Source organism: Hylobates moloch, unplaced genomic scaffold (assembly GCF_009828535.3).
Source record: "Hylobates moloch isolate HMO894 unplaced genomic scaffold, HMol_V3 SCAFFOLD_6, whole genome shotgun sequence".
NCBI classification, from domain to species: domain Eukaryota; kingdom Metazoa; phylum Chordata; class Mammalia; order Primates; family Hylobatidae; genus Hylobates; species Hylobates moloch.
This window is the reverse complement of record NW_026652281.1, coordinates 112,461,481-112,605,659: the sequence shown is the minus strand read 5'-3', so window position 1 is coordinate 112,605,659 and position 144,179 is coordinate 112,461,481. Positions and strand designations below refer to the sequence as shown.

The window sequence follows — 144,179 nt, the reverse complement described above, 5'->3', positions numbered from 1 at the left end:
AATATTAAATCATTTCAATCTCGGATTGGATTATGGAGATCTTCCCCTGGAAAGGCAAGACTAAGATAAAGTCCAGTGAGGGACTCCCTCTGGATGCAAAATGCAAGGGGGCTCAAAAAAACTTAATATTTGTCATAAATAATCTATAATTGCAATATTTTAAAACTCAGAATTAATGCAAAGTATTTATGACAAAGAAATATCAAAATGTTTGGAAAATGGTGTTTTGATTGGAAACTGCAAGACTAATGACAAAAGGAACTGCGCAGAAATAAGAAACTTTATTCAGTGAAGCTGTTCCTCACAGGGATATAGGTTAACAATTCTGAACCTGCTGCACATATATGATGGGACTGAACAAATGAGTAAATGAAACAGAGAGAGGTGGTTGGAGCCAGGTTTCTCACTGTTAGAGCTAGAGGTTGCAGAGACGCAAGTGGGGAAGGCTGGGATGAAGCATGTGGTTTTAGATTAGTGCAGACAGCAGTATGAACTCATGAATAGCTTAAAATAGATACAGATGGAGAGAGACAGAAATAATTGCAGACATGTATGTATATAAATATACATGTGGGTTATTACATATGTACATATACTTCCTAGCTCTGTCTACTGAGAGGGCCTAGGAGCGATGATGTTCTAGCAACAGTGAGTATACCCAGTGCCCTAATCTTGGTTTCTGGTAAAAGCACCCAGGGATCTTTGGAGAAATGGCTGATTCTAAGGCTGGGCCTGAAGCTCATCTTGTAGTACCAGAAAATAAGGAAGTGCTCAAAAAAAGCAAAACCATAGGGACATGATAGAGCTAAATCTGGAACAATTTCAGCAACATGAAATTACAGTATTGGATTATAACCCCAAGTGTAAAATGCATATCCGTGAAGCCATACTGATACAAATTATTGAATAAATGAATCAAGGAATTCCAAATAATTTATGTAGCTACTCCTTGCTCCAGGAGGTGGACTTCACTCTCCTCTCCACTTTCAAATGTAAGCCATGCTCATTGAGTTGCTTCCTAAAAGTAGAGTACAAAGAGGGGGAAAACACTCGCTTTATGGAAGAGAAACCTTGCCAGCACTATCTCAGCCCAGGGATAATCAGTGATGAGTCATGTTGATGGGTGTACCCTTGTTATGATGTGATAAGACTGGCACTTCACCTCTGGTCTTCTTCCCCCAACAATGAGAAAAACATCAGATAAACCCAAACTGAGGGACATTCTACAAAACACCACCACTCCTCAAAGCTCTCAAGCTCTGAGAATTTGGAGAAACAAAGTCTGAGATTGTCATAGACCAAAGAAGGCTAAGGAGACAAAAAGGCTGAATATGATACGGCAGAAAAAGAGCATTAGGGAAAACTAACGAAATCCAAAGAAAGTATGGAGGTTAGTTAAGAGTTATGCACCAATGCTGTTTTCTTAGTTGTTACAAATGTACCGTAATAATGTAAATTTTTAACAATGGGGGAAGTTGGGTCCAATATACATGGAACTCTGTACTATCTTTTCAACTTTTCTGTAAGTTTAAAACTACTTAAAATAAAATTTTGATTTAAAAATAAGATAAACAAGTAAATCCAAATAAATTTTCACTGTTGAAAACATCAATAATAATGTCTTGGGGGGATTATAAATATATATTTGATATTATTTCTAATTAAATCATATCCAAATAACATATTTATTATGATTTATATGTTAAATCATAATAAATATATTGTTATAATATGATTTAATTATAAATTATTAATTACATTATTTACATATTAAATCTTAATAAATATAAGCATATACAATTATGCATATAATTAAAATATGCAACAATAATAGCACAAAAACAGAATAAATGGAGCTAGGATGTTCTAAAATCCTTTCACTGTCTGGAAAACTGTAAAAATATTCATTTATATTAGATTTTAATAAATCAAAATTGCATGCTGTAATCTCTAGTTTCATCACCAGTAGAATGTAACTAACGACTAATAAAGAAGAAAGCTATAATAGTAAAAATAATACAAAAAGGAGTAAGAAAAGAAATCGAGCTTAAAAGAGGTGAAACAAGTAGAAAATAAACAGTAAGTTATAATGCTGAAACCCAAATACGTTATAAAATTAAACATAAATGAAGAAAGTGCTCAAAATAAAAGTGTAATTAAATTAGATACAATAGCACTAACAATTAAAACCTGCTTTAAATATATACTGAAATATAAGGAGACAGAATTGCTTAAAAATAATAGGGTGAAAAAAACATTTAATTCAAACATTAATTTTTAAAAGGTTGATGTAGCTAAGGGGACTTTAAAACAAAGCATTACTAGAGATAAAAAGGAGTAATGTATATTTAAAGGATCGATCTACCACAAATATACAACAATTCCCAATTTGTATGCACTTCATAGGCTCAAAATATAAAAAGCAAAATTCACAAAACTAAAAGGAAAACACAAATCTACAGCTAAATGGGCGAAGATTTAAATACATTCTCTCAGTAATTGATAAAACAAGCAGAAAATAATAAGCAAGGATTTAGAAGATTTGAATAATATGATTAAAAATTTGATCTAATCAACACATATAGAGTATGACCTCCCAGCAGCAAAAGAATAAATATACATTCTTTTCAACTGCACATGAAAATTTGCCAATATTGAACATACATTAAGCCACAAAGCAAATTTCAGCAGATTTCAAAAAACTGACATCACACAGAAGATATTCTCTACCCACAGTGACATTAAGCTACAAATAAATAACAATAAAGTTACTAGAAAATCCTCAAATATTTGGAAATTAAGCAATACACTTCTACGTAAATCACGGGTCAAAGAAGAAATCACAGTGGAAAGAAGAAACTAACTGAATAACAATAAAAATATAACATACTAAAACCTGTGGGATACAGTAAACCCAGACTTAGAGAGAAATGTATACCCTAGGATTCATATAAGGGAAAAGAGGAATGAGCATCTATCCCGAGGAAGTTAAAATTATAACAGCAAATTAAACTCAAAGAGTTCTGCTTTTTAAATTTCGAAGTAGATAGTGGAAAGGCAATGCTCCTGCTAAAATGACCTAGAAAAATCGGACAACTTATAAAAATTACGTATTCAAAAGTATCAGAATTATAGAGGTGTTGGATTAAAGGAAGTAAAATTCCACTGAAAGGAGAACCTTTCAGGGTCAAGCTGAAGATATCTATCTTTGGGGTATTCGTAGATCCTGGGCACAGGCCACAGATTGAGAATCTGGGGTGGCACCTGTCACAGGGGTCTCCTAGGTGCAGAGTTTTAGAAAGTCACAAGAGACTAGAATCATACAATTGGAGACTTGAGGGGCTTCAGACACATGGTGGATTTCCTTTCCAAGACCTTAGCTGAAATCTCAAACTTTACAGGTCAGGAGGCTAAATAATTAATCCAAAATCTTGGAAAGCTGAGAATTTTCTGCAGTCTTAATATGCTTGGTGGATAAAAATCTGCCTGGGGAGTGAGCAATGAGGAGCCCTAGGAATGATAATAATTGACACTGACAATCTCCCACTCCCTTTCCTAGCAACTGGGCATACCTGGAGGCCAAGAATCCAGTCTCGGACCTGGCAGAAGGCTGCTGCCACAGAACTGAGAAACCAGCCTGAGGTAGTTGGAGAGCCTCAACTATATTGATTTCCTTTTCAGAATGACTGCAAAATTCTGAAAGTGCTCAAGGTAGGAGGCTAAAAATGTAAGCCAAAAACCTCTGAAAAGCAGAGTGAAAAGTTCTCATAGTCTTTAGGGGATGAGAAGAAAAAAATGACACATCCGTGTCTCAATTCTGGAGAGCCACAACCTTGAACAGGGACAAACCAGAAGTAAAGTGCATTGAACTTAATTTGTGTCATAAGTATAACTGAGTGGTATAATGGGTAAATTGCAGTAAATGCTATTAGTGACCTGATCAGATTCCTTTGGGCCATATCATTGCAGTACGCAGTGACCTGACTTCCAGCAGTTTGATGGCTTTATTCTGGATGCTGAAGCCCACTCTACACATGCACACAGAAGAGCCAGAGACTCAATGTCTCCTGGGAGCAGCCTTCAATCAATGACTAATGAGAGTTAATTAGTAAATATCTCCACACCTTCGTCTGTCAGATGGGCAAACTCTTAGCATGTATTCTACATGGATGCTCAGCATTCCCAAGCAAGAGAAAACTCCAGCTACTTACAGTGAGAACTTGCTTGATAATGAACCCTTAGTTGACGGTATTTGCTCTCCTGTCTCACTTCTCCATTCCATTACCAGTGTTTTCTGGGATCATATTTTACATGAACAATTTGTTCTCAAATTCAAAATCAGGGTCCACTTCTAAAGGAACCCAAAGTAAGAAAGCAGAAGACAGGATCAATAAACTTGAAGACAGATTAATAGAAAATATCCAAGCTGAATCACAGAGAGAAAAAGAATGGGGGTTGGGGGAATGGGGGAAGCAGGACCAAGTGTAAGCAACCTAAAGAATACAGCTCAATTTTGTGTAACTGAAATTAACAAAAGAGGAGAGAAAGAATGAGGCAGAAGCACTATTAGAAAAAAATTATGGCTAATTATTTTACAAGCCTTAGGAAAGACATCAAACCACAGACTCAAGAAACCTAGTAAAACGCAAACAAGGTAAATGCAAAGAAAACCACACCTAAGCACATTACCATAAAACCACTGAAAATGAAGACTAAGAGAAATCACGAAAGTACATATAGAAAATGGACACACCATCCTAAAAAATCTCAGTAAGATGGAGAGAGAAATTATTACCAGAAATGAAAACCCAAAATCTATGAAATAATGTTTATCTGAAGTGCTAAAAGAAGCCAGCCATGTTGGCATGTACCTGTAGTTTCAGCTACTTGGGAGGCTGAGGCAGAAGTATGGCTTGAGCCCAGGAGTTCAAGGCCAGCTTGGTCAACATAGCAAGACCCTATCTCAAAAAAAATGAAGTTTTAAAATAAAATAATTGTCAACCAAGAATACTGCATTCAGTGAAAATACTCTTGAAAAATAAATATGAGGAGTTCTGGCTTCTGGTCAGACTAACCCTTTTGCAGATAACAACCTTTTAAATTCAGATAGATTTTAAAACATAATTATTTGAGGGTATTGAAAATTGAATAAACCAGACAGAAATTAGATGTAATCCCACCCTTGAAAAATGAACTGTAACAGATGAATAGTAAATTTAGAAGACTCAAAGAAAAAAAGCAACAGCTGGAATCTTGAAATAAGTAAACAGAGATTCCAGTTGCTGTCCAGCATAAAAGAGAAACAGTTTGAAAAGTTAACTGTTTCTCTGAATAAAAATTATTCAGAGAAACATAACAGAATTCAGAATCTACAAAATGCTACTCATATTGTTCACTATTCAATCAAAAATAAACAGAACTGTGAAGAAACATACAAATATGACCTACATTGAAGAATGTCAGTTTATGGAAACTCAGATGTTGCAGATAATAAAGTCTTTAAATAACCATCATAAATAAATGTAAGTATTTAAAGAAGATGATGGACACATTAATGAGAATCTCAATAGAGAAAAACATTGTTTTAAGCCAAATGAATGTTTTGGATCTGGGTAGTACAATAACTAAAATGAAAAAATTCACTTGATGAGCTTGACAGCAGATTGGAAATGACAGAAATGAGAGTCATTGAAATTCAAGACACAGCAAGAGAGGTTATCCAATCTAAAGAAAAGAGAGATGAAAGAATGAAGAAAATGAACAGAAATTCAGAGACATTGTGGCCAAATATCAAGTGGTTTACTGGTTTAACACACATATGACATGCAATTGGATTTCCAGAAGGAGAGGACACTTTTATTGCTTGTATTAAGAAAAGGAAAAAGAACTTAAAATAAGCGATCTAAGTCTTTACCTTAGAAAACTTAGAAAAAAGACAAAGCAAATAAAACCCAAAGTATGTAGAAAGGAGACAATAAAGAACAAAAGATCAGTGGAATTGAAAACAATGGGTAGAGAAAATTAACAAAGCCAAAAGTGGTATCTTTGAAAAAAAATCTATAAAATTGATAAATCTTTAGCAAGACAAATGAAGAAAAAAGAGGAGAAAGCACAATTACCAATACCAGGAATGAAAGAGGTAATATTACTATAGTTCTTATCAAAGGGGAAAAAAAGAGAATGTTATTCTCTATTTTTTTGAATAATAATGTTATTCTTATTCAAAGGCAAAAAAAGAATGTTATGAATGACTTTATGCAAACAAATTTGATAACTTAGATGAAATCAAGATATATTTTTGAAAACACCTGTACGCAAACTTTCATAGAGACAAAAAATAGAATGGTAGTTTCAAGGGCTTGTGGGGAGAAGAGAGTGGGGAGTTATTGTTTAGTGGGTTCAGAGTTTCAGTATGGGAAGATGACAAAGTTCTGGCAATAAGATGGTGGTGATGGTTGCACAACAATGTAAACGTCTTAGGCCACTAAAATTTTCACTTAAAATTATTAAAATGGTAAATTTTATGTTATGCTTATTTTTCTACAGCTCAAAAAATGATTTAAGAAACTGACACAAGACAAAATTTAAAATCGTACTACTCTAAATCTGTCAAAGAAATTGAATTTCTTATCAAACCCCTCTATAAACACACACATCTCTCTAGAATGAGATGATTTCACTGGTGAATTCTATCAAACATTTAAGGAAGACTTAATACAAATCCTACATAAACCCTTTCAGAAAATAGAGAAAGAAGAAACACTTTCCAACTCATAAGACCAGAATAATTTTGATAACAAAACCAAACCAAAATATTATCAAAAAATAAAATACAATTATAAATCGACATCTCTCATAATAATTGATATGGAAAAAAACCCTCAACATGATATTGGTAAATCAAATCCAGCAACATATAAAATGGGTAGTATATCATGACAAAGTAAGGTTTCTTCGACGAATATAGGTTGATTTCACATTTAAAAATCAGCTAATAAATTCCACCATACTAACAGAATAAAGGAGTAAAATCATATGATGATAGCACTGCAGAGAAAGCATATGACAAATTTCATTGCTGTTATAAAAATTCTCAGAAAATTTGAAAGAGAAGGGAATTTCCTCCCTTTGCTAAAGAACATCTACATAAAACCTACAGCTAACATCATAGTAAATATTTTCCCTCTATTATGAAATGGCAAAACTGGCTTCTATCACCAGTTTTATTCAATGTTATATTAGAGGACCTAGCCAGTTAATTAAGACAAGCAAAAGAAATAAATTGTATTCACACTAGAAAGAAAGAAGTAAAACTGCTTCTATTCTCAGACAATATTTTTTTAACGTAGAAAAACCTAAGAAATTAACACAAACAATAAAATTCCTAAATATGATAAATAAGTTTAGCAAAGTTTTAGTATAAAGGGTTAATATATAATATTCAATAGTATTTCTACATATTAGAAACAAATAATTACAAAAATGAAAATCAATTGCATTAAAATAGCACCAAAAGCTTAAAATGCATAGAAATATACTTACCAAAAGCTGTGCAAAATCTTTACTCTGAAAACCACAAAACACTGCACCAAGAAATAAAAGACCTAAATAATATGGTAGATGGATATTTCATGCACACAGATTGGCCAATTCAATTTTGTTAAGTTATTAAGTCTCCTTAAAATAGTCTATAGGTTCAACACAATCTTAGTCATAATAGTGGGCTATTTAAAAAAAAGAAAAATTAACAGCTGACTTTTAAATGTATATGAAATGCAAAGGACCTAAAATAACCAAAATAATCCAGAAAAGATGAACAAAACTGAAGGACTTGTATTATTTAACTTCAAGATTTAGTAAAAAGTTACAGCAATCAACAAAGTTTAGTGTTAGTACAAGCATAGACAAAAAGAGCAATGGAACTGAATAGAGAGTCTAGAAATAGAATGGCATTTATATAGTTAATTTGTTTTCAATAAAGGTGTCACATCAAGCCAATGGGAAAAGAGAAGTCATTCTATCAAATAGCGCTGAAGCAACTGTATATCCATCTGAAATAAAATGAAGCTTGACTTCCTAACCTCACACTTTATACAAGATTTAGTTTAAGATGGATCATAGACCAAAATGTAAAAGCTAACAGTATAAATACATATAAAAATCTATCACCTGGGGCTAGGCAAAGATTGGATAAAACCGGATAGATATAATAAGAAAGAAATTTATTGATGAAAATTGAATTTATCAAAACTAAAATCTTATGTTTATTAAAAAATACCAGCAATACCACTCAGGGCATAGGCATGGGCAAGGACTTCATGACTGAAACACCAAAAGCAATGGCAGCAGAAACCAAAATAGACAAATGGGATCTAATTAAACTAAAGAGCTTCTGCACAGCAAAAGAAACTGCCATCAGAGTGAACAGGCAACATACAGAATGGGAGAAAATTTTTGCAATCTACCCATCTGACAAAGGGCTGATATCCAGAATCTACAAAGAACCCAAACAAATTTACAAGAAAAAATCAAACAACACCATCAAAAAGTGGGCAAAGGATATGAACAGACACTTCTCAAAAGAAGACATTTATGCAGCCAACAGACACGTGAAAAAATGCGCATCATCACTGGTCATCAGAGAAATGCAAATCAAAACCACAATGAGATACCATCTCACACCAGTTAGAATGGTGATCATTAAAAAGTCAGAAAACAACAGGTGCTGGAGAGGATGTGGAGAAATAGGAATGCTTTTACACTGTTGGTGAGAGTGTAAACTAGTTCAACCATTGTGGAAGACAGTGTGGCGACTCCTCAAGGATCTAGAACTAGAAATACCATTTGACCCAGCGATCCCATTACTGGGTATATACTCAAAGGATTATAAATCATGCTACTATAAAGACACATGCACACGTATGTTTATTGTGGCACTATTCACAATAGCAAAGACTTGGAACCAACCCAAATGCCCATCAATGATAGACTGGATTAAGAAAATGTGGCACATATACACCATGGAACACTATGCAGCCATAAAAATGATGAGTTCATGTCCTTTGTAGGGACATGGATGAAGCTGGAAACCGTCATTCTCAGCAAATTATCCCAAGGACAGAAACCCAACACCAGATGTTCTCACTCACAGGTGGGAATTGAACAATGAGAACACTTGGACACAGGGCGGGGAACATCACACACCAGGGTCTGTTTTGGGGTGGGTGGGATGGGGGAGGGATAGCATTAGGAGAAATACCTAATGTAAATGATGAGTTAATGGGTGCAGCAAACCAACATGGCACATGGATACATATGTAACAAACCTGCACATTGTGCACATGTACCCTAGAACTTAAAGCATAATTAAAAAAAAAAAAAGAAAAGAAATAGGCAAACCACAGACTGGAAGAAATTATTTGCAAGATACATAACAGAGAAAGCACTTGTATACAGAATGCATAAAAACTCCTACAACTAAATAATATAAATGACAAAAAAGTCATAAAAATGAGCAAAAAAACCTGACAGATACTTCACAAAAGACAGTATTCAAATAGCTGATAAGCCCATGAAAAAGTGTGCAATATTATAGAGCATCAGGAAAGTGGCAAGGATGTGGAGTGACCTAAACTCTTACGTTGCTAGTAGGAACATTAAATAGTACAACCATTTTGAGAAAACTCTTTGTCAATTTTTCTTTTTTAAATTAATTTTTAATTTTAATTTTAATTTTTTAACTTAAATAGCCTTAAGGGTACAAATGGTTTTTGTATAAACAAAGTGGATGTATAAACAAAATACACAAATGAATGACTTGTATATTGGTGAAGTCTGGGATTTTAGTGCACCTTTCACCTGAGTAGTGTACATTGTACCTAACAAGCAGTTTTTCATCTCTCACCCCCACTCCCAACCTCCCTGCTTCTGAGTCTTCAATGTTCATTATTCCATTCTGTATGCCTTTAATAATTTCTTATTAAGTTAAATATGCATTTATACTTTGACCCAGCAATTCCAATTCAGCCATTTATTCAAGACATATAACAACATATGTCCGCAAACCAACTGGTACGAGAATGTTCATCTTACCTTCATTCACAATAATAAAAAATTTGAAAAAAAAAACAAAAAACCAATATCCGTCAACAGGAGAATGGATAAACAAATCATGGTATATTTATACAATGTAATACTACTCAAGAATAAAAAGAAATGAATTATTAATATAAATAGCAACATGGATTGACCTCCAAAACATTATGCTGGACAAAACCAACTGAGTGCCAAAGGAACATACTGTATAATTCCATGTGTTTGAAGTTCTAAAACAGGCAAAACCAATCTGAGGTGAAAAACATTAAAACAGTAATTGCCTCTGGGCGTCGGGATTAACTGACAAGGTACTCAAAGGAACTTTTTGAGGTCATGAAAATGTTCTGTATCATGACACAGGAGGCACTAAGTGGTGCATCCATTTGTAAAGTATACAGCTGAAATGTCTGCACTTTAATGTATGTACATTTTACCTTAAAATAAAAGAACTGCTAAAAGTCATCATCATCAACATCATCAAGTGGAGGAGCTGTTGGAGTATAGAGATGCAAGAATTGCATAATTTGAGAATTGTTGAGCTAGGAGATGAATACATGTGAGTTAGTTATGTTCTCATTTTGTATAAGTTTAAATTTTTCCATAATAATTTCTTGTTAACAAAAGTGAAATAAACAAGTTTCAGACAAACAAAAACTAGGAGAATTATTTGCCTGCAAGCCTTTATTTAAGGAAACACTAATGGTAAATTTTCCAGGAAAAAGAAAAATGATTCACATAAAGACATGCATACACAAGGGGGAATAAAGAGCACTAAAAAGTAGAAATATGTGGATAAACATAAATTTATATAATTGTACAATATAGTCCTAAGTAATGTCTTATGGAATTTAAAATATATGTAGGTTTAGGATTCATGAAAACAATGCAAAATTTGGGAGAATAATGAAGTTAAAATATTTCTAAATACTTATTGTAAGTATTCTGAAGTGTTGAAATTATTATTTTTTGGTAACTGTTAAGGATGCAACTTGTAATATCTAAGGCAACTACTATAAGAATAGTAACATATTGTAAAACAACAAATTAATCAAAAGAAGAACTGGAATATTAAAAATATTTTATTAATCCAAAAGAAGACAAGAAATGAGAAAAAGGAATATAAAACAGGTGGGTTGGCCGGGTTTGGTGGCTCACGCCTGTAATCCCAGCACTTTGGGAGGCCAAGGCAAGTAGATCACCTAAGGTCAGGAGTTTAAGACCAGCCTGCCCAACATGGTGAAACCCTGTCTCTACTAAAAATACAAAATTAGCCGGGTGTGGTGGCACATGCCTGTAATCCCAGCTACTCGGGAGGCTGAGGCAGGAGAATCACTTGAACCTGGAAGGCGAAGGTTGCAGTGAGCCGAGATCGTGCTATTGCACTCCAGTCTGGGCAACAAGAGCGAAACTTTGTCTTTAAATAAATAAATAAATAACAAATAAAATAAAACGGGTGGGTCAATTAAAAATCAAATGGTAAGATGGTGATATTAATCCAACTGCAAGAGACAAACTTTAAATATGAGGACACAAAAAGTTTTAAAACAAATGATTGGAAAAATAGACCATACAAACCCTAAAAGAAAGCTGATATAACAATACCGACATCAGACCAAATCAATTTCAAGAAACATTATCAAAACTAAAAACGAAAATTTCATAATGATAAGAAGATCAATTCACTAGGAATATGCCACACACATATATTACATATAGCAGTATATAATTAATAATATGATTTCAGTATATATAAAACCAAAACTGACAGAACCCAGTATATAATTAATAATATGATTTCAGTACATATAAACCAAGACTGACAGAACCCAGTATAAAATATGGCTTCAATATTTATTAAAGCAAAACTGACAGAACCCAAAGAGAAATAGGCAAGCCTACAGTCACAATGGAAGACTTTAACACACTATTCTCAAAACCTGATAGAATAACTAGACAAAAAAAATCAGTAAGGACGTTCAAAGTTTGAAAAACACAATTTAAAAAAGCTAGAGCTAATTGACATATATAAATCATTGCAGCCAACAATGATAGAATTTACATTATTTTGAAGTGCACATAAAATTTGTGACAAAATAGGTCCATGAGTTGAACCAAAAAGAGGCTCGACAATATTCCAGTGTTTACAAGCATCCATAGTATAATCTCTGAGTACAACTGAATTAAGCTAGAAGTAAATAGCAAAATCCACAGGTCTAAAAATCAAACATGTACTTCAAAAATAATCTATAGTTTAAAGCAGAAATTACAGCTGAATGAGAAAATACTATGAACTTAATAATAACGAAGATGCTATATATCAAAACTTACAGAATACAACAAAATCAGATAAAAATGTATACTTCTAACTACATATATTAGAAAATAAAAAAGATCAATTACCTAAGCTTGTACCTTAATAAGATGTAAAAAGAACAGTGTGTTAAATCCAATGAAAGTAGAAAGAAGGAAAGAGGAGCTGAAATTTAATTAAGTAGTAAAACTTTAATACAGAAATTAAATAAAGCCAAAAGTAGGTTCTTTGAAAAACTGATAAACCCTTAGAAATATCAATTGAGACAAAAGAGAGAAATCCCAGGTTATCAGTACCAGTAACGACAAGGAAGACAGCACTACAAATGCCGTATTAAAAGGATAAGAGAGTATCTGAACAATTTTACTTCAAGCCAGAGAGCCCTCAACAGAAATTGAATAAGCCAACATCTTGATCTTGTATTTCCCAGCCTCCAGAAGTGTGAGAAATAAATTTCTGTTGTTTAAGCCATGTAGTTTATGTTTTGTTATGATGGTCCAGGCAAACTAAGACAAGCAGAGAGTCTAGAAACAAATCCAGGGTCACTTGATCGATGAAACTACGGTGCAGTGGGGAAAGTATAATTACTCATTAACTGGTGCTGGAAAAATGAGAAAAAATGATATCTTATATCATATTTTTGTATTCCAGATGGATTGCAAAGTGTGAAAGATACATTTTTCTGCTTTCTTCTTAAAAATGTTTTTATTTTTTAATTGAGCTATAACTTATATACAGTAAAGTACACAAGTCTTAAAAATTGATGACAGTTTTCATATACCCAACAAGGTCCTTCATGATCCCTTCCAGTTACCCCCAAAAAAATCACTATTATGACTTTGTCAAAATAAGTATGTTTTGCCTATTTTTTTCATTGAGATCTGGAGGGTCTCTGTTGTCTTACCCCTGAAAGACTGTGGGAAATTCATTTCAGCTCTTTGAAAGTGTTGAGTTTAATTTTGTATCCTCATGCTCCATACAACTGCAAAATCTGACAAATGTGGTGAAGCCTTTTTAGACTGGGTGGGTTTTTGAGACAGGATCTCTTCCTCTAGCAGGACTTTGTCTCTTGAGCACCAAACTACAGGAAATTGTATTTTGCCTGTTAGAAACACTCTGCCGGACTTCTCAGCCTCCTACACACAAGCCTCAGAACTTACGAAGTGTTCTATGGGAAATGCAAACATGTTTGGGGGCTCTGCAAGTCTCCAATCTGTCATATGAATCCTGTGCAGCCACCAAAAGCCTTGCTGGGTTCTATTCCTTCAACAGAGTCTCTCTGCATGAGTTAGATCCAAACCTCAGTCTGAGCCTATAATCGGAAAAGGCCCCTAGGGAAGGAAGCTGCTAATGATCATCAATTCACCCCCTCTGCAATTTAAATTCATATTGTTCTTGTTGCTTCCAGAGCCCTTTGATGCCTTTTTTTTTAAAGTACACAGCTTTTTACACAGTAAAAATGTTGTCACAGTAAGAATGTTGGGTTGCCATGACCTACTTATCCTACTCAAAGGTTGATGACTGACAGAGGGTAGGCAAAGATTTCTTAAACAGCACACAAAATGTATTAATAATAGAAAAACTAATAAATTGGATGGACTACATTAAATCTAGAAATTTATATTTATCAAAAAACAATTAACATAAAAGAACCAAAGAATGCCTAAATAAATGGGGAGATATATTGTGTCCATGGATCAGAAGACCCAACATAGTAAAGATGTCCATTTCTCCAAAACTGATCTATAGGTTTAATGAAATGTCTATCAAAATCCCAAGGGATTTTGTAGACATAGACAAGCTTATTCTAAAATTTATATAGAAACTCGTAGGTTCTAAAATAGCTAAGACAATCTTGACAAAAAAAGAACAAAGCAGAAGTAACCACTCTCCTGGTATTAAGGCCTAATATATAGCTCCAGTAATGAAGACATGGACTGATATTGGCAGAGGGACAGACACATGGATGGGCCAATGGAATAGAATAGAGAACTCAGAAATAGACCCACAGCAATATGCCTACCTCATTTTTGACAAAGGTGCAAAACAGATGCAATGGAGGAAAGTTTTCGGCAAAGTGAAGCAAATAGACATACACAGGAGAAAATAAAATAGGAAAGAAAAAAATCTTACTCTAAGCCTCACACTTTACACAGAAAGTAGTTTAAAATGGATTCTGAACTTAAATGTAAAACATATGGCTGAGGGCAGTGGCTTACGCCTGTAATCCAAGCACTTTAGGATGCCGAGGCAGGTGTATCACTTGAGGCCAGGAGTTTGAAACCCGCCTGGCCAACATGGAGAAACCCCTGTCTCTATGAAAAATACAAAAAAAATTAGCTGGGTGTGGTGGCACATACCTGTAGTCCCAGCTACATAGGAGGTTGAGGCACAAGAGTCACTTGAACCCGGGAGGCAGAGGTTGCAGTGAGTGGAGGTCATGCCACTGCACTCCAGCCTGGGCTACAGATGAAGACCCTGTCTCAAAAAAAAAATAAGTAAATAAATAAATAAATAAAAGAAAAAGAAAAATGGCTAGGCAAATAATTCTTACTATGACTGAAAGAATAATCCATAAAAGGAAAAATTGGTAAATTGGACCTCATCAAAAATAGAAACACTAGAACAATAAAACATTATTTAACAACAAAGAGTGAATTACTGCTACATAGAACAACATGAATGAAACTCAAAGATAACAGGTTAAGCAAAAGAAGCCAGACACACACGAGTACATATTGCATGACTCCATTTATGGAAACTTCAAAACAGGCAAAATGAATGTGTGGTGTTAAACGTCAGGATAATGTCTATTTTAGGGGCTGGAAACTGAAAGAGGGTACAGAGGAGGAGATTCTAGGATGCTGATAATATTCTGTCTCTTGATCTAGGTGCTATTTACACAGGTATATTCACCTTGTGAAAAACTCATGGAGCTACACACGCTTAGAATTTGTGCACTTTTCTGCATGTGTATTATACTTCAATAAAAAGTTTAAAAAATTAACCCCTCCAAAGTAGAAAGAAATAGGTAATAAATGAAATAATAGAAATTGATGAATTAAGAAACAAGCACAATAAAGATTATCAACAAAGTTGGTTCTTTGAACAGACTCACAAAGTGGATAAACCATGGCAAAACTGATCAAGAAAAAAATAGAAAAGGCACAAAAAAAGTATCAGAAATTAAAAAAAGAAAGACCTATAACAACAGAGCAATGAACATGGAAAAAGAATTATGTAATATTATTAGTAACTTAATGTCATTAAATTTGAAAATTCAGTTGAAATGAATGAATTCCTAGAAAAACACAATTAACCAAAATTTACACAAGAATAGATCATTTGAATAGCAGATGTGCTTATTGCTACAGGGATGTCTTTCGTTCTTGGCCCTTTCAGCAGACAGAGCTAGGAAATGCATGCATGTATATACACATGTACATACACATAGACATACATATGTATGTACATACATGTGCACATATACACATACATATTTATATATACTTATTTTAAAAATCATGACTTCACATCATTACTTCTGATTCCAGTACCTCCCTATGTGGTACTTTCTTGCCTTCCTCCTTTCCGTGGTTGTATGTCTCTTCTTCCACAGGGAGAAATCTGGCTCTCGATAACATCAGCACATTTACTCATTTGCTAAAGCCTATAATACATCCAAAATTATTCTAGAATGGATTTCCCCAGGCCAGTACAAAAAACAAACTCAAAAAATAAAATACCTCAGGATGTGTTTGTAATATCTCCCTGTCCCTCTTCCCCACCATAGACTGAGAGTATCAAACACTGTGGTCATAAATTTCTTGGATTATTTCTTTTTCTCCCTTTTAGTGGGATTATGACATTCATTTGAAACACAATTAGATTCATTGGTTTTAATTTGCTTTATGTTTTAGGAATTTTCTCCCTGCTCCTTTTTATAGGTGTCATTTTAGTTTTTTAATATGTAGAACATTAACACATTTCTAAAAGTCAAAAGTATACAAAAAAGTATACTCAGATAAGTGTCACTTTCTTCCTTATTCCTGCCCCTCACTCCTTATAGGTAACTATTGTCATTGTTTTGTAGTTTATCCTTACTGTGTTTCTAGTTGTATTTGTAAGCAGATATATATATGTTTTCTTAATTTCCCTTTTTTCTTACACAAAATGTAGCATACTCTCATTTGCACTTTGCTTTTTTCACTTAACAATATCTTTTGGAATTTACTTCATATCAGTTTACAGAAATCTTCGCCGTTCTTTTTTACAGCATATAGTATTCATTTTATGCATTATATCATTGTTTATTCAGCTAATTTTCTATGCTTGTACATTTAAGTAGCTGCCAATGTTTTGTAATTACCAATAATGAGGCAATGAATAACCTTGTACATATGTATTTTTGTATCATTGGTGATGTATCTTCGGGACAAGTTCTAAAAGCATAATTACTTGGTTAAGGGTAAATGCAGAGATAACTTTTATTAAATATTGTCAAATTTCCCTCCATAGAGTTGAAGCAGTTTGTATTTCTACCAGTCATGTATCAGAGAGAGAGCCTGTTTCCTACAGCTTTGCCAATATAGTTTCAAGCTTTTGAACTTTTGCCAGTCTGGTAAGTAAGAAATGGTTTCTATGTGTGGTTCTGTTTGCACTCCTTTTATGAATGAAGTTGAATATCTTTCCATATTTTAAGTACCATTTTTATATCTCTTCCTATTAGTTGTTCATATCTTCTGGATATCTTTCAATAAGAAGTTTTTTTTTAGTTTGTTTTTGTTTTTTGAGACAGGGCCTGGCTCTGTTGCCCAGGCTGGAGTGCAGTGGCATGATCTCAGCTCACTGCAGCCTCAGCCTCCCTGGCTCAAGCATCCTCCCATCCCAGCCTTCCAAGTAGCTGGGACTACAGGCACATGCCACCACACCCAGTTAATTTTTGTATTTTTTGTAGAGATGGGGTTTCACCATGTTGCCCAGGCTGATCTTGAAATCCTGGGCTCAAGCTATCTGTCAATGCTATCTGCCCTCCCAAAGTGCTGAGATTACAGGTATAAGCCACTCTGCCTGGCCAGAAGATATTAGGGAGTGCTATGAACTAAATTCTGTCTCCCCCAGATTCATATGTTGAAGCTCTAACCTCCAATGTGATGGTAATTGGAGATGGAGCCTTTAGGAGGTAACTAAGTTTAAATGAGATCATAAGGATGGGGCCCTAATCCAATACAATTAGTGTCTTTATAAGAAGTGACATCAAAGAATGCTCTTTCTAGCCCCCCAATAAACCCCCACACACCCATGGAAAAAACACCATGTGAGGACAAAGCAGTTGTCTACAAGCTAGGAAGAAAGGAAGAAAGCCCTTTCCAGAAACCAAACACTGGTGGAACATTGATCTTGGACTTTGAAGCCTCCATAACTGTGAGAAAATTAATTCCTATTGTTTAAGCCACTCAATCTATAGTATTTTGTTATGGCAGCCCAAGAAGACTAAGGCAAGGACAATAGTTTTTATCTGTGCTATATTTTGCCAATGTTTCCTTCCAGTTTGTTATTTGACTTTTTAATGGTGTTTTTCTTTCCATGCAAAAGTTTTGCTTTTTTTTTTTTTTTTTCTTTTGAGACAGAGTCTCGCTCTGTCACCCAGGCTGGAGAGCAGTGGCGCAATCTCGGCTCACTGCAAGCTCCACCTCCCAGGTTCACGCCATTCTCCCGCCTCAGCCTCCGGAGTAGCTGGGAGTACAGGCGCCCGCCACCACGCCCGGCTAATTTTTTGTATTTTTTAGTAGAGACGGGGTTTCTCCGTGTTAGCCAGGATGGTCTCGATCTCCTGACCTCGTGATCCACCCGCCTCGGCCTCCCAAAGTGCTGGGATTACAGGCGTGAGCCACCGCGCCCGGTCGTTTTGCTTTTTTTTTAAGGAAGGAATATTACAGTACTCTTTTCAGATAATTGTCGATATTGTCCTCTGATTCTATACCAAAACTCAACAAGTGATCAGCTCTTAAAGGTTAGTACTTATGTAGAATTTGAAAACATCACTAACTTTTCATACTCTGTGACATTAAATCCATGGGTTTATCTTGCACTTTGAATGGATCTTTTTACCTATGCATAATTTTGTGACATCGTACATGGGTCATTTGAAAAATATTGGCTTGCTAACTTATGCAGATCTTCCAAATGTTGACTGATTTTAAAATACAACATCAAAAAGTCATATTAGTTAATACTATCACCAATCTCATCAGAAAAGTATTGGGAAGCTGTCAAGTTCATGGTAGCAGATACAAGCTTTTAAATTTTAAAAAATTTGTTTCATTAAGGACATTCTTAATTCTTAAGTGAAACTAACACTCTCTTTCTGTGGGGTGTGCGTGTGTGTGTGTGTGTGTGTGTGTGTGTGTGTGTGTGTGTGTGTGTGATGAGGTAAAGAATTCTATGACTGCTAGTACAGTTTGGGGCCACTGCCTTGACTCATGCTAAGGCTCCAGCGTTTACCCACCAATGCCTTTGTGTCATCAGTGCAAATGTCAACACAGTGAAAAAGGCAAATAAGGCTTTCATATTATTATGAAAATAGTTTTGGTCACAGATCACTTGAAAGAGCCTCAGGGACCCCATAGTGGTCTGTAGAGCACACTTTCACTGCTCTACAGGTATCCCAAATCCTTCAACCTGTATTTTCAATCCAGTTCTAACTTCAGGGGAAAAAATATTTAAATTCAGAGATGCCTCTAGGCATGAAACGAGGTAATACAGCCCTCTTCCTTCCTACAGACACTCCAGGATGGTTTCCCATGGCCCCTTTGTTGTTCCTCATTAAGGGTAACTATTCACCTGTGCTTATCTTAAAGAAGGGCATTAACTGCCTCAGCTTTCTGAGTAGGTGCAGTTACAGGCCCGCATACCACGCCCAGCTAATTTTTGTATTTTTAGTAGAGATGGGGGTTCACCCTGTTAGCCAGGCTGGTCTCAAACTCCTGACCTCAAGAGATTTGCCCACCTTGGCCTGACAGAGTGCTGGGGTAATAGGCGTGGGCCACTGCGCCTGGCCAATCTTTAAAAATATTCATAACGTCTTTATAATAGAGTTGGAAACAGCCTGAAAGAAGAAAAAATAAGGAGTTGGTTAAATTAACGATAGCCAAGCTTGTGGATATTTGAAGCAGTGGTTCTCAAAATGTAGTCTGCAGACCCCCAAAGGTCACTGAGACCCTTCCTGGAGGTACAAAAAGTCACAACTATTTTCATGTTAACATTAAGACATTATTTGACTTTTCCCTGTGTTGCTCTTTGCACAAATGGTGCAAGAACAACAGTGGATAAAACTGCTGGTGACTTACCACAAATCAGCAATGGCATCATCCCGTACTCATCATCATTTTATTATTTATTATCAAGCAGTCACAGCCAAAAAAATAGAGAGCCAGTTTAACTTAAGTATGTCCTGATGAAACAACAAAAAGCATTAATTTTATTAAATCTGACCCTTTAGAACACATTTTAAAATATTCCACGTGACCAAATGGGAAGTATGCATACAGCATTTCTACTAGGATGGTCACCTTGAGGAGAAGCACGTGTGCAATTGAGCTGTCAGTTAAACTAGCTGCTTTTCTCATGGAACACTAGTTTTTCTTGAAACAAGGACTGACAGCGGGGCTGCATTACACTTTCACGGCCCTAGGCACTTTTACCTTCATGAGTCCCTTCTTCTATAAAACAATAGAAAAAATATTTTACAACTGTGTTTGTAGAAAGACAAATATATTAACATTATATATTAAAATATCTTCTTCAATATAAAAGAACTTTCATTTTCTTCTGATTTTAAAAGAAATTAAGACATTTTCGTAGGCCCATAAAGTCCTGGGGGGCCTGAGTACTGTTTCTAATGGAGAAGCTACACCTGACAGACAAACAATGGGTATTCAGAATTGGGTATATGTAGGGCTGAATACTCCACGAGGCACAGTTTTAATATACGATATTAATGTATTTGTCTTTATACCAGTGGAGTTGTCTTTTTAGTGGAGGAAGGGGCCCATGGAGGCAAAAATCCCTATGGCCCATGAAAGTCGTACTGTGGTCCTTTGTTTGTGGTAGACATTTTCTTGAAAATGAATGAAATGAACCTGTCACTTCTAGGAAAATCACTGTGACATTATGTTGTCAGTGATAAACTTGAGCTTTCAAGCAGAAATTACAATTTTGGGAAACTCGTATCTGCCACCATGAGCTTGACAACTTCCCAATACTTGAAAACCTTCAGATGAGATCAGTGGTGCTATTAATAGACGTGATTTTCTAATATTGTACAATGAAATGTGTTTACATTTGTAAGATCCGTATAAATCAGTGAACTGATATTTCCCAAATGACCACTGTATGATTTTACCAAATCATGCATAGCTAAAGGACCCAGTCGAGATATAAAATAGGCCAATGGATTTTAATGTATTAACTGAATTCAAAAGTTTACTGATTTTTTTTTTCAGGTTCTACCTTGCACTTAACCTTTAAGAAACGACTCCTTCTTGCATTTTGGTGTGGTATGAAAAAAGAACATCTGTAATTGTCTGTAAAGGCGATTAAAATCCTCTATTCTTTCCCACATACATATGTATATAAGGCTGAATTTTCTTCACATACTTCAAACAAAACAACATATAGTGACCGACTGAATGCAGGAGGAGGCATGAAACCAGCTATCTTCTATTACACCAGACATTCAAGAGCCGTGCAAAACTGTAAAACAATGCCACTCTTCCCACTAATTATTTTTGTTTGGAAAATATAATTATTTTCCTAAAATACATTATTTATGTAATATAATTTTTTTCCATGTTAACATTTAAAAAATAAATTAATAAATATTTACTTTTTCTCAGTTTTTATTTCTAATAAAGCAAATATTGATAGATGTAACCTATAAAACAAAAGCTCTTCAGGGTTCTCAATAATTTTTAAGAGGGTCAAGGGAAACTCAAACAGTTCCAGTAATGTTATTGTAGAACAACTACCCAGTAAAATGCTCATAAAGAACCACTAAGTTTAAAATGCAGGTGACAATCGTTAAATAGAGTAGAAACTCTGTATGTTTATTATGTGGATATAGATAAAAAGGCTGGAATGGGAGCAGCCTGTTCTCTGCTAGCAATGAATGTAGAGTGAGTTTTATTTTTTGAGCATTTTTATTTTTCATGTTTTCAGAATGAGCATAGCTTTATTTTGTCATTGGAAAAAATAAAAAAACCTTTAACAGAAGAAGAAGCAATAGCAGCAGCAGCAGCTGGTACACCTCTCTGAGCCAGATTAGGGGAAGAGACAGGTCACTGAAGTGGAAGAACAGGACACACAAAGCGCAGGAGAGAGGGGAGAGAAGGTGGAGGCTTCTGGAGAAGGATGAGGTCAGAGCTGCTGCATTGAACAGCTCCAGAGGACAAAGGTCCTAGTGTGTTCTATGAGAATGGCACGCTGTGGAAGGGCATGGAGGTGGGGCCGCCCCAAGATCAGCTCTTGGAGGAGTGTAGACTTTAATTTCACCTGGTGGTCCCTGTAGAACGGAGAGTCCTTGCCCAAAGACACAGAGAAGGATGGAACAACAAGGTGGTGTGTGGGGGAGGGTGTCTGCACCTTTCCTGACATCTTTTCTTTGGGAAATCCTCATACATCCATAATGCTTTGTTTTGGGACCAGAAGCATCATAAGCATCATCATTTTTCCAGCTTCATCTCCTGTTACTTTCCCCTTCACCCATTCTACTCCAACCTCACACTCGTTCCGTCTTGACTATTTTGGACACACTCCTACCCCTAGCCTTTGCACTTGCTATTCCTCATGCTCGGCGCAGTTCTTCCCCAGACATCCATATGGCTTGCTCCCTCAATTTCTTCAGGCTTTAAATATTACTTTCTCATAGAGGCCTTCTCTTGTATTTGAGCCTCACTCTTATCTCACACTTCCTATTCCCCTTCTCCGCCTTATTTTTCTCCGCCGCATGGAGACCCTCTGACACATTCTCCCATTTGTCTTTCTTTCCCCCACAAGACTGCAAACTCCAGGAGGGCAGAGATTTCTGCCGTTCTCTTGGCTGTTTCATATCCAGCACCCAAACTGATGCGTGACACAAAATGAGCTCTCAGTACTTAATCGAATTAACGAATGCATGAATGGCAGGTATTGGACATTGTTTTGCAAACTCTTAAAGTAAGGTGTAAAGCATCCCGATGAGGTGGAGGTTACTGCCGCTGCGATTCCCGCGCAGCCGGAGGACTGGGGGTGGGGGTGGGGGTCCCTAATTACCTCCATAACCCCCAGTAGCGGCACTTTAAACTTCACATCAGCCCTGAGGGATGTGTATTATTATCCAAATTCAGTTCACAGCTGGATGGAGAAGTGGCTTCCGGCTCCACACTTTGGAGGGAGGGGAGTAGAGGGAAGGCCCCCATTTAAGTACCCGGGATGGGGCACCAATGCCTTCAGGCGGTAAACCAATTTAGGAAGACGTGGCGGGCTTTGTGGCGGCCCCTCCTCTTTCGGCCTGTCCATAGTTTTTAAAAAACGTGTGTGATGATAAGGAATCACTGTCTATATTAGTAATTCTCAACTTGGGTCCGAAAGTGAATTTTTGCTGAAGCGAAGTAGCTAACCGCTTCCATGTGCAAGGCAGGTTCCAGACTTCGGGGTGAGGGAGATTAACTGAAGGACCCCAGGGGAACCGGGTGCGCAGTAATTGATCTTGGGGCAGACCAGGGCTTGGGGGTGGCCTGTATCTAAAGACAGCGGGGTCTCTGAGGCGGGGTGGTGGGGGAGTTGGCATTGACTGGGGAGGGAAGAGCGATCGCTGGTAACAGCCATTGTGCCTTCCCACTAGGTTAGTGGGAAGGTTCCTAAGGATGCCGTGGCGGCGACAGTCCTGTGCTCAGAGCCAGGCACACAGTAGGCGTTCACTCGAGACGCAGAGTCTGGGACGCGCCCTGAAGAAGCTCCTCTCCGGGGGCCTGGCCCTTCCCAAGGACTGGGCTCTGGGCGCCCCCGGGGTCACGGGTCAGACCTCGCGTCCGGGGCGCGGGCTGGTGCCTGGGCGCAAAGCGGCCGGCGTCAGCGGGTAGGGCGCGGGCCCGGGGTCAAGGCCGGGGCGCCGGGCGGCGCGGGCGCGGAGGCCGGACGCTCGGGGCCGCGAAGGGATGTGACGAGCGACGCGCTGTGCATTGTGGGAAGCCGGCCGCGAGGACTGGTTCCAGTTCACTCGGCAGCGGCGCCGGGCGGAGGGGGAGAGCGCGGGTCGCGCGGGCGGGAAGCGAAGAGGCGGGCGGGCCAGCGAGGAGCGCGGAGAGAAAAGGCGCGAGCGGCCAGGAGGGCTCAGGCCGAGACACCTTGCAGCTGCCGCCGCCGCCACCGAGCCGCCGCGTAAGTGCCGCGCGGGCCCCCTTGCCGCACTCCCTGTCCCCGCCGCTCGGGTCCGGCCGCGAGTGCCCGGGAGCGGCCCGGCCTGGGGCGCACCGGTGTGGTGCTTGGCCGGGCTCGGGCCGCCGGGTTCGGTGTGGCCCACGCCGGGTCCTCCCGCGTGCACTACGTCCTCCCAGGCCTTGTCGGGCCGCGCAGGATTCCCTTTGGTTTTGTTCAAAAAAGAAACCCGGAAACCAACTTCTCTTCGGAACGCATTCCCCTGCCCGCGCCTGGGCGCTTTTGTGGGAAAAAGGCAGTGCTGGCGCCTACCCTGGCGACCCTTCCTGGGGCGGGCTCACGGGCCAGGCCCGAGGCCGCAGGAGGCCCCGCGGCGCTGGCTGGGCAGCCTGGGCCTGGGAGCCCGGGAGCTGTTGTGAGCGGAGTTGTACTTGGTGAGGCGCCCGCCGGCCCGCGAGTTGCCGGCCCCCGGCACAGTAAGTCGAGCCCCAGCCCCGGGGGGCCGAGGTGTAGGCGTCTGGCTCGCTATCTGCAGGAGGGGAAGGCGGGGGCTACTCGCGGGACTGAAGCCGGGCTGGAGCGGGGGACCGGGTCTGGGAGTGGTCCAAGGATGGGCTGGAGAGGGGCCACGGGAACCCCCGCTGCTCCCGATTGTCTCGGTATCAGCCTTTTGTTTGCTTTGTGGTGGGAAGGGTTTGCTTTTTTTTAAAGGTACCTCGGGAAGGCTGTAGGCTTCCCCGGGTGGAGAAGGCCAGCAGGAAAGAGCCTCGCTGGGGGTGGGGTGGAGTGGGGAGGTGAGTGCGCAGGATGCTGCTGGCAGTGTCACCTGACAACAGGTGTTGGACATGGCGCTCCCCACCCCCACTTCTGCAGGGTCCACAGATCACTCAAGGAGCTGGTCAGTACATTGCTTGAAAGTTTCTTTTAGACAAGATGTTAGGGGAAATGTTTCTGAGTTTCAAAGTGAGAGACTTCTGTACAAACAACTGGGACAAACCTTGAATTCAACAATTACAATGACTATAAAGGCCTTGTAAGATTTTAATGACCCAGTAAACAGCACATAAGAATAGACAGTTAGAGGGAGCACTCCTGCTAGCTTCCCTCTTTTCTTCCACCTTTGTGGTTTGAGGTTTTACCGTTAAAGTACGGGGTGAGGGGAGTGTTTTGTTCCAAAGCTCCCTGCTCCAGGGAGTCGGGCATTTTTTAACAGTCTTAGGTTTGAATGGGAGACTCGAGTTGTAAAAGGTGGAATTCACCTACTGCAGGCCGCCTTTAGGCTACTAGCCTGTTGTCAGAGGTGTTAACTCTGAAATGGACACCTCATGCCTGCAACTGGAATTAATACCCTTGTACACATTTAACTAGAGTTGGGCAGCAGCATCTCAGTGTTGCACAAGAGACTCTCTGATGAGGATGAGTATGTTTTTAAACTTATGTTTTCTTAAACACAACAACAAAACTCTTGAAAGACTTCAAATTCTTCCCCCTTCTAGTTTTACAAGGAGAGAGAAATCTTTCCAGTCTGTTCTTTGGTTTTGATCTGTTACCATTGTTAGTGCTGATCCCTAGATAAGGCATTAAGAGGGTTGTGTAAATGAAAATTGTTTGAGGCAGGCCTTTAGAAGGAGGCATAATTTAACTCACGTTTTATTAAACTTTAAGAATTGTCTGGAACTTCACATGTGACATTCTAATATACAACCATGCCACTGGTTTAGTTTTTACCAAATGGGCCAGTGTCAGGGAGTGGCACATCTCCATCTGGTGTTTCTTCTGGTCCCTGAGAGAGGCGAACTTGAGGAGCACCTCGCATTCCTTCCCCATTGAGAAGCTCAGAGTGCATGTGTTCTGGGACCTGCTTTCAGAGCTAATGCGGCCCCAAGTCACCTAAAGGAGATTTATTTAAATAAAAGCATAAACTGAAAACCTCAAGCCGAAGAACCCAACAAGACTCTATATGTGCTGTTCATCAGAATTGCAACAGCCTCTGGTTCTTATTTGAGTGTCCCCAAGGATTTGGGACAGGCTTTTCAGAGCCCCATTCCTAGAATATGGGCTGGGAAGGGGCAGGAGTGAGTGGGGCCCAGATCTCTGTGGATCCTTTCCATATTCTGTAGGTTTAGAGGTCTACTGGGCCCTGCCTCAGCGCCTACAAGTGAGCCTGAGTGACTCAACTCTTCATTCCAAAGAGTTGTATAGCTTGTTTGCTTGGACCAAACCTGTCAGGTCAGTGTCTCAGAGTCTTTCCATAAAGATTTCCTGAGAATCAGCTTCTGTTCAGGCACTGGGGACACAGTCCTGATTAAGAAATGCCTAGCCCCTACCCTGGGGGAGCTGACTTTGGGAGAAGGCAGGCAAGTAGCTGTTGTAAAATCAGTGCAGAAGGCCCCAACTAGCCCCCCAGCAGGGACAGTAACCTAGCCAGGAGTGAGCCCTTATCTGGCATGGAAAGGTCAAGTAGGAGTTGGCTGGGCAAAGGAGGGCAGATGGGGACAAGTGTTTGAGGCCTGGGGAACCCCATGTGTGCATCTTAGAAGAAGAGAACAGAGGTCATGTGGGGAACTGCCAGAGGCTCGGGATGGCTGAGTCCTGGTGCGGAGTCAGGTGAGGCTTCAGGGAGGGACAAACAGGACAAATCACAAAGGATTCTGGTCAGACCCACACTTTATCCTAAGAGCAACTGAAGGGTTCTGAGCAGGAGAGAGACAGGATCAGGTGCTCTTTTTATTCTTATTGGGAACACGTCTACTCAACAAATAATGAGTGGATTCTACATGCTAAGCCTCATCGGAGTCCTGTCCTCTGAAGCCCACACTTAAACTTTTCTCTAAGTAGCCTTCCATTAGACTGGTTATCTTAGAGTTTGGCCCAACCTTGAAAAGAGAGAGGAGTACGTAGGAAAGTTTTTTTGTAAAGCAGGCAGGCAGTAACTTGCTGTTAAAATGTAGCAAGCTGCACAGTTCCTTCAGTGCATCTAGGGAAGCACATCACAGAATGGGTTTGCAGAGGTGAAATTTCAATCCCAGACTAGCTTCCCCAAAACTGTTTGTGGTGAATGACATTTGTGTTTGTGTTTTGTTTCTTCCTGCCACTGAAAACTAACAGGAGTGAGACACATCTGCTGGAACAAAATGCATGGTTTATGATTTATGTACTATCTCAGTTGGTCTGTCTCTTCTGTTTGCAATCCCTTAGTTCACTGAGCGTGGACTGTAGGTTCTGGCTCACTTTTTGATATGGTGTTTTATGAATGGAGAGAGATATTTTTCCTGATTGGCTAGAATACTAGAACAGGTCTCTGATCCAAGCCAATCAGAGTGCAGCTTGTGAACCCCAGCTCTCTGTGAGCAATGGTTGTCTAGTATATCCACATGCCTCTGGGGACATGACAGCGGGTGACACCGTTAATCATTTGGTGTGATAGGAGTAAACGGAAGAGGGAAGAGAATGCCATAAACAGGATTAGTGTCCTGTCCTTCAGAATTAAGTGTCTCAGGTTTCCCTTTGTGATTGGAGTTGATGGGAAGGTGACAAATGCATGTGGATGTGTGGGCATTTATCCAGCTGCCAGAATGGATGGGGTGGTTCTTCCTCATCAGCAGTTATTTGAGCACTGATAGCTCAGACTCCTCTATCCTCAGGGGCTGGAGATAGGGCTCTTTGACTAGCAACTCCCCAGCAGTTCTAATCAATATTGCACGCGATCAATAGGCATGTGTTCATTGCTTAGATAATAAAAGACTTCATGATTGACTATTCCAGTGGTTTCATGAGTACCCTGATTGTTTAAGGGGTTCTGTGCTGTAGCTTTAACAGGAGTCAATCTCTTATAGATGTGAGGAAGGTAAGTATTTTCCTGCATCTATGGTACTGAGCCAGAGGCAGGAGGAGAGGTCACTGGAACCATAGAACTGTCACAGAGTCATAAGGCCTCTGTGTGGCTTATGCCCAGCTATCAGGGCAATTGGAGTGTTCCTTTCCTAAGAATCCCCAAGGTAGCTCTACAAGCTCCCTGAATTTTGAGTGTCTGGGCTCCTATAGGGATTTTGCCAGGTGCATGTACATGAATGCCCAAGAGAAGGTTTCTGATTGGTGTCCCACTAGCCATAGCTCCCAGTCCTGTGGGCTTTGGAAATGCTGCCCTCTCCTTTCTCCCTATCCACTGTCAGTGCCAACTAATCAGCTACCTTGTAGCCAGCATTTGAGTGTCTACCAGGTGCCAGGCAGGGTGGTGGGTGCTTGGAGATACAGTGGTGAGTAGAGCAAATTGGTTCATTTCATGAAGACAGACAGGTAAACAGGCAATGATGATACCATGCACTGAGTGCTAAGAATGGGATAGCTGGTTTCAGAGTTTATATGTAAATGGGATCTAGAGTGACTGGCAATCATGATAGAAGGAAGGCCTGGAAACTGCATTTGCAGAGTACTGTATATAAGAGTAAGAAAAATAATTGAGTATATTAAAGAATAGGGGCAGGCTGAGGGAGATTGTGAGGCACTTTTAGCTGGGCCCTGGGTCTGCAGCTAACACATCCATTGAGGGAACTGGGAGGGAGAGATTCATCCTGGTGGATCTCTGGTTGTTGCAAATAGAGGGATGTGTTGGAGGTCAACAGGGCCTGTGCAGAAGGTTGGAGTCTGGACATGCAGCTGCCCCAAACTAGACTGTGACTGACAGAAGGCATGGCCATGGCAGGAATGCAGAAGAGGGAGCACGTTGATGGATCATTGCCAGAGAAGGCATTGGGACCAGTAGGCAGGATTACTCCAGACAGAGGGCTAGAGAGATGTCCAGACTGAGTGTTCTGGGTGTGCTGAAGGTGCCAGTGGGAATGAAGGTGGTTTGTAGTGCACGGAGCAGCCTGTTAGGATGCCTGCTGGGAAGGGATAGGAGATTGTGGCAGGGCCTCCATGGCACTTTGGTTCCTTGCCCCTACTGCCCCGCCTGGTAGTACACAGCTTGTTGTTCTCATGTCCACCTTATTCATGGGGTCTACATAGCCAGCCTTCTGATTAGTCCTGTGCTAAAAGAACAGACTACGTTGCTCCGGTCTCATCTCAATTGCTGAGGGGCCTGTGGTCAGACTCTCTTGCTTCTCACTGTAGCCTGACTCATCTCTCCGTCCAGCTCCTCTACAAAAGTTTGTCTTTGGGTAAGCTTTGAGGTTTTATAAACAAGGTTAATGTTTATTGTGATTGATTTATAATTGGAGGAGTTGCAGAAATAAAGACCACAGAGATCCCTTCAAGATCAGTCACAGAACCTTCATTTTCTAGGCCGATAACAGCCAAAAGAGCAGTCAAGCTAATATGCAATGATCAACAGACACAGTTGCCTGAGGACCTATCTTTGTTTTCAAAGCATGCAGAGCCATGAGTGAAGCCTCCTGGTTTACTGAAGGAAGGAAGAACACAACTTTGTCAGTTTGACCAGATAGTATAGCTGTTCTCCCGTGACCAGCTTCACTGCCCTGCAGAGATGATGAGTGCTTAGGAAGCTGCTTTGTCTATGATGTAGGGCAGTCTGTTTCTCAAACAAGGCTGGATGCAGAACATGGGTCAAACAGGGCCCAACAGGTTTTGGCTGGTAACTCATTCTGGGGTTAGGGTCAGCGTTCAGATTGGTTTGTCATGTGACAGAGACTGGCTGTTTCCTCCTTTCTTCTGAGTAAATAGCCAGAGTATATTTCCCAACCTCTCTTGCAATTAGTTGTGGGCACGTGACTAAGTTCTACTTGATGGATCATGGTCAGAAGTGATGTGCCCCATTCGCAGGCCTGGCCCCTTAAAACCCTCATAGGTTATTATCCATGGTCTTTTTCTTTCCATGGCAACCCTGGGAATCACGCATTGAAGATATGAGAGTCACAAGATGGGAGGCATCTGGATCCATGAATCACTTTGTGGAGAAGAAACACCAGCCAATCATGGAAACCCATTTTGGATTTTTCGGGAGTGAGAAATAAGTTGTAGAGACTTATCTGTTACAGCAGCTAGCAATATCTTCAGTGCAAATGTCCAAGATCTGTTCTGCAAGAGGATGGCCTTTTTTCGTCTTATACACATTGTTGTTTTTGTTAACTACTGAGAACTTGCCCAGTGAGTGAGTATCAGGCCCTTACATGGATGCTTTGATTCACTTCTGCCACCAACCCTTTGAGGCCCTTACTAGCATCATCTCCACTTGAAAGATAAGAATATAGGTTCAGAGGGGTTAAATCACTTGCTTAAAAGTGCACAGCCAATAAGTGGCAGAGCCATGGTTATAATCAGGTCAGTCTGGCTTTGGACTTCTAGTTTTTAATCATAATGCTCAATTGCCATTGGCCTCACAGTCACTCTCCCCCTTGTCATGGGTGCCTGACTGGAGCTACCCACACCTGCATAAACCTCTGAAGAGCAGGATGGACCTGGCACATTCATGGGTTTATCTGGAGACTGCACAACTATGAGTTGATTTTCAAAAGGGTGTTTTGAAAACTACCACACATTGCTGGATGTCATAAGCCTTCATGGCTTAGTCAGAATTCTTTCATAGCTGTGGTTGCAGCTTGGGGAACTATAGATAGAAGTGCAGGAAGAACATGGGGAGGGGTAAAGTACAGAATCTCTGCAAGACAACCCCACTGGTGGGGAGACAGACTTGAGGCTGCTTTATTGGACAGGAGCCTGACTCAGAATGAGAAGTGAAGATGTTCTTCTGCCAGCAGGGTGGCACTGGAGGAGCTGTGATATTTCAGACCTTTCTTGGGATGAGTTGACTACAGTGCCTCACATCGAATGGCTTGCAGTTCAGTCAAGTTGGAGAGGCATGTGCTGGGATATATATACTATGGGAACATGGAGCAGTGAGCAATTCCAGGCTGTGGTCATGGCCACAAAGCCTCCATGGCAGAGGGAGGCTGTGAGTGTCAGTTCAGCAAGTTGACAAGAGGACAAAGGGCATTCCAGGCAGGAGAACTGCGTGTTCAGAGACATCCTTAACACAGTGTGACAGGCTCAAGAAGTCAGGAGTGGCCTGAGGCATGTGAGCCAGGGCTGGGGTGACAGGAAGCAGTGCCACCAAAAGTAGCTGAAGGATTCTGTTTGTGGCTAGCTCAGAAGCTCAGGCTGACGGGGAATCATCAGAGTAGGCTGAGCTGCTCCTGGTGTCCATGGATGAAGACTAGTGCTGTGAGAATAGGTCAGAAGTAAAGAGGCTGAACCAACGCAGGGAGGGTGATGAGAAGAGGCCTGAGAGGTTCTGCAGGTGGTTCAGCAGAGCTTGGCTAATGCTTGGGTGCTGTGGGGTGGACAGAGAAGTCTGGGCCAGGTTGACTGCTGTTTGGCTAGCTTGGTGCATGACATTGCCACTGATGAGGCTGAGAGACCCAGAGGAGTTCAAGGCACCCATGGGACTTGTAAGTGGGCCCTTGCCATCAGCAGTCAGAACAGAGCTCTGAGGCTCAGCGGCCAGGTGTTGCACTGGCATAGAGACCTGGGAGTCACTGGCATGTTGATGTAAAGACTCAGCTAGAGTGAGAGGAGGGAAAGACAAGGAGCACCACTTTTAAGGAGTCAGTGTGTCTAGGACCCTGCCAGGTTTCTGAGTGCTAACGGCTCCTCTCTAAAGGAGAGCACTGTCCATTTCCCACATAGGCAGCCCCAGACATGCCCAGCTGGTCAGCTGGGAAACAAAGCTGAAGTTTGTGCTCTAGTAGGAAAAGGGCTGAGCTGCTGTTAATCATCACTGACCACAGGACTCCCAGGGACATTCCGATTTAAAAGCTCTTAGTCCAAAGGCATCAGGTTGTTGGTCTGTGAAACACATTTGTAGTAAAGCAAAAGATTGCTAGGAAACCCAATGACAGCCTTGCCTGAAAACACAGGCACACACACATATACACATTATCATTTCCTGCTCAGAGTGAGCACAGGCACCTTTTTGCAGGGAATGTTTTAAAACGGAGTTCATCGCAGAAAGGAAGGGATCCAACTAATTGTTTCAGAAAAACCCAGACCCTTCTGGGTCTCTCTAGCCCTCAGTGAGCAGTTAAGACTGGGTGCTCCTTGACAGGGCGCTCATGACAGAGGCCTCTTCTAACATCACTCCAGGGCCAGGGCCTCTGCCATCTTACCTCTGTTGGGCCTGTCTACACAGTAGCCCCAGAGTGCCCAGAATTCTGTCTGCTGCCCTCACAGCCATCTCTGTCAGGCAAATGATTTGAGATGCATCTGGGATCAGAGAGGTGTTAAGTGTGGATCATGGCATGTCCTGACAATGTCCCTAGTATAGGCTGAGCATCAGAGTAACAGGGACTCCTATCCCTGTGGCCTCCAGTGGTCACAGCATTGACTGCTGGTGCTGGAAGGCCCCAAACACCATGGAGCCTGATGTCAGTTTATCAGTACATGGGAGACCTGCCCAATTGGTTCAGTGAGCAAACATGTTCATAGGGAAGACTTTAAGGGGCCCCAGAACAGGCCAAGGCCCCTCATATCTCTTCTCCCAGCACCCTGCACTGGCCCTTTGAAGCATACATTACATTTGTCTTTTAAATGACTAGGGGGTTATTTATTGTCTTTTTCCCCACCAGTTCCACAGGGACCACATCTGCCCAACGTAGTACCTGAAGTGAATGCATAAATGAACAGGGTGCTCCAAGTAAACATTCGAGACCTTGGATGGTGCTACAGTAGGAATACAGTTAGGGGCACCCCTCCACCCACCTGCAGTCTGATGGGAGAATGGGGACATGTACGTCAGTGCTGTGGTGTGCAGCACATGGGGCCCTGAGGATGAAACAGCCAGATCCTAACATTTGGGAGGGCTGGCAGAAGGCAGAGGCAAGTGTGAGAGATAATGGAGGTCCCAGCCAAAGGGAACAGCCACTGCCCAGGCAGGGCCTAGATTTCTAGGTCATTACATGGCAGGCCAAGAGTCATGGTTCTATCTTGAGAATTGTGGCAGCCACAGAAAGCTTTCAGGCCAGGGCCGGAGCACGTTCAGATGTGTGTGTACCCAGATTGCCCCACCCATGGGGTAGAGGGTGGATTAGAGGAGAGGGGGCTCTGGTAGGGAGACCTTCTCAGGAGACGTTTGTGACCACTTGATTAAAATAGTGATGACCAGGATCCCATCACTGGAGGTGGAGAGAAACAGCCCCACAAGAGGTGTAGAGGAGGGTTTTCCTCTGGACTGGGTGACTGGTTGGGGATTGGGAGCAAGGAAGGAAAAACACCTCTCTCTCTCTTCTCTAAAGATTGGCCCATCCAGTGGACTCGAAGTGCTCAGAGGGCCTCTTACTGCAACCTGACTATACACTGTACTAACTCCTGTAAGCTGTTCTTGCGTCTCACAGATAAAGAATCTAAGATAGAGACACTGCTTTCATCAGAGAATCTAGGTATCTGCCTTTACATCATCTTTTTAGGGGAATGTGTCATAGCTTTTTTTCTTTTATGAAGCCTTCAGTAAGTTTATCAGCCCCAGTCTCAAGTGTATGAAAATGCAATTATTAAACAAGTTTATAGAATGTGGCCAAGAAATCCCATTTCCTTTTTCATCATGTGGCATAATGGCAAGGCACTTAAGAGCAGTCATTGTCAGTGTAACATTTAAATGGAAGTGGCCAATAAAATCGATGTCATGGTATAAATTGTGCAAAACCAAGCCTTTCTTTTCAAGGATCAAACTGCTCCAGCGGAGTGTATCACCTGGACTTGGAGGGCCCCGCAGCTACAGACAGTGGCATCTGCAGGCAGGCCCGGCGCCTTCCAGGGGACTGGACTGTACCTGGAAAGGGGACATGTGCCATCCCCAGCCACCTTGACTGGTGTGCCTCTTGCCTTCACAGTGTGCTCACTGATCCGCCTCCAGGGCCACCGCCATGTCGAGCCGCGGTGGGAAGAAGAAGTCCACCAAGACTTCCCGGTCTGCCAAAGCAGGAGTCATCTTTCCCGTGGGGCGGATGCTGCGGTACATCAAGAAAGGCCACCCCAAGTACAGGATTGGAGTGGGGGCACCCGTGTACATGGCTGCCGTCCTGGAATACCTGACAGGTGAGTGTACCTCAGTCAACCCAGACACCACTGGCTCAAATGCAGAAGTTCTCATAGTTCTCCAAAGACCACTTTTGTTTCTTTTATTTTGAAACAGTTCAAACCTATAGAAAAGTTACAAGAAGAGTACAAGGAACATTTTCACCTAGATTCTCTAGTTATTAACGTCTTGCCTCATCTGCCTTATCTCCCCTCACTGTGTGTGTGCATGCAGGCATACATGTAGGTATTTCTGTATTTATTTTTGGCTGTTACATAGTCCATTTTGAAATTTCCTCAGCTGTCCCAATAATGTACTTTATAATTTTGTTTGGTTTTTCTTTCCTGATCCAGGATCCATTTCAGGATCATATATTGCATTTGACTGCCAGTTTGTTAGTCTTATTTAATTTTGAACAGTTTGCCAGCTTTTAAAAAATCTTTCGTGACATTGATACTTTGGAAGAGTCCAGGCTAGTTGTTTGGCAGAATGTCCTCCAATCTGGGTTGGTTTTAGATTAGATTCAGGATGAGCATTTTCTTAGGAGAATGGCATCAGAGATGCTGCATCCTTCTCTGTGCATCACGTCGGGAGGCACCTGACATGGTTTATCCCATCACTGGAGATGTTCTGCTTGCTTATTGAGTTAAGGTGGTATCTGTTGGATTTTTGCACATCCTGTACCACGCTATTTCACCCAGTGGCTTCAGCAACCCTTGATGATTTTACCTGAATTTGTTATTACAGTGGTGATTATAAAATAGTGGGTTTTTTTTTCATTTCTTGGTGGTTATAAAATAGTGATTTAAAAAATTTCTTTTATTTCTGCATTTCTTAGTTGGCATTCTTTTGTAATAAAACCTTTCCCTGTGCCCTTCCTCTTTTTTTTTTTTTTGAAGTATCAATGTTGGTTTACAGATTTTTTAAAATTTAGTAACATTCATTTCATTACTGACTTTAATGCTCACATCACCTCAAATTTGGTCTTCAAGCTGGTTCTGATATCCTTTTGCCATGTCTCCATCAATTTCTGTAAATTTCCTTGCCTTCTAACACAATAAGATATTCCAACCTTACCCTGGACTTCCCTTGCCCCAGTCTGGGACTCAGCCTTCTCTCCAAGGGGTCCTTGGTCCTGTTCACAGATACAATCTTATTTGTGGCTTCATAGCAATTGTGCAAGGCCAGCTGGGAAGGGAGGGAGACTAACCCCATTTTTAGTGATGAGAAAGCCATGCCTCAAAGCATAAAGGACTTGTCTGGGGTTGTATACAGCCTGCAAGGGGTTGAGAAGGGACCCAAATCCTGCTGTCCTGTAGTAATGCTTTTGCTGTGTATTGCATGCAAAGACATGATCAGGTGGGTCTGATCAGGAAAGAGTACTCTTGATTCTTGCAGCCACCTCTGCTACAGCCAGAAAGGGGCGACTCAGTAAGACAGGGTACCTCTCCCAAAGTGATACAACCAGGGAGCAGAAGAGCTGGGTTGCTTCCTGCACTCTCTGCTCTCTCAGTAAGGCAAGGCCAAGGGTTCCCCATAGCAAACACAGTCATCAGGAAGGTAAAGTTTTTGTGTTCTGTTGAAAGCATCTAGGCATGAAAAGTAATAGTGTTAGATTGAAGTATTTGTACATATTTTGGGACTTTTGACTTTCTGCTTAGCAAAGACTCTTATAGGTGGCAGGCCTGGTAATGTGAACTAAGCATGATTCTTCTGTGCAGATGAGGAAACAAGCCCAGAACTTAGGTGACACACCCAGGAAAGCTATGTATAGCATTGGCAGTCAGCCAGGGAGACTGGGAGAAGTTGCTAGATAGGAAACAGAAGACATTTTAGTTCTTGCCTAGTTAGTGTACATGCTGTGTGACCAGAGGGAGCCACCTAACTTCCCTGGACCCCAATTTCCTTACAACTCAAATGGAGTCAACTATCCCTACTCCAACTCCAGGCTGTTGTGAAGGCCAAAGGGACTGTGCACATAATGGGAAAGCTAATGTGCTACACAAACCCAGGCAGCCCCTGGCTCCCGAATGCCGTGATGCCCATTCCTGGGGTGTTCACAGACACCATCATTAGGTCAAGTACAACCTCAGTGTCCTTTCTTCCATCTAGCTTTCTCTTCTTTTTTGAAGGGCATGAACGGGGAATACCATTGCTTTGTCATATCTCAGGCAACTACTACCTGTGCTGCACAGAAATCTGTGTTTTCCTGGTCTGGGCATAGCTGGTTCTGAATCTGAGCCCAGTGCTCCTGAGGTGGATGTCAGCATTCCATTCCCATGGGGGCTAGAGACCTTGACTCAGTGGCTCACACATCCATCATCCCTATCCCCAGCTATTGTGGTTGTGTAGGACAGGTCACAGCGGGGCTTGGGACTGGCCAGGACAGCCCATCACTATCACTGGAAAAGTAGCTCAGAGCAGATCCTTACTCTGGCATCAGCCACATCAGCTCTTGTATATTAAAGAATAATATGTATTTTTAAATTTTGTGAAGACCTTCCAGCAGGGCTATAGTTGGCTGAATCTGAAGCATTTCCTCTGCCTGCATGTGGCACTGAGTCATTGGCATGACCATGCCTGCCCCCAACATGGAACCAGGCCCAACTGACCTCAGGAGGATGTCCTGAGCAGTTAGTGCTGTGCCCAGTCACTGCTGTGGTTACTTATGTCCTGTTTTGTGATGGGAGAGGAGCCAGACTCTGGGGCCATGTTTAGTGAGAATGCTGCTCTGTTCCACCCCTCAGTGCCACACACCCACACTGACTGTCCTCAGAAGGTGACCAGCCCTTAGCTGATTGGGCGAGGATGTGGGAGCACGTGGATGTTAGACATTCTGGGTATCCACCCACTTAGAACTTTGTTTTTTGGCCCTTGAGTGAGAAGGAAGTGTGTCCAGACCCTCTTTCTGTTCTCCTCTTCACTTTTGTTTCCCTAAAGGCCTTTTCTCATTCACTCCACATGCTGTCTGCCAGGCACCATGCTAGGCTCTGTGTGAGAGTGCAGGAGTGATCAGGGCAGAGTGGCCTCTGCTTCATGGAGCTCACACTCTTGTCTGGAAAAGCCAGCCAGCCAACCTAGATAGTTTAGAGACTGAAAGTGTTGCAAGGAGTGAAAGCAGGCCAAACGAGGGCCCAGGCTGCTTGGAAATTTGGAGATGAGCTGGCCAGGGAAGGCTTCTCTGAGGATGAGAAATCAGCTGAGCCCTGGAGAGGTGCCAGCCAGCCCCACAAGAACTGGGAGAGGGGCTCTGCCAACCACTTATCTGTCTTGATGTGCCTGCTGGGTGCCAGGCCAGCCCCTTCCCAGAACATGGGGAAGCTACAGAGAGAGGGAGAAACTGAAGTACCAGCCTTCAAGAAGCTTAGGGTCTGATCAAGGATGTGACCCTGACATTGTGCTCCAACACTAGGCAGACATCTGAGGGAAGTCCCACCCACTCAAGCTCTCCTTGCTGAGAGCTATGATGTCCCTTGCACAGCTACACACCAACCCACCATCACCACCCCCAAAGGGCTTCCTGTCCAGAAATAGGTATAGGCAAGAGAAAGGCTGTGGTGATGCAGGACCACCCGTGCTGCAAGGGGGGAAACAGGACCACAAGTGGGTGTCAGGAAATGCTTTCTGGAGAATGCTTGTTAACTAGTTACCAGAGTTGCCCTGCTTGTTTAGGTGTCACTGAAGTTCCTAAGAAGGGATTGTTTTCTTCTCTGCATGGCCAAGACTCTTACAGGTGGCATGTAGTCAAGCCCAACACCTGGCATGACAATTGCAGGCATGGTGATGGGATGTGCCACATGGAGGCCCATTTGAAGTAGCTGGGCCAGGCCCTCTGCCTTCCAAAGGCCCCTGTGGGAGAGATGGGAGGGGTCTGGATGCCCAGGTATTGCTAAGAGGACTGCTGAGCTGCAGTGACAACCTAGGACTAGCATCTCCTTGGTGACCAGCTCTGGGGACCACTTGAGGTCCACTGTGTTCTAGAGCTGGATGGTTTAGAGTCTGGGCATTGGTGCCAGAGCTGCCACTTCTTACTTGTGGCTTAGGCAAGTCACTCACATCTCCATGCTATGGTTTTATACTCTGTGAAATGAGGATCACAGTAACTCTCTCATCGGATTCTTATGAGGCCGATGTGAGAGCATGCATGTGAAGTTCTTATTCCATGCCTGGACATTGTAAGTGCCCAGCTGTTAACTATTAACATTAGGGTTAAAGTATGAGAGAGGAAGGGAGTCTCCAGTAATCTTGTTCCTTTTCCTATCTCTTGTCAATGACCAGAGCCTTCACACTCCTCCAACAGGCACCCAGCATCCTCTGATAGCAGATGCCCCATTTTGAAGCTGCCTGTGGGTACTTGGCCAATCCTGGTGGAGTTTATGGAGCCAGCTCCTGACCTGGGGAAGAAGCAGGGTCCCATGAGTGATCTTTATCCACTTTACAGACTGGATGAGGCCCAGCCGTTGGGCTTGACTATATCCTGAAATAAAACCCCAAGGAAAAGGGATGGTTGTTAGAAATACATCTTGCCATCTGTTTTTGGCTAACAAAGTGTCCTCATCCCAAGTTTCAGCTTGTTTGACTTCCAGTCTGTAACTCAGGTCAGATGTTGCATATCCCTTTGGTGGTAGTCATAGGGCCACAACCCATCCCTGCCTCCATCTCCTAGAGATGGGTAGAGAGAGCCTGTTCCTGTCAGCAGCACATCCTGTTACACTGATACTCATTTCAGCCAGCATCCATCTCACTTGTCATTTCTGATGTGGGAAGGAATCCTACAAGCTTGGAAGACTGAGGTAGGCAGAGCCTGCAGTTGGTTCTGTCACTTACCTTGAAAATAAGTCCCAAATCTCTTTACCACCTTCCTATCTGGGACACTCAAATGTGTCCTGGACTCAGACAGCTAAAAATAGCAAGAAGAAGAGGACAGTCAGGCTTGACTCTTTGATGCTCCGAGGCTCTAGGAGCTCCCACATCCTTGCTTGTTTGCATGAGTGCACCTCCCTTAGACTAACTGACGCTTCAGGCCAGAACCCAGCTAATGCTTGCTAGTACCTTCTTGGACACTCATGCTGCACTGGGGCTTATGCCACAGCGTTTGCTGTGTTCTGCAAAGCCCTTCCCTCACCCTGTTTTCCTAAAATTAAAACACACACACACACACCACATCACACAGGAAAGGGACGATTAAGAATTTTAAGGAGCCAGGGGGTTACAGCTAGAGAAAAAACACTGAAGTTGAAACTCCAGTGGGTACTCACAGTGTGCAGACTATATTTAAGTGCATGTTCCCTTTTCTGGTTATGTGAGTAATTTGTTTGAAAATTAAGAAACTCAAACTCATTCATAATCCCACTACCCAGATTTAGCAGCTGACACTTAATGCCTTTTGTGTATGTGTAAAAGACAGACCTTAGTCTAATTATTTGTTGTTATTAACATACGCTATTGATGACCTTCATTGACGGCCAGTCACAGAAACATCACACTCTTACAAAGCAAATTGTGAAGTACTTTAGGAGGTGCTCCCCACATAATCTAAGTTGCCAATCTTCCTTCAGTCTCCCTGAGGAATAGATGATTCCATGGTGGATAAACATTCACTGAGCATTTGAAAAAGAATCAGTTCAACACTATGTGCCTTTGACATTTCCCTGATGATGTGGTATTATATGGCCAGCAAGTTAACAGACCCAAGTGGGTCAGGCCTCAGAGTTTGAGACCAGAGCCTGGAAGCCACCAGGAGGTGGAATTTCACCAGTACTTCTCTATCTTACCCAAGACGTGAAAGTGCAGCATAGCTTGATAACATGCTTCTCCCAGGGCATGTGAATCCAGCTGTAGAGCTCAAAAACAGTTTTTATCTGGTTCTTCATGGTCCTCCTAAAGAGTCCATGAAATTGTTCAGGAGAGTGTAAACATGATCTGGGCCTACTTTGTGAAGCAATGGGCTCATTTTCCCCTGCCCTCCCAAGGCCAGCGGTCAGACTATAATACTTGGATCTGAGAGGGGAAAGACCTCATTGCTTCTTCATGCAAATATTTTCTTCCACTCTATGGCTTGTCTTCTCATTCCCCTAACAATGTCCTTTACAGAGTAGAAATGCTTGATTTTCATAAAGACCAGCTTAGTAATTATTTATGGTATAGACTGTACCCTTGGTGTTGTGTCCAGGAAGTTACTGCCAAACCCGAAGTCATCTAGATTTTCTCCTGTGTTATCTTGTAGGATTTTTATGGGTTTGCATTCTACATTTAGGTCTATGATCCATTTTGAGTTAATTTTTGTAAAGCTTGTAAAGCCTGTGTCTAGACTTGGCTTTTTTGCATGTGGATGTCTAGTTGTTCCAGCACCATTTGTTGAAAATCTCATTGCTATCTTGAAGATAAGCCATGGTGCCTGGAAATCTTCAAAAGTCAAAGGAATCTCACTGCTATCTCATGATATCACTTTGAAGGGCAAAATGCAACTGTTATTTCTACCATCAGGGTCTGCAGATGGGTAGGCAAATTCCATATGAAGGGTTCTGCTTTTGCTTGGGCCAATGGACAAGCACACAGCACCACAAAACCTCTTTCTGGAATCAGGCAAGGAAAAAGGAGTGACCAAAACTAAGTGCCTTCTTTTTATCTAGACCTTCCATTTGGGATCTATTTACTTCTTATTGAAGTACATCCTTTAGGATTTTATTTAGTGAGGGTCTTTTGGTGATACGTGTCCTCCACTTCTGTTTTTGAACATGTCTGTCACATCTATAGCTTTCAGCCATCATTTCTTCAAACAGTTTATACTAGTCACTTCTTATGGAACACAAATTAAACATATGTTAGTATTTTACTCTGTCTTCTGTATCTATTAATCTCAGTCATGTTTTTAATTCATGTCTTTCTGGACTACTTTCTGGATAATTACTTTTCATCTGTCTTCTAGAACTATCTTCGTGTTTACTGACTCTTTCTCCAGCTGTATCTAATCTGCTGTATTAAACAGATTCAGTCACTGAATTTTAAATTTCAGTCATATTTTCATTTATAGAAGTCTTATTTCATTCTTTTTTGAATCTGCCTTGGCCTTTTTTTTCCTTTTTTTTTTTTGAAATAGGATCTCACTCTGTTGCCCAGGCTGGAGTGCACTGGCATGATCATGGCTCACTGCAGCCTCCGTCTTCTGGGCTCAAGTGAGCCTCCCACCTCAGCCTCCTGAGTAGCTGAGACTATAGGTGCATGCCACTGTGCCTGGCTAATGCTTGGCCATTCTTGATCATCTTTTTTTCTCTTCATTTTAAGTTTTATTTAAATATGTTTCACATGATTATTTTATATTCATTATTTAAATAATTCTAATATATGGAGTCTTTGCATCTATTTCTGCTAGATTTTGAATCATTGTTAGGAAAGCCTACCTCCTTCCAAAACTGTAAAGACTTTTCTTCATGCTTTTGCTCAATATTTTTATATTTTTTCACATTTATACTTTGACCTATTTGGAATTTACCATGTTATATGGTGGGAGATCAAGTTAATTTTATTTCACATGGTTATCCAGTTATCCAAACACAATTGAATATTTCATCTTTTTCCTGGTGATCTGAGATGCCACCTTTATCAGACATGAAATTTCTAGATATAATTAGGGCTATTTCTGGACTTTTATTTTCTGCTTTATCTGTTTGTCTTGTTGTGTACTTATTTCCCATATCCAGTAGGTCTTTGTCTTTTTACTTTTGTTGAACTTCTTTTCTCTAACAAGTAATAACACCAATGGTAAAATTCACATGCTGTCAAAGGATATACAGTGAGACATGCATTGCCCTTCCGGCTCTTTTGCATTTCCAGTTCCCTTCCCAGGAGATAATCCATGTTACTAGTTCTTGTATATGTTATATATCTTTTAAAAGATAATCTTTTCACTTTTTATTTAAAAATAAATCTAGAAAATAAAATGCAAAAATACAGGAAATCAAAAGGATAATGGGCACATGTAGTGTGCAGAGGCTGTCTTATTTATATTTGGGCCAAGATCTTGGGAGAATATGAGGATCTTTGATCTGCCCTTAATCCCTCAACACCCCTAGACCCCTCAGCTAACCTCGAGGCTGACATGGGACTGTGAGTTGAGGCCTGCCTGGATCCTGGGCCCAGCCTGGGGCTGCGTTCCCTGGGATGATAGCTTTATAGTTCATGCTGCCTGCTACGGAACCCAGGTGTGTGTTCTAAAACATGAAACTAGTCCTGGGCCTTGGAGAACCTTCCTTCACTGCCATCCTTAATCACCACTGACCATTGCAGTGCTTGGTTCACTTGTTTAGTAATTCGTTTAGAATGATTGATTTGTGAAAGAGTTAGGTGCAAAGTCCCAAGCTGGGTGCTGGGGTCAAAAGAATCATGGTTGATTTCCACAGATTTGTAGGGTACCTATGACGTGCCTCCATCAGAGCCACATTAGTGATCCCAGGCCTTCCCCACCCCTCCCTCACCTTTGTATACAGCTCCCAGCACAAGGCTAGATATTCCACAGCTACATGGTAAATAGTTTTTTATTGAAGGCTAGGAAGACCAGTTAGAGGAATGATGAGTTTCAGGGGGAGGGAGTATTGGTAATGTCAGATGCTACGAGGAAATTGATGAGGATGAAAATTAAACTAGACCCCTGGATTTTTAAATGAAGCATGATTAGGATTAACACAGGGGCAGAGCGGGCCACACCTGTGTGAGGGGAGGTACGCAGCAGCGCAGCTGTTGCTGGCAAACAGGAGGGCGTTAGAAATGTAGCAAGGGCTGATCCTCATGTCTGCCAAAAAAAAGCCACGGAGGAGGTCTCGGCAATACCTTGAAAAGCAGAGGAAGTCAGGAGCTGCCCAGCTGATTAGAGATAGCAGTGTCCCAGGAGTGGGACCCAGCATCCCAGGTGTCCTCCGTGGATGACCATCAGGACGGGCTTCTAAAAGAGCTATTAAGACTTTGTCACTGAAAGGAGAAGGAAGTAGGTAAGAATTCCGCAAATGTCTTCTCTCCCACTGTCTTCCTGTTAAAATATCAGCAACCGATAGAACATATTTACAGTATTTTTGCTTGCTTTCTCCTGCCTGAAGGCTTCTATGTCTAGTCAAGTCAATCCAGAGTAAAATCTTCTGAAAGCAAAGAGCTACTCCTCAGAGCTATAAACTCTAGCAAGAAGACAAACCAAAGGGTATTAATCATAGTCAGCCTCCCTCTGTCTCTTCCCACCACCCTCTTCCAGTTCTGGTTGCCAAGAAGATGACATAAAACCTCCTTGGGTTTGCCAGGCTGCTCCACTCAGCCTAACGCTCTGACCCTGGATCCCTCCCTTTCTTCCTCCTCTCCCCACCCCACCTGCTTCCTTTTTTAGGCAAGTGCATCTTCCATTTAGTGGCCAGAATGTGTGGGTTCCCTGGCACCCAGTGCTGGGCTCTTTAGAGGCCGATAGTAGCGCCTGGTGCTGAGATATCCTCTCACGGGGTTGATATTACCCCATCTGCCTACAGGGGACACTCTGGGATTTTATAGAAGGCGCGTTCCCTGCAGAGCTGTGGGAGACATGTGAAAACAAAACCAAGGCCTCTGGAAATGGCTCTGTTGGTTTCCCTTGCCATCGATATTCCGATTGATGCTCCTTGTGGTAATTGGTAGCTGAGGTAGTCTTTGGTTCACATTTATGTTGCCTCTATAAATCTGAGTATTGACTGCTAAAAGTCAATATCTGCTGTTCATTCAGAAAATGAGGGTACTTAACTTGAGTAGCATTGTTTTTCTTGCCCTTTCACTCCCACCCCAGGCCCTGGCAGTCTCTAGTTCATATTCTAACTGTGGCTTGTAATACTAGTTTTAGGGACTTGGGGGGAAGTGCTCTGAATTCTAGGTAAAGGTGGAACAGTTAAGTTCCAAAACATCTGCCGTATGTTGAACAGTTACTGTGTGCTAGGCACTGATTAAATGCCTTACATTTGGTAACTCATTGAATCCTCAAACCACCCGGCTTTCTTAGGAGCAAATTGAGGCTCAGAGTTTAAGTAACTTCTCCAAAGTCACACAGCACAGAAACCTTAGCAGTCAGAGGAATTGGACCCCAGAGCACTTCATCCACTTGGCATTTCCTTTGTCTTGAAGCAGCCACCGGACACTTCAGGAAGACTGGTAAATGCCCAGTCCCCAAGGCTGGCTCGATGAAGACACAGCCTGAGGGGACAGACTGCAACAGTCATGGGTGATTGCAAGAGACATTCCTATGGCCTGGTATGGGCAGGGAGGACAGGGGTCCTGCAAGATAGGCCTTGAAGGATAGGCAGCCCTGGACAGGGATGAGGAAAGTCTAGAGCACACAGGCAGGAGGTGGATGTGAGCACAGGAGGGGCGAAGTCCCCTGGAGTGACATGTGGTGGCCCGCAGGGAAGGGGCGGTCTGGTGCGTGTTAGAGCTGCTGCTGTAGCAGTGGCAGAGCAAGCGAGGTACTGGGCAGAGAGCTGCCCTGAGGAGCCTGCCCACAGCAGGCCTTGGAGAGGGCAGTGCCCAGTCAGGTATGGGGAGCTTGTGTCACTCAGTGGCACTGAGGAGGGCTGGAGAGTGGGCAGCTTTTTGGCCAATGTCCTTTCATTGCCCCCTTAGCGAAGAGGAGGTGGAATCCTAGGTGTTGGGAGCTTAGGCAAATCGTTAGACAAGCGGCCCTCAGTGTCGGGAATCCACACGGGCAGACAGCACAGAGGCCAGGCTGGTAAAGACCCCAGGAGCTATAGTTCCCTCTCAGGGGCTTCCCTTTCTATGACACACTCACACTGTTCTAAAAACAGCCATGAAAAAAGAACCTAGAAAGTCTTCACATGCTCAAAACTGTTTTTTGGGAGAAGCAGGATTAAGCAGGCTGAGACAGAGTGTCTGAGTTATAAGGGGGCTTGTGACCTGTGGTACCAAAGGCCAGCTGGGGCAGCCAATAGCAGAAGTGCCTGCAGCTTCTCTATCTAGTGTTATAATTATTTTCATTTTGAAAGGAAAATATGCAGAAGATAAATTCAAACAGCACAAAAGGGAGTAGAGCAAAACGTCTCCCTCTGACCAAGTCCCTGATTCTGCTCCCAGTAGGCGAAGCTGCTCCTGTCTTGGTGAACACGTGTAGCCCGATCACAGACGTCGCCTCCTCCCCCAACACAGTGCAGCCCACGAAACTCACTGTTCTGCTCCTCGCTCTTTCCCTTTGAGTCCATCTGGGAAATGGTACCATGACAGGGTTCCTTAAATGAGTTTCCTCTTTACATCATACTCTTCAAATCATTTCATTTCAGCAGACATTGCTGATGGTTCACCCCTTCCTGAGATGAATTAAGAACAAATGGCTGTGGTTTTCCCTATCAAAACAAACATACATATTAACCATTTCCTTGTAATTTAATTGAGAGTCCTTGACAGCAAGTGATTGGTGGGTCAGAGGTCCTGCCCAGCTGCCAGCCAGGCCTTGGAGTAGAACAGCTTTCTCAGGGCCTACCCAGGCACCTTCTCCTTCCCAGGGCCTTGACTTCTACTGCCTGGGCCACTGGCTCTGCACGCTCTGCTGGGGTCAGACAAAAGCCCCAGACCTCATTCCAAGGTAGAGATGCCTGTGGGGGCGCCCTGGGTGCTGTGTTCCATCAAGGCAGGTCTGGCAGCACTGAGGTTAATCGAGTTCAAGTGCATTTTTCAAACATATGTTAGTTGTTAAGCATAACAGCAAAGAGTAAACTATTGGCAGAGGAAACACCAGGTTTTCTGTTGCTTTTTTCCTCCTTTTGGCACAAGTCCACCCATCGAAATCATCCAGTTATAGATAGAGGAAATCGAGGCAAAGGAAGTGCAGTTTTCTCCTGGTAATCAAGATTGTCGCACTTTTTTAACAGTGCAGTTGTAGCCTCAACAATAGTAGCTTGAATTTACTGAGTATACTAAGCATTTTACTTGGTAACTCATTAATCTCATAAGCCTAGAGGTAACCTCAGCTATCACTCCCCCTGTATAGAATAGGAAACTGAGGCTTAGATGCACTTGGCCACATCTTACAGATAATTGCAGGAGCTGAGATCCAAACCCCAACAGTCTGTCAGCAGACCTCGGGCTCTCACCACAGTGCCATTCACGGTTGCTGCCCTCCCCTGCAGACAGAGCGGGTAGCTGAAACAGCACCAGAGGTGAGGAAGGCAGAGGAAAACTTCCTGACAAGGAGGATATTTGGACACTGAGTTGGGTTGGTGGGTTAGATTAAGGTAATGTTTGCTAAGAGTCATAGCTCCCTTTTGTTATTATGTATAATGTAAACTTATTTATTTTTTACTTTGAAATAGGGCTGAAAGTTCCAGTCAGTGGAACTTACTTTACAGATTCCCAAATTAAGCTGCATTTCCATCTTATTGGGAGATTTTGTGGGAAGGCAGAAGACTGGACCAAATGCTGTCTCTGAGACCCCTGGCTCCTGGACTTTTCGGAGGAGTCTGCAGTGGGCTTAACAACAGTAGATGAGTTTGTGTCAGACTCGGAACCATCTTTGGAATACTATTTTCAATCACTGCTGTAGATTTTATTTTCTCTGTGGAATTCTGGTGCCTTTGAGGCCCCAGGGACAAGCAGATGGAGAGCTTTGCTGTGGCCCAGAGCTCCGAGCTGATGGCTCGGCAGGCTTCAGACCCTGCCACTCACCTCCTGAAAAGGTAGGATGGGGGCAGTGGATTCTGGGATGCGGCTGCAAAGACTCGGAGCCGCCAAGGGAACTGGAGGAGGTTGCGGTGTGGTCAGAATGCAGGAAGCTCTTAGCATCACCTTCCGATTGGGGTTGATTGGGTTAAGGCCTCCTGGAATGGTGTAAAACAGTTCTGAACTCAAAGGACTGCTGATGGAAGGATGATGAATTGAAAGAAATACAATAAACAGATTCCTTGTCATGTTGTTGGCTTTGTGGCAAACATGTTTTCTCCTTGGGATTACGTGAACATTTGCTTTTCTTTGATTTCTGGTTGTTATTTTCAGCATTTCTTTTGTTAAATGAGCTCTGTTTTACAGAGCTTCAAACAGCTCTGTTAAAGCCCCTGACTCTTTCCTATTGCAAGGGCTGTGTTTAGAGTTTGGCTCAGCCTCAACACATCACCTGTTAGCTGTTAGGAGTCTAATTCTGCAAACCATGACTTCATCTTGCTGAAGGAAGATAGACAAAATGCTTCAATACAACAGATATGTTTTAGTTCAAGACACTTGGAAAAAAGAAAAAGGACCCTAAGCCTTTTGTCTCTGGGTGAACTTGGAAAGTAGACCTGTCAAAGGTATTCATGTTCAGACGGCTGGTCTGTAGTCAAAAAGGCTGCCAAACCATGCTGTTATCCAAGGATGTGGGAATTTTGTCAAGCGGCCTTAAAACAGTCATGTTCAATGAAGCTGGGGAACGTTTGGCCCGGGGTGTCCCTGCAGGGCTTGCAGCTCTGAGGAGAGGGAATATGGTTGCATCATCTAAGCCACTATAGATGATGGTGCCAGCCACTCACTAGTTGCCAGAGACTGGCCCTGGCCAGGAGTGAGAACCAGAGGCTTATGTGTTTTGAAAAACAAAAATCTTAGAAGAGCTAATGAGCTGGCCAGTTTGCTCACCATTCAACTTTTTCCCTTTGCACTATTTATAATTGGGAACTTTACCACACTTACAGTCCTCTTCAGAGCAGCCCCTAAGCGCCTTGGGCCCCAAATCAGTCTAGTATTGGTCATTGGTAACAAAACTTAGACTGTCACCGACTGAGAAGACTTGGCTTGATGGGGTGGAGAACCTGGTAAGGGGTTCTGTTTCATCTCCTAATTGTTCTTTTCCCAGTTTCTTCCTGTGGTTTCTTATGGATTCCATTTATTTTGTTTACAGCCTCCAGGCTGTGGCTCCTGAAAATTCCCTTCAAGGGAGAATCCAAGGGCTGAGCTCTGGAAACTCTGGAGAAAAGGATTTTTGTGTCCATAGATCTGGTGTTTTCCTGGTTATCTTTCTCAGAATCGCTTTTCTTTTAGATCGGCCACAGACAAAACATTTAGAGACTCATAAAACCTTCCAAAACATGATATGAATTGAGTGCAAGAACCCACCCTCCCCCTTGTAGGAAGGCATAGGCTCCATTCAGGTTGAGGCAGAGGTGAAGTTGGCTCTGTTCTAGCCTAGGAGAAAGCCCTCCTTGCTGGTGGGAATATGACGGCCATCCCAGTGTGCATGGGGGGCAGGCAGGCATTGCTGTACAGCCCCGAGCCTGGGGCCTCCATGACTTTGCCCTCCATATTATTGCAAAGCAGAGGATCACTTACAGGGAAGAAAACTACATCAGGACATCTCCTTTGGTGATGTGTGCCCTGTCCCAATTCCTCAGCAGTCAGTCACCCTCTCCCCGCCGCCCCCCGCCCCCTCGAATAGGAACATGCCCTGGGGAGCAGATGGGAACCGTTCCATCTTGTTGAGTTGCTGGCATTTTGCACCTCTACTCTCTCTGCAGCAGACAACTCTTTCTTAGCCAGGAAAGCCCTTTACAATGGCTTTTTCTAAACCTGGACTAAGGATGAGAGGGTGGGTATTACTGATGGTTGGCAGGAGATGAGTGTGTACTCTGGGTTACTGCTTTTGCTAAGTCAGGCACCCTCCGTCTTCCCTGGCCGTGGTGAAATGCCCCGGCCCTCTGCTGCTGCAGCACAGGAGAGGGGTGGGACACTGAACATACTTCTCATGAAAGGTGTGTTTCTGAGGTGCTCTGTCTTATGTGTCCCTTAACGATGGGGTTACTATGGTAACTCTCCATCTGAAAAAAAATGCAAGAGTAAACAGAAGATAAAGCTCTTGCTTAACTAGCTGGAAGGTGGATCTGTGCCCCTCTTTGTTATCCCTACTTGACACAGCTCCCTCCTCCCTACCCACAGGGCTGAGGGGCCACTCTGTGGCAGTAGGAGTCTGGAGAGGCAGTAATTTTGGCTTGCGTAGATCAAAGATGAGCTGGGGTTTTGCAAAAAGGAAGAGTCTTGGATTTTGGGGCTCCTTGGTAAAGAAGGCAACAGAATGACATCCCTTCCCAGCTCTTTCCAAGGAGCTGAGATGCTCCTCCTTCTGCCCCTCCTCATCCAGCTTGCTACTCACTGTCACTTACAGGTTGGTCCAGTGTGGCATCCCTGATTCCCAGTTGAATAGCAAAACATGAGCACGGTCCTTCAAGTTTCTCTAATGGAGAAACTGAGGCTACTGAACTTTCAGTCACAAAGTAAGAGCATAAAGGGGTAAAGCTTGCGAAGCCAGGGAGAATGTCCTCTAGCTCCTGGAGAATCCATTTTCAGATTTCTCAGCCCTATGTGCTTACTTCTGGGCTACTCTATTGCTTTCTTTTCTTCTTTACATACTACCTGCCCTCACCCAAGTCAGGGGCCCAACCACACTCTTCAGGTCTTTTTATCCATCATTCTCATTTTTCCTGCACAAAAAAAAGTGAAGGCAGCACTGCAGAAAATAAAGACCACATCCCTCCCCTTCTCCCCCACCACCAACGGCCACTGAGCCTTCTCTCAGGGAGGGCCTTCCTCCAACGTTTTGGGCAGGAAGAGGAAACAGGCCACCTCCACTTTCCTGAGAAACTGTACCTTCAAACGATTTTCTTGCCAGAGGGTTGGGCTTAGGACTTAGCAAAACAGGTCACCACTGTGGGCATTCTCCTTCTCCCTCCCTTCCTCTCTGTTAATGAGGGGGCAGATAAAGCATTCTTGGCACATTATGGTCAAAAGATTGTATTCCATCAGCCTCCTCCTGTATATTCTGGCTCTGCAGATACCGATGGCCCAAAAGTTCGCTGTGGCCTCCAAAAAGGGAAGGTTGAGGAAGGGAGGGGAAGCCAGCAAAGTGGGCTACAGCTCAGTGGTGCTTGATATGCCTCTTAGGCCTTCCTGCCGTGAGGCTTCTGCCCAGGCCCATCGTGGCTGACTCTCCTTCCTGTTCCATTGCTCCCAGGCTCTGTGTTCTTGTTGGGCTTAGACTCTTGGTTTGGCATTCTCTTGGGCCGTGGGCAGGACAGTGGCATTACGGATGTGCTCTCCTGTCCATGAACACAGGAGAATGAAGGCCAAGCTGGGCTGGCCTGGCAGGCGCTTCTGCATTCACAAGTACCCAGGGCCCAAGGTCACATAGGCATCACAGGCAAACTTTTTGGCTTGGCCAAGGTGGGCCCATCACTGCTGGGCATTGGGACTCTACCACGATCAATGATAGGGAAGCTTCAGTGAAAATGCTGGGTGGCCATCTCCTTCCTCCACTGGTAAACTAAACTGTGCTGACACTGGTACAGGGAAGGGAATAGCCTTGTGGAGCCTGATGGGTGAAAGTGGGAAATGTGAGTCCCTCCACCAGATTCCATGTAAGCACTGGCTATCTTGCCTTCCACCCTGCCTTAGTTTTGTGGCTCTCACATGTATAAAGCCCAGGTAAGGGACCCTGTGGCATTCTTTATCACTCTCTGTATCACTGGCATGTGTAGCCCTGCAGGCCTGGGAACACTGAGAAGACAGGGGCCTCCTGGTGCTTTGGGTCCCTGCTGCCAAGCACAGAGTTGTGTGTCATCAGTATGGTGATTACCGAGCAAAGGAATTCCTGCCTTGGATTTAGGGGGAAACCTGCTATTTCAAATGTGTCTGATCTCCTCCCGCCCCTGCCCCCAAAGCTAATATGAGAGTTTCCTTGAGTAGCCAAGCAATTTTTCAGCTTTACACACATACAGCAGGTTTTTTGCATTGGGTGGAGCTGTTAGTACCTCTTAAAATTGTATGCCCTGTGTCATACCGTAAATTTTTAACAGATGATTTTTATGCAGCTAGAATTTTGTTCTAGTTATTTCATAATGATTCTGAGTGCTGATGTTGCTGGAGAAATCTAGTGTTTACAACATAACTAAATATTAGAAATTCTTTAGTACTGGAAGGAGGTCAGACTTGAGTTGGGCCTAGAAGGGTAGCCTAGAATGACATCCCAGTATGGGCAGAATTGCAGAAGTGGAGAATATAAGATCCATTCTGGGTCTATCCGTATGCCTCACTAAGAAAACAAGGAGACAGTGATGAGGTTGACAGGTTACCAAGAGAACTGTAATGCCAAGGAGAAAACCAGGTTTTGCCAAAGGGTACTTACTAATTCCCACCATCTTTGGTGCTGTGGAAAACCTGTCTTGTCTTGTGAGACTGTGCCCAGATGGCAGGTAAATCAACTCTAACTTAGTACTAACTATGGGTTATGCTCATAGCCCTTCTAGTTTTTCTTTTCTCGCATACATTTTATTTTGAAAAACTTCAAACATACAGAATGTCAAGAATACACTTATTTCATCACCTTACGTACTTATTTCCTTGTGTTAAGAACTTTTAAAATCTATTATTTTAGCAATTTTTAAATATACACCATTGTTAACTATAGTTACTATTCTGCACAATAGATCATTAAAACTTCTGTCTAACTGAAACTTTATGTCCTTTGACCAACATTCACCCCGACCCCACCCCCAGTCCCTGATTCCACATAGAAATGAGTTCATGCTATATTTGTTCTTCTGTGCCTGGCTTATTTCACTTAGCATTATGTCCTCCAGGTTTATCCACGTTGTTGCAAATGACAGAAAGTTTTTGAAAGAGGAATGTTCTTATAATCATATACCTAGATTTAACAACTGTTAACATTTTGCCATATTTGCTTTATTCCTTAGACCTTTTTCATAATGGAGGGCAAGTTGTAGGCATCAAGATGCTTCACCCCTAAATACATCAGCATGTATCTCATAAGAATAAGATGCTCCCTACAGAATGGCGATACCATTATTACACTTAAGAAAATTAATAATCCCCTGTGTCTGATACCCAGTCCACATTCAGAGCTCTTCAGTTGTCTCCAAAATGACTTTCCTAGCTTTTATTAAAAGAATCAGGATTTCATCAAGGAGTGACACATTATATTTGGCTGTTACATCTTTTTAGCCTTTTTGAATCTACAACAACCCCCCCTACATGTACACACTTTAAAAAATGTATTTATGACATTGACATTGTAAAGAATCCAGTCACATCCTTCCAGTTTTGCATCCAGATGTGCAGGCATTCAGCATTGATGTAATCAACAAAGATTTAACAGGCCTCCTCAATAGCAAGCCATCCTGTCCTTGAAACCCTATAAGCAGGCATGGTATACTCTCAGGGACCACACTGAGGACTTTGGGTTTGGCCCTGGTGACATCTGCAGTGCTAACTGCAAGCATCCTTTCTGGGAAATGGGAGCTGGAACTGGGTTCAGATCTCAGCCCTCCCACTCACTCACTGAGTGATCTTCAGCTGGTCCCTTCTCCCTCAGCTTCAGTTCCTTCATCTCCCAAACAAGGGCATTGGATCTGGGGCTTCCTAGGTCCCACTCAGCTTTGCCATTCAGCACCTCTGTGACTCTGCCCACAGCTTTTCACCTCAGGGTAGCTGCTTCCTGAAGCAGCTGCCTCTGCCCATTCCTGGCACTGTGAATGTGGGGACCGGGGCGGGGACACATGGTCCTCTAACATGACCATACACTCATCTCTGCTCCCCACAGCGGAGATTCTGGAGCTGGCTGGCAATGCAGCAAGAGACAACAAGAAGGGACGGGTCACACCCCGGCACATCCTGCTGGCTGTGGCCAATGATGAAGAGCTGAATCAGGTATGGGCCTCTGCCATCTCCCACTGATGTTTGAGCAGGTGGTCATACTGCCCAAGAAACATAGCTGAGAGGCTTTGGTGTTGGCTGGTTATGAAAGGTGTGGACTGCCTTTTGGATTAATTAGCAGCTTCCCTGCCTCCCATGGCAGTTTTTTCCCAAGGCCTTATTGGGAGTGTTGGGGGAAGCAGGATAAAACAAGGTATTTGGCTCTCCCGAAAGGAGAGAGATGATCTAAATTCCATTTGAGTGAGGGACTCAGGACTGGATCCCTGAGCAGTGAGCCTGAGTCCTGGCAGCATCCTCATGGAGGAAGGAGCTGCACCAACCCAAAGCAAGACTGTCCTGGGCAGGGCTGGCTTCTTGAAGGTTAGAAGCAGGGTATCTGGCTCACCATCTGCTATTCTGGTTTTCCTGAAAGCTGCTAAAAGGAGTCACCATAGCCAGTGGGGGGGTGTTACCCAACATCCACCCCGAGTTGCTAGCGAAGAAGCGGGGATCCAAAGGAAAGTTGGAAGCCATCATCACACCACCCCCAGCCAAAAAGGCCAAGTCTCCATCCCAGAAGAAGCCTGTGTCTAAAAAAGCAGGAGGCAAGAAAGGGGCCCGGAAATCCAAGGTATGTGATTTGGCCAGAATGTATGAAGTGGGATAGGATGGGGTACAGATAAACAGGGTTACCAGGGCCCCCCCCCATTCCCCCTGTGGGCTCATCCCACTGATGGGAGAATAAAGGAGGAACATGTAGGAGCTGATTACACTCCAGAGGGGCTAGTCCAACACAAGTAGCCAGAGTCAGGAGGCCCTCCCAGAGTCTAGACCCAGTTGAAGGACAGAACCCCTGTGGGCAAGGGGGATGGACGGTGGGCTTTCAGGGATAGCCTCAAGCTGGAAGGACTCCCAAGCTGGCCCTTCCAGGGAGATGCACACACCTGTGGGAAGGGGGCTTCCCTGTGCTAGGGGACAGCCACTGTCTAGTCCTGTGGCCAGCTACCTGCATGCCCAGATGCTCAATTGCAGAACTCTCGTGTTGCCATGGCTGCATGTCTTCCATCAGGGCGCTCTAGACAGTTCACTCTAGAATGGTTGCCTCTGTCAAGGAGGAAAATGGATGTATTACTCAGGTGCTTCTTCCTGGGCCTAACTTGGATTGGCTGGGTCCTAGGTGGTGGAAACCCTCTCATTAGTGTTATCATGTCATCTTGGGTGGGGAAGGCCAGCAGACTCCAGGTCATGATCCTCAGTGTGGAGGAGCACCCTCCGGAGGTCCAGGCCTGTGATTGCTGTGCTCACCTGTCTGAGCATGAGCTGGAGACTACAAGGCAACTGGGATACATTTTCTTTGCCCAGTCCTACTTGTCAGCTGTTGTCACAGCCTCCAGAGCCAACAAACAATGGACAGTGCCACCAAAGCTTGGTCTCTAAGAAAATGGAATCTTGAGGCTGCCCTGCTCTGAGGTACCCCTTAAGGAGTCCTCCTTCTGGCCTCCAGCCAGATCAGGAGGAAATTACCCATGGCAGAAGGTGACCTCTCTATTTTGCAAGATCCTCAATAAGAAGTCCCTGGAAATGCCCTGTGGAATCTAATGATGCAGTGTCAGGAAGTTCTTCCTACATGAGTCCAAATCCTCTTACCTGAGTGAGACAGTGAGGACACCTTCCCAGGACAGGCTCAAGGAGCTGTGGCCAGGTGAACAGAGCTCCTCCTGTCCTGTCAGCATGTCCTCTCCTTTGAGCCTGCCTGTGCCTCAGGCAGACTGGCTTTCACCCGCATGCAGGGACATCTGTGACCCCCAACCTTCTTGCATCCGCACTGTTTGTGGAGCTTTCTTTAGTTGAGGTGGAAGAGGCTGTATTTCTTTGCCTGCACACAATCTAAATTCCTCTTGCCAACATGCCACCCACCCTTAGGCCCAGAATCACTCCCAACTCTTTGAGAGAGAAACCCAATATTGAAGAGTGTCCTGTAAGTTATTTCCAGACACTTGCATTCCACCTAGCTCACAAGTCCTGGAAGAGACTTGAGGCCAGGCAGGGATTTCACAGAATGCTCCACTGCTCATTCCTGCTAACTATAGAATTAGCAGATTGGACAGTTTCTTTTTCCCTTTCAACATATGCAGTTGGGAGGAGGGCGGGGAAGGGAAGGCAGGAGGAAAGTGCTTGTGCAACCCTTTTTAAATGTTAAAAAGGCAACGAAGATATTGAATCTATCATCTTTTGATTATGAGCCCCAGAGACCTGGCTGCCCAAGAGCAGGGCCCTTGATGCTGAGGACAGCAGGGGCAAGACCACGTCCTCAGCTTAGCCTTTGCCCTGGCTGTGTCCTGAGCCATCGCCCTCCTTCATGCGTTCACTGTTGATATTTGAGTGGGTCTCTCAGATGCCAGTGTCTGCTGGCAAACCTGGGCTGAATCTTGTTCCCGTTACTCTAGTCTTCCCCTCGTAGTTCTTGTTCTATGACTTTCTGAACTTCCCAATTTAGTAAACACTAGGAATTCATCTTACTTTTTGGACTTGAAGTATTTGGAGTAGGAGTGTCTTTAGCTCCTAGTAGCTATATTTGGAACTTAGTGTTTCTAATAACCATATGCCAATAATCACTCGACCACTCAACTTTTCCCTTGATTACAAAAGCAGGAAGCCTGTTATGGTGGTCTGTTTTTCTTCCACACAATAAAACACATTGTCTGCTTACTGTACCAGTATTTGGCTAACATTAAACCCTGGGGGAAGCTGAAATTGGAACCGTGAACAGCTAATTTTCAAAACATTTGTTTAATGTAAATTGTGGTGTCAGCTCCCAGAAACAGCAGAAAACCCTGCATCTCTAGGTTTAAGTGGAACGTTCTGAAAATAACCTTTCCAGGGACATGCAGAGAAAGCCTTAGTAACATGCTAAAGCACTTGTAGTGAGAGTTGGTATTTTTCAGGTGTCAACACTTGAATTCCAAATCATAATTTTTCCCACAATTCTACATAATTTGGAGGTTTTGAAAATCTCCAATTGTGACAGCTGAGTCAGCTATAGTGGAAATGGTTGGAGAAGGCAACAAACTGCACCAGGGGCTGGGTGTCCAGAGCCTGGCTGTACACTAGGGCTTCTCTCTACTTGGGTGGCTTCAGGCAAGTCTGTTCCCTCTCTATGCCTCAATTTACCTCCACTTATAAAATGATCAGGTCCATTCCAGCCTTACAATTCAGTAACCATATGCGTATTACATAATGTTTTTGAGTAGGGCATATGTATGAGTTTGGACAAAAGAGTATGCAGTAAAAAAAGTTTTGCTCCCACTGTAGTCCCTCACCTTACTTCTCCCCAGGGCACACTCAATGAGTTTTTATGTCTCCTTTCAGAAAGTCTATGCATATAAAAGCATGTAGAGATGTAAATCCCTCCCCATCCTACTTGTTCTTTTTTTTTTTTTAAATAAAAATCATATGAGCCCCCTATTTTAGTAGTGTGGCACAGTGATTAAGGGTGCAGGCTCTGGGGTTAGCCATTTCCTAGCTGCATGATCTTGGCAGGTTGCAGAACATCTCTGGTGTTCAGTTTCCTCATCTTTAAAAAGGAGATGTAACACAAGGTGGTTGTGAGGCTTCACAGAATTCATGGAAGTGCATAGAACAATGTCTGGCACCTGTGTTCACTGCCCCTGTCGTATTCTGGGCAGTCCTTCCATGTCTCTGCATGTAGAGCTGCTTTAGTGTTGCATGGGATGACTGGTCACTTATGTGATATATAAAAACAGTGTAGCCAGCTGAATTAGTCCATTCTTAACGCTCCTATGAAGAAAGGCCCAAGACTGAGCAATTTATAAAGAAAAGCAGTTTAATTGAGTGACACTTCCATATGGCTGGGAAAGCCTCAGGAAACTTAGAATCATAGCAAAAGGCACCTCTTCACAGGACAGCAGGAGAGAGAGGAGCAAGCAGGGGAAATGCCAGACACTTGTAAAACCATCAAATTTCATGAGAACTCATTCACTGTCATCGGAACAGCACGGGGGAAATCACCCACCGTGATCCAGTTATCTGCACCTGGTCTCACCCTTGACACATGGGGATTATGGGGATTACAATTTGAGGTGAGATTTGGGTGGGGGGGCACAGAGCCAAACCATATCATCACCCTTCTACAAGTGGACTTTTAGATTGTTCTAGCGTTCATTCTGACACACAGTAACTGTCATTGTTTGTGGATCTCTGTCCTCACGTGCAAGTAAATGTATAGGATAAAGTCCTCAAAGTGAACTTACTGAGGCAAAGAGTGAGTATATTTTTAGCTTTGGCTATTACTCACTTTTAGGGCATTTTAACTACATTAATCTCAAAAACCACCTCATCTTTTTAACATTTAATACTGAGTTTTAAAAAAATGAATATTCATTAGACCAATTTGTATCTAGTCTGTATGCACTAGTTACTATTTTCAGTAGTGGAGATGTGGCAGAGAACAAAGTCCCTGCCTTCCCTCAGTGTTCAGGGAGGAGGTGCAGATTCATTACAGAAGGCGGGAGGGAGTAGCTGCTATGACAAAAATAAAGTGGCGTGATGGCAGAGCCAGTATTATTTTACATAGGCAGAGAGGTGAGGTTACTCATGATACTGGAGCAGAGCCCCAGCAGAGTAAGGTATTTGGCCATTCAAGTGACTGGGGACAGAGAGCTCCTGGCAGAGGAATGGCAAGTAGGCCTGAGGTGGGAGCATGCCTGGCCCCTCTTAAGAGAACGTGATAGGACTTGCCTGTGGACTCCCTAACGTTTTTGTAACATGGATACTTTTGGCAGTGAGGGAAGCCTGGGGACCCTTACTCGAGATAAAGATTCCAAATGCATAAAATAAAATACCTAAAATTCAAAGGAAACTATGCCTAATTTCGTCCCTCAGGTTAAGATCCATCAGATGTACACTAAGAATCATAGGATAACTTTCAGGGGATCTCTAAGAAGCCAGTTTTTTGGCCAAACTTTTGGATAAATAATGATCTCACCAGGGATTTTTTCAAACACAAACCATCAACAAACTTCACCCTATCCCCATGTGAAAACTACCCTCCTAGATCATAAATATAGGCTTGCTCCTTACCACCCGGCAAAAGCCCAAAGTGATTTTGGTAGAGTGCCTCTTTCTCTTGTTGAGGAATATTTAAACTACAAATTGAGTGATTAATGTTCTGGTAAGGGAAGCCAGAGAAAGGAATTGGTTCGTTTGAGAAGCTACTATTACAAAAATTTGCTGGCCTTCTATTGAAATTTTAGGCTGTTCAAACATTAGAATAAGAGACTAAACATAGGTAAACGTGGGGTGATGATTTTACATAAGTCTTTCTGGATGCTCAGTTCTACAGGTTCTTAAATGTCTCCCAGCTGACTCTGACCTAACAGGTTTTCTACTGCTCAGAACAAAGCCAGGCAAGTGTCCAATACATGGAAATTTATGGGTTTGTAGGACAATATAAAATTATAACAGTCTTTTTGGAGCTGACAGAATTGCTTGCTAACTTTTATTTCCCCCAAACTGAGATATGAAAATAATCTACCACTTAGTAGATTCCATTTCATAGAAGAAAGGGCACTTTTTTTTTTTATTACACTTTAAGTTCTAGGGCACATGTGCACAATGTGCAGGTTTGTTACATATGTATACATGTGCCATGTTGGTTTGCTGCACCCATTAACTTGTCATTTACATTAGGTATTTCTCCTAATGCTATCCCTCCCCCAGCCCCACACCCCCCAACAGGCCCTGGTGTGTGATGTTCCCCGTCCTGTGTCCAAGTGTTCTTATTATTCAGTTCCCACCTATGAGTGAGAACATGCGGTGTTTGGTTTTCTGTCCTTGTGATAGTTTGCTGAGAATGATGGTTTCCAGCTTCATCCATGTCCCTACAAAGGCCATCTGACAAAGGGCTAATATCCAGAATCTACAAAGAACTTAAATTTACAAGAAAAAATCAACCCCATCAAAAAGTGGGCAAAGGATATGAACAGACACTTCTCAAATGAAGACATTTATGCAGCCAACAGACACATGAAAAAATGCTCATCATCACTGGTCATCAGAGAAATGCAAATCAAAACCACAATGAGATACCATCTCACACCAGTTAGAGTGGTGATCATTAAAAAGTCAGGAAACAACAGGTGCTGGAGACGATGTGGAGAAATAGGAACGCTTTTACATTGTTGGTGAGAGTGTAAACTAGTTCAACCATTGTGGAAGACAGTGTGGTGATTCCTCAAGGATCTAGAACTAGAAATACCATTTGACCCAGCGATCCCATTACTGGGTATATACCCAAAGGATTACAAATCATGCTACTATAAAGACACATGCACACGTATGTTTATTGCAGCACTATTCACAATAGCAGACTTGGAACCAACCCAAATGTCCACCAATGATAGACTGGATTAAGAAAATATGGCACATATACACCATGGAATACTATGCAGCCATAAGAAAGGGCATTTTAATACCAAAACATTAGGAAGAGACATGATTTCAGAAAATAGGCTTTATGAAAAACTTGGTTACAGTTGCTATGATTTGAATGCGTTAACATCTCACAAGCAACTGTGCTGACCTTAAGCACCTGCCCTGTTGTCCCGTCGGGTGGGAACCTTGAAGGGAAAAGGCAGAAGTTCTTTGCCAAGTGGGTGGGCTATATAGGACCAGGCAGTGATGCCTTGTCTCTAGAGTTCTTTACTACTTTCTAAGGCCAATCGTTTAATCAGGAACTCTCCAGTCTTAGTCTCATTTTCTTTCTTTTCTTTTCTTTTTTTTTTTGTATTTTTGGTAGCAGTGGGGTTTTGCTGTGTTGCCCAGGCTGGTATCCTCCTGCCTTGGCCTCCCAAAGCGTTGAGATTACAGGCATGAGCCACCACTCCCAAACCCAGTCTTATTTTCCAAATAAGGAATCTAAGGCTTAGGGAAAAGGAGCAGTTTTCCCAAAGTCATGCTGTTAGGGGAGCCAGGACCCAAATACAGAACTTCAGAGTTCAAACTTCAGAGTACTATCACTTTTATGTCCTGTGACCATTTTTAACAGTTGGAAAATTTACATTATTTTCTCCTTCTCTTTTGCTTGCCCCACAAACTTTCATCTTAATGTAACACATTTCGATTCTATTTTTTAGTTCTGCAACAAAAATAATGTATATAAATTTCAATTTTGAAAAAGTATTTTTTGACTTTTATAAAAGCGTTAAATAGTAGATTCTACAAGATTGGATAGTTAGCACATTTATTAATAATATAGAATTGATCAAACTGACAAATGCATTACAAGTTCTAATAACTGTTAAGGAAAAGGTATAATTTTATTGGAAAACCATCTTGTAATGGGCTGGGTGGATTTTTTTTTCCCCCTAACTAGTTCAAGTATCCTCAGATGAATATTACTTATTGTTGAAATGAAACAGGGCTCAGCATCCTATTTTTATATATTTCTAGATATGAATGTCTGGAAAATCTTTTTCACTAAAAAAAATTGAAATGGAAAGCATTTTGTTATAGCAACATCATTCAGTCCTCTGAACTCTTTAATATATGCCAACAATACACAGTGTAATCTCATCAATTTGTTTTAATAAACGTTTTATTTTAGCATAGTGTTAGCTTTACATAGGGTTACAAAGATAGTACAGAGAGTTCTTGAATATCCTTCACCCAGTTTCCCCATTGTTAACATCTCACATAACCGTGGTATACATGGTCACAACAAGGAAATCAACACTGGTCCATTACTGTTAACTTCACCAGTCTATTTTCTGAAGATCTATCAGCTATTAACTCAATTAGGTATTGCTTCAGTTTTGTTGAAAGCACAGGATTAAAAACACCTGACTTGTGAAAGTCTGTTATGCAGCCTGTCCTATTCTTGGCTCCTGAAAAGTATATCAAAAAGGGCTTCACTAAGATTTACCATATAATTGTTGATTATAACTGTTTCTCTTTCACTCATCAAATGTTAAACACTCAATAGGAAAATCAAAATAGTGATAATTTGTAAGTACTATATTTCTTGATAAAATGCTTTTTCTCTTATTTATAGCATAACCTTGGAACTTCAGATTTAGCTCACTAAATTTAGGAAAAATGTTTGCCATATAACATAATTGCTAAAGCAGCCCTTATTGTTAAAAGCCATTAGCAAAATTAGACCTTACTTTTCATTGTAAGTAAAAAAAGTTAATATGCTCATGTTAATGAATTTGAATCCTAAATAGGCAAATGGATAGGACACAGGCCTTGCCCTGAGTTTCTTCAGATTTATCCTTCAGGAAGGCATGGCCATCTGTAATATTTCTCACCCCTTCTTTCTGGATTTCCTCCCACTAGACCCTCCCTCAGGACTGAAGTACTTTTTATTAATAATTTGGGGAAGGGAAAGGTGAAGTGTCTAAATGAAAACCAATGTTGTTCTCACTATCCTTACTCTACAATTTATTTGAATGCAGAAAATCTCGAAATTAGCCAAAGTATCCATTTCTAATACAGGCTTTGTCCTTAATAGAAATATGCCAAAAACATGCATCCCTACTCCCACAGTGGTGTGCCATATTAATATTTACTCTGGGAAGTGGGAGGAGGGTAGTTATGAAAGGAGCTCTGGCATGGAACCTTGACCACAGGTGTAGATCCTTCTTAGGGCAGATCAGTTGTAGGAAAATGTTAGGAAGTAGACAATCGGAAAGTTGGTTTCTTAAACTCTCCATGTCATGTACCTCTCTCAGAAGATCCTTGGGAACTCCAGGGCATACATATTTCGGTCTTAATAATGCTGAGGAAGAAGCTGAAGACCAAGCCAAGAACCATGGGTCAAATGGTCCCCAGGGAGACAGATGGTTCACCACAGCCACCACATGCGTCCTTCTCTAACGCTGGCTTTAATGAAGGAGGGTGGAAGCGAGTCTGACCTCACGGAGTCAGGAAGGTTAGAGGGTTATAGTCCTTCGTCTGCTTTTTGAGAACTAGTGACCTAGAACAGTTTTTCTTCTTAAGCTCGAATAGTATTACAGACATCTAGAAAGGAAAGACACTTAAAGATCCTTAATTAAGAGACATTTACTTGGTCTGAATTTATGAAAATGGTTCTATTCTAAATGATCACTGTAAAGTGAAGTTTTACCTTTGGCTGATTTTTTTTAAGATCATAAAGTGATTAAAATATAACTTAACACACTCCATAGAACTCTTGTACCTCAAAATGAATCTGAGCTCCCCCTTGGAGAAATGCTGAGAACTGGTTGTGGTTTAGTTTCCTGTTTCCCCTTGGGTGTTAGGGGTGAGGCTTGGGAGCTGCCTCTCTGTTAGGATGCCTGTGTCTGTGTGGCCCACATTCTGACCTTTCCGTCTGTGCAAGAAGAAGCAGGGTGAAGTCAGTAAGGCAGCCAGCGCCGACAGCACGACCGAGGGCACACCTGCCGACGGCTTCACAGTCCTCTCCACCAAGAGCCTCTTCCTTGGCCAGAAGGTAGGCAGATGCACGGCCTCAGTCTACTTGAGGGCCCCAAGGGACAGATGGGCACAGGCCACCTCCACTGGAAGGCTGGGGGGATCCCGGGGGTCACTCCCAGCCTCGTGGGTAGACAGAGTGGGCTGTGAGCTTTGGGAGTGGCCTCAGGGAGTGCTAAGTGCTGGGGAGGCCACAATGCTGAGGGAGGACCCTGGCAGCTGGGGAAGGGAGACAGTGGTAAAAAAGAAGAGGGCAGGAGGCCCCTGTGGGAGATGGGGACCCTTGGTTAGTCTGGAGGAGGAGCTGCTTCTGTGGGATAAACTGGTCATCAGATAGCACCAGCCAAGGAACTAGGCAGAAGTCAAGCCTTGGTGGTGGAAGGTGAACAACCTAGCCGGCAGCCTGCTTGTCCTGGGGGGCACTAATGGTAGAGCCTCAGGTCTGATTCAGGGCTCTACAGGGGATTGTTTTCAGACTGTACTGATGGGTGCACTGGGTTTCTTCACTGAACCACCAGATGACTCTTCCAGCTAATTGTTTGTTTGTTTTAACCATGGGCAATATATTTTCAGCCGCCCCAGTGATGCAACTTTGCCAGGACGCCATGGTTTTGTAAAAGACAATTCACTTTTATTAAAAATAAAAATGATGCAAAGGCTTTTAAGACCTGAGAATGAGAGTTAACTAATATTTCTTTATTGATACCAAAAAAGGGGTGGGAAGAAAGAATTAAGCTCTTCTTAATTTTTTAATCCTATACTTAAAAAATTAAAGGAATGAATTTGACCTTCCAAGTTAATCTGTGTTAGTTTGAATGCGGTAACAAACTTGGATCTGAAGCTGCATCATTTTTAAACCCTCACTGTCAATTTCTTTTGCATCACAGTGACACGGTTCCCTCGCTCACGTCATTGCAAGTTCTCCTCCTACCCCTTTCCCTCTTTCTGTCACTAATTGCACTCTCTCTCATGATGCAATTCCTGTGGTGGACTCTGTGTTCCAGAAAATAACCATTACTGTTTACATTTTTAACCATTCTTTGTATTTTGTATGCATTTTTCAAAAGAAAAAGTAGCACTAGTTGTCATCTTAAGGTCTGGGGATTTGAAAGTTTTTGTTTAAAATATTTTTTGTTCCTTTATAAATTTCAACCCAGCAGTGAAGACAACTGCCTGGGTCTACTTTCACCCCGTAACATATTCCTTGGGTAATGTATTGAAAGTTAACGTGACCCATCCACATTAGTTCCGTTTGAAATACAGAGCAGTTCAGCCCCTGGGGTCACCTTCTCCCTCTTTTCCCCACTCTGCCCTTAGGCACTCCCACCCTGGCCTCTCCCCTCCCTGTGTTCTTGCTACCTCCTGCCAGCCACTCCAAAGGCAGCCTCAGATCAGAATTCCTCATACCTCCCTTGCTGGATGAACTAAAATATTTCCAAAGTAGCAGCAAATATGGCTGTAAAAATGTCCATGCAAAATGCAGATGCCCTTCTTGTTGCTGTGATCTTCTGAAAGAAATGGGATCATGGCCTCCTCTGGGCTCTGTTTGTGAGCCCTGGAGGGGAGGGGGCAAAGGCCACAGATATCTTGCTAGCTTCTCCCAAGAGCCAGGAACATGTCAGCTCTCAGCAAGTCAACTCTTCCTTTTCAGATACACCTGGTCTCAGGGCCAGGCGTCACATGAATAAAAATAAAGTACAGTAGAGTAAAATTTTGGCTAATAATGACTGTTCCCTACTCAGAGTTGGTAGGGTGAGGATACAAAAAGCCATAGAAAAGTACTGATACACTATAATAAATTACAAACATATCATTTAATGTTATTTTAAAAAATGGAGAATGAAGCAGTGAGCTTAGCTTAACAGTGAAATTAATGTTCTTATCTTGACTTTTGGAAGGAAAATTTGAAAGGAATGGTTAAGCTGCAACCCAGCATAAAATGGTCAGCCATAAGAGGGGCTGAATGTAGACCCAGACAGACCACCTAGCCTTCTTTCCCGTATCACCCCCTTTTTAGTGGTGAAAACAAAACACCAGGCTGCCAAGAAACTGCCCTTCCTGTTTAATGTGCTTGTGACTTTATGACCCAAGATTCTCACATATCCAGGAAGAGGCACCCAAAAATCTAGTGCTGCAGACGCTGTTTAGCAGAATAAACTCCATGTTTCCAAAATAAAGCAGCATCTTAAGTCAGCCTAAGCACCAGTGTTAGAAACTAGGGTTCCAACTGCCCTTTCTGGAACCCTACACCCCTGCAGCATGAGATGGAGTGAGCGTTGATACATTAGAGCATTATTTTGAAGCATTACTTTCTGGCTTTTTATTGGCTATTACTGTCAGGTGAAAATCATGGCATATAGTGTAAAAAAGGCAAAAATCATGAAACTAACACACAGTTTTTACAAAAAGCACATTTAAAATATTATAGACATTAATTTTGACTTGGATTTTAGGAAATGTTTCAAAAGGGGTACTTTAGAATGGTGACTATATGGTACCCTGTGTCCTGTAAATCTCATTTTTCTATCCGTGACATTGAAACCAGTGCTTGAAGACTGCAAGCAAGCTGGGGTGGAGAAAGGTGATATTGTGCATGCTACAGCCCTGTAAGGCATGGTTGCTAAGCTACTCAGGAAGCATGGCCCAGCCTTACCATTGATGTTAATGATATATTTCACATACTGAAGTCTCAGGAGTCATCACAGCCATTACTCTCTGATTTTGCCCAATGTTCACACACATTGTTGAATTGTTTTAAAAAAGAAATCAGTGCTGTGAATCTGAGTCAACTAAATGTTTTTGCTTTGTGTTCAGCCAAGATTTGCAGCCTTTTTTCAGAGGTTTTAAAATTTTCAGAAAAAACATTTCTAATGTGTCTAATGTGTCAGTGGTAGTAAATGATTTAAGTTTCCTTGGTAGAGTCAGTATTATTTGAAGGAGTTAGGAAGGCAGTCTGAGGCTGTGATGAGTCTCCTTACCTCCCAAATGATCAAGATGGCAACCCCAGCTCACAGGCCGTTCAAGGCGGGCATAACGTACCATGGGTTTTCTCCCTTTGATCCACACACCCTTCTCCTGGGGGCTGGAAGAACTGAGGAGAAAGGGAGCTCTTGAAGTTGAAGCATCAGTGAGGGAGAAAAACCATTCACCCCTTCCCCCCCACTATGGCTGAGGACTGGCTTCTGAGACAGTTTAGGAAACTGACAAAGCCATGAAGGAATGGCTCAGCTATCGGCCATCTGGACGTCCAGCAGTATCTATCCATGTCCTTATCTTTGTGGGGCTCTTTCTAGCTGGACACACTAGATTCTGCTGCCAGGCCCAAGGCCTCTGGAGAAATCCAGCTTGGGCATGCATGCCTGCAGGGAGAGCCACACAGCACAGCTGTGAGGGCAGGAGCCAGCCCTGCAGTGTGCCCCAGGGAAGACACAGCTCTCAGGAGGAGTCTGGAAAGGGTCCTATGGAAGACATTGCCCTTCTCATTCCCCTCGTTGAAGTGAACTTTGGGGACAGGAAAATAACTGCATTTTAGGTGGTCAGCCAGGCCTCCTTCCTTGTCTGTTATGAGAAAATGAGAGACACCAAAATCTGACAGTTACAGGCTAGATTTAACATACTGCTCAGGCACTATCTTTAACAGTCACTTTCATTAACTAAAATTGGGTTTCTAATCATATTTTTTTAAAAGAACCAAGAAGGAATGTACTATTTCCTGTAGCCAAGTAGGTCAGGTCAGGCAGTCTGCATGTCCATTCAGACACTCCTTCCCTGTCGTCATCAACAGACCGCCTCCTGCCCTGCCCTAAATGGTGGGGGCCAGCCTCCCATCCAGGCAAGGACAGCTTGGCTCTGAGCCGCCTCAGATACAAGCCAGGCCCAGGACTCAATTTCTGAGCTCTGGCATTTCCATTAACCATGCCTTAAAGGAAAGCAGGCAGGGGCAGTCATTTTATCTGAGTTATATCTGAGGATGTTTGATGTTCAGTTCTAACTCTACATGCCCAGGGGAACCCCAGCACTGGCTTAGGCACTATACAGCACTCAGGGTTAGGGGGCCACACCCACTCTTGCCTTCAAAGAGATTATACTCTGATGAGCGTATACCATGAGTAAAAAACAATGGTTTCCATGGACATCCTCACCACAGGGAAGACTCGGGTACTGCTTGTATCAGAAGCTGGCCCAGCAGAGCCAGTGAGGTTAGGATCGTTGGATCCCAGTGCTGGAAGGGATCTTGAAGGTCCCTTGGCTATGACCCTTTCTGCCAACTGCGCAGCCACGTGGGACCCACTCCTGCTCTATAACTGGCAGTGCCCTATGGTTACTTTCCCCAGTGGCTAACAGTCTTCATAGCTGCTTTAAATTCCTCAGGCTGTGGTTTAAAACTTAGTTTTCCATCTTTCCTGATGATAGTACAAAGAAGCAGTCACCTTATTCAAATTCTGAAACCATTAATGATCCTTATTCCTCCCAGAAAATCAGACTAATTTTGGGAATTTTTACGGTTCCCAGAAATCTGATTTCCTAACCCACAAGGACCACTTCTCTGCCATGTACTTCAGATGGACACACACCCCTCTGGCTGATAAACCCCACTGGATCTGACCCTGGCTGGTGGGAGAGGACCCTGGGGCCTCCTAGGACTGGACCTCTGTCTTGGCTCTATCTCGCTTATTCATTTGTGACTGGACAGTGGGAGCCTGTCCAGACACATGTGTACCTGGTCCATTTGCACGCTATGCTCATGGGCTTTCTTCTGTATAGTGGAGCTACTGTCTTCGTTCATGATCATCTCACTGTTGGCTTCTGCCCACTGGCCCACCTGCCAAGCTGATTACCCATTTGTCCTTCCAAAGTGCTTGAATTAATTTGTCTTCTCCCCTTCCCATTCTCTTCCCCTGATGCACACATCCCAAGCACACACTTTCTAGTCAAGATTGTTTAAAAATACATATTTGTACACATTTTACAGCAAAAACACTTTTCTGGCTCAGCCACATACCCTGAGGACTTCTGCTGAGCCCCAGTGCATAGCAGAGCATAGTTGGAAAATCACAACTCTAGCCTCATCCACAGATATGAAAAGTGAAACAGCACTTTGTTGGCAGGAAATCCTCAATGCTGAGTAGTAGTGGCTCCCTGAGGTACTGTAGTCTGCACTTCCAAGAGTGGGGCTGCCTCTGGTCAGAAGGGAAGGTAGTGAGTCCAAAGGAAGCTGGGAATTCTCCATGAGCTTGAGTTCTGTTCGCAACTGCTCCCTTCCTTCAGCAAATCCAAGTTTCCCCCAGAGAATCCCATTCCCCTAGACAGAGCAGGTGGTTCTCCCCAGAAGAGAGTCAGATATAGGCCACTGAGGGGGTCTTCCTGGCTAGCTGAAGCAGAGCCCACCAAAACAGCTACTTTTCCAATGAAGCATTTCTGAATATAACACCAGAAGCATCTATACAATTGGAAAAAATTGTGTGAATGTTAAGGATTGAACATGTATTGTTTTAAACATAGGAATTTATAGATGCCTTAAAAGCATACACATCCACATTACACTGAGTAGATCGAGTCTTTTTCTCCTTTGCCTGCCTTCCTCACCAACCTCCTGCCTCTTCACACTGTGTGGGGTGTGTTTTGGTGGTGTGTGGTAGGGAGTATTGGCTTGAGTTTTTATAAATAGCATTTGCTTGGAGCCAAATGCAGAACTAAATAATAGAGTAAAATCCTTTGCCTTGTTCTAAATCCTGAGAGTTCACTTGCCTTACCCTAAGGCCCCCCACTCTGTGCCCACCCACACCCCTCCTCCCCGGGGGCAGCAGTCAGGCCCCAGCCCCCATGCTGTCTCTTTTCTGTGCCTCTGTCCTGGTGCCAGGGCTCTGAGCTGCTGAGAGCTTCGCTTTGTGAGATCACCCCCATGGCTTCCTTCAGTTTCAAGGGTGTGGGTGGCCTCTAAATCACTCTATAGTGCGAGGAGCACATGAATAATACTTGGTCCTCTTCTCTGAGTCTTTAACCAAAAATGAAGTCCACTGCCCTGGCCAGAATTCTTCCTTGGCTGTAGGACAAAACTTAATTCCACAACTGTTTCCTCCCAGAGGATGACTCTTAGTGTAAGCACGTCCCTCTTTGAGAATCTGACTGTTTCTGGGAATAAAAAATGTGGGTTTATATTTCTGATGCTTCTGGAGTGCCAGGTTGTTTGGTTTTGTTTTCAACATAATGGCCCTAGAAATGCAGCAACTTGCTCTGTTGCCAGGAGCTTCCCTGCCAAGTGTCTTGTGCACAGCCCTCTCCTGGGTGAGCTCCTGGACAAAGCCTCATGCCCTGGTAAACCCTGCAGACTGCAGCCACTATTCTGGCCTAGGTCATAGTCTTGAGCACCAGCTCTGCTAGGGCTACTCAGGCATTGCACTTGTCTGCAGGTGTTAGGAATTTATGTTACTGAAGATTGAGCAATGTCGTTGTGGGAGCATGTGCAAGAGCAAGCTTTCCTGCAGGTGCTTGTACCTAAAGAAAAGCAAGGGGAATAGTAGGACCCGGGACAGCAGTCCTAGGCCCATTAATTCCCCTTTGCCCCTCTGACAGAATTTCGAACTCAGGATTCTTCGAATACTCAGATGCCAGGGTTGCCATTGTAACAGAATAACAGTGGCTGGGGGATACCCATTCAGTGGCTCTTCAGAAGGAACAAATTCATTGGGTGGATATAATACTTAAGGAAAATGCTCAATAAGCCACCCATTGAGTCTCAGAGCAACCTGACCAACAAGGTGAAAACCATTTAAAAGACACATTGTCTTGCTGGAGAACCTTCCTCCCCTGGGTTTCACCAGGGAACTTCAGCATTACATGACTAATGGGCACGTAAATTAGATGTTACTAAGCAACAGACTATTCTCACTTCTTGCCACCCTGAGCAGGGCAGGGAAGCCAGCCAGCAGTCACAGTGATGGGGACAGCCTTAAAGGCCCATAGTCACTTGGAAGACAATGGCAGAGCCCTTAGGGGTTTGCCCAAGCCAGGTAGGATGTTAGCACCAGCCTAGCACTCAAGGATGAGGACAGTCACATACACCAGCCCCCAACCCTCAGCAATGAGTACTCATTCTAGGTCCTGATAGCTGCCTTACTTTGGCTCCCAGATCACAAGTCCCTTTAAAGGAAAGCTGATCTCCTCGTCCATCCACTGTGGCTTGTGCTTCCTTTTGCCCCAGGTGCCACCCACAGGCTCTGAACATTCATCCTAGTTTGCTTGCTCCCGCATCCCGAGCAGCATTTGAGTCTTAGGTTTGAAATGGGTTCATGTGAGCCAGCAACTCCCTGCTTCCCTTTTGTGCCTCGTGCACTTGGAGTGTCCACTGCCCTTTACCTGTATCCCAAGGCTCCTTCTCTGAGACTTCCCAGCTCTCCTGTTATTTCCCACCTCATGCTTTTCTTTGCAGCTGAACCTTATTCACAGTGAAATCAGTAATTTAGCCGGCTTTGAGGTGGAGGCCATAATCAATCCTACCAATGCTGACATTGACCTTAAAGATGACCTAGGTAATTGGGGACGGGGTTCGGCACCACCAGCTGTCAGATGAAAAGTTATGGAACCCAGAATTTAGGCATTTCATCTTCCCAGACTTTACAGTGGTCAAGCCAAAGTTCCAAATCCAAGATTGATATTTGAGTGTAGACACTGAATATCGACTTACTCCAGGCCATTCCAAGTGTAAACGGTCTGTTTTATTAAGTGTGATTGGCTACTCTCTCCTCAATTGCAAATATATTGCCATCTGAATTCTCTTCCATAATGATCAAACTGACTGCTGGTTACTTGGGGAGGGATTTTTAAACGTGTTGGTTTTTGTTTGTTTTTTTTTTGTTTTTACTTTAGAACTGAAAAATCTCAGGTAACTACAAAATGATAGTTTCTCCATTTAAACCTTAATTAGAAATGACAAAGCTTGAAAGAGAAGACAAGCCACATCAGTATGCTATTAAGCTGTCTTTAGTCCACAATTTACTGCCATCACTTCAACTTTTTTTTAGAACTGAAAACAGTATATGACTGAATGCCACCTTCATGAATTATTTGGCTAGAGGATGGTATTAAACAGAAGGGCAATATCTCCAAGTGAGTTCTTATGGAGGAAAACTACCCCAGAGCCATGGTGTCTCCCTGTTCAAGATGGCAGATGGTTCAGGGAAGGCTGAGAGGTGCCCCTCAAGTGTCCTGCCTCTATGGCTTTATCTTTGCATATGTGGCACTGTCAGCTCAATGGCACGACAGGGCTCCTCTGCTGCTCTTCGATGTAGAGGCTTGCCAGGGGAAATAGGCACACAGATGCAGCCTCCTTCCTAACCCTCAACTGCAATCTATTTTGTATCCCTTGAGCTCTCAGCTTCTGCTGTTTTTGTCAGATAGCAGACTTCCTTACTGGAAGATACACTCATTCCATGAACCCAGGCCTGACCCACATGAACTGGGTGCAACAGTGGGCTGGAAACATGAGGACTGGACTCAAGAGTGTCCAGCTTGAACTTATTTTCCAACTGCCTTATACAGATAACTTAAAAAAAAAAAAAAAAGGCCACAAGCTAGAAAAAGCAAGGATTCTATCCAAAGCACATTTTATACTAAAATACAAAGGCCAGGTGCAGTGGCTCACACCTGTAACTCCAGCATTTTGGGAGGCTGAGGCAGGAGAATTGAGTGAGGCCAGGAGTTGGAGACCAACCTGGGCAAGATAGTGAGACCTCATCTTTACAAAAAAATAAAAAACTTAGCTGGGTTTGGTGACACGTGCCTGTAGTCTCAGCTACTCAGGAGGCTGAGACAGGAGGATTGCTTGAGCCCAGGAGTTCGAAGCTGCAGTGAGCTATGATTGTGCCACTGCACTCCAGCCTAGGCAACAGCAAGATCCTGTCTGTTAAAAAAAAAAATTAAACCATAAAAATAAGATAGGCTACAGTAAGAGATGGGCCTGGAAAAATATTGATAGAGATCGGCCCGTATGTTGAGGGGAAAAAATAAAGGCAATCCTCTACATATATCAATACTGTTTTCTGGGTTTTCAAGAGAAATCCCTTGAAGGTAGACAAGATGGTAAATGTCACAAGAATAAAAATCAAAGCCTGCAAGTTGACTGCTGCAGACAGAATGGAGAAACTTGTTGTTTTGGTTGGCCTGATGGTCCACTTTTTTTTTTTTTTTTAAACAGATGCCATGTTTTAGTAGCCTTCTCAGTGGGATGCCAGCTTTATAGGCTTTTGCGAAGTGAAACGGGGCATTCATTTTATTTCTTTTAACCTTTGGAAATGATCTCATGTGTGTGTTTCTCTTTTTTTGGACTTGTCATTCAAATGTTTAATTTAAACATGTCACATTTGATATTCCTCCTCCTCCTGTCCTCACCCCCATCCACATGTGCGCACACTGCGTGGACTGATTGCCCCTTGGGCTCATATGTTGGAATCGACCAGGTAGGCCAGCCCTGCCATTGGGGCGTTAGTAAATGTGCCTGTGCGTGGGTCTCGGTCCAACACAGTTGATATACATTTGTTTACCTGTTATAGTTGCAAGTTGTACAGGCTGACATTGCCTCGATCGACAGTGATGCTGTCGTTCACCCGACAAACACTGACTTCTACATCGGTGGTGAAGTAGGTAATGCCTAGCCGGGTGCTGCCGAGTGTGTGTGTGCATGGTCAGTCGGCCGCTGCAGACAGCTTGATCCTTTGACAGCTATGCAGGGCTGCATTCATTTCACACTTCCAGCTGTCCTGACCCTGTCTCCTGTCCCTGGGTTGTGAACCTGAGTAATAAAGCTAGCCGTCAGCCAGGATGTCATGCATCCTGGCTGATGCAGCTCACAAATGGACATTTCTGGTTTGAAAACTGGTTCAGCAGAATCATTTCTTCACCTGCCCCACAAGGCACAGCTTTGTTGGAGACTGGGTTCGCAGATGATTTCAGCTGCAGGAACAATACAGTCACATGGACTGAGTGACATCCAAGACCACCTCCGTGCACTCTGAAGAGCAGACAAACACATATGCCTGTGCACAGGTCACCACCCCCACCCCCCTGACCCCCGTCAATCTGTCTCCATGTCAGAAGCACACTTGTTCCTGAAAATGGCCTTAAAGCCTCAGGTGCGCAAGGAGGACCCTTTCCAAATGCTTGCCCACACTTAGGGTTCTCAGACTTCAGGTGCATGAAAATCACCTCAATCTGACATGGTATCCTTAGACTACTCATGAGAAACATCATCCCAGACCCAGAAAGCACCTTCCTTTCCCCTGGCAGCTGATAAGGCATTGTTGGTTGATTCCTGGTGTACTAAATAGCTGAGGGTGGCCAAGACAGAGGGCACTTGAGATGCCATATCCTGAGGCTGCAGATTCCTGGCAGGAGTATCAAATAGTGTCCTGCTTTAAGAACACACTGAGGGGGCTGAGGAGGAGGCACCCATGTGTGATAGAAAAAAGCACAGCTTTGGAGCTAGGTAGAAGGAACTGGAATCCTACTGATCATGGGGCCTGGTCAAGTCACTTAACTCCTCAGTGCTTCAGGTTCCCTATCAAGTAATGGTAATGATGGGAATTACATTAAATGTAAGCAAAGCACCTTGTTTTGTAAAGCCTGGCTCATGATTGGTGCCTGCTGTAAGGTATCACTCATGTGTATATATAATTTTTATAGTAAATGTGCTGGTCCTGAGAGCAGCACTCTGAGTGTGGATTCAAATACCAGCTTCCAAAGAGAATGGTTACATTTCCAGTCAGCAGACAGTGAAGTCATCTGGAAGGATGAGGAGATCAGGATATTCACAAGGGTCCTGGATGGTAGATGTGCAGTAGCTCACAATCTGTGGCTGCCCGGCTCTGCTTGGCATCACTAGCAAAGACTGCTGTTCAGTCTTCCCCAGCCACTGCAGTTTGGACTAGTCACTCTCCTGGGCATTTTAGATTTTGGACATGGATGGAAAGTCAGAATTTGCCAAGTCTGCCAGGCCAAAATGAAATCGGGCTGTAGGCAGTTAAACTCCCCTTTCACAAGACTTTGGAGGAGTTAAAGAGCTCCAAAGTCAGGCAGCTTAAGGGAAAGATGCTTCCTTTTTAAACCAAATGAAAATTTGATAGAAGGGAAGTACTTATGTAGAGAAAAATAAATGAACAGCTAAGGGCTTGCCTTTGTCATAGCTGGGAGTGACTAAGGCCTGGGTTCATCCTGCCATTCAGGACATTTGGTGAAATGGGAATTATGAAACTTCCTAGGCAAAAGTATCTTACCCAGGTCCAGGGAGAGGAGAAAGTTGGCCTGCCTGCTGCAGCCTGAGGAAGGCCGTGCCCAGCAGGATTAGCCATGCCAGGAGGCAGAGTTGCAGCTTTGAGATAGGGCTGAAGCCTTGGGGAAGTAACAGGCAGACCCAGCTGTGCCACCCAGAAGAGCCCAGTCCTTCCTGAATTGTGACTGGAATGGGTCTCTTTGGAATAAGGACGGTGCTAATGCTTTACCTCTGACATGTTCGCCTACAACCCATTGATAGGCACAGGGTGGGGAATTATTAGCTTCCAAGCCACAGGAGCAATCTGGGCCCAAAAGCTTGCCCAGGACCCTGGCACACATCACTCACCGACACTGTCACACCTGCAGAAATCCTCAGCAGGTTCAGACACCCCAACTGGCCAAGGCAGAAAGACTGCCAGGTCAGAACCCAGTCTTCCAAAGCCCCCTCAGGGCTTTTCTGCCCAGCGGACCAGTCCAAACCAGTACTGACCCCAGATATCTTTTACAATTCCAACGATAAACCAGATTCCTACATGGCCTCAATTGGTTCCAGCTCCCACTTTGATGTGTGAGAGGAGAAAAGAGGAAGCTAGTAATCACTCCATTTCTCATATTTGGTGTGAAGTCCTGAGACTGCTGGAAGAAGGAATCCGAGTGCAGGAATGCTTAGCCCCAGTGATTAACTTTTACCCATCAAAAGTTCTTTCTAACAGTGAAATAGACCACAGGCCTAGCCTGACATTTGTCCAAGCCTAAATTTTCGCTTAGGCTGTTTTGAACACTGATACTTATGCCTGCTTTCTAAGCATGAAATAATGTTCTTGTTCTCATGGGAGTAACACATGTTTATGCTTGGGGGCAAATAAGCCAATTGCTTTATGATTAACCCTGAAGTTAAGCCTAAAAAGCAAGAGTCTTACAATAAGAGTGTTGACAATATGGTTGAAAATGGGCCTGTTTCTTGTTAAAAAGTACACGTGTGTCTACATGAACATGTGCATACATATGTGTGTGTAGGAGTCAAGTCCTGACTGGGTTGATTGCCTGCAATCTAGGGTTCAGTTTTTAAGTTTGGGAAATGCATTTAAGTGTATTTTAACTTGGAAATTTCACTTTTAATTAAAGCAATATTTAAAAGTAAAAATTTTAAACACTCTTCCTAAGATAAAACAGCTTTAATTATAAATCAGCCCATTTTCTTAAATATTTTAGAAAGGAGTTGGTAATCATGATAAAGTAAAAACGTTACTTTATCTTTCAGATTTCTCAGTTCTCACCAAAGAGTTAATTTGATAAAGACTGAGAACCCTAACTAGTCCAGTCTCCAGCATTTTTGTTGCCCTGCCTCAAGCTGGAGAATGGGTTTAAGAGTGAAGGCTAGACTGGGCCCCAGGGGCAGCAGTGTGTGGAATCCAGCTGGTTCCGGCTCCAGATTCCTTTTTCTCAGCTGCAGGGATAGTTTAGGTGAACCTGTATTGGGGTCTCACTCGCCTGGGTTGCATCCACTTTGTGGTGGTGGAGTTGGGCTCTAAGCCCCCGGCCTGCTTCCTCCAGTGCATGGCCCATTCAGCTGCCACCTCTGATGCTGACTTTACTAGAAACATGCAGCAGCAACAGGTGTGACATTCTCACTCTGCCATTTAAAGCCTGTGCTGCTTTCCAGGACAGGTAAAGGCAGGAGGGCAGTCTGAGATCATGAAGAGTAACACAAAATCCCACCTCAAGGATGCTAAGTTTGTACCACCCTCTCTCGGACACAGCTGAGAGCTCCCCTGGGCTATGGCTGCTGGTCATGTTCATCTGCACACCCCAGGCTTCCTACAGCGGGCGGGGGGTGGGTACAGGCCCACTCCTAGCCATTAGCCCTGGTTCTTATTTGGGACAAAGCCCAAGCTGTTTACTCTTCTTCCCAGACACCTCCTGGGGTTAGTTCACTCCTGCAGAACAAACATTCAAAGGAGGCAAGTTTCACTAAGATAATTAACCCTAGTCATCGCAGGGTGACTCCAAAGAGAATTTGGGCTGGTGCATTCCAATGCACCTTGACGGTCCCGTACCAGAATTGTGCCAGGTGCACCTGGAATTTTCCAAGACAAATGTGAATCTTAAGGGGAGTATTTTGTCCTCTTGTGAGGAAAAGTACTTTAAAATGTGCAACACTGAGGAATCAGAGCTTAAGGAAGACTCAGACCCCATTTTGGCCAAACTTGAAAGGCTGATCTTGTTGCTAACTTTGATTGCCACTTGCTGTCCCACATGAGCATCAACCCAGAGTTCTCATAGGTGTTGGTGATCTTGTTTGGGAACTTGGTTTTCACAGCAGGAATTGATGACTTAGCAAGTGCCCTAATTGAAGAAAACTCATTGCTCCCAACCTCCATTGGCTTTTATAGAAAATCTGGTCCTGAGCATTTAGACATCCTCCTTTCCAAGCTTTTTATACAATACAGATTAATCTTTAAGCTCTGCTTCTGATGTTGCCCTTCTTTACTGAAAACAATTCTGAATCATTAATGTAATTAAGAAAATACCGTCTGAGGCCATTTTTATTTTGTATTTGCATATGACACCAAAGCTGCAAAACAGGAACTAAGCATGGTAATAATGCTGGTCCAAAGGTGGCCAAGTATGAACACTTCCTTCTAGGCCTGCTGCCAGGAGGAGAGCTGGCTTATTGATGGGAGCATTGTATGCTGCTGAAACCTCCTTACTTGGGGGTTCTCCCCAGAGGCAGAAGAAAACCTAAGGCAGGCATTAGTCTTGGAAGCCAGTACCAGCTGTTATCTCATGCCAATGAAAAGCATCCAGGACAAGCATGTTTGCAAAAAACAAGCATGTCCTGTCTCTTTCACATCTCTGGCACATCCATGATCACCCTGAGTCAGACCCAAATAAGGGGCAGCAGAGACAGCCAGGTGAAGCAGCAATGTGAGGGTAGTAACTGGTGATGACAAAGTCCTTCTCAATTTTACTTTACTAACTTAGCCAAGGCTTAGTTCCTGTTTTGCAGCCTGATGGAAATTTAATAGATCATTTGAAGTATGTAATCACCTGACATGCTAAGTGTCTATGTGTGCCAGAGACACAGAATGGGAACCTGACCCCACCCTGTCCTTGTCTAGGAAACACGCTGGAGAAGAAAGGTGGCAAGGAGTTTGTGGAAGCTGTCCTGGAACTCCGGAAAAAGAACGGGCCCTTGGAAGTAGCTGGAGGTGAGGTGGGAAAGCCACCGTGCTTATCTGGTTGTGGCACATGCAGTATTAGGAATGCCGTTTTGTGAGAGGGCTTAGAATTCAGAGGTGTGTGGCAGTAGAGCCGCATCTTCAAGATGGAGGCTAAGGACAGCCTGTAGCTTTACATCTTAGAGTTTCATCACATGCAGGTTGTCTGGGAAAATCACCTTTGCTTTTTTTTTATTACCTAAAATAGCTCTTATATGTTTGATGTCTAGATCACAAATTTTAAGAAATTATAGGAGCTGAGTTTGGTACATCTAAGAGCTGAGAGTGATACTGAGCCATCCGCAAAACTGCTGGTGAGAGATGCAAATTAAAAATCTTCAGCCATCTGTGTTTGTAAGAGGAAACATATAAATACACATTTCTCATTTGCCAATTACACCTTCCCTGGTATAAGGGGAAGAAAACGACTTGGCATCTGATGTGGGGAGAATTATTGCTAAGACGTGGAGGCAGGGTACTTCTTACTGCTTCAGGTCTGAATTTAGGTGGTCATTTGGGGTGTGCAGGACAGAGGACCTCCTAAGGACCTGAGAGTCCAGTCAGTGGGGAGATCCAGCTCCCCCACCAACTGTGTGAGGACAGATCACCCACTTCCTCACTTGGGGCTCTGGTTTTCTCTTCTTACTACCCAATTCCAATGCCTATCCTGTCTTTTAAATCCTCTGTTTTAAAAATGAATCTTAAACTCTCTCGGAGGGTCCACCAGGCCTTGCCCCTCTATTCCCAGTGACAAATGACATCCCTTCCAGGCTAGTCTCAGGATCCAGTAGGATTGATTCCCTTTGCTGATCTGTGCCTTTGACCTCTGCTCTGCCACTTCTGTTTTACCTGCAAGGGGCATGACCTACAGGGCTCTAATTATAAAGTTCTCCCAGGCAGTTCCACCAAAGTCCCACATTGTACAAGGGAAGGCATACACAGTTTTAACTACCTAGCCAGGGGCAGCTGGCCTTTCCCCAGGCCCTTTAAAACACCTGTTTGACCAGCCCGCGGGTCCTTTCCCATCGGGGTTCCAGCTTGAGTCCTGCTGGTAGCCCTTGGCACAAGGTCTGGTAGGCAGCCTGGTGCTACCACGTACCAAACTCTGCTGGGGAAACCTCAGCCACAGCAGATGCAAACCCATTAGGTATAGCATGGTTCAAGATATTTTTGCTTGTTTCAATAACACTTCTTTTGTTCTTGATTTTAAGGGCTATTTTAGAAACTGCTTTAAAATATTTTTGAAAGTATAAAGAGGTGAATAAAACATACTCCTGTTCCACTGTGCAAAGATAGTCACTGTTAATGTTTCTTTCCAGTCGTTTTCTATGCATAGTTTAGCCGTGACTTCTCATGGGGACAAACCCACTGGTTTAATTCAACCCCGCATTGTCAGGTTTTTATAGGTCAGCCCAGAGTTCTCAAACCCAGTCACAAAGCAGAGCCAGGACTCAAATTCACACCCTGTGACTGAGCTGTTTCTACTGTACCATGAGACACTACCCACAAATCGCTCCTTCTCCAGTATCTACGACACAACCATAACAAACCATACCCCTTGGACAGATATTCCTTAAAAAAAAAAAAAAAAAAAGAGTTTCAGAACTACCCGACCAAATACAAAAAGTTTGGATGTTTTACTTTAGCAGTGGTGTGGAGACTCTAGTGTGCTCTTGTATAGAAGCGTAGCATGCAGCTAAACCCAGATGCTTCTTTGCAGAGCATCTGTGGACAGGGATTCTGGAACATGCTCTGGGAGACATGGTACTTTGCAGTTTGTGGCAGACCCCAGGCCTGTGTCCTTAGATCTGGCAAGGGAAAGGCAAGTCTTTGGTGGAGATGTATAGCTAGAAAGGGGCCCCTCTTCTAGGAAAAGAAAAACACAGTTCCTTAAAAACTAGTCTAATTCTCCCACAAATAAACAGGATCCGTTATTCACACGGTGAGGCCATCCTCAGCAGGGAGAAGACAGTGGCAGAGTGGAGATGCTGGTCAGGTTGCTTAGCAGATAATTTAAAGCAGTTGCTTTCCTAGTAGCTTTGTCCTGAATTGGGTCTGGGAGATTTAGAGAAAACATCATAGTAGAGACAAATACATCATATTGGTGTGCAAGTCGATAATTAGCACACCAGTCGACTTGAAGAAGAAGGGTTGGAAACCCAAAACAATTATTTTGAGGCTGCAAATGTTCTGACACGTTGAGTTTGCGTTCAGTTGAGTTTGATGGGTAAGGCTCTGCCTCTGGGAGAACCGTGTATGCTTTCTGAGAGTGGAGAGAGGCTTACTACGAACTTGGTCAAAATTCCTGGTGGTGACACATCATAATGCCAACTTTCCAAGGGTGTGGCTTGGCTCCAGCTCACGTTGGAATCACAACGCAGCAGACAGCTGTGGAACTCCTCAGACACAGGCCATTGGAGGGCCCAGAAAGATGTACCGTGGCAGGGGAGTGGGTCCATGTTTGGCATCTTGTGCTTTGCAGTGAACCAGAGCTCACTGTTTCTGTTTCATCCCCACACCACTAGCTGCTGTCAGCGCAGGACACGGCCTGCCCGCCAAGTTTGTGATCCACTGTAATAGTCCAGTCTGGGGTGCAGACAAGTGTGAAGAACTTCTGGAAAAGACAGTGAAAAACTGCTTGGCCCTGGCTGATGATAAGAAGCTGAAATCCATTGCATTTCCATCCATCGGCAGCGGCAGGTAGGGGCACATGCTTGTTACATATCAGTCATGGGTGTGTCTCTCTGCACACATGTGGCCCATAATTGTGGTGCTCTCACTCTGTGCAAGGCCCGCGGAGGCTGCCTTAACCAAGGAGACCAGAAGCACGACATAGGGAAGAATGCACAGACATTAAATGATGGTGAGGGTCAATTAGAGAGACCCAAATCCCAAGGATGATATAAAACTTCAGTTTTGATAGCAAATGTCATCACAGAAGGGGACCCCAGTGTGTACTGGGACCACAGAAATGGCGCCTCAGAGAGTAAGTTTTGAAGGGTACAGTGACATGGGTGGAGATCTGGAGGTGTGAATACAGGGATACAAATGAACAGCTTGGCTGTCTCAGAATAAGTCTATAGCTGTGTTATGGTCTGTCCCCCAAACCACAGTATTCTTTGGATAAAGCCCTCTGCCCCTTTCCTTTCTACTTAAAAGCATATTTCACCTCCTGAGAACCTCCATCTCTACCTGACTCACTGTCTTACTGCCCTAGGGTAACCCTGCTGGCCTGCTAATGAGGTAATGGGACCTGGTGGAATGGAATGGGGAATTATGTGAGATTTAAACAGGGCTAGGCCCTACTCCACTTCCTGTCCCAGAAAATCCTCAGGGAGACTCACCAAGGTCTTCACGAGCAACACAATTGCCCCTAAGACATAACACATACCCAGAGGACCACTACGGGAGAAGTCTAGTTTTTCAACAGCTGATGATGCAGGTAGGGCTCAGGGCAACCCCCCAATACCTACCTGGTTGTACACCCCACACATATCAGCAAATAACCTATCAGGTTGGAACAGCACTGCACTCTGGCTTAGGGGTCAGGCCTGGAGTTGCGTCCTGGCTTGGCCACTAACCAGGTGAGTGATGACATGTAAATTAACCCCCATTCTGAGAAGTTGGCATAATAATCCCCCCATGCAGTATCTCAGGGTTGCTCTAGAAATTAAAGGAGCTCTTAGAAGGCAGAGTGCTTTCAGAAGTGTGTCCCATGATGCAGACATGAGGACCAGTCAGGGCAGAGCCACCTCTGAGATTGTGTCCCACTGCCCATTGCTATGGTCCTCCCTACCAAGGGTCTAAGTCCAAGGCCTCTGGAAGGCTCGAGGTCTGCATTGGGCACTGAAGCAAAGAGAAACTGGCCTTTAGAGGCTGCAGCTGTTAACAACTTGCGCCGAAGAGGAGCCATAACCTGAGGTTCTGTATTGGCAGGTGGCTTGCTTTGGACAGAGTATCTGCCACTGCTCCTGGGGCTTCCCATCCCAGCTTGTGAGCCTTCTGGGATCTCTGCCCATCAGCCCCTCCCAGCACCCAAGGAAGACAGGGCTGTGCAGCACCAACTGCCTGTGACCCTGCAGGCTGTCCCTTCCTTCTGGGCGAGCCTGAGCAACAGTCCTCAGAACCATGTCCTGAACTGATAGATAGCTGCTGTCTCCAAAGCACTTTCCTTCCAAACTTTTGAGAGGATAGAGAGTAGATTTTGCCATTTTCTGCTTAGGCAGGCCTCTTGATTTTGCCTCCTGCATGCTGCCATCACTGAGGTCCCACACCTCAAGACTGGTGGCAGAACTAGTACAGAGTGGGCTTCCTGTCACTTGACATTCTGCCTAGCAAAAGGCCTTGCCCACAGGCAGATGGGCACTGCCACCATTCCCCAGGGCTTTCTATAGCCAAGGCCATGTGTGACTGGCAGGACCCACCAGTACCAGGATCTGGGGAAAGATCTCTGGTTGCGCCTGCACCTTCTCTAGGGCCTGTATCACTGCCCGCCACCCGCCGCTGCCCCCACTTCTCCCAGTCAAGGGCAAAACAGCAGAATGAGCATTTCCCCAGCAACCCCTCACCAGTCGTTGAGCTATGGGCAGGCTTGCCTCCCCCTTCCCTGGCCTCGCATCTCTGGGCTGTCTGGTCCTGGGGCTCTGAGTGAGGCCCCTCAGCTCTCCTGTCCTGTGCGACCTTTGGTTAAATGAATCAACCTCTCTGCCGTGGTCTGCCTTATCAGCAAGTGAGGCTATAGGGACTGCCCATCCTGACAAATGGTTCTGAGGCTCAGTTAATTAGTGCTTCAGATGCACTTTGATCTGCTCTGATGAAAGGTGCTTCCGAAGAGGGAGGCAATAGGAAACTTTATTGGAGGTAATAATTTCACACCCTTTCATATGGGTATTGGGAAATTTTTAATTGAAGCACAAAAGTAATTCTCATAAAAGAGCATCTGTTATTACAAACTTATTTACGTTTTTCATGGAGTAAAAAGTAGGAATAAAAATAAATAATCAATTGAAAGCTTGAAGGGGGGAAGTGCCGAAGGCAGCACATGTGTACAGCTACCCAGGCCACATCTGCCAGGCAGACCTCACCCCATAGAGCTGTGTAAAACAGCTGCCCTCTCTTTCATGAGTAAAAAAAAAAATGGGATTACACCACAGCCGGCCAGTAAATCACAGTGGGTTTTAGGAGGGGAAATAAAACAGCTTGTTTGTTGCATCCAGTGTCTCTGGCATGAAAGTAAGGTTGGAATTAAAACAGTATAAAGGTAAGCATGTTGGGAAAGAGCCATTGGTAAAGGATCACTCTCACAGCTGAGGCCCAGTGGCACAGCCTACATGGAAGATGACCATAACCACACCTGTGTGATGGCTCCCTCCAGCCTGTCGGCCTTGCTGGGGGCAAGTGAGTCCCTGGCATCTGGACATCCTGTCCTCAGCAATTCTGGTCACGATATTTATGGATACCCCCACTCCCTCAGCTCTGTTTCACATTAGAGGTGACCCCTCTCCAGAGGGGTAGTACCTAGAGAATACTAGTTAGGAGCTTTGATTAAACTTTCCTTAGATTTATGAGCTTAAAAGGAAAAGCTGGTTTATTTTTTTCAAGCTACTATTTATGGGTATGTGTTGAGCCCCAAGCACTGTGCTAAACCCTTTATCTGCATTATCTCACAGCAGCCCTACAAGGTGAGCAGCGTTATTCCTTTCAAGGGCAAAGAAACTGAAGCATAGGAGGGGTTAAGTAACTCATCTGAGGTCACTCAACTTGTACTTGGTAGAGTGAGAATTTGATCAGAAGCCCTTGGCTTCAGAGCTGTTAGGCTCATGAAACCCCTGCCTCCCATCTCCATTGGTCAGCCAGACCCCAGGTCCCACCTCCTCATCCTACCACAGGACTGCCCCCTGTCTGTGTACTCTCTGTGCATAAAACACTACCTGGGAACTCCCTGACCTGCCCAAGTATATGCCATCAGCCTCTTTCCCCTCCTAAGCATTGGCTTCAGAGGCGAGATAAAAGGACAGAAACTCAAGAGACCTTTGAATGGGGGAGAATTTTTCATTTACCCAAAGCCTGGGAGCCTGGAGTGAGAGGCCACTTTGGGGCTTCCCCACCCCCTCTCTAGCTGCAGAGGGCACAGCTCAGGGGAGTGGTGGCCGCATCACCATCGCTTCTGAATGTTCTCCCTCCTGTATACCATTGCTCTCGGCTCAGGATCCTGATGACTTGGATCAAAGTGGCCTGTGGCTGGGGCAACTTCAAACAACCTGGTAATTACTAAAAAATGGTAAAGGCCTAAGAGCAGCCCACGGCACAGTGCGAGGGGGACCTAATCTTAGCAGAAGAATGTCTATACCCTAAGTGACAGACAAAGAATACCAGAATCCACCTCTACTCCTCCCCAGCCATCAAGGGCAAGCTCGCAGTCTGTCTGCTCCAGAAAAATCTCCCTGGACTCCCAGGATACAGCCTCTTCCCGCTGTGACTCTCTGAGGTCCCTAATGAGCTCCCAGCCTGGATTTGCTGCATACCTGCCTGGCCCCAGCCCTGGAAGGTGAGCTCACTGAGAGCAGGGGTGCTTGGTGAAGTCCCACTCAAGGAGAGGGCTGAGGAGAGCTGGGATGTCGTCCTCTGCGTGTCCAGACAGGACCGTGGGACAAGCATCCAATGTGTACACCTCCAGCCATTACTGAGGAGGCTGACCCAAGAGGGCATCTTGCACTGGCCCTGGGAAACTGAGGTCCAGGACTCTTGGGAAAGGCAAAGGGCATTACAGACACAACTGGAGTGAATTTAGGGAAAGCTCAGATGTCTCTTTAGTCTGCTTAAGGTCCCAGCCCTATGGTGTAGGAAACACTTGACTCCAGAGGAACTTAAGGAACGTGCCATAAACACAACCCACAGGCCAGGTCAGGGGCTGAAGAGAGAGTGGAAACAACACAGTGCACTCATCTCCCGGGTGGGGCTGATGGTGGCCGCAGTACTGGCAGCCTCATCATCACCACCATTGTCATCACTGCATAGACCCCAGAAACACCTAATTTCTAGTGGAGGAAATTAATGCTTAGAGAGGTTAACGCCCTGGCCCAAAGCAGCTGGGATTCAAACCCAATTCTGACTCGAGTGGAAGCCCTTAGCCCCTCTTGCTCTGCGGCATCTGATCTGAAAGGTAGGCAGTGCAGCTGTAGGACAGAGTGGCTGGCACAGAGGCCAGGCCAGGCAGGAATGGCTATTCAGAGGGGCCGTGGTTATGCAAGTAGCAGGTGAACCCAGCTGAGAAGCCAAAGATGCGACACCAGTGGGCATGAGTGCTCCCGAAAGCAGTCAGTACTGCGCCGGGGAGCCTCTGTGTAGCCCCTGCTGCCGCATGCCCACGGTCACGGCCAGCAGCTCTCTGGGGTCCAAGGCCAACATTGTTAGCTCTGTGTAACTGCAAGGACAACAGCAGTCACCCAGTCACAGCTATCCCAGGGACAAGGGGGGAGGAGGTGGGTTTCTACTGCATGAGCCTTTTAAAAGACCCTTCAAAGCCACCTACTTTCTAGACACAGCTCCTCTTAACTGAAGACTCTGTGCCATGCCCTGGTGCTTTGTATTTTCTTGTCCCAGACTCTGACTCCATTTCACAGGATGGGGAAACAAGGCACCGAAGTGGGACCACAACTCAAATCCTGTGTGACTCTGGGAAATCCTGAGCTCTTAACCACTCTGCTTCTCTACCCTGGAGGGAGTAGGGCTGTCAGGCCACCCATGCCTCAGAGGCAGACCTGGGTCTGACCTGCCCCAGCTGCTGCATGTGCCACTGCTGCCTCTGTCTGGAGGCTGCAGGGCTGTGTGTGGAGTGCTCTTGCAGGGCATCCACCTACACATTCCATTTTGCTACAGGCATTCTAACTGGCAGCAAGACATTTTGAGGCCCACCAGAAAAATGTTAGGAAAGCCGTTACCTCCGCCATTCCTTCCTGGCAGCCTGCGCAGTCCAGAGCAGCCACAGTCCCATAGTAGGGTTTCTTCCTTAGGCTGTAGCTTCCTAGGACAGAGGGATGGATTTGTCAACAAAGGGTTGTCCTGGAAACAAATCCAGACTCATGTTCACCCACCAACAACCTTGAAATGCTTGCAAGGCCAGAGACATTCCAGTGGAACCATCTGCTATTAACGGGACAGTAGGCAGGTGTGGGCACTGCAACTCTAAAACATTTGATACTGACCTCTCTCCCCCACTTGCAGATCCTAAACAGCTGGGTCCACCCTGCCAGCTTGGATTATAAAGTCCATGCTGGCTATTTGTAGAACAGCAGTTCTCAAAAGCTGCTAGACCTGCTGAATCAAACTGTTGTGTTTTGACAAGCTCTCCAGAATTCCGATGCAGGCTAAAGCTTGAGAACTATTGATGTAGAGGAATAGAAAAGAATATTTCCTCACTGAAAGTCACATACCCTTTTGTAAGGGTCCAAGGCAGAGGCAAGGAAAGCCCCAGGAGGGGTCTGTGTCAGAAAGCACTGGTCACAGGCAGGAGTGACTGGCACACTTCTGGTGTGTTCCAGGGAGACCCCTTGGGACCTCCTAGTCAGCATGGCACAGCATGGGCATAGGCCAGGCCACACTGTGTCTGCATCATACCACGTCTCACCCAGCTTGTGTGGGATGTAGCTAACCGTTGGAGACAGCTGCCTGGGTATGCAGCCCGGCTGCAGCTCCAGAAGCCCTACCCCAGGGCTAGCTCAGCTAGGCAGACCATCAGGCCACCTGACAGCTGCTGTTTGCAGTAGCTCCACAGACCCCCAGCCCAGCCCAGCCCAGCTCCCTGTGCACGTGTGAGGCTGAGACAGGCAGGAGGGCACCTCACTGCAGGGACCTTGGAGCTGGCAGAGCATGGTCTTGGGCTTCACATGCAAAATGCAACTTCTCACAGCTCCTCTCAGCACTCTGCAGCCCCCGTTCATCCAGATCACATCCACAGACTGGGCTCTGCCTGCTCCAGAAGCCCTTGGCCCCTTGGCCCAAGTACAGGCTGCAACAGGACCGAGGAGCCCAGCCCACAGTTGGAAGCTACCTGAGCTGCTGGAAAGATGCCCCCCAAAAATGGAAGATTGAGTTTATCTCCTCAAGCAATTCCCAGTGTGGCTCATTCCAGATAACCTGTCCTCTGTGCTCCTTGACTCCTGTGAATATAGTCAAGGCAGCTCTGCCTGGTGTGGGCCAAGATTTCAGATCTGCAAACAGCACTGGTGCCAGAGGAACGACCTTCCCACTCTCAGCAGAGCCCTTTTCTTTCACTGTACATGCCACCGTCCATCCAGGCCCACCTATTAGTCTAGAATCACCAGGGTCTCCCGGGAGGAAGCTGTGCAGGTCTAACGCCACTCTCGTGGCCAGAGCGGCTCTGGAGCTCTGACCTCTCATGGGAAGAGTTGTATGCACTGGCTGCTCTGTGGGTGTGCTCTGTGGCTGAGGAGCTGCCGCCTGTGTGTGAAGGAACCCTGGGTTGCCCCCCACTAATTGCCCGCAGGCTCCTTCACATAGGCTGGGGGCACATCTCTTGTCTTCTAAGAGTGAACTCCACTCCTGAGGCATCCAGAAGCCCCTAAGTCTCCACAAGCCAGGTGAAGCCATGTGTGGTCAAAAGCAAGTAACAAGAGGGTTTCCCCTGTGGCTGTGAAATGCATTGTGCACTGTCAACAGTGGACTGCTGAGATGTTCCAGGGCCAAGCCAGGAGGTTCAGAGTGCACAGGCCTGCAGTGAGTGAAGCTAGCAGTACTACAGTAGATACCCAACTTACACCTCTAGAAACCCCTCCACCTGGCAGCAGGTGCCTCATGTGAGGGAGAGCTCCAGCTGAAATAGGCGGGCTGGCCTAGCACTTCGGACACCAACACGCCCACAGGCTCAGGCGGATCTGTGACTGTAGATGTGCCAATGAACAAAGAGCTACCCATGAGAGCTGGCCCCAGACTCACCCTTAGTATCAACTGTAAAATGGGACCAGTAAGGGATGTGAATCCAGGGCCACTGGCTCAAAACCCAGGTTTTCACTAGACCAGGCAAGCTGCTCATCTCCTCCTGGATCCCCTGGGCTACCCACATGCCATACTGACCAGGAGCAGCCTCAGGCACACCACAGAGCAGTGAGGGCCAGTCTTGCCAGTCCTGATTTCACATTTTTAAGTCCAGAGCACCTACCTCCAAAAATTGCCACACGACATTTACTTGAAGTGGAAATGTGTGTGGATTCAAACACATTTGGCTTGGAAACTTGGATGATAGCCCTGAGTTGAAGAGCCCACAGCTCCCTGCGTTCTGGCCTCTGGGGTGATACTGCTGGTGTGTGTTAGAGGGTGGATTCCTGGGCAGTGGCCCCTGGTGTGAAGGGGTAACCCTTCTGTGTGGGTGGATAGAGGTCAGTGCCTTCCCAGAGAACCTGCAGCCATCCCCTGGGGCTGACATCGAGAGCCTGGGCTATGGCTCAGGCACTGTGCTAGTCAAAGGTATGATGGAAAAAGAAAATCAGGAGCTCACACTGTACTTCGGGGGCTTAATGCACACCACAAAACACTATTCTGTTTGCTGGCTGCTGCCTTCTCTAAAAGCACATAGCACATCCTTCTGCAGGTGCCAGCTCTCTGCCCAGTTGTCTGTCCCCCATCGCATCTTCTGGGCACTGGGCTTTCCCACGCTGGTATACAAGCAGACACGGGGCTCAACAGGCACTGACCCAACACAAGGCAAGCTGCAGCACAGAGGGAGGTGGCCTGTAGGGTGGGGCAGGTCCTGCAGCCCCCGTGGCATCCCAGTTGCTGAGTGCTTGTCTTCTCTTCTCCAGGAACGGTTTTCCAAAGCAGACAGCAGCTCAGCTGATTCTGAAGGCCATCTCCAGTTACTTTGTGTCCACAATGTCCTCTTCCATCAAAACGGTGTACTTCGTGCTTTTTGACAGCGAGAGTATAGGCATCTATGTGCAGGAAATGGCCAAGCTGGATGCCAACTAGGCTGAGCAACGACAGAACCAGCTGCACCATGTACCCCACCTCCAATTTAAAAGAAAAAAAAAATCCCCTTCACTCCTACTGGGAGGTGGGACCCCTTTCATTTTCAGTTTTGCTCATCTAGGGAAAATAAGGCTTTGGTTTCCAGTTTAATTGTTTTTGACCTTCTAAAATGTTTTTATGTTAGCACTGATAGTTGGCATTACTGTTGTTAAGCACTGTGTTCCAGACCGTGTCTGACTTAGTGTAACCTAGGAGATTTTATAGTTTTATTTTAATGAAACCCTGATTGACGCACAGCAGTGGGGAGAACAGCGTCTTTTACCTGTCACCGAAGCCAGGAAGCCCGTTTGTAACCGTGTGTTGTGGTGCTTTATCGTACACCCAGTGGCGTTCTTTTTACTCTAATGTTCTTTTTGTTTCCCCCCTCAGAAGAATCATGAATTTGCAACAGACCTAATTTTTGGTTACTTTTTGTCTTATTGATGGATTTGAAAACGAAAGATTTAAAAAGGCAAAGCAGAATCTGTTGTCCTTAATTATATTTGCAATTTGGAATTTGTGTGAGTTGAGTTAGTAAAATGTTAAACTGTTGTTGTGACTGGTGTGTTTCAGTTATTGTGCCCGTGAGTCATAGGTCTTAAGTCGGCTTCTGCAGTCACAGGATGTGGGGGCAGGGCAGTCCATCCCCCTCAACCCCCACCCTGCTCCCACAACTCCTTGGATGCTCCACAGTGTTCACTGCAACCTGGGTGGGTGTGGGCCATCTGTTGGCCCCAGTGGTTTGTACAGGGAATTTTTATAAAGTCTCACCTTTTGGTTCTGTGTGACCATTGGGCCAGGGTGTTGTCCCCATTCCCCATTCCACAGATGAAGGAGGGAGTGTATCCAAAGCTATGCAGGTGATTTTGTGGCAGGCTCCAGACCCTGAGCCCAGCTCTCTCCTACCATTGTCCCCTTCTGACAGTCTGTGGCTTAGGGCTGGGCCTGGCCACTTGCTGATGGAGCTTCTGGAGCCTCATTCCCTCTGCCGAGGCTGCTGGGTCTGTCATCCCTGCAGGACAGGATCCCTCGCAGAAGGGTGCCTGGAGCTTTCCAAGGACAAGCCGCCACAGCCAAGGCTCCTGGGATGTGCTGGCAGCTTTCACGTGCCTTCTCACCGCCAAGGCTGTTGAGGGATGTTGATTATCTAGGAAGACCTCAGCCAAGCCAGAGTAGCTAAAATATGTGTTAGCAAAACATGGACACTCTGCTTCAAAGGGCACTTACACCTTAACCTAAATTTGCCTAAAATACACAGAAGACTCTTTCCATCTCTTGAAAGAAAGAGGAAAAAAGAAAAGAGAAAGAAATAAAAGAAAAGAAAGAAAGAAGCCTGCGTCTAAAGCAGACTTTAACCAGGAAGAAATATGCAGTCCACTTCATATCATGGATGAATGTAAAGGATCATTTTTCCTTCCCAAACTGTGCCTAATACAAACTCTTCAAAACAGAAGGTCCTAGACCATCACACAACCAGTCTTTTCCATGAAAGGCAAAGATTTCCAACTTAAACCTGAAAGATGATTTTTCAAAATTTTATCTGAACATAAGGAGTTATGTTACATTTCTTTTCCAAGATCTTTGCTGGGTCTAGATTATGTATTCCTATTTCTTGATTTGAAATGAGAGAGAATGGTGGGGGGGGGGGGGGACTGCATTATCTTTTTAAGAAGCTGATCTTAAAATGATACCACTTCATAGTTAATACCAGCAAAATGCTTAGTCAAACCATACTGTGCGGCCCTCTACCCAAGAGCATTGTTTGTGCAGGTAGGATCTGCAGTGTGGATGCAGGGTAATGGAAAATTGTGGCCACTGTTAGCTGGTCAGACTGATATTTACTGTATGTCAGGTACTGTGCTGAGTCCTTCATGGGTATCATTTCGTTTGGTCCTTGCAATAACCCTATAGGGCAGGTCCTATTATTAGATACATTTTATAGCCGAGGTGATCACACTGCTGAAAAGTGACAACCAGATTCAAATGCAGAGTTTCTGACTACTGTGATATAGGGTCCTGGATGGCACGTGCTTACCAGCAGTCAAAGACAGTCCAGTTGGCCTTGGAATTTCTAACTCGGAGACTGAAACACAGAGGGACTTGTAGATGGAACCAAGGTTTAAATGACTTAATTGGATGGGCTTAACTTTGGAGGAACACCATAGAAGCAAATGTGGTTTTCAGAGATCTTCCACTAGATGTCGCTAAAAGGATTGAGAACTAGAGAAAAGGGCCGCGATTTCTGCTCTCCTTGTAAGATTGCACAAAAGAATAAATTGCATTTATCGCTGTTTGCATGAATGATTTACCATAATCACCTAAATGTCTCTAAACTTTGAATAATCCAAAGTGCATCATGCCCTGTGATGTGGGCACACTGTAGAAATTCTTTTCAATGAAACTGAGGGAAAGTGAGCCAACAAGTTGCCTGGGGTTCCCACCATTGCTAAGCCACTCAATTCGTTTTTAAAACTGGGACCAAAAACTGTTCTCTGATGTCAGCCTCATGCTTTAAGGGGGGAAAAAAGCTCATTACTTTTAAAAAATTGGTGCAACTGCAAGGAATGTCTTGTAATGCACACATGCCTCTATTCAAAAGACAAGTTTGCACTTAGTAAAACTCAACAGAAATGAAAGTATTTTGTGAGGGGGTAAAATCCTGCAGGTTCTAGAGAGGTTAAGTGTTGCAGCCCAGCCGTTCTCTTCACTGTAAGCCTTCAGAGGCAGGCTTGCAGGGGTGCCACCGACAGAGCTGCCCCATCCACTGTCGCTGTGCTGAGTCCCCCCAGCCTCCCCCGAACTCAGAGCCATGCAACCCTGTGATCCAACGGCAGCATTAGGCAGACAACACCCACTCCCATTCGTTTCTCAAGAACAATTCTTGCCCTCAACAGCTGGGCCGGCCCTGCCCTGAATAATCCAGACAATTTTCTCAGTGCTCCTCCATGGGCCCCCTTAAATGACATCAGAGATCTAACACAATGCTGTGGCTCCAACTGGTACTGAACTGACAATAACCGCCACTGTATGTGTGTGTCCTCTACATACATCATTGACTTCTTATGGCAAACCTATGAGGTAGGTAATACTATCTCTGTTTTACAGATGAAGAAACTATGACACAGAGAGGTGAAGTGTATTCCCTAAGGTCACACAGCCATGAATGGTGGAGGTGGGATTTGAACCCAGCTCTGACTCTACAACCAGCTCCCTGGAGCTGAATTCTCCTTTGCTATCCATCCCAATATTTTGTTCTTCAGGTTATGCAGGGCTTCTTGCCTGCTCACTGAGAGGTCCTGTGTGGCTGGCCCTGGGAACATAAACAGAACTTGTTGGATGACAGGTGAATAGGAATGTGCATTTAAAGCAATCCAGTGGTCAACAAGGACTTACTAAATGCTTTCTATGAAAGAGGGCTCGGATTAAGGGTTTCTTACAAAGGCAGGTAAGCAAGCATTGTCCAGCAAGCACTAACTCAGAGAAGTACCTGCTAAAAAGGCAGGGGCTCAGGGCAGGGAGTTTTGCTCACTGGCTGAGCAGGCTCAGGGAGGGCTTCTTGGAGCAGAAAACCTAGTGCTGGATTTGATAGGAAAGGTTGGAATCTCCCAGGTCAGGAGAGCAAAGCAATGGGTAACAGATGGCAAGCTGGCATAGAGGCTGCTCTATCAGCCCCAGCTGGGGAGCTCCTGCACCCTCTCTGTGGAGAATCTCAGTCTTCACCCTCTTCCCACAGCTACTTCAGCCCTGGCCTCTGCTTGCTATATGCCATCCCCAGCATTTGGAGTTGTCTACCCATGGATTTGTCTGTGGCAGAATTCCCCCTCCCATTCAGGGTCAGGTGACTGTATTTGGTCACAGCTACACTAAGGAATTACACTAAGGCAAAAAAAGAAGAGGTGGGCTTCCCTTTCTCACCCAAGGTCCTGCCCCTCCCAGTCCCGGGGGTGGTCAGCCTTTCTCAGGAAGTGGGAGCCCTCACTGGGCCTGTCCACTCTGGGCCTGTCTACTTTGGGTCAGGCAAGCCTCTCACTTCCTTATTTGTCACTCAGGCTACCTCGTCCATCACCCCGAATGGTCCTGGAACAAGGGCTTGCTCAGTTTACTCATTAGCAGCTACGATGTTTAATTTTTGCTGCCGGGCACTCCTGGCCGATGTTATCTTGGGAGCTGGCCTTGGTGCCACCTTCCAGTGATCCACCTGAAGGCGATGGGGTGAGGAGGGAGTCCTGGGACCCACTCCCGGCTGAGAAGAAAGGGGAATGCTCAATGGCAGGGGCGAGGCCACCTTTTCTTCGCCTTTTCTTCCATTTATAACCTTGCCTGTTGTGTTTGCTTCTGGGGGCCCCCCATATCAAAACAATATCACATGAGCCTCCTGACAGGCAATAACACTGCTCATTAATCCCCGGCCCCTACCCTGCCCTCCATGCTCCTCCGCAAAGGTGTGTAAATAGAGTGGCCTTTCCCTGACCCTGGAAACCAACCCAGCCTGGGCTGCCTTGTCAAACTCACAGAAGAGTGTCTTAGAAACACTCTCTCCATAGGAAGCACTTCCTCCTCACTCCCCTTCTCTCCATTAAGTGGACCCCCACCCCTCCCACATTCACCCATTCCCATGGGTGCGCGCGCGCGCGCACACACACACACACACACACACACACACACACACATACATACATTCACGTGCACATAGCGAGGCCCCAGAGCCCTCTGTGTTAGCAGAGTACAGAAATGAAGAACATGCAGACAAACACCCTTTGAACTTGGGCAGAGAGCAGCCAGGATTCTGTCTCCCACAAAACAGAGCTGACATTTCTCCTCGAGAGGCCCTCATTGGCCTATTTTGCTCTGTGAAGTGACTGGAACTGTCTGCAGATCTTCTGCTAATAACTCCCTTGGCTAACTTAGAACAGGGTGCCAGGACTCCCCAGCGTCTGATGGGGGACCCAGCACCCACAGCAGAGGACAGCAGCCACTCACCACCACAGCCTGCACACACTCAGTGTCTGCATGAATGTGACCCAGAGCACTCCTAGCAGGTCATATACTCCCTGGCAAAGAAGCCCTCTGATGGCCCTGCTGGGCCAGAGGAGGAAAGCGGTCCCAATGTCACAGGTTAAAGGTCACCACTTTGGCTTCAGGTTTGTAACTGCTCCTTGAGGAAAGTAAAAAGCTCAAAATCCCAGAAAGACACCCTCCAAATCTTATGTTCAAAGCCCTGAAACCAGAGCAATGATCACGGAGTGATGATCACTAGCATGGCCCTAGAACATGCAGGCAGGAGGTCAGATCTGCCTTGCTGGGGAGTCTCTTCCTGTCCTGAGCCCTGGGACAGGCACCCTGGATCCCCACATCAGGAGTCACACTATCCCCCATTCCCATACACACCCTTCCTGTCCACCAGCCTGGCCTGCTAGGCCAGAGCCCAGCTTCTGACACAGGGTGATGGCACGTCCCCTGCTGACCACCACTGCTCACCCAGGTCGGGCCCCAGGCACGACCCTATCAGCTCATCTCCCTGTGCGCACTCTGGCCAGACTGGCTGGGAAACTTGATATTTCTGTACCTTGAAACGACAAGGCTTCCTAAGCTTAAGAGAATAAATTAGAGTTGAGTTCAAGTAGGCTCAGCTGCGGCGGATGGGCAAATTGATTTGCTTCCCATCTGGGAGATTAAATTCCACTGCCCAGAAATGGCAGTGGGGTAATGAGCTGTCAGTCAAACAGCGCAGAGCCAGGGCCGCGCACGTAATTGAAAGCCAGCAGCTCCTCATTAGGTCCCATGGAGGTCCTGGCTGCAGATTCCCACCTCAAGGAGGCCGCTGGACCCCAGAGAGAATGCACTTGGCCCTGAGGCCACATCCTCCAGAGGGAAACGCCACCTTGGGCCAGTGCTGAGCTAACTTTAAGGAACTTTCACTGAGCTCAAGGTGCTTATGATACATTTCTCTGCAGTCACTAACAGCCCCTCCAGGATTTAATTATGGGCAAACCCACTGGAGATTCCACCCAAGGGGCATCTTTTTCCAGGGGGCCCTCTCCTGTCCTCCTATGTGTCCCTAGTCATCCCAGGTCGTCTCAAAGGGCAGCACCCCCAAAACCATCGCCACACCCCACTCAGCCCTTTACGCTACAAAACACCCATACTCACCCTGTCCGTGTAATCATACAACACCTGCAGATAGTGATGGCAGTGTCTCCATTTGATAGCTGAGGAATCTGAGGTGCATGGAAGTTTAGAAGCTGCCTTCTAACATCTTGGCAGGCCTGGGAATGGAGAAAGGAGGGTCCTCTTCAGCTCCATCTCACACCATCCCCTCGCATGCTCTCTACTTTACTTCCTCCCTAGGGCCACTCGTATCTCACCTTCAGGCCTTTGCATACACCAGTTCCCCACCAGAACACACTACAGCCTCTACTTATTTGTAATCCTACTCAACCCTGCAGGGCTCTGCTCTTAAACATCCCTTATGCTTCCTCCAGGAAGCCCTCCCTGACCATTCTGTCGGGGGGAGGTGCCCTCTCTCTCAGTGCACCCTGCACTCCTGCCAGCCACAGCGCTGTGCCTTCTGAACAGCTGTCATGTGGTTACATGGCCATCTACCCCATCAGACGCTGAGCACCACTCATGCACACATTCCATGAGCCCAGTGGGCCAAGCTCTGTAACAGTCTCTGGGGACAAGCAAAGGAGACCCTGCCCTCCGTGAAGGCAGAAGTCAGGGGCTGCACACCTGCTGCGCCCTCACTGCCTCACCCCAAGGGCACAGGGCAGGGCAGGGAAGGGCAGGGGTTCTCTCTTGATGGCTCTATGAATCAACAACAGGACTCAAAGGCCAAGCAGCAGGCAGAGGGCCTGACTCAGAGAGAGGAGCATGGGAATAACATGCCCATGTGAAAGTCAGCCTGGGTGACAGCAGGGGGTAACCCATTATGCTGCACCTCTCGCTTCAAGCAGGTGCATGGTGGCTTCAGAGTGGAGTCGGATGTTGGCACCAGGCCACAGCTCGGCCCCATCTTGCCACTGCTAACCACAGCCGGGGTCTCACGGCATCTAGTACTTCTGCTCTTGCAGGCTCCTGACTTGAAAAGGGAGTGGACATGGGACCTTCCTGGATAGATGCCAAATCCAGTGTCAACAGGGAAAACAGTGGGCAATGTCTGCAGGGGACGCCTGTGAATTACAGCAGCAGAGATCCCTGCCCGTGTGCCAGTTAGCGTGGGTGGGCAATAGGCTGAGGAGTCTGCGTGCATCATTTCATCAAATCCTCCTAACAGCCCTGCCGAGGGAACATCATAGCCCCGCTTTCTAGGTAAAGGGAGCTTAGATCAGAGAGGTGAAGTGACTTGCCCAGGCCACACAGCAGGAACGTGGCAGAACCAGGACTCACAGCCGGGGACCAGCGACTCTGTGGTCAACTGTCTTTCATCCTGGTACGCTGCCTCCCAAGGGCCTCAAAAAGGAGGAGAAGTTCGGATGAGCACCTCGTCCAAGACCACAGAGCTGGAGAGAGAAGGAGGCCGGGCAGGCCCTGAGAGTCTGGGCTTCCTCTTGGGCCTCCTGGGTAAAAAGACGAGGGGACCCCAGCAAAGCCCAAATGGACACAGAACGGGCCCAAGTTCTGCTCCTCCCAGGCTGGGGTCCCGGCCCGGGCCTTCCAGTAATTAGTGCGCCCTTGTTAAGACTCAGTCGCGCCATTCTCGGGCCGGGACTTGTTTTTGTTCCCATGCGGAGGGCCTCGCAGGAAGGCCAGGCGCACGTGCGCAGCCCCATAAATCCAGCCGGCGTCGCTCATTACAAGCTTCCGCCTCACGGCTGCGCCGGCCCCAGCCCGCGCGGGCTTCTCCGGGACGGGCCTCCCTGCAGCCCGACTCGGCTGCCCCGTGCCGCCCACAGCCTCAGACATGAGCTCATCCAGCACGACGCGTTTGAGGAAGTGGCGGGACGGCGCTCTCACAGCAAGGGGACAATGTGCCCATTAAGGCCTGTCAGCCTCCCCCCCGCCGACCCACCGGCCCTCTGAGCAGGACCACCCCACTCCGGGCCCTTGCCAGCCTCTGTGGACGGTACAGCTTGAAGCCAGTTTTGGGGGATGTGTCCCGGGTGTGGCCGTCCACCCAGTGAGTGCCACAGGAAGTCCAACAAGGCAGAGAGGACCTGCCTGGCGGGAGAACCGGCTCGGCAACAGAAAGGCCCCAGAAGGCCTTGCCTCCCTGCGGGCAGATTGGCCAACTCCCTGTGGATCTCAGGCACGTCGCTCCATCCCTCGGAGCCTCATCCCCGCAGCTGTAACATGGGAAGCTACTCACGACCCAGGCCACCCCACTGTCAAGGATATTGCCAGGAACAGATAACAGGATACAGGGAGGTGTCTCACCATCCAGGGAGCCCCGTAGAGGTGGCCTGGGTGGGGTGTGGTGGCGGGGGAGCCGGGAAGGAGCCAGGTGAGGGAAGCACTGGGCACCTGCACTGGTGACCTTGAGCCTCTGCGCTTGGCTCTCCTTCAGCAGGAAACCTGGCTGGTCCTTTACTCTGATACGAGGAGCTGGTTAGAGGCAGGAAGAGGTAGGCCACCATCGCGTGCGCTTGGGACAAGTCACCACCCCTCTTCAGGGCATGTTTTCTTCTGTAAAATTGAGTTGGCCACACAGCATCAGTCGGAAATGCTTAGTGGATGGGAACTGCGACTCTTACTTTGATTCCCATGGAGGGTGGAAGCTGTGTAACTGCCACATCTGAAACCCAGGCTCTGGCTGCGGTCTGTGCTCCAGAGCGGCCAGCTCATGCCCAGGTGGCGATCACTACCACACCCCATCAGAGACCATCTTTACTGCATGTGGCCGACAGTGCTGGAGGCATCGGCCAGCCCCTCCGTGCAGCGCTGTCACAGCTCAGAGGGAGCTGGGCAACATCCACTTGGAAGGAACATTCTAGAACTGCACTGTCTAATACAGTAGACACTAGCCACGTGTATTTAAATTTAAACTAAAGTTAAATACAATTAAAAATTCAGTTCCTCATTCACACTAGCTACATTTCAAATGCTTGGCAACCACACGTGGTTAGTGGCTACCATGTTGGACAGCAATGATTATAGACATCTCCAGCATTGCAGGGAATTGCACTGGTTAGCTCTGTTCTAGAACACTGAGCCATGGAGCCCTTCAGGGCGACACCCCATGTTTTCCATATCATTTGATTCAGTGTATGGAGCAAAAGCCACAACCAAGGCATTTCCCTCAAGCAAATGGTTCTATGCTAGTAATAATGATGACAGTGATATTGTGATGCTAGAAACCATAACACCCCTGGACTGAACATTTCTGTGTCCCAGCACAGTGCTGGGTGCCCGACATTCACATCACATTCAACTCCTTCCAAACGATTTTATCATTCGTGCCACATCTCTATCTTACGGACTCAGACAAGCTAAGGAACTCTAGCAAGGGGGTGTCCCGAAACCAGCTCTGACTTCAAAGCCAGCCTGCCTCTCAGGCACAGAACCTGTCTAACCTCTTCCTGTGTTTTGAATAGATGTGCACCCAGAGGGATGACTGTCCTTTTAAAAAGGCGTCTGTGTTTCCCTTCCTGGCTTTCATTTAGTTTTGAACATCTCCTCTTCTCAGGAAAGCTCAGACTTGTTTGAACCTGAGCTAAAGGTCACTCAGGTACTAGTGTGGAATTTCATGCCCTAGCCAGGCCTGCAAGGGGCCAATGGGGCTAGTCTGGTCCCACCGACCATCCCCAGTTTCCAGAGGGGCCTGCTCACTGCCTGGCTTCAGCCACCTGAGGCCAGGTACCAGGTACCCTGGGGAGTGAGAGCTGATGGACTGAGGCCACAGCTGTACTTGCAAAACCCATTCAGTGACACAGCCCCCTGCACGGGTCAGGTCAGCAGAGCTGAGAGGCACGCAGATGTCAGGTGGATGCCCCGACGCATACGCACGTGCCTGTGAGCAGTGATGGCCCACATGCTCCTGCTCAAAGCCATGGTGTGGCACACACGAAGGCATGGAGAGCAGGACAGGGTGGCCGTGGCCAGGCCCTCGGAGTGAGCCCTGCACCTGCATCCACTAGGTCACCCATTAGCTAGTGGGTGAATTAATGAGTGTTAGGCTCTGGTCTCAACACCTGCTGGGGTCACCTGGTCCCCCTGAAGTAGCCTTCTACAGAGCTCATCGCTCTGGGCCACAAAACGCCTGTCCTGCCATCCCCAAACTCCTCTAACTATATCCTCGTGGCAACCCCGAGAGATTCGCATGCAGAGTAGGGACCACCCTCCAACTTGACAGATGTGGAAACTGAGGCCTAGTGAGCAAATGCTGTTTCCAAAGCCCATGACTGCCTCCCGGGGCTTGTCCATGAGGCTCGTCACCCCTCCCTCAGCCATCCTCTCCAGGCTGTGTCCCACAGGTGCGCACACTGTGGGCTCTATGGCTCCCAAGGCCAAAGAAGTTCACCAGAGGGATAGCTCCAGGTGCCCTCCTCTCTGCCCAGGCCTGCCATCCTCCCTCACCCCTGCAGGCCGCCCCAGGACCCAAGTCACCAGGGAGGATGATTGCTGAGCTCATCTGGCCTGAGTACTGCACACAGGACATTTCTCCCACAGACACCTGCTTGTTTAGAAACCCCAAACGCCAGGCAGCCCAGCAGACCCGGCCCAATATTCCCGGGCACAGGAACTCTCTCACCCTCATACCCCAGAGGGCCACATGGGCCAGTCAGTCTCCAGCAGGGACTCACCAGAAACAGCCTGGCAGCCTCAGAGCAGCCTTCACATCCAGATCCCTCTGCCCACTGGCATGAGCCTGCCGCAGCTGTATCTTAAATAGGCTCACACCTCTGTGCTGAAGGCTGAGGGAAGCACTGCACCCCCACAAAGCCTGATCCTACGTTTGTCTCGCTGAGGCCCTAGGGCTCCAGTTTAAGAGACTTTTTATAGACTCCTATAAAGGAGAAAGTGAACTTTTAACATGTTTGCACTCCACTAAGTCAATACGCATAAAAGGGACAGCAGCTGAGCTTCCGCTGCCCACTTGCAGTCCAGCAGGGCTGGAGGACACTGTCAGTGCCATCCAGCTCTGGTGGGCACCTGTGGCTGCTTCTCCTTGCCCATGGGCCTGGAGCATGGCCCCCAATTCATAGTCTGTCTGTCCACCAGGGCCATGGGCGGGCACTAATGAAGCCAGAAAGCCCCCCCTTCAGCTGTGCTAATGGGTGGCTCCCGCCCTCGTTCAGCTGAGACGGCCCCCCAGATGCATGATTTTCATGGGAAGATTTAGAGGAGGGGAAACGCGGAAGCTGTAAAGTTTTACTAGGAATTCTCAACCATCCTCCTTTGGCCCCGACATTCATGCTGCCCTTCATTTTTAACAGAGCTTCCTATTTGCTTTGAACTTACCCCTTAAAGCTAAGCAACCTTGTGCCCGCCTCCAGGATCCAGGTCCAGACTCGGACTCCAAAAGTGCCTGCCTACCCAGGAGGAAGAGAAAGAGACTGCTCAGGGCACCCCAGAGGGCATTCTCCTGCCAAGCCTCATCCTGGAACAGTCCCTAAGGACATCATCTGCCCGCTTGCCACCCTGTCAAGGTCAAGGGAACCCACATTTTATGACTGAGACCCAACACACGCTCCAGGGTTGGGTTTGCATACATCTGCACACAGCTTTCCGTTCAGTCATTGGTACTGAGCACAGTACCAATGTGCTATGTGCCAGGCACAAAATGAGTGATGCTAACAGCAGCCTCCACCAACTGGGCACTTGGTGGGTATTAGCTCAGTGGTTCAGAAAGGAGACATCAGAGTCAGTTCCTGGGTTTTGAGTCCCAGCTCTGTCACTTGCTACTATGACCTTAGATGTCACATAGCTTCTCTGAATCTATAACTTATCTATGTATGCAATAGGAACAATAATTACCCCACACACACATACAAACAACCACCGTGAGACTGTTGCATAGATTAAATGGCACGGTATATGTGCCCAGCATATAGTAAGTACTCAGTGAATGGTCATGTGAAACTCTAACAAACCTGTGATTAAGAAATAGGAAATGCCATTATCCCTTTCTTGAGAATGAAGGAGTTGAGGTTTAGAAGGTTAAGTGACTTACTGAAGGTCATACAGGGAGAAAGAGACACAACTGAGCTTGGGTCCCAGTCCTCTCAGACTCTAAAGCCCACAACTTTAAATGCTGTCATGCAGAACACTCCAGGCCTGAGAAGCAATGCAAGTCCCTCGATAAGTGAGAAAAGTTCAGTGTCAATAAACTTACAATCATCAAGTCTACAAAGTGATTATTTTAATTTCAGCATCACAGTTCAGTGTTGGTTGTCTGGGGTTGGCAATAGTGGGGATGGTAGTAGTAGTATTACGATGTTTTTGGTGCTTGGAGGAGTCTAGTGCATGGGGCCAATTTTTTGTCTGATACAGATCAACTGGACATGGCTCCTGAGAGGCCAGGCCACCAGAAGGTCTCTGACTGGGCGTGCACCCAGGGAGGGGTGGATAGGGAAGCAATGCAGGCAGATGTCAAGGCTGCCCAGTGACTCCTCACAGAGCTGGCATCGCTCTGCCACATCCTGGTCCGGAATTCTCTGTGAAACTGAGATCTCTTTGCAAATTTTAAGGACTGACTGCTGAGCCTTTTTGTGGAATTTTTTGGGACTCTTCATGAAAGAGTTTCTCCTTACCTCTGAATGCATCAAGAAGTCCTCAGTTTTAACGTATAAAGCTAGGACTGGGATGATGCTCCAGCCTGGAATTAACCAATTTTACAAGTCAGAAATGGATGGATCCATGGAGAACAGCTGCGGAGCAGGTAGGGAAACTGAGGCCGAGGGTGCAGAGGGACTTGCTCAACAGCCCATCACCGACACTCGTCAGCACCAGGAGACAGGTGTCACAGTCTCGTTTGGCTTTCTGTCTGTGCCTCTTTTCTAACACCCTTGAAATGCCCAAATCCCATGGCAATTGTCTGGGCTAAATTCCTCTGGATGAACAGTTGATTTGTTTTTCTAAGTTGTTCAAAGGTCTGGGGATGTGTGGATCCATCGGGTTCTGGGAGGAGGCCCACTATGAGCAAAGGCTGGTCTGTTCATGGAAGATTCCCGAGCCCCTTAACAAAGCAAACACCAAAGTTGATTGTCCCTGACCACCCCGCCCCCGTGTCCATCACCACAGCCTAACAGTTCCTCTCAACAGTCAGCTGCCGATGACACGCTCTCTTCTTAAAGCTATGGATGAAGGTGTTGGTTTAGTGCTGGCTCTCTGAGTACACCAAAGCCAAAAGGTATTTCTGAAAAAAGCTCACACATCCCACCACTGTTTTGGCTTTCTATACAGGGACAAAAGTAGAGTGAATTCTCCTTCCTGTTCCCTGATGTTGCTCAGAAGCCATTTTCTGGCTGGCAGTCAGCCTTCTGGGAGCCCCGGCTCTCCAGAGCACAGCCACGGGGCCAGAAATTGTTGAGAAATACAGCCAAATGGAGAGAAATCATTGTCACAATGTTCACAATCGTGATTCCATAGGAAAGAAAGGGCACCTTCCTGCGGCGGTGACGCAGACATTGTCCCCATGAGTTGTATCCCTCTGTTTGCTCCATGCACTGTCAGGTGTAATTCCAAAGGAGACAGATGCTGAGGCGCTGCAGGTAGTTGGGCAGCCAGCTGCAGCAAGAGGGCGGACGGGGCCTCCACAGAAAGAGCGCTTAGGAACAGTGGCCTGGGTACGGCAGCGGGGCCTGGAGGGAGGCAGCTCTGGTGCGTGTCAAGGACTGGGCTCTCTGCTGGTTTTCTCCTCCAGCCTATCCTTGGGTCTTCGTGACTGTACTAGTTTCCTGCTGCTGTGACAAACTGCCACAAAATTCATGGCTTAAAGCAACACAAAACATCTCACCACTCTGGAGGTCAGAAGTCCACGATGGGCCCCACTCTACTAAAAGTCAAAGAGTCAGCAGTGCTGTGCTCTCCTGGAGGCTCTAGGAGAATCTGTTTCCTCACCTCTTTCAGCTTCTGGAGGCAGCTCACATTCTTTGGCTCATGGCCCCTGCCCCCATCTTCAAAGCCAGCCGTGGAGCATCTTCAGACATCTCCCTCTCTCACTCCACTGTCATCATGTTTCCTTCTCTGACTCTGACACCCCATCAAGGGGAGGACATTGGGCCCAGCTGGAAAGTCCAGGATACTCTCCCGCTTCAAGGTCCTTCACTTAATCACATCTGCAAAGTCCCTTTGCCATAGAAGGGATCACAGGCACAAATTCTGAGGATTAGGATGTGGACATCTTTAGGATGATGATATCCTCATAGGTCCTTGGGGCATAAGTGCTCCTCACACCACCAGAAAGATGGATGAAGAGTCGTCATCAGGAAAGGTAATGGGATCTATGCACTCGGTTCTCAGAGAGAAGGAAATCCAGTAGATAAGGCTCTGCTTTCCCCATTCTGCCAGCATTGCCCACCCTTGGAAGGAGCATCCCGTGCCCTCAGGATGACTGGGACTGCAAGGGCACCTGCTGGCCAAGGGAGCACAGAGCCCCTCTCCTGTGGCTGGATTAGTCCCAAGGCCAGCTGGGCCCTTCTCCCTTGCAGGGGTTAGGGCTCAGGCCCTGTACCTCTTAACCTGTGTCTTCCCACTGCAGGCAGCCATGCCTCACTCCAATCTTTCATAGCACCTGCCTGACAAAGCTCAAACACGGGCTCCAGCCTCCTGCTTTTCGAATTAGTTCTCGACACTGCAAATTCCTGGTGGGGGTGAAATATGAGTGCAGCAGAGCCACAGGTGGTCCAGTAGGGAAGGCTCTGGGCTCTCCCCGGGGCAGCCAGGGGACACAGCAGTGCTGGCTCTGAAGTCCACTCCTGCTTCTACCGCTGTTTGGCTGTACCACTGTGGGCAGTGGGCCTGCGCTCTCCAGATGCAGTTTTCTCAGCTGGGAAGTGGGGGTGTTCATGGTCTCCTCCCACAGGCCTACCATGAAAACGCAAGGAGGGGGAAGATGGCAAAATAGAGCAGGGGATGAACAGTGAGCCCTCAGGATGGTGAGTGGTGGCACTTCTTGTTTCATTTTTAAATCCTGAGATTTGGGCACACAGTGCATCCTCGTTGCATATTTGCTATTATATTTGAAACATTTTTCGTTTGCATTTTGAGGTGCCCTGTCCCAGATGAACCGTGTCGTGGGTAGCCAAGAAACCCGACCGTGCCTTCCAGAAAGTGGGCGTGGTAAGAAGACCATACATTGGGCTTCCCTCTGCCCCTCAATTCCAGGTCCCTGCATCTGCCCCACTGCGGGCACTGAAGGGGACGGATACCCTATCACACCTGCCCTGGGGGCTCCTCCCACAGTCTTGCTGCTGCTCTCCACCTGCTCTTCATATGCACAGACTAGGGTAGTCATTCCCAGCTGGCAGGTCAAGCATCAATCTACAAAAGTTGCATGGGATAGAGTTGGTGTGGACATTCTGAGCCTTCTTGTCAGGGATCTCCTTAGGGCCTCAGGTGCCTTCATTAGCCACACGGAGCATCAATGATGGATTGCCCGCACTCCTCCCTGGCTGAGCCCACAAGACCCAACGCAACCAGAATCCCAGGCACAGTGCAGCCCAGAGGATGAACGTCTACCCTTTTCCACATATCGGGCATGCAAGCTTTCTCTTAAGCCCCTCTGGGGCCCTAGAGTGCCTGCCTTCTCTTTAGATTTCTGTCCCCAGCATCAGCCTCCTCCACAGCCTTCATTTAGGAAAGGCCCTTGCAACCCAACTCGCATTTAGGCACAGGCACATAAGCACAGCCTCCACAGCCTCCCAGGAGGACCTGGACATGGGCAGGCCAGGGCAGACCACCCCCAGCTGAGTGGGGAGCAGGGGACTCACTTGCCAGGGATATGAAGAAGTTATAAGAAGGGGCCTCCCCCCTTCAAGCCCCCTGCTCCCAAAGCTGGAAGGCCATCACCTGGCCAGACTGTAACTCACAGTCTGAATTACTAGTTCTTTCATCTGAGCTCCCCTCCATCGCTCAGACCAGAGCCAACAGAACCCAGCACCATGGACTCTAGGAGGCCTTTCAAAACCAACAACGACAGGTAGCATTTGTTAATTGCTTATCATGTGTCAAGCACCGAGCTAGAGGCCCTACCACAACAAGGGAAGAACCATGACCCTCATTCTCACAGGTAGGGAAGCTGAGGCTTTGAGCATTTAAGGGACCTGCCCAGGTTCATATGGGCAAGCGACAGAACCAGGGCTTGAATCCAGGTCTGTGTGACTCTGAAGTCCACACACTATGCCTGGCTAATTTTTTTGGTATTTTTAGTAGAGACGGGGTTTCACCATGTTGGCCAGGCTGGTCTTGAACTCCTGACCTCAGGCGATCTGCCCGCCTCAGCCTCCCCAAGTGCTGGGATTACAGGTGTGAGCCACCACACCCAGCCAAAGTCCACTTTCTTAATCACTACACTCCTCTCCCTGCCCTGGCACTTCCCCATCGAAACAGAATTCCATCCAGAGGTCCCAGCTTCAAGTCTGCTGCACTCAGAAAGTCTTTCTGAACCTAACTCAGCACACTGCATCCAGCAGCTGGGCCACCAGACCATTCCAGGGCCCAAGCAGAGCATCTGGCCCCTGCCAGCCCAGGAAAGTGAGGCTGACACAGGATAAGGGCCCCTCTAGTCCCCGAGACTGGAAGTAAAACCAGTTGTCAGGCTGCTCTGATCAGCTTCCTTTCCTCCTCTGCCACTAACATGGCTGGATCCTTTCTACCAGTGATGGGGACATCCTAGTATCAACAGAAGTGACCAAGCAGTGGAACAGGCTGCATAGGGGCAGAGGGTAGTGCTTGGGGAAAAAGATGGAAATGGGGCTTTCTCCATGGAAAAGGTACAAGCAGACACTGCTGGTGCGGGAGAAGATGTAAGTCCAAACTATGTGATAAACCCACTGGGATCCTTGGGAATGAATTCTGATTTAAAACAAAAGCGAGGAGCCCAGGGCCCCATAAGATCTTGCTGGTGAGCATTTGGGAATCACTCAACAAAATAGCCACCAACACCCACCACCACACACACCTGTCCCTCAACCTTTTGCATCCACACTCCAGTCACCAGTGGCTCCAGATCCTGACCTTAAAGACCACAATGCCTCAGCACCCCTCCAGTCCTAACAGCACCACACAGCCCTTTGCCCGTGTGTACTGCATCCCACACCCTCATTTTAAAAGATTTACTCTTTGTGTCATTTGAGTGTCTACTACTGTCATGAAAAGGGAAGGGGAGAAATTCTGTCAAGGCCCATCCTAGCTGACATCCACAGTCAGCTTGCACATGCCACACTCAGAGCTGTGGCTGTGCAGGGTTGTCTGCCTATCCAAGAGTCGTTCTGTCTGCACTGCCACCCACATAGCCTGGACCAGCCCATTATGCCCTGCCAGGTTTTCTGAAGAAGCACAGGGCAGTGAAGAGGGGGTGGACCTCAGAGCCAGGCAAACCTGGCTTCTCAGCTCAGCCACCTACCAACCTTGTGGCTTTTTCTACAGCACTTGCCATTTTTGAGACTCAGTTTCCTCATTTGTAAACACACTTCAAAAGGCTGCTGTTTAAATACAATTATATGAATAGGCAAGACACTAACATAGGGTCTTGCACACAGTAGATGCATTTAAAATGCATGAATTACTAGGTTCTTTCTTCTGAGCTTGCCTCTTGCATGCGAGATGTAATTCATGCATTTTTTTGTTTATATGTCCTGTCCTCTCTCTGACAATAGCCTCCATAAAGAGAAATTGGGTCTTTTCTTCCTCTGGATGGCCCCTGGGATGAGTCCAGGGCTGTGCCCTGGAGGCTTCTTGAGAAACAGTGCATACTGTGTGCCAGGAAGAGTGAGGTCAGAGTGCTGTGCAACAGAGACCTGCTCCTGGCAACGTGGCAGACCACCCTCCCACCATAACAGCCAGAAATGCTGGATAAGACATAATAAACATAACTTTACATGTAAGACTCAGCTGAAAAAGAAAAGAAAAAAGGACAGGTGTGGAAATCTACAGTGCTAAAAGCTGCAGCTGAGGCCAGAGTTGCATGAGCACGGCAGCCATGACTGTGTCACCTCCATGATCTGCCAAGCCCAACTCAGTATGCCAAAAGCCAGACCCGCAGTTCTCTGGAGGCATCCATCATGCATGCACTCACACAGTCTCTCACATGTGCTCAACTTAATTCTAGGTATTTTGGGCTCTTTAGTCTTCCATAGGAGACATTTTGTCCTGTTAAATCAACCTACCAGGTATGACCTTAATCTAATCAGAGGTTTTAAGGTTTTACCAAAGTTGTGTGATGGTCATATCTGCAAGCTGATTTTTGTTCTGAGACAATGTCTTAATGGCTGTGCTTTAATTTCGTCTTTGACCTATGGCTATATCTTAATGGCTACACCCTGAATTTGGTGAAGAAACAGTTCCATTCTGCAACTGCAGAAGTCTAAGAACTTCAGGACTGTCAATTCTGTTTGCAAACCGGCCAGTTCTTTACTGAGTTCATTTCTTTCTTGTAGCACCTTATAAAATGCAATCAATAACAACTGACTCATACAAAAAAAAGCCTTGGACTCCCACTTTCTATTGGCAGAAGGTAGGCTGAGAAAGGTACTCAGCCACTCTAGGGAGGGCATATGTTTAATGGTTTTTTTTCTGGAAGTCGACAAGGAAAATGGTGGAAAGGAAGGAACTCCCAGAGGGTGAAACCAGGAGCCACTGGATCTGGGAGCTGTTCCCAGAGAGCAGAAGCAGGACCTAATCCAGGAATATTGTCTAACCCCGGAGTAGGAAGACCTCACAATATTTTCCCCAAAGGAAGAATCTGCTGTGAACCCCTGTTCTGTGCTTCCTGCTTGTCCCCCTTTCAAATGGGATAGTTGTGGTTACTTTGTCCCAGCTCTTCAACTGTATATTGTGGTTTTTTGGTGGGTGGATTGGGGGCAAATACTTGTCTCTTTAGTTCATGGGCCTCTGGGTGAACAGGAACTGATGGAGACAAGACTTCCAGCCTGATGCTGTGATTGGATTGGAAATTTTTGAACCATTCTGGGGAGGAAGTAAGTGCATTTTGCTCGAGGGAGGGAAGTGAATATTTGTGATAAAGATGACAGGCTGAGGTAGATTGTATTATTGAGCAGCAAATAATCCCCAACTGACTCCGTGGCTGAAGTGGACTTCTCACCCCCTTATTTGGAGCTTTGCCACGTGACTTCCTTCAGCCAACAGAATGTGAGTGGCCATGATATGTGCAGAAGTTAAATGTACTTCTGTGGTTCGTCTTGGCCCTATAAGGCCTGAGAATTCACCCAGGTAACTGTGCCCCTGCAGCCTGGGTCCTGGAAGGAGAGCCAGGTGGATCAGACCTGAACCACATGGCTCTGGATGGAGCAGAGCCTCCAGGGCCAACCCACGAACCTGTGGCAAAAAGTAATTGTTTTTGTTGTATTTGGTTGTATTCCTCTCAAAAATTTACTGTAAGATAGACTGAAAAAGTTTATCATGTATCTCATCAGATTTCCCAAAGATAATAGGATGAGGACCAAGAATTAAAGAGATGATGGCAGATAGTTTTCCAGAATTGGTAAAAGTTGTTAACCCTCGGGTTTTGGAAGCCAACGAATTCCAAGTAGGAAAAGTAAAATAAAAATAAAAATAAATAAATATTTTTAAAAATCACACTTAGACATATTGTAGTGAAACCGTACAGCTCTGAAGACAAAGAGAAGACCTGAACAGTTGCCAGGAAGGATGCAACATATCTCCTGCCTGCATGAGTTCCGTGCCTGTAGGGCTGCATATGGGGACAAACACCTACACCCTTTATTGAGGAGATTTGCCAGGCAGGTGGCTTTATGGGTGTTATGTTATCTGGAAGAAACCTTGGAGGGCCTCTAACCTGGCCCCCTCAATGACAGATGAGGACACTGGGTTCAAAAAGGTAGAGAGGAAATGTCTGCATCTGTTGTCCCATTTTCTTGGCAGACATGAGACTTGAGGCCACAGCACCCAACTCCCAGCCTGTGTTTCCTATTATAGAGGCTGAATGTTCCTGGGCCTGGCCCAGGTGGGAACACAGAGAACAGGTGCTCCTCAAAGCCATGTGATAGGATCTAAGAAGGCAAGGAGAGCCCTCTAAGACCCTGATGCATGGGTGCTGTAAGCAGACCCTCCTTGACTCATGACAGATGTGCCTTGGAAGAAACTGCCTTCAACGTGATAGCTGGCATTTGGAGCCTCTCCTGGCACTACGCACCCCCAGTACCCTTCCCAAGAGAGCTCACAGTCCAAACCAAAACCAAGCCCTGCCAAGAAAAGGCATGCCCAACCCTATTCAGAAAGTCCCCAGCTAGCCACTCATCCATCTTGGAATGACCCTCTCAATGTGGACACAGCATAATCTCTCTCTTATTCCCCAGCTGGCCAAGGTTGTTCTAAGGAGAGTGGCCGACAGAAACACCACATAAAAATGAGCCCAGGAACCAAATCCCCAACTCCAGAAAGATGAACATTTATTTGTGGGTGGTGGACCCAACTTCCTGGGACAGCTTCCCACAGCCCAGGGCCATCTGTCATGTCCCATAGGCCCAGAGGTGTCAGTGGCAATGGGGTCTCCATAGACCACAGTTGTCACGGGAATCTGTTCCCACAACCACCTTCCTCCTGGGCCCCAAGAAGAAAGGACAGACACAGCTGCAGGTTTTACAATGGCCCAGCCAACATGGGATACCAGATGCAAATGAAGAAGCTGTGGAATGTGTGGACTGGCAAGTGAAGAAACAGCATTTGTCTCTGAGCAGAAGCTGCTGGACCTGGAGGTGTGACTGAGGCCATTACTCAGCTCAGTGACAACCAAGGGTTTCCATACTTTCATTGAAGAATCCTCTGGCTAGTGTTTCGCTGGATGGCACCCCTGGAATCACCTCACAAGTGGCTACTTATGGACAATTCACTCTGTGGACAGCCTTGGCCCATCCATTCACACTTGGTCAACTCCTGGGCTCCTGTGTTGGCCAGAGGGTGTGAATTCTCACATTAACCTGCTGAAGTTAATACAGAAGCTCCTCTAAGAAAAGAAACTGAAAGTCCCCCCCAAACCAAATGTGGTTACAAGTTGATAACATGGAATGCAACTCTCAGGCAATCTTACCTCTTCAGGATGTTTTAGGGGCCAAGAAATAGGCCACAAGGTCTTTGAATGGCCCAAAGAACTGTCACAACTTCCATGCACTGAAAGCTCATTCCTCTTCCTCACAAGACACCTCCCTGAGAGTCAGTGATGCTTCCCCTAGCAAGTGGGTGCAGGCAGGAGCAGCGGTGAGAAAGTGAGCAGGACCACCTGCAGGTGGACACCGACACCAGCAGAACACAACAGCTGCCAACTGGAGCAAAGGCACACAGGACCATCCAAACAGATGAAAAGCAACTTTTAAAATGTGGCCCACCACCATTCAGGGCAGGGACAGTGCCACATGTCTAAGCTCTGAATTATAGCACACAACAGGGCCTGGCACATCATAGCATGCAAATATGTTTAACTTTTTAATTGGAAACAACTGTAATTAATTTTGCCTGAATTAATGATTATGACAATGACTGCCAAATAGAGACCTTTCTAACCCCATCGTTCCTTCCACATTGATCAGCTGGTATTCTACAATGAAAAGGAGCTTCTCTTCATCCACATTTAATTATCCGAGTGTGGGCTTATGGATTGCTGTTCAATGGGTTTTACTCCATCACCATATTGTAATTTTGATGTTCAAATGTCCCAGTTTGGGCCAACAGGAGCCCCTTTAAGCTGTTTCCATGTCCTTTTGACATGTCTGCATCCCTCTTTGAGCACTTCCTTACTCTCTGGCATAATGCGGTGCTCCCGGCCTATCTTGTACTTTTCCTGTCCCAGTCCTGGTGAACTTAGCAGAAAATGACATTAGAAACCATCATCAGAGCAACTAGGCATGCTATTTGTTATATAAGTGTCATTGCTTCTAGGCCTGCCTGCTCTGTTGAAAGAGCTCAGAAGTGTGTGTGTGTGTGTGTGTGTGTGTGTGTGTGTCATGATGATATTTTAGTCAATGACAGACCACATCTATAAAGGTGGTCCCATAATATCATAATACCATATTTTTACTGTACTTTTTCTATGTTTAGATACACAAATACTTACCATTGTGTTACAATTGTCTGCAGTATTCTGTGCAGTAACATGCTACACAGGTTTGTTCCTAGTGCTATAGGCCATACCATATAGCCTGGGTAGTAGGCTGTACTATCTAGGTTTGTGTGAGTATACTCTGATGTTCACACAGCGATGGAATTGCCTGATGACACATTTCTCAGAGTATCTCCCTGAAATTAAGCAACACATGACTGTGTGTGTGCATGTATGTGTGTGTATATGTATATCACACATTTACGTCTATGCTTATTTCTACACCTACATTGAAAACCGTGAGTTTATATCAATACCTCCAATAACACTGGGTTCATTTCTAACTTTCCCGCTTCCATATCTGTAACTCTTGTTTTCCAACAATGAGAGAACTGGTCTGTTACCCTCAGTATATTTACTTATCCGGTCAATCCCCCTATATGTAACCAAGTTCTTGGACCCATCAGGCTGCCACCCACTCAGTTACATTCCTCACATGGCATTCAACCTCTGCCAAGCCCTATTCCCTGTTTGGCTTGCATAAATGCTTTTCTTTTTAAAAATAATTTTAACAAATTATAAATTACCATAAAATTAACTCACTTTTTAGTATATGATTCAAAGATTTTCAAGTGAATTTATGGAGTTGTGTAACCTCCATCACAATCAGTTTTAGATACTTCCATCATCCTCAACAAACTTCCCGGGGTCCATTTGCAGCCAGTTCCCATCCCCAGGCAACCCTGATCTGCCTCTTCTAGAAATTTTATATAAAGGGAACTATATGCCTTTTTTGCATACGACTGATTTCACTCAGCATAATGTTTTTGAAGTTCATCCATGTTGTAACATGTATAAGTAGTTCATTTTCATTGCTACATTATATTTCATTTCATGGATATATCACACTTTGTTTAGCCATTAACCAATTGATAGACTGGATTGGGATTATTGCAAGCTTGGGGCTACTGTGTATAATGCCACTATGAACATTTATGTACGAGTCTTTATGTAGGCACGTATTTTCATTTATCTTGAGTAGTGCTGTAGGCAGAATAATGGGCTCCCAGAGATGTCCAGGTTGCTAATCAGCTGACCTTAAGAAAGCAAGATTATCCTGGATTATCTGGGCAGGCCTTGTATAATCACAAGAGTCCTTAAAAGTGGAAGAGCCAGAAGAGGAGGTCAGAGTGAAACAATCTGCTGTTGCTGGCTTTGAAGATGAAGAAGGTTATGAGTTGAGGAATTGTGGGCCAGCTCTGAAAGCTGGAAAAGGGAAGGAAAAATATTCCCCCTAAAGCCTAGAGAAAGGAACGTAGCCCTGCCAACACCTTGATTTTAGCCCAGTGAGATCCTGTTGGACTCTAACCTCCAAAAGTGTAAGATAATAAATTTGCATAGTTTTAAACCACTAGGTTTGTGGTAATTTGTTACAGCAACGATAGGAAACCAATACAGGTAGATACCTAAAAGTGTATATTGGTTGGATAGTAAATTTATGTTTAACTTTTTAAGAATCAGCCAAGCTGTTCTTCAAAGTGGTTGTGCCATTTTATATTTGTACGAAATGTATGATCTTGCTCAGTTTCTACAGCCTTTCCGGTGATTTTTACTGATTTTCTCCAGCTTTATCATTGCTTCTGGGGGAGAGGATTTTTCAAACTTCTCATTCCACCATACCAGAACCCAATGACTTTTTGATTAAATTATCTAAAGAAAAGAGGAGGAAAAGAGGGAGGAAGCGGGGAAAGGTCAAATGTTTGTTGTTGACTTACTGGCAATACTGGAGGGCAACAGATTTCAAGGGTCCAATCACCTACCCGTGTCTTATTAGCTGTATGACTCTGGGCAAGTTGCCCCACCTCTGTGAGACTGTTTCCTCACTATAAAATAGTACTGGCAATTACAGGATCTGCCTCCTAGATTTGTGATGAGGATTAGATAATACAGTCAAAGTACATACTCAGTGCTTGGCGCCTAAGAGCTCTCAACTGTTGACAATGTTTTTAATGGTAAGGGCAACAAGAACAGGTTAAATTTTGTAATATCTTGTTCTATTTAAGTAGAAAGATGTGTAATTGGAAAAACCAATTACATTTCAGAAATGTAAACAGCTGTCTTGACTGGCATATTTTTCAACTCACTCATTGACTTCAGACACCTAAAATCTAACTACAGAATTTTACAAGTCGTCTGTTGCCAATGGCTATCCATACACCACCATAACAACCCTATACAATTGTATAAGATTTATACTTTTTAAACATCTTTTCAGTATATACTTTCACAAGGTCTTCAAATCAGCCCAGTGGATAGATAAACGAAGAATTCTCTCATTTGACAGATTAAGGAAACTGAGGACCAGAGGTGTCAAGTGATTCACTCCAGGTTCTACAGCAAGGAGGTGGCAGAGCTGCTTCCATTTCGTCCTCTTCAATGAATGTCACTGGTTTCTGCCCATGGGCATGATTTCCTCCTCTCTCTCACTGACATCATTCATGTTTGTTCATTGAATGTGGAAAAGATTAGCTTTCATCCAATTCAAAGATGCTAATAACACACTTAATGTCCATGAACACATACTGATGTTATTATAATCCTGCTCCTCTTGCTGGAAGCAGCCATGCCTGGCTTGGTGGAGATTCAAGACTCGCCATTACAAAGAGTAAGCTATGCTTAGGTTAAATTGGCATTTATTCTGAGCCCAGTGGCATTTTTAATGCATTTATAAAAATGGAAATGAGTCAAGGTACCCAAGGTCAATTAAACAGGCAAATCAAACACCCACAGAGCCCACAGCAAAGGCTTTGCCTGAAGATTCACAGCCCTGCCAACAGCTCCCATGCTCAGTCCTTCCAAAGGGCTCGCTTCCCCTCACAAAGCCCTATCAGGCCTGCCATCTCAGACAAATCTTCACAATGGCCTTACAGCTTCAGTCCTGTCCCTCTCGCATTTCACAGATGAGGAAGCAGAGACTCAGAGAGGTTAACTGACTTGCATAGGACACACAGCTGGCAGGTGGAGTCAGGTCTCAAAATTCTATAAACTTCTCATGCTGCTCCTGTGTTCGCTGATAAAGAGACCCCCTCCTCCTGCCCATTCCTTGCTAAGCCCCCTCTGATCCAAAGAGCACAGTGTACAGGCTAGATAAGTATATAATACAAGAGAAGGGGTGTGCAGAACCATTTCAGCCACCCGAGGCCATCTCTGTGCATCCTCTGCCCTCCCCAGGTTCATGTACAAGGTTAATTTCTGATTTGACGCCCTTGAAACAAAGAAGACTTGGAGATAGAAGACACTGGGTACAGAGGAGCAATGCCTCAGGGTCTCACAAACTTGTCAGTTTTACTGTTGCTATTATCATTTTTTGTTCTCTTATGGGTTTTGGGTTTGCTGCTCTGGGAAAAGCTAATCCATTAAATGAGCGATGCCTCATTCTCTTGAATCAAGTGTTTCCCTTTGTAGAGGGCATGGAGAACAAGAAAGTAATGGGGAATTATACTAGATCCTGTTTAAAACCCAGGATAGATGAGTTGGAAAATGAAGAGCCATGTGTGTCTCCTCTGTCTCCTCGTCCTCTCTCACATGCACACATATACATGACCAAAGTTCACATTCCAGCCCTAAAGGATGTTTTCTCAAGGTCCCTCTCCAGGCTGTTCCAAAAGCCTGAGAAGGCAGTCCCTGCATTCAAGCCTGTCCTGCACTGACAGCCCACCTGGACACTGCAATAGCTGAGTGGCAAGGGCTGCACCTGCATGACCTCAGATGCCAGTGAGGGCCAGGGAGCATCCCCCACTCATCTTCCAGAAAACCTGGAGAGACGGGCCACATATGCAGCTCTCCCTTGTGGCCTTGGAGTGAGACCATTGAGACCACCTGGCCTCCAGGGCTGCTCCCCACATTCCCCAGGGTTAGGACAAGTTGAGGATATGGAGAAGGGGAACAGATGAGATGCCCCAACCCTATTTTAGAAGGAAGGTTATTCACATTCATTCATTCCGCCCCGGCCAGGGCTGGCAGACAGCACACTAGGAACTGGTAACTAGCACTGGCACAGAACTTCACTCCAAAACTACTTATTTCCCACACATTCTCTCTGGTGACTCACACAGGGCTCCTATTGCCAGACAGGGTAAATGTCATGCCCATTTTACAGATGAGCACACTGATGTCCAGAAGTGACTTGCCCAGATCACAGGGCAAGGGAGTAGCAAAGCCAGGCTAGGAACCCAGAACAGAGATGTGTAGGCAGGCCATGCAGGCCACACCGCCCAAGGCTTCAGAGCCTTCGGAGTCCTCTTGTGGCAGGAAAGGTGGGCTGAAGAGTGACATATCAGAAATGTTTTGGCCTCCACCTCAATTCCAGAGATGGTGGAGGTCAATATACACCTCCCTGCCTGTCCCCTCAGCACTGGGACAATCCTTTCACCAGCCAATCCCCACCCCACGTTCCCTGCACCTAACTGTTCTCATCTTTAAACGCACACATCATGAGTGGCTTCCTCATGAGAGCGCCACAGGAATTGAGAAGGATAAAGCCCATGTGGGTCTCTTCGCCATGCCAGGCACAGGATGAAGCGCTCCCTAGACATCAGCTCAATGTATTATGATCGCTCCTCAGTGTCCAGCCTGGGCACACCATCAGGGTTCAGCACCTTCACCTGGATTGACCAGGGCCCCCAGGTCAGTAGGTTGGTGTCTTCCCCGCCCTGGCCCCCCAGGAGAGAGGAGGGCAGTGGAGGGAGGGAAGGAGGGAGAGGAGGCATCCAGCAGGGCCCTGGGCCACCTCATGGCCGGGCATTCCCGCTCCTCGCCTTTGTCTGCACCCCTGTAACTGAGAGGCCTGTCTAGACTGAGCGGCTACTAGAAGTAATCCAGGGAAAATCTCCCTGAAACTCGATCCCTCCCCTTATCGAGGGGCAGGCAGATTAGCCTGATTGATTGAACAATGGACGCCGAGGCTTTAACACAATCTCCATGTGTCTCCCGTGCAGAAGAGGCTCTGGGCAGATGCAGAGCCTGCCTAGTGGAGGAACCTGTCCTGTGGGGTCAGCACCATCGGCCTCCCAGGCTGCTGGAGGGAGAGAGCTGAGAGGACCCACTGCTACCAGGGCGTCACTAGAATCCTGACCACCACTTGCACCATGTAGGGGCTGCTTTCCCTGCATGATCCAGGTCCCTGGTCAGGCTTACGTGCTCCACATTGTGAGTGCCTGTCGTCTTCGTCATCGTCATCATCGTCATCACCACCCCTATTTCACGGGTAAAGGCACTGCGCCTAAGCAACTTGCTCAAGGTCACACAAGAAGAAAACAGTGCAGCCTGGAGTCGGCGCTGGTCTGTTTGATACTGAGGCCTCAACCCTTGCCCGCCCTCACGTCCTGCCCCCTTGGTGTTCACACTGTTGTGGTCAGTGTGACACAAGCCCTGGCCATTGTTCCAGATGACCCTCTGACATCCATCAGCAAAGCAGTCCTCCACACCACCATAGGTGTAGAAATGCTCTGCAAGCCACACACACCTGGCAGCCAGCAGCAAGGCCAAAGGGCATCATTCTCTTTTGTTTTTATCGAAACCAGCATGATTGAGAACTAACCTATAAACAAAGGCAAGGCTGTCCCTAGCTGCCTGCACCGAGAGCCTTCCAGAGTGTGATGTCCAAAGAGAGGGCAGGGATACTGTCACACATGGGGACCATCAGGACAAGAATAAAAGGGTCATCCTGGCCACAATCCATGGGTCCCCACAGGGCTGGCTGCAGGGAAGCCCCGTTGGTACATTCTGTAATCCATGTGCTCTGGGACAGCTTGTGGGCAGGGAAGGCAGAGAAGGCAGGGAGGAGATAGATGGATGGATGGATGGATGGATGGATGGATGGATGGATGGATGGATGGATGGATGGACCAGTCACAGCCCGGACCATGCCCAGCACAGATGAGGCCAGCAGAGGGCAGTCCATGGCAGGAGCACTCAAGTGGGCCACACCTGACTTCCACATACCTCCACCATCACCTGTGACCCTGGGACAGTCACCTACCCTGTCTGAGCCACATCAGCTTCATTTTACAAACAAGATACTAGCCACCCACCCCTACCCTGCTCTCCCAGGATAGATAGAAATTAAATGAACCAACCTGCACCCTAACTGTAGGTTAACCTTTTTCCATGGCAAGAGACTCAACTCCCTAAGAGTAGAGGCCCCACCCAGAAACGTTTGTTAAAACTCAGAATTGAAGTAACTTATCAATGAAATGTAACTGTCTGATAGCAACAAGGCAGGAAAATCATGTCTGACTGTCCTTGGAGTGCTGATCCGAGATGGTGCATGCCAGGCAGCCCCTCAACACTGCCCACAGCACAGGGCTAGGGAAGCCTCTCTACCTCGGGCACCACCTGTGTGGCTCTGCAACACTGAGCAGTGTCTGCCAACAAGAGGGCTGTGGCACATGGGCCTCATTCCGCAGATGAGGAAACTGAGGCCCAGGAATATTTCATCAAGGAAATAACACAGATTTCCCCTTAGCTCTTAGCAAAAGGGTTTCCATGGAAGCATTATCAGCTCATTAACTAGAGTGGGTAACACTGATCCCCCAATAATACCACTTTGAGATTCGTTTGCAACCTGAACAGGCAGCTGGGGTCCTAATTCATTTCAGCAAATGACATCCAGTACATGTCTGTCCTTGTGATCTCAGGTTGGATAATCCCTGCACTTCTGGTTTCCTGTTGGCCAGGTAACACCTGTGCTCCCCAGCAACGCCCTCCCCACCCTCTCACTGTGCCCCGAGCAGATCTATGTCCACCACCCCCCTTGCCGCCCCACAACCATTCTTGTGTCTTACTCCAGCTAGACCCTCAGCCCAGGACCTGGCCCCATTCCACCTTTGAGATTGCAGTCCCTTGGGTCCTTTTTTCTACTGCCTCAGGCAGCCAGCCTACCCACTTTGGAAGACACCTGCCCACTGGGCCAGAGGGCAACACCTTCATCTCAAATAATGGGCCAATTTCTTCCTGTGACTTTATTATCAGGCAGGGAATGGCCACTAAGGCCAGCCCTCCCTTAGGGATGAGGCCCATGCCAACTGGGGAAGGGGTCTGGGGTAGTCCTGACACTGGAATGATACCGGGCAGGACATGACCATGAGGAACTCTGGGTGCTAAGGACAAAGGGGACACAAAGGTAGGTGTGTCCATGCAAGTCAGTGTGCATGCCAGCCCCCACGTGGGCAGCAGGGGTGGGGAGACAGCCAAGATCAAACTCCTGCCCTCTGGAACCCCATCCAACCCAGGCTTAGCATGCTGAGGGCCGGGAGGGGCTGGTAGCTGAGATGTAATTTTGGGGGGTTGCTCCCTAGAAGTGGGGTCTCTGGGTTCTGCTTTGAGAGACAGGCAGGAGGTCTGGGGCACAGGTATCCCAGGAGAAGGCAAGATGTGAGGGAGGAAAAGGCACAACTCAGTGGGACTCCTGGGGGGAAGGACATGCTGGGCTCAGATCACAGGTAAACTGTGCACCATGGGAAAGGAGAAGCCACTGAAGATGCAGAGCAGGGCTGAGTTCTCCAGAGACCATTCTGGGGGCAGAGGGACAGGTGGATGGAGCATGCAGGCAGAAAGAGAACGGCAGTAATGGGGCATCACAGCAGTTTCAGGCCGCAGAGGGTTCCAGGCTCTTTACCTTTTACAAGCTGTGTGACCTTGGGCAGATTACTTAAGCTTTCTGAGCTTTGGTCTCCTCCTGGGTCAAATGGAGACTAAAACAGCAGGGCTGTCATGAGGATTGAACCTGATAATGCATGAAAAGCATTTAGCACGGTGCCTGGCACACAGTAAATGCTCAATAAATGTTTGCTTAAAAAAACAAAAAGGCAAAGGCTGACTTCTTAGAGCCTCCTCCCTCCCTCAATCTCCCCAATCAATAAAAGCAGCCCTTTTATCTAAATCCCTGGGACCAAAGGGAAACCAAACACAGCAGCTGCAGCTCAGCCTCCCAAGACCTGCGCCCCGCCTGCCTGCGCTTCTCCTGCTGGGGGCCCACCACTGCGGCTGTGGCCAAGGAAAGAATGCTGGCGCAGTGACCTGGCCGTGAACCTTCCCCCCAGCCTCCAAACATGCACAAAAGCATTTCATCTACCTAAGCAACACAGGCACCACCCAGCCCAGCTCACCCTGCCCCATTGGGGAGCCCACGGAACCAGGGTGAACTGTGCAGAATTACACACCTGCCTAGGTTTGCTGCCTGAGACCAACTCTGGGACACAAGAAAGAAAAAAATGAAAGAAAAATGTGTTCTTAATATTCATGACTCTGGTGGTATTTTTGAGCACAGTGCTGAGTTCCTCCGTAAAGAGAGAAATTCAATCCAGTGTAAAATGTGCTTGATAGAGGAGGGGGTAACACAAGCTCCTGAAACCCTGAGAACAGTTTGTTGGTCTTTTCACAAGAAAATTGTGGGATCTTCCAGGTGGGCCAAGAGTTTGGGAGGCATACACTCTGCAAAATTATCGGGGAAACAGATCAGCCCAGACTCTCAGGAACTTCAGAGACAAGTCCTGCTGGCTGCTGTTCTTGGTGATATGGCGGTGGCCGGCTCCCTCGCATGGTCCTCGGTGGCTTGTAAACCATGGGAACATGCAGGCAATCTGCCATGGGCAAACGCAGACAAGATGGCATTTCAGATCTGACAAGAGGGGGACTATTCCCTTGGCCATAGTTGGGTTACAATTTACTTCCTGTAGTGAGATATAGCAGAAAGATCACGGGTTTGGGGGTGGGTAAGATCCCAGGTTTGAATCCTATTTCACAACTTAAACATCACATTGCTTACCCAATCTGACCCTCAGCCACAGGTAAAACATGGAGAAAACGGGAGCTACCAGTGAGGCCTCTTCTGAGGGTAAAATTAAACGTGATTATGTTCATAAAGTACCGAGCCCTGTGCCTGGCACATCACTGGCACTCCATAAGTATCTGTCCCCTCCCCTCAACAAGTGTCCATGTGGGAACAAAGCACATCTACACGCCCCCACACCAAAGTGGGTCAGTGAATCAATTCTCTAGATAAGGCAAAATAATTTTTCAATGACCACCACTAGATAATTGAATAAGGGATTTTTTTCCCCATGGAAATTATCTAAATAAGTCTCAAGTTTCTTGTGGCTGCAATAGACATGGACTGATAAACAAGGGACTTATTTGCCCTGGATGAAAATCTAACCCCGGTCATATTTCCAGAAGACAGAAGGACAACCTTACCTTTTCAGAAACTGGGATAAAAATGCAATTCCCAGTCTCACAATAATTGTTTAGTATAAAGAACCAAGCTAGAGAATCCCTGGGGAGATACAAAATTCATATTAAGATGGCAGAAATTAAAAGTCCTAATGAATATGGCTTTACTTTTTGACTTCACACCTTAAAAAGCTTTTGAAAATTGATTTATATTTTCCATTTTTAAGTGAGAATACCCACAATGAGAGTAGGAGGGTCTAAAATCAGAATTTCCAAATTAGACCCTGATTCTTGTTACTTAGTGAAACTTTCTGTCCACTGAAGGGTTTGGTTGGCATCTTTTTAACTTTATCAGGGCACAATTTACTTAAAGTAAAATGTACCCATTCTGAGTGTACAGGTTGTGGAATATTGACAAGACCAACCTAGCACAGGCAAGATCTAGAACAGAGCTCCCTATTCCCTCATGCTCCTTTGCAGTCAAATCCCCTCCCCCAGCCAATAGTTTTGTTTGTTCTGAAATGACATATATATGAAATTTGGCAAGGTCTACAGTAGTCCCCCTTACTTAGGAGGGATACATTCCAAGACCCCTAGTGGATGCCTGAAACCACAGATAGCACCAAACCCTATATATACTATCTTTTTCCTATACATATATACCTGTGATAAAGTTTAATTTATAAATTAGGCTCAGTAAGAAATTAATAGAACAATTATAACAATACTGTTAGTAAAAGTTATGCGAACATGGTGGTCCTTCTCTCTCTCAATATACCTCACTGTACCATACCCACCTATTTTCCATGATGGTTGGCCTGGGAGAGCGAACCCTTAGGCAAGGGCACACTCCTGTGCTCTACATACTGTACTGTACTCTCCTCCTCAGCATGTCCTTGAGATCCATCTACGAGGTCATGTACATCAGTAGCTTATTGTTTTTTATTGCCAAGTAGTATTTCATTGTATGAATGTACCACAATTTGTCCATTCACTTACTGATGAACAGTTGGGTTGTCTCTGGTTTTGGACTCTTGTGAATACAGCTATTAATATTTATATAAAAGACTTTTGGTGAACATATGTTTCCATTTTTCTTGAATAAATACCAAGGATTGGAATATGTTAAGTGTGTGTTTAACTTTAAAAGAAACTGCCAGCCCGTTTCCCAGAGAGGCTGTACAATTTTACTGACCCACCAAAATACAACAGTTCCAGTGACTCCATGTCCTCACTAGCACTTGGAATTGTCAGGTTTTTTACCATGTGAAATATATTCTTATTCTGCGGATTTAGTGAGGTATAAATTATAGTGAATAACATTCACCTGTTTCAAGGACTCAGTTTGATTAACTTTGGTAATTGTATATAGTCGTGTAACCACAAGCAAGACAGAGAACATTTATTTCGCCCAAGAAAGTTCCCCTAAGCCTCTCTACAGCTGATCCCCTCCTCTGAACCCGGATCCTCAGCCACCGCTGATTTGCTTTTTGTAACTGTAGTTTTGCCTTTACTTGAAATTCATATAAAAGGAATCGTACAATATGTAGTCATTTTTACTTAGCTTGTTTTTTGAGATTCGTCCACTTTGTTGTGTGTATGAATATTTTGTTCCTTTTTATTGCCAACTAGTATTTCGTAGTATGAATCCATTACAATTTGTTTATGCACTCACCAGTGGATGCTCACTGGACCGTTTCCAGATTGCTTCCATTATTCTCAGGTAAATAAGGAGCTTAATCGCTGGGCTTGGTAAACATGTTTAACTTTACAAAACACAGCCAAATAAACTAAACTAAACTAAAATAAAATAAAATACACAGCCAAACTCTTTTCCATTTTGTCTGTATAATTTTGCATCCTCAAACAATGCATCCTCAAAGCATTCTAGTTGCTCCATGCCTTTGTCAACAACACTTGGCACTGTCAATCATTAAAATTTTAGCCATTCAGTGGATGTTATTGCATCTCCCTGCTAAATAAAGATGCTAAACCTACAGTCATATGATTATCATCCATTCATACATGTTCTTATGTGAAGTGTCTATCCAAATGCCTTGTCTGTTTTAACAATGGATTTTTTTCTTCCACTGTTTTAAGAGTTCTTTACATATTTTGGCTAAAAGCCCTTCACCAGATATGTTTTGTGAACATTTTATCCCAGTCTGTCATTTGCCTGATTAACTGTCTCTTTTATTAAGACAGTTAATTGTTTTTTGATTATGTGACTTCTTTCTTCTCAAAGAAAAGATTATGATTTTTTTATGATTAGTGTGACATCTTTATGATTAGTGACTTCTTTCTTCTCAAAGAAACTTTAGCCTATTCCAGTGTTGTGAAGAGTTTCTCCTATTGGTTATTCCAGAAGCTTTTAAATTTTAGCCTTTAAAGTCCATGATTCATTTGAGTTAATCTTTGCATATGATGTAAAGTAGTAAAATCAAGCTGCCTCTTCTTTTCTATATAGCTAGCCAGTTGTTCCAGTACAACTGTTGAAGCGAATATTCATTCCCTTAGAGCCTCCGCTGCAAATCAAGTGACTGTGTATGTGGCTCTATTTCTGGACCCTCTGTTCCATTCTTTTGATTTATATTCTGTCCTTACACCAGTATCCCACTGAAGATTGCTGTACATTTATAGCAATCTAGATTTTGAAATCAGATAGTTTAAGCTCTCTAACTTTATTCTTCTTTTCAATATTGCTTTGGATATCCTATTGTGTTTCCATGTAAATTTCAGAATCAACTTTTTGTCAATTTCTATTTAAAAATATGCTGTGACAGACGTGGATTGCATTGAGTCTACAGGACAATTTAAGGAGAACTGACATCTCAACTATACTGAGCACTCCAACCATGAGCATGGCATACTGCTCAATACCTTTTAAGTTGCTTTTTCTCAGTAATGCTTTGTAGTTTTGGGGGTAAAGGTCTAACATATATTCTATTAAACTTATTTCTTATGTAATTTTTTTTGTTTTGTTTTGTTTTTTTTGAGATGGAGTTTTGCCCTTGTTGCCCAGACTGGAGTGCAATGGCGCGATTTTGGGTCACTGCAACCTCCGCCTCCTGGGTTCGAGTAATTCTCGTACCTCAGCCTCCTGAGTAGCTAGGATTATAGGTGCATGCCACCCCATGCCCAGCTAATTATTTTTTATATTTTTATTAGAGACAGGGTTTCACCATGTTGGCCAGGCTGGTCTCAAACTCCTGACCTCAGGTGACCCACCTGCCTCAGCCTCCCAAAGTGCTGGGATTACAGGCATGAGCCACTGCATCCAGCCCCTTATATAGTTTTTAAATAATATTTTAAGTGGAGTTGTCTATTGAATTATGTTTTCTAATTGTTTACTGCTAGTATTTGGGAAAAATCTGATTTTTGTAAATCAACCTTTTATCCTCCGAATTTGCTAAGCTCACTTATTAGTGCTACATGCTTTTTCGTAGATTCCTTAGGATTTTCTACACATGTAATCATATTGTTCATTAATGAAGACAGTTGAATTCTTCCATTCTCCCTGTGTGTACACTTCTTTTCCTTGACTGATTGTACTGGTTGCAATCTCTAGTTCAACACTGAACAGAAGCGATGAGGGTAGATAACCTTACCTTGCATCTAATGTGGAGGGATAGACAGTGTTTACTATTTCACTATTAGGTGTGAGGTAAGCTGGAGGTTTTCTGTACATGCCCTTTATCAGGTTGAGGAAGTCCCCTCTGCTTCTAATTTGCTGAGAGATTTTATTATAGTAACGAGTGTAGAATTTTGTCAAATGCTTTTTCTGTCTGAGATAATCATATGGTTTTTCCCCTTTAATTCTGTTAATGTGACTTACATTGATTGATTTTCAAATATTAAATCAACTTTGCATTCCTAGAATAAACACTGCTCTATCACAGTATATTATCCTTTTTACACATTGCTAGATTTGATAAAGTTATATTAAGGATTTTTATGTCTATGTTCATGAGAGATGTTGATCTCAAGTTTTCTTGTACATCTTTGTCAGGTTTTGGTATCAAGGTGATGCTGTCCTCATAAATAAGTTTATTCTTATTCTTACCCTTTCACAATTTTTTGAGTTAGGCTAAGTTTCCTATTTTTCATCCCTTAAATTCTTGATAGAATTCACCAGTGAAGCCATCTGGGCCTGGAATTCTCTTTCTAAGGAGGTTTTAGATAACATATTCAATTATTTTGACAAGTATAGGCCTATCCAGTTCTGGCAATGAGTTCTTGGATATGACACCAAAAGCACAATCCATGAAAAGAAAATCTAATAAGTCAAACTTCATTAAAATTAAGAACTTCTGCTCTACAAAAGACACGGTTAAGAGAACGAAAAGGCAAGCCAAAGACTGTGGAAAATATTTGCAAAACACATATCTGATGAATAATTTGTAAACAAAATATATCAAACACCCTTGAAACTCAAGAAGAAAACAACCAACCAATTGTTTAAATGGGTAAAAGATCTGAACAAATACCTCACCAAGGGAGACATTCAGATAGCAAACAAGCATATGAAATGACATTTAACATCGCATATCATTAGAAATACATTTTACCACACATTTCAATACACTCATGTGTGCATGCATAGTATAAATTCATTAAACAAAACTTTCATAAAACCATATTCTTATTAATGTTATGTACTATGAATACTATCTTCATACTATTTTAAAAAGCAGAGATGTATGTGATGAACATTATTTGGTCTAGAAATGTGTTTTTAGAACTCTTTGCCTAAGAAATTAAACTTACTATCTCAAAAATTCACTTCAACAGAACATCCCATTCCCTGAAATAAAATTGTTTATAATTATCACGATGATGATTGTAATGACATTAACAAAAAGAAATGCCTAGTGTATTCATGCTGCTAGTCACTTTTCTATATTCAGTTCAAATTCTTTAAAGTCTCCAAGATAGATCTTATAACCTCTGTTTTACAGATGAGGAAACCAAGTATCTTAGTCTGCTCCGGCTGCCATAACAAAATACCAGAGACTGGGTGGCTTCAACAACAGATATTTATTTTCTCACAGTTCTGAAAAGTTTAGGATCAGGGTGCCAAGTATCATCAGGTTCGGGTGAGGCCTGCTTCTTGCTGTCTTCACATGGGGGAGAACAAGGGAGGGTGAGGGGTGAGAGGGAGAAGGAGGCAACGTGCCCTCCAGTCTCTCTTCTTATAAGTGCACTAAGCCCATCGTGAGGGTCCCATTCTCATGACCTCATCTAAATCTAATCACCTCCCAAAGGCCCCATCTCCAAATACCATCACACTGGAGATTGGGGCTTCAACAGAGGAATTTTGGAAGGATACAATTCAGTCCATAGCACCATGGTTCAGAAAAGCTAACTTGATCAGTAAGTGGTAGAGGCCAGGCTATGCCCTTGCCTACCTGACTTGAAAACTCATGTGTTCAGTAGACAGCATCTCCTGTTAATAAAGCTGGGCTCGGAGACAGCCTCCAAGTCTGAGCTCCTGCTTTTACTAATGTAACACATTCACTGAAGAAAGCCGAAGCTGAGCAATGAAAACCAAAGCAGCAGCTTTAAGAAAGAGCATGGGGTTCATGTTCCCACACCACTCCTGATGCCAAGAAGGTCTCTTGTGGGAAAGTTCATGAGACTGGGGCAGGAGGGAAACAGCAAGAGGAATGAAGCAGGTGCCGTGGTGGCCTGGGGCACTTCTCTCTGCTGGGTCATGGGCCATCCCAGCCTTGGGCCCCAACAGCGCCTGCACCCCAGGCTTGACCTCTGGATTCTCTTGGAGTGTAAGGAGGCCTGCAGTGAAGAGGCGTCTCTCATAAGATATAGGACTTTCAGATAAAGCCTCCAAAAATAAATCGGCCAAGTCCTAATGTCTGCCTATCACCAAGAAATACAGTTTTAAGAAGTTTCATCACATCCTCCTCACCCCTACCTGAACCCAGGGCCTCTCCCATTCTTACAGCTTCCTATTCAGGGTGGGGGTGGAGTCAAGGACATCTATTGTTCCCATCATTCAGTAATGAAACAAGCCTTGTAAGCTGAAATTTTAATATATTTGTAAATGTTTTTCTTTAGATGTCAAAATGTCCCAGTGTCAAAACTGCCAAGTCAACATGTCCTGCTTCTGAATGGCATCCCTGAATCAGTCGTGTCAAAACGCCCATCATAACACCTCCCTAGGTGGTAAACAGTGGGAGTGACAGACACATTAATCCACACCCTGTACTCCCAGACTGGGGGCAAGGTCACCACCTAGGAAATGTGTGTGTCAGAGAGACCTGTGCTGAGAATCTGCCTGTGCCTGAGATGCAGGGAGGTGGGGGTAAGGAGGAGGGGACAAGGCTTAGTAGGTCCCTGGAGGGAACTAGGAGGCCTCTGGGAGGTGGCTGGGCTCACACCCCTAATAGGCACCTGAATGTCCACAGGGTGGATTCTGAGGAGACAGTGGAGAGAACCCTGGACTGGGCCTGGGTTCTAGACCCACCCCAGTCACTAATTGCCTGGACCTCAGTCTTCTATGCAATGAAATTAAATAGAAATCTTGGTCCTGCTCAGCTATTCAATGAGACATGCAGGCAAAGTGCTTAGTGCCTAGCAAATGCTCCATGCAAAACACTAATATTAAAAAAGAGAGAAAATATAGACTTTACACATTAATAATTAATAAATACTACAAACAGCTCTGTATCTGTAAGTTAGACAATTTAAATAAAATGAACCAATTCCTTGAAAGACACTCACCCAAGAAAAAATAGATAATCAGAATAGTCCTTTGTCTATTGCAGATAGTTTGAAACATTCCAATAAATAAAACTCCAGGCCCAGATGGTTTCACTGGTCATTTCAACCTAACATTTAAGGAAGAAATAATACCAATTGCACAAATCTCATCCAGAACATAGAAAAGCGTGGAAGACTTTTAACTTTCTTCATGAGGCTAGTGTAACTCTAATACCCAAACCAGAGAAGCACATTGCAAGAAAAGAAACTATAAACCAATATTTCTCCTGAACACAGATAACAAAAATCCTCAAAACAACACTAACAAGTCAAATCCAGCAATGCATTTAAAAGAAAGTAACAACTGAGTGGGATTTATCCTAGGAATGCAAGGCTGAATCAGTATCTGAAAGTCAGTCAATGCAATTCCTTGTTAGCCAACTGTATTAATATACTGTAAAGCTAAAGAGAAGAAGAACTGTACTCAAATACTACATTGTAGTCTGTGAACTTAGTTTCTCAGTTATGAACTATGAGAGTCACATAACATGTAAGCAACTCATACGGAGTACGAGTTAGCGATTTTGAAACATTCTATGTGCTAGAGTTGAACAAATAAATAAATGTAACTGGAAATAATAAACCCTAGGTTTCTCATACTCTGAGAAAGCAATTACAAATAAGCAAATGCAGAAGTCTAGAATGAACACTGTGGTAGCAAAATTAGAGGCATTGATATTAACTAACAATTTTTAAAATATATTCTCTTAGGTAAAAACAAACAGAAATGAACATATGCAAGTGTTAATATACATACATATTTCCAAGTTCTGTGCACTGATAAAACCTAGAAGCAATGACATCCCAGCAGCAACGGGACATCTACTGCCCAGATCTTAGTTTCTAAATACCATTCTCTAATTTAAAACAATAACAGCAACAACAACAACAACAACAAAATCAGGGCTCCTTGATTCAGTGTTTTATTCCAGGGCTGGAACAGAGAAAATACAGAAGGAACCTGGAGCATCTCATGGTGCCAGAAAGTAAAGAAGTGCTCAAAAAAGAATGAGGACATGCACGCAGAGCATGGGAACCAGCATTGAAGAATTCCCACTGGCCAAAGCTGAAACACTTGGAACAACAAAACGCAAAATAGAATAACCTACAGAATAAAATAAATAGACATGGGTCAATACTGATATAAGTAAATAAGGGAGAAGGGACAGCTCTTCTTTATAAGAAAAATTGCAATTAATATGAGCAGAAGGAATAGGGAAAGAGAAGATCACCATTAGAAAACTATAGTAACTGTTGCAAACAAGATACATGATGGATGTTTAAACTAGTGAGAGAAACTTTAAGCAGAGATGAGATATTTGCATCACCTCAAAATATCTCTTTCAAAGTATTTATGGATTACAAAGGGAAAGTAGTAACCTCCAGTGGAGGGTCCTGGCCACCACCACCTGAACTAGGTGATCCATGTCAACACCACCACAGTATTAAGACTTAATGACAGGGCCGGGCGCGGTGGCTCACGCCGGTAATCCCAGCATTTTGGGAGTCCGAGGCGGGTAGATCACGAGGTCAGGAGATCGAGACCATCTTGGCTAACACGGTGAAACCCCCGTCTCTACTAAAAATACAAAAAATTAGCCGGGCATGGTGGCGGGCACCTGTAGTCCTAGCTACTCGGGAGGCTGAGGCAGGAGAATGGCATGAACCCAGGAGGTGGAGCTTGCAGTGAGCCAAGATAGCGCCACTGCACTCCAGCCTGGGCAACAGAGCGAGACTCTGTCTCAAAAAAAAAAAAAAAAAAAAAAAAAAAGACTTCATAACACTGTGCCCCTCGCCATAGGATAAACTGAAAAGGCCCATCACTTCTGGGGGATCTTGGCCTAAAATACACAATGTTGGTCTAGTCATGAGGAAACATTAGGTCCAGCTTGAGAGACAGTCTACAAAATAATTCTTCAAGGTGTCAAGATCATGAAAAACAGTAAAGATAAGGAACTATCAGAGATTAGTGGAGACTAAGGAGACATGACAACAAAGCACAATGTGGGAACGTGAATTGGCTCCTGGAACAGAAAAAGGACATACTAGAAACACTGGGGAAACCTGAATAAAGTCTGTCATTGAGTTAGCGGTACTGTATCAATGTTAACTTCTTAGTTTTAATAATTATACTATGGTTATGCAAGATGTTACTTAATATTAAATGAAACTCAGTGAAGGAACTCTCCATGCTAATTTTACAACATTCCTGTAAGTCTAAGTTATTACAAAATTAAAAGGTCTAGAATTTCCTTTAAGAGGGATTTGGCTTTTTAATGCACCCTCTCTCATACACACACGCACGAGTATATACGAGATAATGACATATATATAAGTAAAACATAATTTAAAAATAGCACAAGAAATAGAAGGGAGTAAATGGAACTGTAACGTTGTATAGTTCTTACATTATGAATGATGTGTATAAAATTAAAGATGCATATCTTAAAACTTAAAGCAACTACTAAAAACTAAAATGAAATGAAGATGCACCTAATAAACCATGAGTGGAAATAAAATAAATCATAAAAAATTCAATTATTCCCAAAAGGCAGAAAGATACTTTTAACAAAGACAGTAAAAACAAATAGAAAAAGAAACATAGCAAGATGGTAGACTTAAACCCAATCCAATTATGTTGATAATTACACTAAATGTAATTCCAAACAGTCCATTAAAAGGCAGAGGCTCTCAGTATAGGGGGAAAAACCCATCAAAACTATATATTCTCTATAAGAAACCTACTTTAAAATAATCCATAGATATATTAAAATATAGTTATATATCATAGATATATAAAAATGCATTAAACTACATAAAAGATATACCAGGCAAACCTGAATCATGAGAAATCTGAAGTGACTTTATTATTGAGACAAAGTAAACTTAAAAGAAGGAATAATATCAGATAAAAAGGCAATTTCATAATGATAAAGGGGTTAATTCATTAAAAAACATAATTCTAAATATGAATAAACTAAATGACAGTATTTCAAAATACAATGAAATGAGAAAATATCTTTTAACCCCAATGAAAAGTGCATCATATCTAAATTTGTGTAAGGGTGCTAAAGTCATGCTTAAGGGGATATTTATAACTTTAAATACTTAACATCGGGAAAGACAAATGATCTAAAATAAAGATTGAGACTCCATCTTAGGAAGCCAGAAAAATAAGAGCAAAGTAAATTCAAAATAATTAAAAGGAAGAAAACAATTGCAGAGATCAATGGACTGGAAAATGAATAAATAATAGAGGAAAGCCAATGAAACTAAAAGTGGATAATCTTTTAAAAATCAGAATTAGACTAGACTCTTAAAGAAAAAAATACACAAATTAATTCCAGAAATAACAGAAGATGGACATTAAAATGTTCACCTGCTATGTGCATCTACTACGTACCAACAACAATTAAAAATAAAAATGTTCACAGACATTAAAAATAATAAGGGACTATTGCAAACAACTTTGTATCAACAATTTTGACAATTAAAAAGAAATATAAAAGTTCCTTAAAAGATATTAATTACCAGAACTTACTCAAAAAGAAAGATAAAAATCTGAAAGGCCTGTATCTTTTCTAATTTTATGTTTTAAATTCATATACAGTAAAACTGACTTTTGGTATATAGTTGTTCATATCTTTTAAAAAACATCAAATTCATAATTTAAACTATTCCCAACATTTCAGGCCCAGATGGCTTTACTGGAGAATTCTTCCCTTAGAAAAGGGAATAACGGGGAGTGACTACTAATGAGTATGGGATTTTTTCCTGGAGTCACTAAAACATTCTGGAATTAGATAATCGTGATGGTTGTATAATCCTATAAATATACTAAGAACCATTGATTTGTACATTAACTTTAAAATGATGAATTTTATGGTGTGTGAATTATATCTCAACATTTCTTTTAAGGAAAGAAAGACTACAAATCCTACACTAGTATTTCAGAAAATGCAGAAAGAAGAAACAATTTTCAGCTCATTTTTTGAAACCAGCATTATCCTAATACAAAAACAAAATAAAAAATAAAAGCAATGCAAGAAAACCACAAACTATAAAACATTATTGAAAGAAGCTAAAGAAAAGCTAAATAAATGGAAAAGCATTCCATGTTCATGAGTTGGAAGACTTAATATTGTTAAAATGGCAACACTCCCTAAATTGATTAAATGTAGACTCTATCAAAATTCCATCTGCCTTCTGCAGATATTGACAAGCTAATCCTAAAAACTATACAGAAATGCAAGGGATTGAAATATCCTAAACAATCTTGAAAAAGAAGAAGAAAGTTGGAAGATTCCCACTTCCCAATTTCAAAATTTTCTACAAGGTACTCAATTGACAAGCTAACTCTGAAATTCATATTTTCTACAGTAATCAAAGTGTAGTACTGGCAAAAGGATAGATACATAGGTCAATAGGATAGAATTGACAGTCTATAAAAAAAAAATCCCATACATCTATGGCCAATTGATAACTAAATTGTCAAGACAATTCAATTGGAGAAAGAGTAGTCTTTCCCACAAATGTGCTGGGACAACAGAATATTGACAAGCAAAAGAGTGAATTTGGATTCCTATCTCACACCACATGCAAAGCTTAACTTGAAATGGATCAAAAACCTAAATGTAAGATCAAAGACTGTAAATCCCACAGAAGAAAATTTAGGCATAAATCTTTCCAACCTAGGATTAGGCAGTGGTTTCTTAGATATTATTTCAACAGAAACAAAAGAAAAAATAAACTAGACATCATCAAAATTTAAAAATTGTATGCTTCAAAGGACAGCATCAAGAAAGTGAAAAGACAACCCACAGAATGAGAGAAAATTTTTGCACATCACATACCTGACAAGGGACTTGTATTTAGACTATATCTAGACTATGTAAAGAACTTTTAAAACTCAATAATGAAGTGATAAGTAACTCATTTTTTTTAAAAAAGGGGGGGACAAAGAATCTGAATTGACAGTTCTCTAGAGAAGATATTCAAATACCCAATATGCCCATGAAAATAGGCTCAACATCATTAGCCACGAAAGAAATGAAAATAAGGCTACAATGAGATACCACTTCATATCCATTAGGATGGCTACAATCAAAAAGATAGATAATAGCAAGTGTTGACAAGAATGTACAGAAATTGAAGCTCTGGTACACATCTAGTGGGAATATAAAATAATGTAGCCACTGTAGGAAACAATTTTGCAGTTCCTTAAAATGTTAAACTTACCATATGGCCCAATAATTCCACACCTAGGTACATCCCCTGTAGAACTGAAAATACATGTCCACACAAAAGTGTGTACAAGAATGTTCATAGCAGCATTATTCATAATAGCCAAAAAGTAGAAACAATCCAAATGTCTACAGCTGGTAAACAGATAAAATGTGGTATACTGATATACCAGAGAATATTATTCAGCCATAGAAAGGCATAAAGTACTATTGCATGCTAACACATGGATGAGTCTCAAAAACTGTATGCTAAATGAAGGAAACCAGATACAAAAAGCTGCATAATGAGGCCGGGCGCAGTGGCTCACGCCTGTAATCCCAGCGCTTTGGGAGGCCGAAGCAGGCGGATCCCTGAGGTCAGGAGTTCAAGACTAGCCTGGCCAACATGGTAAAACCTCGTCTCTACTAAAAATACAAAAATTAGCCAGGCATAGTGGCACGTGCCTGTAGTACCAGCTACTCGGGAGGCTGAGGCAGGAGAATCACTTGAACTCGGGAGGCGGAGTTTGCAGTGAGCTGAGATCATGCCACCGCACTCCAGCGTAGGGAACAGAGCGAGACTCCATCTCAAAAAACAAAACAAAACAAAAAAGGCTGCATAATGATCCCATTTATATGAAATGTCCAGAATAGGAAAATTCAGAGACAGAAAGTAGATTAGTAGCTGCCAGAGGCTTGGAGAAGTAAAGAATGACAAGTGACTGCTAATGGGTATGAGGTTTCTTTTGGGAGTGACAAAAATGTTCTGGAACTAGAGAGTAGTCATGGTTGAACAACCTTATGAATATAATAAAAACCACTGATTTGTACGTTAACTTTAAATGGTAGATTTTATGGTATGTGAATTATATTTCAATAATGAAATGAAAACCACACAGCAATATCTGTCTTAAACACAGATACAAAAACCCTTAAGAGAATGTTAGCAAATTGAACCCAACAATATATAAAAAGGATAAAATGGCCATATGTTGCTGATTTGAAAATAAATATAATTTACCACATTAACAGAATAAAGGTTAAAAATATATATAATCATCTCAATGGACACAAACTGACAAAATTCAGTGACAGTTGAAGATGACAACTCTCAGCAAACAAGGAAAGAAAAGAAACAACAAAAATTTATTATTTCACAATTTCGAGGGTCAGGAATATGGGTGTGGCTTAACTGGGTACCTCAGGCTCCAGTATCTCACAAGACTGTCATCAGACTGTTAGCCTGGGCTACAATCAGCCTCTTCTGAAGATTTAAATGGCAGAGGATACATTTCCAACTTCATTCACATGGCTGTTGGCAGGAGTCAGTTCCTCACAGGCTGTTGGGCTGAGGATCTCCGTTCTTTCCTAACTGTTGGCTAGAGACCTCCCTCAGTTATTTGCCCTGTGGGCCTCTCCATAGGCAGCTCACTACATGGCCGAGTTGATTTCTTTCACAGCAAGCTAGCAAGAGAGGGTGAGCCCCAAGATGGAAGCCACAGTCTTTTTATAACCAAAACATTAAAGTGATAGCCAATCATTTCTGCTGTATTGCATTAATTGAGGCAAGTCAACAAGTCCAGCCTACACTCAAGGAAGTAGTAGGGTATGAATAACAGGAAGTGGTATCTTTGGGGGCTATCTTAGAGACTGCCTCTGACAAAGGGCTCATGAAAAACTACAGCTAATGGTACTAATATACTTAACGGTGAAAAATGGAAAGCTTTCCTCCCTAAGATAGAGAACAAGAAAAGGATATGCAGTCTCACTAATTCCATTCAACATTATACTGGAGGATTATTTTCAGTGCAATAAAACTAGATAAACCAAAACTACATTAATAAATGAGACATAAAGATAAGAAAGAAATAAAACTGCCTCTCTCCTGAGGATATGACTGTTTATAGGGTAAATTGTAAAGAATATACCAAAAAAAATCCATACTACTAGAAATAAGAGAATTTCACAAAGTCAAGAATAAAAATCAAAATACAAAAATCTATTATATTGTTATATTCTAGTACCAAACAATAAATGATATTTAAAACAGAATACTTTATTATGTATATTTAACCACAATGAAAAATTGGGGAAAAGCACAATACTATTTTCAATAACATCATAAACACAAAATACTTAGGAATAAATTTAATAAAAGATGTGCAAGGCCTCTACACTGAAAATTATACCATATTGATGAGAGAAATTAAAGAAGCCTTAAATAAGTGGGGAGCTATATCATATTAATGGATTGGAAGACCCAACATAGCTATGGTGTTCATTCTCTTCTAATTGATCTAGAGAATTAACACCATCAATCCCAATCAAAATACTAGCAAGCTCTCTTGTAGAAACTGACAAACTGATTCAAAAAAGTTATTTGGAAATTCAAAGGACCTAAATTAGCCTAAACAGTCTTCACACAAAAGAAATTTGGATACCCGCTGGGCCAAACAGACCTGTGCAGAGTACTCCATTCAACAGCAGCATAATATGTATTCTTTTAAAATACATGTGGAACATTTTCTAGGATAAATTATATGTTAGGACACAAAATAAGTCTCAACAAACTTAAGATGACTGAAATCATATCAGGCATTTTTTCTGACCACAATGGTATGAAACTAGAACTCAATGACAGCAGGAATCTTGGAGAACTCACGAAAATGTGGAAATTAAACAACACACTCCTAAACAATCGATGGGTCAAAAAGGGAATCAAAGGGGAATTTTAAAAATATATTGAAACAAATGACAAGGAAACACAATGTACCAAAACCTATGAGATGCAGCGAAGGCAGTTCTAAGAGGGAACTTTATAGCAATAAACGCCTACATCAAAAAAGAAGAAAGACCTCACATAAATAGCCTAACATTATGTGCCTCAGGGAATTAGAAACAGAAGAACAAATTAAACCTAAAGTTAGTGAAGAAAGAATATGTTTAAAATCTGAACAGAAATAGAGAATAGAAAAACTATAGAAATAAATCAACAAAACTAAGAATTTTTTTGAAAAAAAAATAAGGAAAATCAACAAACCTTTAGCTAGATTAAGAAAAAAAGAGAGAATATTCAAATAAATAAAATTAGAAATAAAAACAGAGACATTATAACCGATACCTCAGAAATAAAAAGGATCATAACAGACTATTATGAACAACTATATGCCAACAAATTGGATAACCTAGAGGACAGATTTATGAATAAATTCCTAGAGAAATACAGCCTACCAAGATCAATAATCAGGAAGAAATAGAGAGCCTGAACCAAACAATAATAAATAAAGAGATTCATGTAGTAATTAAAAACCTCCCAATAAAGGAAGTCTAGAGCCAGATGGCTTCATGGCTGAATCCTATCAAAAATTCTTAAAGTTTTCCAAAACACAGAACTAGAGGGAATGCTTCTGAATATATTTTATGAGGCCAGTATCATATTGATATGAAAGCCAGACAAAGACACCATAAGAAAAGAAAATATAGGCCAATATCTCTGATGAACATATATGTAAAAATCCTCAATAAAATACTAGCGAAGCAAATTGAACATGTCATCAAAAAGATTAAATATCATTATCAAAGTATATAAATCAACCAATGTGATGCACTGCATTAACAAAATGAAAGATTAAAAACCCCACATAATCATGTCAATTGATGCAGAAAAAGCACTTGACAAAGTCTGACATCCTTTATTGATAAAACCTCCCAACAATTTAGGTAGAGAAGGAAATTTTCTCAACACAGTAAAGGCCATTTATGAAAAGCCCACAGCTAATATCATAATCAATACGGAAAAACTGAAAAGTTTTACTCTAAAAATCAGTATTAAAACAGAATACCTACTCTTGCCACACCCACTCAACATAGTACTGAAAGTACTAGCAAGAGCAATCAGACAAGAAAAAGAAATAAAAGGCACACAAATTGGAAAGAAAGGGGTAAAATTAGTCCTATTTGCAAATGTCATGATCCTTTATGTAGACAACTCCAAAGATTCCACAAAACAACTGTTAGAAGTAACAAATTCTGTAAAATTGCAGGACACAAAATTAACACACAAAAATTAATTGCATTTCTGTATACCAATAATAATCTATCCAAAAAAGAAATCAAGAAAAAAGCCATGTATGATAGCATCAAAAAGGAATAAATTTAACCAAGGAGGTAAAAGAACTGTACACTAAAAATTCTAAAACTGGGAGAATACACAAATAAGTGGAAAGATAGTGTGTGTTCATGGATTGGAAGAATATTAATAAAATTCCTATACTATGCAAAGCAATATACAGATGCAATGCAACTCGTGCCGAAATTCCAATGGCATTATTTACAGAAATAAAAAAAAATTCTAGAATTCATATGGAACCACAAAAGACCCTGAATAGCCAAAGCAATTTTGCAAAACAAAAACAAAGTTGGAAGCATCACACTTCCTGATTTCAAATTATATTATAATGCTAATCATCAAAACAGTATGGTATCATCATAAAAATGGACATATAGACCAATGGAACAGAGTACAGAAATAAATCCAAACATACACGTTCAACTAATTTTTGACACAGACACCAAGAGGACAATAGAAAGAGAATTATTTATTTATTGAAGTCTCTGATAAATGGTGCTGGGAAAACTGAATATCTACATGCAAAAAAATTTAAATTGGACCCTTACCTTACATCATACACAAAAATTAACTCAAACTGGATAAATGACCTAAACAGGAGACTGAAACAAAAAAACTCCTAGAAGAAAACATAGGGGAAAACTCCTTGATCTTGGCCATTATTTTTTGAGATGTCAGACCAAAAACTCAGGCTTCAAAACCAAAAATAAATAAGTGTGACTATAGCAAATTGAAAACTTCTGTACAGCATAGGAAATGATGTAAAAAATGAAAAAGCCTACAGATCAGGAGAAAATATTTTCAAACTATATACCTAACAAAGGGCTAATATCCAAAATATATAAAGAACTCACACAACTCAATAGCAGAAAAATGACCCAATTTAAAAATAAGCAAATGACTCGAATACACATTTCTCCAAAGAAAGCATAAAATTGGTCAAAAGATACATGAAAAGGTGCTCAACATCACTAATCATCCGGGAAATGCAAATCAAAGCCACCATAAGATATCACTTCATACCTGTTAGAATGGCTATTACCAAAAAGATAAATGATAACAAGTGTTGGCAAGAGTGTGGAAGAAAGGGAACCCTTGTCCACTGATGGTGGGAATGTAGATTGGTGCAGCTATTCTGGGAAACAGTACGGCGATTCCTAAAGAAATTAAAAATAGAACTGCCATATAACCCGGCAATCCCTCTTTTGGATATGTACCCAAAACAAATGAAATCCACTTTGTAAAGGTATCTGCACTCCCATGTTCACTGCAGCATTATTCACAATAGCAAAGACTTGAGAAACAACCTAAATGTGCATCGACAGAAGACTGGATAGAGAAATTGTGGTGTATATGTAAAATGGAACAGTCTTAAAAAAGAAGATCCTGCTATTTGTCATAACATGGGTGAACCTGGAGGACATTGTGCTAAGTGAAATAACACAGATACAGAAAAATACTGAAGATCTCACTTATTTTTCATGCAGGAAAATACTGCATGATCTCATGTGAAATGACAGATATGTTAATTTTCTTGACTAAAATAACCATTTCACTATGCATATCAAAACGTCATGTGGCACATCTTAAATATATATAATAAAAATGCAAATTCAGGTACAAATTTTAAGAACATACCTCATTTTAAGACTTATAAAACTACAATAATTCATACAGCATAATGTTGGCATAAAGATAATCAAATATATCACTGGAATAGAATAGATAATCCAAAAATAGACTCACACCTGTCTGATTTTTGGCAAAAGAGGCAAAACAATTCAATTGATAGAAGAAAGCATTATTTTAAAGAAATAATGCTAGACAGTTTTTAAAACAGTGATGAACAACTGAGTATCGATATGGAAGGAAAATGAATTTGAAATCGATGATAGGGTCAAAATTCATTTTTGCCCATATCAATAACCAGTCGTGTCAGCTTTTCTTCTTCTCCAGTGCTGGGTGTTGTCAGTCTTTTTCATTTTACACATTGGTATTATCATGGAAGAGCAACAAACAACATTCTCATGTACTGCAGGTAGAAGTGTAAAATAGTGAAACCATTTTGGAAAACTGACATTTCCTTAAAAACAGCAAATATATATCTATCTATGACACATAATTCTACTCTATTACTCAAAAGAATAAAAACATATATCTGCAAAAAAACTCTTCTTCAGAAAAATTGAATATAATTAAGACACAAAAATCCATGCAAAAGATCAATGAAACGAAGAGTTGGTTTTCTGAAACAATAAGATTGGTAAACCACTAGCTAGATTAACAAAGAAAAAAAGACCCAAATAAGTATGATCAGAAAGGACAAAGATGATGTTACAATTGTTTCCACAGGAATTCAAAAGATCCCCAGAGACTACTATAAACAACTCTATGCACATGAATTAAAAACTCCAGAGGAAATGGATAAAATCCTGGAAACACAGAATCTCCTGAGATTGAATCAAGAGGAGACTGAAACCCTGAACAGACAAATATCAAGTTCTGAAATTATATCAGTAATTTAAAAAAACTACCGTGTCAGTCTGTTTTCACATTGCTATGAAGAAATACCTAAGACCGGGTAATTTCTAAAGAAAAGGGGTTTAATTGGTTCATGGTTCTGCAGGCAATTCAGGAAGTATAGTGCCAGCATCTGCTTCTGGCAAGGGCCTCAGGAAACTTACAATCATGACGGAAGGCAAAGGGGTAGCAGGCATGTCACATGGTGAGAGCAAGAGTGAGGGAATAAGCAGAAGGAGGTCCCAGACGTTTAAACAACCAGATCTCATGTCAACTGAATGAGAACTCACTTATCACCAAGGAGATGGTGCTAAGCCATTCAGGAGGGATCCGCCCCCATGATCCAATCACCTCCCACCAGGCTCCACCTCCAACACTGGGAAAGACATTTCAGCAGGAGATTTGGAGGGGACAAACATCCAAACCATATCACCTACCAACCAAAAAAATGCCCTGGACTGGAAGGATTCACAGCCAAATTCTACCAGACATACAAAGAAGAACTGGTACCGATCCAACTGAAACTGTTCCCCCCAAAAAAATCAAGGAGGAGAGGCCCCTCCCTAACTAACTCTATAAAGCGAGCATCAGCCTGATATCAGGCAGAGACATAACCAAAAAAGAAAACTTCAGGCCAATATTCCTAGTGAACATAGATGCAAAAATTCTTAACAAAATACCAACAAACTGTATCCAGCAGCACATCAAAAAGTTATTCACCATGATCAAGTAGGCTGCATTCCTGGAATGCAAGATTGACTAAACATATGCAAATCAATAAATGTGATTCACCACATAAACAGAATTAAAAACCATATAATCATCTGAAGAGATGCATAAAAAGCTTTCGATAAAAATCCAACAACCCTTCATGATAAAAGCCCTCAACAGACTAAGCATCGAAGGAACATACCTCAAAATAATAAGAGCCATCTACTACAAACCCGAAGCCAATATCATACTGAATGGGCAAAAGTTGGGAGCATTCTCCTTGAGAACTGAAACAAGACAAGAATGCCCACTCTCACCACTCCTATGCAACATAGTACTGGAAGTCCTAGCCAGGGCAATCAGGCAAGAGAAAGAAATAAAAGGCACCCAAATAGGAAGAGGGGAAATCAAACTATCTCTATTCACAGATGATATTATACTATACCTAGAAAACCCTAAAGATTCCACTAAAAGTCTCCTAGAACCGATAAATGACTTTAGTAGTTTCCAGATACAAAATCAATATAGAAAAATCAGTAGCATTTCTATACACCAATAATGGTCAAGCTGAGAGTCAAATCAAGAACACAATCCCACTTACAATAGCCACAAAAAGAGTAAGATACATAGGAACACAGCTAACCAAGGAGGTGAAAGCTCTCTACAAGGAGAACTACAGAATAATGCTGAAAGAAATCAGAGATGACATAAATAAGTGAAAAAATATTTTATGTTCATGGATTGGAAGAATATCATTAATATGACCATACTGCCCAAAGCAGTCTACATATTTAACACCATTTCTACCAAACTACCAATGTCATTTTTTGCAAAACTAGAAAACTATTCTAAAATTCATATAGAACCAAAAAAAAAAAAAAAAAGAACCCAAATAGCCAAAGCAATCCTAAGCAAAAAGAAAAAAGCTGGAATCATCATACTACCCAAACTTCGAATACTATACTATAAAGCTACAGCAACCAAAACAGCATGGTTCTGGTACAAAAAAAAAAAAAAAAAAAAGGCACATAGATCAACAGATCAGAACAGAAAACTCAGAAATGAAGCCGTAAACCTACAACCATCTGATCTTCAACATAGTTGACAAAAATAAGCAATGGGGAAGGGAATCCTTATTCAATCAATGGTGCAGGGATAGCTGGCTAGCCATATGCAGAAGAATAAAACTGGATCCCTACCTTTCATCATATTTAAAAATTAACTTAAGATGAATTAAAGATTTAAATGTAAGACCTCAAACTATAAGAATCCTAGCAGAAAATCTAGGAAATACCCTTCTTGACATTTTTTTTGGCAAATAATTTTTGGCTGAGTCCTCAAAAGCAATTGCAACAAAAACAAAAATTGAGCCGGGCGCGGTGGCTCAAGCCTGTAATCCCAGCACTTTGGGAGGCCGAGGCGGGCGGATCACGAGGTCAGGAGATCGAGACCATCCTGGCTAACACGGTGAAACCCCATCTCTACTAAAAATACAAAAAATTAGCCGGGCGTGTTGGCGGGCGCCTGTAGTCCCAGCTACTTGGGAGGCTGAGGCAGGAGAATGGCGTGAACCCAGGAGGTGGAGGTTGCGGTGAGCCGAGATCGCGCCACTGCACTCCAGCCTGGGGGACAGAGAAAGACTCCGTCTCAAAAAAAAAAAAAAAAAAAAAAAAAAAAAAAAAAAATTGACAAGTGGGACCTAACTGAACTTAACAGCTTCTGCACGTCAAAAGAAACTATCAACAGAGTAAACAGACAATCTACAGGATGGAAGAAAATATCTGCAAACTATGCCTTTGTCAAAGGTCTAATCTCCAGAATCTATAAGGAACTTCAATCAATCAAGCAAAAGAACAAATAATCCCCATTTTTAAAATGGGCAAAGGATATGAACTGACACTTCTCAAGACATACATGAGGCCGATAAACAAATAAAAAAAGTTCAACATCACTAGTCACCAGAGAAATGCAAATCAAAACCACAATGAGATACATCTCACACCAGTCAAAGTGGCTATTATTAAAAAGTCAAAAAATAACAAACATGCTGGTGAGGCTGCAGAGAAAAGGGAATGCTTATACACTGCTGGTGGGAATGTAAATTAGTTCTGCCACTGTGGAAAGCAGTTTGGAGATATCTCAAACAAATTAAAATAGCTACCATTTGATCCAGCAATCCCATTCCTGGGTATATATCCAAAGGAAGATAAATCATTCTACCAAAAAGACACATGCACTTACATGTTCATTGCAGCACTGTTCACAATAGCAAAGAAATGGAATCAGCCTAGGTACCCATCAAATGGATTGGATAAACAAAATGTGGTAAGTATACACCATGGAGTACTATGCAGCCACAACAAAGAATGAAATCATGTCCTTTGCAGCTACATTGATGCAGCTGGAGACAATATTCCTAAGCAAATTAATGCAGGAACAGAAAATCAAATACCATATGTTCTCACTTATAAGTTGGAGCTAAACATTGAGCACACATGGACATAAACATGGGAACAATAGTCACTGTGGACTACTAGAGGGGAGGGGGGAGGGAGGGGAATGTGGGTTGAAAAACTACCTATTGGGCACTATGTTCACTAACTGGGTGATGGGATCTGTATCAGTCTGTGTTCATGCTGCTGATAAAGACATACCCAAGACGGGGCAATTTACAAAAGAAAAAGGTTTAACAGACTCACTGTTCCACGTGGCTGGGGAGGCCTCACAATCATGGCAGAAGGTGAAAGGCACATCTCACATGGCAGCAGACAAGAGAAGGTAACTTGTACAGGCAAATGTCCCCTTATAAAACTGTCAGATCTCATGAGACTTACTCACTATAATGAGAGTAACATTGGAAAGACCTGCCCCCATGATTCAGTTACCCCCCACCGGGTCCCTCCCACAACACAGGGGAATTGTGGGAGCCACAGTTCAAGATGAGATTTGGGTGGGAACACAGCCAAACCATATTAGGATCCATGCCCCAAAACTTAGCATCGCACAATATACCTATATAACAAACCTGCACATGTACCCCCATATCTAATATGAAAGTTGAATTTTTTAAAATGTTGTTCAAGAATGTTTGTATCAGCTTCACTCATAATAGCCTCAGGCTGTTAACAACCTAACCTCCTTCAAAAAGAAAATCAGTAAACAAACTGGTATTTTTATACAACGAAAATACTGTTCAACAACTTAAATAATGAAATACTGATGCATGTGACAGTATGGATGCATCTCAAAATATGATGCTGAATGAATAAACCAGACACAAATGAGTACACACTGTGTGACTTCACTTACATAAAACTCAAGAGTAGACTAAGCTAATCTATAGTGCTAGAAATAAGAATAGTTGCCTATTAGAAGTAGGTGGGACTGACTGGAAGGGACACAAGGGACTTTCAGTGGTAATGAGTGTTCTATGTCTTGGCTCTGGTGTTGGTCATAGGTGTGTATATTTGTCAAAATTCATCAGGTTACATATTTAAGCTATATGCATTTCACTGTAGGTAAATTTTGCTTCAGATTTTTAAAAAAAGTGATCATGCTGGCCGCTGCATGAGAATAGACAGTCAGGCTAGAGGGAGTATGGGCAGAGAGCAGTCAGCAGGCTCCAGCAGTTACCCAGGGCAGAGACGGCAGCGACTTGGACTCAGTGGCAGCAGTGGAGAATGAGACAGATTTGGAATGACAGTCTCCTCTAGAGCATCTTCTCTTGGGATGATAGCCCTCATAAATCTCCTCTCACCCCTTTACAGTACACACCATTGGGCCCATTGCACTAATTCTACAAACACTATAGCCATCCATGCCAAGTACCTGATCATTTTCCTCTTCTTAGGATTCTGTTTACATATGTTGGGATCCTGCCTGTGTTCCAAACCAGTCTCTATCCCTTATTAGTGCACAATCTTGGGCAAGTTTAGTAACTTTCCAGAGCCTCAGTAGTATTTTTATTATGTAAATGGGGATAATACTTACATTTATCCTGAGGACTTATTATAAGGATTCAACATAAAATAATGCTTATTCTTAGGTTTAAATCGGACAATAATGACAAAGTGGCTAGTCCACTATCTGGCACACAGTGTGTAGTGAAGAAGGGATACGCCCTTCGCTTCTTCCCTAGTCTCCCTAACTAGGTTGATGCTTCTATTCTTGCCTTCCAGACCACATAGTGAGCCACAATGATAGGTGTGCTGCAGGTCCTAAATAAATATCTGCTTTGGTTATTGGCCAAAAATATCACAAAATAAGATACTTTGTGGAGTGGATTCTGGGTGCAGATTTGCTCAGCTGAGAATGTGGTTTTAGAGAACATGGCTTTGCCCTAATTAGAACCCAACAAAACTCAAAATTTCAAATGTAACTCAGATCTTTGTGGGCTCAGCTCAACTTTGTGGTTGTGAACTTTTCAAAAAATATGGTTCTAAATAAAAGCTAAGGTAAAAGCCTTGCTTTAAAAAAAGCTCATAAAGACTATTGACTTAAATAGTGCTTTATGAAGCAATATTATGATGTATTAAAAGCAAAAAGAAAGAAACATATGGATTAGATTCCCCTGGAAATATATCAAGTTTTAAAGTATAGGGAAATGGCACTCAGGAAAATATGGAGGCTTTGTTCAACTGAAAACACAAAGCATTTTCTGAGTTTATGAAGACGTTTGCATCCATGTGATAAGCTCGGAGTGGGCTCCCTATTTTTTGGTCAAGTGGTATCAGACCACTCATCTTCAAAAGCCAGTCAATGCATCATGCAGCAAAATCAAACATATCTGAATAAGCTAGAGACATTTTGTGAAAACACCAGAGTTGAGGGAGAAATGGACTTGGAATCAAAGCTAACTCGTCCGATGGGCTTCTATTTGCTTTCAACAGAAGATGACATATAGCTTCCAGTCAAAGATGGGGAATTAAACATACATTTACCTGTACTCCCTCGAAAAATGCCACTTAATTAACAGTCAAAAGAATTTTATTATGGTATAATCCCCATGGATATGAGAACAGGAAAGAATACAACAAGAAGAACATTTTGGAAGCTGGACAAGTGATAACCAATTTAGCTGATCTAAATTGGTTAATTTAGTCCTAAATCAACAGTAATGAAAGCCAAAAATCAACTAGTCAGGAAATGGCCACAACATTATCTCTGGAAGTGAAGACGAATGTGCATCTAAAAAGAGGAGGATTGGTTTACAGTCTGTTTAGGAAACTGCCAAACCTTCAGATACCTATGGTCATTCCATCTAGCCAGGTGACAGCCTCTTCACCACTCCCGCAGAAGACCATAAGATTATTTTCTGGAGAGGATGAAATAATATTAAGATCACCAAGCACTGTTAAAGGTGGATGTATCAGAATGAAAACAGAAAGATTAAGTGAAGTTTCACATACTGTTATGGACTGAATTGTGTCCCCCTCCAAGATCCATATGTTGAAGCCCTAATCTCCAATGTAACCATATTTAAAGAAAGGGCCTTTAAGGAGGTAATTAAGGTTAAACGAGGTCATAAAGATTGGGCCCTGATAGGACTAGTCTACTTATAGGAGAGGAAGAGACACGAGAGTGCAAGCTTTCTCTCCCTGTGGACAGGCACAGAGGAAAAGCCATGGAGGACATAGTGAGAAGGCTGCCGTCTACAAGCCAGGAAGAGAGGCCTCACCAGAAACCAACTCTGCTGGCCCCTTGATCTTGGACTTCTGGCCTCCAAAACTGTGAGAAAATAAATTTATGTTGTTTAAGCCACACAGTCTGTGGCATTTTGTTATGGCAGCCCCAAAGGACTAATATGCATATTAAACAAGGAGATGATGAGCCTTTGCCTGCTAAGCTCCCAGAATGCTGGTAGTCAGATATATATCCTCCAGGCAGAAGACTGGAGAAGATTTCTCCAAG

The 144,179-nt window shown here is 44.0% G+C and overlaps 1 protein-coding gene across 4 annotated transcripts; it reads left to right on the top strand.

Moving 5' to 3' along the window:
• Positions 1–23,629: 23,629 nt before the first annotated feature.
• On the top strand, positions 23,630–88,061 carry LOC116471527 (core histone macro-H2A.1). 4 transcript variants are annotated; one of them, XM_032157958.2, is made up of 9 exons: positions 23,630–23,824; positions 33,664–33,868; positions 52,429–52,535; positions 52,954–53,151; positions 61,906–62,013; positions 71,543–71,633; positions 76,382–76,471; positions 79,006–79,180; positions 87,298–88,061. In XM_032157958.2, the coding sequence occupies exons 2-9, from the start codon at positions 33,697–33,699 to the stop codon at positions 87,461–87,463; spliced, it is 1,107 nt and encodes a 368-aa protein (XP_032013849.1). In that variant the 5' UTR covers positions 23,630–23,824; positions 33,664–33,696; the 3' UTR covers positions 87,464–88,061. The 4 variants fall into 4 exon arrangements, with proteins under 4 accessions (XP_032013849.1, XP_032013848.1, XP_032013847.1 ...); XM_032157957.2 differs by having other exon boundaries at positions 61,903–62,013; XM_032157956.2 differs by lacking the exon at positions 71,543–71,633 and adding an exon at positions 69,424–69,523 and having other exon boundaries at positions 23,631–23,824.
• The last annotated feature ends 56,118 nt before the right edge of the window (positions 88,062–144,179 follow it).

What these genes read in the sequence shown, in the direction of transcription:
- LOC116471527 (XM_032157954.2), top strand. Translation starts at nt 33,697, where the DNA reads ATGTCGAGCCGCGGTGGGAAGAAGAAGTCCACCAAGACTTCCCGGTCT. An exon ending in GCCTCTTCCTTGGCCAGAAG is followed by an intron (nt 62,014 to 69,423) that starts GTAGGCAGATGC and finishes TTTTCTTTGCAG; the next exon opens with CTGAACCTTATTCACAGTGA. An exon ending in GCCCTTGGAAGTAGCTGGAG is followed by an intron (nt 76,472 to 79,005) that starts GTGAGGTGGGAA and finishes CCACACCACTAG; the next exon opens with CTGCTGTCAGCGCAGGACAC.